This window comes from Pogoniulus pusillus, chromosome 39 (genome assembly GCF_015220805.1).
Source record: "Pogoniulus pusillus isolate bPogPus1 chromosome 39, bPogPus1.pri, whole genome shotgun sequence".
Taxonomy (NCBI): domain Eukaryota; kingdom Metazoa; phylum Chordata; class Aves; order Piciformes; family Lybiidae; genus Pogoniulus; species Pogoniulus pusillus.
The window spans coordinates 93,051-200,596 of NC_087302.1; the positions used below are offsets into that span (position 1 = coordinate 93,051).

Consider the following 107,546-nt stretch of genomic DNA (forward strand, 5'->3'; position numbering starts at 1 on the left):
CTGTGAGTCTGTGATTCTCCCCCACCAGCACCCTCAAGTCCTTCTCTGCAGGGCTTTTCATCACTCCCAGCCTGGACTGATACTGAGGACTGCCCAGATCTAGATGCAGGACCTTGCCCTTGCCCTTATTGCACTTCCTGAAGTTGTTCTCAGCCCATCTCTGCAGCCTGTCCAGGTCCCTCTGGATCCTTCCATCCTTCATTATCTCATCCTTCAGTCTTATCAGTCACACCACTCAGCTTGGTGTCACTTGCAGACCTGTTGAGGGTGCCTCAGTCTCCCTGTCTGTGTCATTGATGAAGACATTGAACAGCACTGGGTCCTAGCACAGACCCTTGAGGGACAGCTCTTGTCCCCTGCCTCCATGTGGACACGCAGATGTTGAGCACTACCCTGCTGGAATGCAGGAGGCCATCAAGGTTTCAATTCCATTCTAAAAGAAATGTTTTGGGAACCAAATTCTGAACCTCTGTGTGACAGAGTGACTTGTCCAGTCTGCCAGTTCTTGTCTTTGTGAACTTTGAAGTTCACAAAATCACAGAACGGAAGTGACCTTAAAGACTATCCAGTTCCAAACCCCTGCTGTGGGCAGAGACCTGGACCTGAGGGAGAGGGTCCAGAGGAGGCTACAAAGATGATCAGAGGCTGAAGAAGTTCTGCTACGGGGACAGGGTGGGAGAGTTAAGGCTGTTCAGTCTGAACAAAAAGAGGCTGCAGAGAGACTGTAGAGCTCCATTTCAATATCTGAAGGTGACCTTCAGTCAGGTTGGGAAGAGATTGCCCAGAAAGGCCTGCAGGGATAGGCCAAGCGGCAGTGGCTTGGAAGTGGAGCAGGGCAGATGTAGGTTGGACACCAGGAGGAAGTTGTGCACAGTGAGGGTGGGGAGACACTGGCACAGGCTGCCCAAGGCTGTGCTTGAGGCCATCACTGGAGACATTCAAGATCAGCCTGGATGTGTCCCTGTGCAACCTGCTCTGGTTGGAGGTGTCCCTGCTGCCTGCAGGATGGGTGGACAAGATGCCACTCACTGCCCTCCCGGCCAGGGAAGGGAGGTGGATGGCACTCAGAGGGAGCCAGCAGTGGCTGCAGCACTACACCTTCCCACAGCTGCCCGCAGGAGAGAGGAACTCAGTGCCGCAGCGGCTGCTCTGCCCTAGCACCACCTTGGGCACAGGCAATGTTGAGCAGGAGCCTGTTGGGAAGCCCTGGCACAAGCTCAGCCTTCTCCTAGAGCTCAGCCATGGTTGCACTCGATGATCAGAAAGGATTCCATGGTTCTGTGACTCCTGAGCAGGCTCTGGGCTGCCCTTTGTACACACCGCCTGTCGCTACCACCCACTGGGTGGTTTAGTGAGGAGCCTCGAGAAGAGCCTTGCTGAGAGGACACTCTCCCCCCCTCCCATCTAATTGGTCCACAAGGGAGAAAGAGGAGGGACCAAAGATGGACATGGCAGGAGGGGCAAGGGGGGCAATAATGACCCTGAGTTGGGGGGCCAGTTTGGGGCATTTGGGGTCCATTTTTGGCCATTTTAGGTGAATTTGGGACAATTTGGTTCCATTTTGGATGTATTTGGGAGATCTTATAACACTTTAGCTGAATTTGGACAATTTTGGTCAATTTTTGGCCATTTTGGGCCCATTTTTGATGGATTTGGGACATTTTGTGGCACTTTAGGCAAATTTGGGCATTTGGGGTGGATCTGGGACAATTTGGGTCCATTTTGAGTGGACTTTGGTCCGTTTTGTGTGTATTTGAGACATTTTAGGGCAGTTTGGGTGGATTCGAGGCCATTTTGGCTCCTTCCAGGCTCATTTTGGGGCCATTTTGAGGCAATGCAGAATAATTTTTTGGGGCATTTTCAGTTAATTTTGGCTTTATTTGGGTCCCTTGATGTCTTTTTGCCCAATCTGAGGATGTTTCAGACCAATTTTGGGGGTGATCCTCAGGCAAAGTACCCCCAGAGGAAGACAGCCACAGCCATCAGGATCAGGGCATTGATGTTCACCACTCGGCTCCAGAGAGGATCCTCTGGGGAGGGGGCTGAGGCCGCGGCCACGCCCCCCATCCCTGATGGCTCCACCCCTCCACCAAGCGGATTCAACCTTGGGCTGGCAGGCTCTGCCTCCACATCTGGGGAAAAGATAGGGGGTGGGGAAAGGTCCTAGATCAAATGGGCACCAGGAAGCTGCCTGAGATGTGGCTTCAAAGTGGCATCAGAGGGGTCCTGCAGCTCTGGGTCCACTCTGGGCACCCCAACACCCCTGAGATGTGGCTCCAAGGTGCCCCCAGGAAGTTCCTGCACCTCAGGGTCCCTATGAGGAGGTCCAAGGGTGGAGGAGGTCACTTGGGTCCTCCTCAAGCCTTGGTCCCTTCCTTACCCTGCAGCTGGACCTCCCCAGGTCCATTCTTGGTGGCCTCCTGGCCAAGGTCAATCCGAGGCTCTTGGCTGTGGCGGAGGCTGAAGACCAAGCGGTGGAGCTGTGGACAACCAAAGGTGGTCGTTGACCCCACCCTGGGCCACCGAGGTCCTCTCTGGGCACCTCAAAGCCTCCTAAGATGTGGCTCCAAGGTACCAGAAGGTTCTTGGGCCTCTCCGTTCATCATGGTTATCCCAACCCCTCTTGAGATGTGGCTCCAAGATGCCCCTAATCCTGCAGCTCTAAGGGTGGTATCAGTAGAACATTCCTTGGAAGATCTCCATGGCCACCAGGAAGTTGTTCCCATCCTGCCCCACCCCAGGGACTCACGTGGTGGCGGGGGATGGGTGGGTAGCAGAAGGAGACCCCCAGGACAATGATGCCAGTGGCCAGGAAGAGGACAACAGCAAAGTGGAGGTAGTGGAGGCCACAGAGGGCAGGAGGACAGCCCCCAGGAGCTCCGCAGGAACCTGTCCCCAAGGTCACCTCCGGCACCAATCGCACCAGGCCCAGCCCCAGGCCACCCAACAGGCCCCAGAAGGCTCCCTGCAGAGTGGAGAAGAGGTCCCAGACTCAGAAGCCCCCTTAAGATGTGTCTCCAAGGTAGCATCAGGAGGTTCCTGCAGCTCTAGGTCCACCCTGGGCACCACAACCCCCCCTGAGATGTGGCTCCAAGGTGGGACCTCAAGGGTCCTGCAGTTCTGGGTCCATCATGGCTACCCCAAAACCCCCCTGAGATGTGGTTCCAAGGAGGTTCCTGGAGCTCTGGTTCCTCTCTGGTCACCATGAAGCCCCTGAGATGTGGCTCCAAGGTGGCACCAGGAGAGTCCTGCAGCTCTGGGTCCATCATGGCCATCTGTAAGCTCCTGAGATGTAGTTCCAAGGAGGTTCTTGTAGCTCTGCTTTCCCTCTGACCACCCCAAACACTGGAAGTGGCTCCAAGGTGGCACCAGAAGCTTCCTGGACCTCTGGAGGCCACCAGGAGGAGGAGGAGGTGCCGGGGGCAGGGGGTGTGGGGATGGTCCCCAAGGTGACTCACAGGCTCGTTGACCCGGGGGACAAAGACAGCCAAGAAGAAAACTGCAGCCACTGGTGGGGCCAAGTAGCTAGAGATGGCCTGCATGTAGTCAAAGAGCTGTCCCCCTCGAGCTGCCTCCACCACCGGCAGCCAGGCCAGGCTCAGGCCCACCATGGCCAACACCCACAACCTGTAGGAGATCCCATGGAGGTCCACCAAGGGCCACTGGGAGCTTGGGCCACCAAGCTTTGGTCAAGCAGGGTCCCTCCACGGTCATCTAGGAGGTTCCTGTAGCTCTGGGTATATCCTGGACACCCCAAACCACCCTGAGATGTGGCTCCAAGGTGGCACCAGGAGGTTCCTCCAGCTCTTGGAGGTGGGGGGGTGGCATGGCACCTCCTGGTCCGTTGGGTCCCCTCTGGCCAACCAGGTCCTCCTTGGTCACCATGAAGCCCTTGAGATGCCCACCAGAAGCTTCCTGGACCTCAGTGTCCCCATGAGGAGCTCCAAAGGTGCCACCACTTTGTCCCTTGGGTTGTCCCCTCTATGTCCCCACCATCCCCCCCTCCTCCCCATCTGCCCCTCCCCCACCTTCCAGCCAGCAGCAGCTGTTTGGGTCCCGCTTGGGGCCTCAACTTCTGGTAGACATCGAGGGTGAAGAGGGCTCCAGCGCTGGCGAAGATGGAGGCCAAGGAGGACATCAGAGCCGCCAGGACCACAGCCAGCATCAGGCCCCGCAGGCCTGGGGGACACACACAGCACACGGGTGACCACAGGGGGACACTAATCGGCTGCTAATAGCCGTTAATAATGAGCTAATGGCAATTAGTAGTGAGTTAGCCGCTAATAATGAGTTAATAGTAATTAGTAGCTAACCCTAATCACTCCCTAATAGCCACTAATAACTGCTAATAACTCCTTCATAACCACAAATTACTCCCTAATAGCCACTAATAACTCCCTAAGAACTGCTAATAACTCCCTAATGACTTCTAATGACCGCTAATTACTCTCTAATAATGCATTAATAACCTCTAATAACCCACCAGGGGGCAGGAGGGTGACCACCAGCCGCGGATAGGCAACGTTGGAGCAGCCGGCAGGGGTCCCGCAGGCGCGGCGGCAGCGCTGGGCGTCCACGCACCCAACCACCTCTAGGGGGAACCAGAGAGAAGGTGGAAAAGGCTCAGGGCTTGCAGCGACCTCTGCTGTCCGCTCTGGACCGCAGCTAGAAGGCGCCAGAGAGGTGGGAAAGGGTCAGGGATTGCTGCACCCCCTGCTGGCCCTAAGGCGGCCGCCAGTAGGGAGCCCCCTGCAGGTGAAGGGTGGGAGGACAAACGTCTCCCAGTGAGTCCCAGTGGCTCTCAGTGCACTTCCAGTGCCCTCCCAGTGGTGCCCAGTTAATTCCAGTGTCCTCCCAGTGAGACCCAGTTAATCCCAGTACTCTCCTAGTGGCCTCCACTTAGTCCCAGTGACTCTCAGTTAATCCCAGTGGCCTCCCAGTGAGTCCCAGTTAATCTCGGTACCATTCCCATTAATCCCAGTGGCCTCCCAATGGCTCCCAGTGCTCTCCCAGTCCTATTCCAATGTCTTCCCAGTAGGTCCCAGTACCCTCACAGTCCTCTCACCATGACTCCCAGTCCCTCCCCGTTCCCTCCCAGTCCCCCATCAGGTCAAGATGACCATGGGGAGGATCACATTCTGGGGCTTTCTTGGTCAGGAGGCCTTGGAGGGGACCTGGAGAAGACCTGGAAAGAGGACTTGGAAAGGATCTGAAGGGGACCTTGGGTGGTTCTTGACCTTCTTACGGAGCTTCTGAACCAAGTTCTGGATCCTCCTTGGTCAAGGTGACCTCGACGTGATCTTGTGGTGGTTCTTGATCTACTTATGGACCTTCTGGACCTAATTATCGGTCTCCCAGACCTAATTACGGAGCTTCTGGACCTAGTTATGAAGCCTCCTTGGTCAAGATGACCTAAAAGTGGTTCTTGACCTAATTAGAGAGCTTCTGGACCTAGCTATGGACTTTCTGGATCTAATTATGGACCTTCTGAGCCCAGTTATGGACCTCTTGGACCTAGTTATGGAGCCTCCTTGGTCAAGGTGACCTTCAGGTGGTTCTTGACCTACTTATGGACCTACTCATGGACTTTCTGGACCTAATTATGGAGCTTCTGGACCTAGTTCTTTGAGCCTACTTGGCCAAGGTGGCCTTCGGGGTGACCTGGGTGACCCACCCGGGAAGAGGACTCTGGCGGCCATGCCGGGCAGGACCATCAGGAACATTGGCAGCACCTTCAGGTAGCCGCAGACGACGCAGCCGGCACGGACATGGCTGAGGGAGCGGCCAGCGAGGCAGCGCTGCACAATCACCTAGGGGCACCAGCAAGCACCAGGCAGTGCCAGTAAGGGCCAGTATGGGCCAGTGTGGAACAGTACGGACCACTAAGCCTGACCAGCATGACCAGTAAGTGGCACTGGTAAGGGCCAGGACCTCCCAGTATCTCCCACTCCTCCCAATCCCTCCCAACGCCTCCCAGTCCCTCCCAATTCCCTCCCAATTCCACCCCAATTGCCTCCCAGTCCCTTTCAATCCCCTCCCAGTCCCTCCCAGTCTCACCTGGTCTGTACACCAGTACCATGCGGAGATGATTCCCAGCCCCAGAAGGAGGCCAGGCCAGGGCAAGTCCCCAGTGCTGGGATGCCGCAAGAGGTGGAAGGCATCAGGTCGAGGCCTCCCGCAGGGCCCCGTCAGGTTCTGGGGGGCTGCCAGGGGGTAGCGCTCAACCAGCCCCTCATAGCCCCCCACAGCACCCAGGGCTGTGGGCAAAACCAGTATGGACCAGTATGGGGTGTGAGGGAGGCACTAAAAGCCTGCTGCTCCTAAAGCCTGCTCCCAGTACAGACCAGTATGGTGACACCCAATCCTCTCCCAATCATCTCCCATTCCCTCTCAGTCCCCTCCTATTCCCTCCCAGTCCCCTCCCAGTCCCTCCCATTCCCTCCCAGTCCCTTCCAATCCCCTCCCAGTCCCTCCCAGTTTCTTCCAATCCCTCCCATTCCCTCCCAGTTCCCTCGCAGTCCTCTCCCAGCAGCTCCAAGTCCCACCATATGCAGCCAGCACAGAGGCTCCAGCAACGATGATGAGAGTCTGGAGCAGGTCAGCGAACATCAGAGCAGCCAGGCCCCCTGCACCAGTTTGGAACAGTATGAACCAGTTTGGACCACTATGCACCAGTATCAGACCCATATGGACCAATAGGGACCAGAATGGACTACTATGAACCAGTATGGGCCAGTTTGGATCAGCATGAGACCAGTATGGACCAGGATGGGACTGAGACCCGTATGAGCCCAGTGCCTCCCAGTACGAAACCAGTATAGGCCCTGCACCTCCCAGTCTCCTCCCCGTCTCCTCCCAGTCCCTCCCAGTCTCACCAGTCACAGTGTAGATTGCTGTCACCCCCAGCAGTGCCCCGACCGAGGCGTAAAGGTCCCAGCCTAGGGCCTCCTGGATGAAGATGGCTCCCGAGTACATATCCACCTATGGAGCACCTATGGAGCACCTGTGGGGGCAGCGACCCCCACACGGCCCCCCAGCTGCTAGAGACCCCTTCCACACCCTATAGATCCCCTCCAGATCCCTGTAGATCCCTCCCAGACCCTATATTTCCCTATAGATTCCCTCCCAGCCTCTATAGACCCCTATAGATTCCCTCTCAATCCCTGTGGTCACTCCCAGACCCTATAGATCCTGTGGATCCCTCCAGATCCTTCCCAGATCCTATAAATCCCTCCAACCTCTGTAGATTCCTATAGATCCCTCACAAACTCTATAGATCCCTCCCATACCCTACAGATCCCTTAGAGATCCCTATAGCCCACTCCCCCTATATCATCCTATAGGTCCCCTATACCCCCCTATACCTCCCTCTACCCCACTAGTGCCCCCTAGAGGCCCCTTATGGCCCCCTTCTGCCCCTCTCTACCCCCCTTATATCCCCCCTATGCCCCCCTATAGGCCCCTATAGCTCCCTAGCGCCCCCATATTTCCCTTCTAGCCATTTCTTGCCCCCTATAGGCCCCCTATAGCACCCACTGTACCTCTCCATATCCCCCCCATAGACCTCCCAAGACTCCTCCAGACCACCCTAAAGCCCCCTACTGCCACCTACAGGTCCCCTATACCCTTCCTATATCTTGCTACCGCCCCCTTTAGGCCCCCTACAGCCCCCTCAACCCTTCCCTACACCCCCTTCTACTCCCCTACTGCCACCTATAGGTCTCCTGTAGGTCTTCTATAGGGTCCTTATAGACGGCCCCTATAGCCCCTTAGCACCCCCTATATGCCACTACTCCAGTCATAGAACCTCTATACCTCCCCATAGTCCCCCCTGTATCCCACTACCACCCCCTATAGGCTGCCTATACTCTCTATAGATCCCCTAGACCCCCTAAAGGACTCCCTAGACCCCTCTCTAGACCCCACCCTATACCCCCCATTACATCTCTAGCCTCCTATAGCACCCACCTCTACTCCACTAATGTCCTCCATAGCTTCCTAGACCCCCCCTACATGCCCTTATGCCCCCGTACCCACACCTCTAAGTCCCTTATAGGGCCCTTTTATAACACTTATTGCTCCCTATAGGCCTCCTATACCACCCTAGACCCCCTGAACCCCCCTAGATCCCCGTAGACCCCTTGTGCTACCACCTATATGGCCCCTGTAGACCCTCTACAGCCCCTTATAGGTCTCCTATAGCCTCCATCTACCCCTCTACTCCCATAGACCCCCTATAGGGCCCCTAGACCCCCCTTTAGCTGACAAGCGCCCCCTATTGGTCCCCTGTACCACCCTATACTGCCCTATAGCCCTTATAGGTCTCCCATAGGTCCTCTATAGCCCCTCTATGCCCCCTCATGCACCCCTATAGCTCCCACCATCCCACTAGCGCCCCCTCTACGCCTCCTGTAGCCCCCCTATAGCTCCTTATGTCCATTCTGTACCCTTATATAGACTCCCTAGGGCCCCCTATGGCCCCTTATAAACTTCTCTACCACCCTCTAGCCCACAAGCACCCTCTATAGGCCCCCTATAGGCCTTTATATCCACCTTGTACCCACATATGGACCCCCTAAGGCCCCCTATAGGCCCCTGTAGGCCCCCTATAGAACCCTTCTACCCCTGTACCCCACTAGCACCCCCTAGAGCCTCCGTACTGAGATCTTGGTGAACACGTAGAGCCCCAGGCTGAGCAGAGACAGGTAGAGGCGGATCCGGGACCCCCCAAAGCGCAGCCCCAGGTACTCCGGCATGGTGCTGACCTGGGGGGGGACTGGGATGGACTGGGAGGCACTAGGACGGGATTAGGAGGGGACTTGGAAGGGACTGGGAGTCACTGGGGGGGACTGGGATGCACTGGGAGGGGATTGGAAGGGACTGGGAGGGGAGTGGAAGGATACTGGGGGGGGCATTGGGAGGGACATTGGGAGGGGATTGGGAGAGACTGGGAGGGGAGTGGAAGGATACTGGGGGGGCACTAGGAGCAGACTGGGAGAGACTGGGAGGGAACTGAAGGACACTGGGGGGGCACTGGTCTGTGCTGGTCTCACCCCTGCTCTCATGTAGATGGGGACGAAGATCCATCCCAGGAGCAGCACAATGAACATGCCCTGGGGCGAGAGGAATCTATAGAGGATCTATAGGGATCTTTAGAGGAGCTATAAGAGATCGGTAAGGGAGCTACAGGAGAGCTATAGGGATCTACTGGGGTCTATAGTGATCTGGAAGGTAACTACAGGGATCTACAAGGGATCTATAAGGAATCCACAGGGGTCAACAATGGACTTATAGGGATCTATAGGGGAGCTACATGGATCTACTGGGCTCTAAAGGGATCTATAGGGGATCTATAGTGATCAGTAGGGGAGCTATTGGGATCTGAAAGGCAGTGATAGGGATCTATAAGGTTCCATAAGGGTGTATAGAATCTGCAAAGGATCTCTAGGGCCCTATAGAGAACCTATGGGGGATATATAGGGATAGTGGGGACCTACAAGTGGTCAGTAGGGCATCGCCAGTAGTCTCCAGGGATCTAGCACGTGGCCTACAGGGATCACTAAGATAACTATAGGGATCTGCAGGGCATCCATAGAGGATCCATAGAGTCTCTAGGGATCTCCCAGGTATCCATAGGGGTCTCTAGGGTATCCCTAGAGGTTCCATAGAGGTCTCTAAGAATCTCCAGAGGATCCATAGGGATCTCTAAGGGATCCACAGGGTCTCTAGGGATTTCCCAGGTATCCATAGGGTATCCATAGGGGTCTCTAGGGGATCTATAGAGGAATGATAGGGTTTTTAGGGATCTCCAGGAGATCCATAGGCTTTCTACAGGGGCTCCACAGGGTCTCACACTCCACTCGAAGCCCCCCACAGCGATGCCGCCGGCGGCCCCGGTCCCAGCCAGCCCCACGAAGTGCCCCGAGCCGATGTTGCTGGCGAAGAGCGAGGCCCCCACCTACAGAGCACCCACAGATCAGCCACGGGCACCCACAGGTACCCACTGAGCACCCATGGGCACCCACAGGCACCCACAGAGCACCCACAGACACCCACAGAGCACCCACGGGCACCCACAGATCAGCCACGGGCACCCACGGGTGCCCACGGGCACCCACAGAGCATCCACAGGCACCCACGGGTACCCATGGGCACCCACGGGCACCCACAGAGCACCCACGGGTACCCACAGGCACCCACAGAGCACCCACAGGCACCCACAGAGCACATACGGGCACCCACAGATCAGCCACGGGCACCCACAGAGCACCCACGAGCACCCACGGGCACCCACAGGCACCCACAGAGCACCCTCGGGCACCCACAGGTACCCACAGATCAGCCACGAGCACCCACGGGCACCCACAGATCAGCCACGGGCACCCACAGAGCACCCATGGGCACCCACAGATCAGCCACGGGCACCCATGGGCACCCACGGGCACCCACAGAGCACCCACGGGTACCCACAGGCACCCACAGAGCACCCACAGGCACCCATGGGCACCCACAGATCAGCCATGGGCACCCACAGGCACCCACAGAGCACCCACAGGCACCCACAGGCACCCACAGAGCACCCATGAGCACCCACGGGCACCCACAGGCACCCACAGAGCACCCTCGGGCACCCACAAGTACCCACAGATCAGCCACGAGCACCCACGGGCACCCACAGATCAGCCACGGGCACCCACAGGCACCCACAGAGCACCCACGGGCACCCACAGATCAGCCACGGGCACCTACAGGCAGCCGCAGAGCACCCACAGGCACCCACATACTACCTACAGATCATCCACAGGCACCCACAGGCACCCACAGAGCACCCACAGGCACCCACATACTACCCACAGATCACCCACGGGCACTCACAGGCATCCACAGAGCACCCACAGGCGCCCAGAGCAGCCCCCAAAAGAACCCACGGCCACCTCTAGAAGCACCTACAGGGACCCAAAGCCACCCATAGCAGCACCCATAGCAGCACAACCACCCACAGGAGCCCCTGCAGAGACACACAGGGACACAGCCACCTATAGGCACCTACAGGGACCCATATGGACACAAAGCCCAATGCTCCCAGTTCCCTCCCAGTGCTCCCAGTCTGGCTCCCAGTACACTCACCGGGCCCCAGGCCATGCTCCTCCCAGCCAGGAAGTAGCCACTGACAGTGCCTCGGCCACCACGACGGAGGGACTGGGGAAAATATGGACCAGTACAGACCAGTATGAGCCAGGACAGACCAGTATGGACCAGTATAAAGCATTGTAGAACAGTACAATGAGCATAAACCAGTATGGAACAGTATTTGGGCCAGTATGGGATCAGTATGGGAAGAGTAGGACCACTATAGGCCAGTTTAGACCAGTATGGAGTAAGTACAAACCAGTATGGACCAGTTAAAGGCAGTATGGACCAGTATGGGACCAGTACTGGGGCTCCCAGTGCTCCCAGTTCCTTCCCAGTGCTCCCAGTTTGGGGTCATTCTGTTCCCAGTCACTCATTAACCAGTTCCCAGTTCATTAATTGGGGGCCCAGGGCCCAGCCCAGAGGGGTTCTGGGTGAAACATTAACAGGGGAGGGGGGAGGAAGGCCAGGGGACACTTATGGGGCTGGGGGGGGACTTGTGGGTCTAAGAGAGAACTTTGGGGGCTGGGGGAGGACTTAAGGGGCTGAGAGGGGACTTAGGGGGCTGGGGAGGGACTTATGGGGCTAGGGGGAGCTTGTGGGACTGGGTGATACTTATGGGCTTGGGGGGACTTACAGGGGAGAAGGGGGACTTGTGGGGCTGGGACTGACTTCTGGGGTAGAGGGAGCAGATATGGGGCAACTATGGGGCAGAGTTGGGGGCAGCTATGGGGCAGAAGGGTCACTTGTGGAGCAGAAGGATCTGCTATGGGACAGCAGACACGCTTGGGGAGTGCAGACGGGGCCAGTTGTGAGGCAGAAGGGACAGCTATAGGGCAGCTATGGGGCCAGAGGGGCACTTAGGGGGCAGTTATGGGGCAGAATAGGCATCTATGGGGCAGCTGTGAGGCAGCAGAAGCTCTTAGGGGACAGTTATGGGGCAGAAGGGGCAGCTATGGGGCAGAGGGGGCAGCTCTGGGACAGGAGAGGCACTTAGGGAGTAGTTGTGGGGCAGAAGGGGCCACTTGTGGAGCAGTTATGGGGCAGGGGGATCACTTGTGGGGAAAAAGAGGCAACTATGGGGCATCAGAGGCACTTAGGAGTAGTTATGGGGCAGAAGGAGCCACTTGTGGGGCAGCTATGGGGAGGGAGGTGGCAGTTGGGGGTCACTCACCCACAGGCCTATGGCGAGGATTAGGCCGAAGTAGCCTCCGATGACCCCCAGATCCCAGGGGTTGACAGCAGCCCCTTCCTGCCCCATAGATTCCTGCCCCACAGAACCCATCCCAGCAGATCCCTGCCCCACAGGTCCCAGCCCCACATGCAAAGACCTCCTGGCTCTCAGAGGATCTATGGGGCAGCAATCTATGGGGCGGGACAACCTCCCCCTCCCCAACACGTCAAGGCCCTGCCCCCCAATTCGCTTTGCTTGGCTGCCCCTGCTGGACTCTGACCCACAATTTCCTACCCCACACTTTCCCCTCCCCAGAGATCCCAGCCCCATAGACTCCTACTCCTTAGATCCCAGCCCCATAGCTCCAAGCCCAGTAGATCCCTGCCCCATAGACTCCAGCCCCACAAATCCCAGCCCCATTGACCCCAGTCCCATAGACCCCTGCCCCAGAGAGCCAAACTCCATAAAATTGCCATTTTAAGCTCCCAGTGCTCCCCAGATCTGGGGGACAGGATGCATGGGTGTGGGATCTATGGGGCAGGATCCTCCAGAGGGGCCTAGAGTGGCTCTGTGACCACCAGAGCAGTTGAATGAGGCCTCTAGATGGGTGCTGGGGGTCTCTGATGGGTGCTGGGGGGGGGCTCCAGCCGCAGGTGGGCAGGGAAACTTGACCCCTCCTGGGGGAAGGACCCCCCTGGGTCAAAGTTTCTCCCACTCCTATCCTTGTTCTCAGCCGCAGTTAAGAGGCAGAAGAGTTTCTGTTTGCTCTCTCTGGCTCCTGCCTTCACCTCTGTTCTCAGAGTTGGCTCCATGTAATCTTGTATCACAGTTGTGTGATAATTGTGTAGTACTTTATAAGTGGTGATCAGTTGTTTTTCGAGTTACACCCTGACCACAAGGCGTCCAACAGAGCCCACGCCACATAAACAGCGACCCAGAGGAGTTCCATGTCATCACAACAGAGCATCCCACAGAACCCTGCACCTGGTATTTTCCTGATGCCCTACAGTGAGACTGTTCCTGATGTTTCCTTCCAGGGGAAAAAGACTTCTTCATGAGTTTCCCACAAGAACTGTTCCTGTTTCCCTGATTCCTCCTCCATGTTCCTGCGCTGCTCACACCTCACCTCACCACCCTGCACCAGAGAAGCACATCGCCTTGGGATGCAGCTGGGGACCAAGGAGGACTTAAGAACTCTTAGTACATGGACACATTTTCCTATCTTTGGAAAAGGAGACGGTTTGCAGGAAGGTGGAAATGGTCTAACCAAGGGGTGGAATGTACAGGGTTAACCCTCCAAGGGGAGTGACCTTGAACCTGACCCTAGGTGGGCCTGACCCCTCCCCAGGGGTGGGTCTGAACACCACCAGGTGATTCATGGTTAGCCCACTCCTCCTTCCTTTACAAAGGCCTATAAAAGCAGGGGGACTTGCTGTTCTCTCTTTCTGCACTCCCTGCTCCCCTGCTTACCAGCATCACCATCCTGTTGTGGTGGAGATCCCAAAGATCACCAAATGGGCTTGAGAATGTCCTGTCTTGTCCGGACATGTTTACCTGCCTGTCTGCATTGCAGCCAGAGGCAAGAAAACAGGACAAAAGAAACCCAGATCAACCCAGTCTGGTTTAGTCTGGTCGCATGAGAGGGGTTTCATAAGACCCACGGTCCTGTCCTGTGCAAGGTGCGTGTGCCCTCATTTTTGGAGGGGAACAGCTTATGGGTTCTTCCTTTTTTGGGTATATTTGGGTGATTGCCAGAAGGTGATTGGGTGATGTTGTGGCCAAAGAGACCATCAGCCTTGGCCATTGTTCTGTAAAAGGGAGAAAACAGGTGAATAAGGAGCTTGCCTGCTTGTTCGTCCATTCCTCCCTCACCTGCAGCTCGCCTGCCACCTCAGCCTGCTGTGCCAGCACAGAGAAGGTCGCTGACCCCTGCTGTACCAAACTGGGCTACCTTAGCCTCCAGCCTGGGTCCTACTCTGCCCAGCCGGCTGAACATCTGATGATCTTCTGAGAAGCCATGGAGGGACCTTGCCTGTGTCTGTAAAGTCCCCTCAGACACTGTGCCAGCAGCCGAGCCACATCGCAGCCACGTGGAATTCACCACAGAAATTCTACTGAATATTTTCCTGCGTACGTTTTGGAGCACAGACATTAAGACTGAGGACTGGTGAGTGTTCTGATTCCCTTTATTCAAGTTACTAAAAGAATTTGGTTAGCCTCACAAGCGGTGAGCTAAGCCACCAGACTCTATCAAAGACATTTCTAAAACCTTTCAAAATTCACATTTATCCTGGAGGGACAAAATCATCTCTGGCTGTTCAGTCTCTTAATAGGAGAGCAAGAAGGCATCAAACACCAGCTCCAAGCTGCAAGCTCGAAGTAAAATATTTCTGCACATATCTGCAAGAGCTCCTTGCCCTGTGTGCCACTGCTCTGAAGATAGAGTTTAAAGACACTTAACAAATGTGGAGATGAAAGCTTTGGAGGCCATTTGAAATGCAGTGATTGCAGCCAGCAGAGCCCTGAGCTGCACACTGCTGGCAGCAGGAAGCTCTGCCACTGGCTCCTTGCCTGTCCTCATTTTCCCTTCAGCATCTGCTGCTGTCCAATGTGAGAACAGGGCACTGGAGTCAGTGCCCTGAGCTAACTAAAGCTACACAGGCACATCCAAGCAGTGAAATGATCCAAGCTGCCTGCGAAACAAGAGAAAGCAGGACCTGGAGCTTTCATGTGGTTCTCTGTCAGCAGAAACTGATGCTGCTGGCAAATCCCAGTTTTGCTTTGAGAGGCTGGTTTAGAGAGTTCCTAAGGATCACTTTTCACATCTATGTCCATTTCAATTACTATCTTTTAGCAGAGCAAGGTGCCGACATTTCACACTGTGCTGTCTTTAACCTTAGAGCTTTGTGATCCAACGATCACCGTCTTGAACAGCACAGCTGCTGACTTGGATGCAGAAAAGGCTCAAAGTTGACTGAAATCAAGGGAAAGCCTCCCAACGACTTAGGCCTCTTACAAACCAAAAAGCAGTATTCAGGGAGACCTCTGTGATGTTTCAGGCATTTTTTACCCCTCTAGACACAAGCCAGTAAGAGCTGCTGGCATCAGCAACTGGAATGACAGGCAGGTCCCACAGGTCTCCTCCTAATGAGGAGCCTGAAGAAGAGGAGGCTCTGAGGTGACCTGATTGTGGTCCTTCAGTATCTGAAGGGGCCCTACAAAAAAGCTGGGGAGGGACTTCTTAGGCTCTCAGGGAGTGACAGGACTGGGGGGAATGGAGCGAAGCCGGAGGTAGGTAGGTTCAGACTGGATATGAGGAGGACGTTCTTCAGCATGAGAGTGGTGAGAGTCTGGAATGGGTTGCCCAGGGAGGCTGTTGAGACCCCATCCCTGGAGGTATTTAAAGCCAGGCTGGATGAGGCTTTGGCCAGCCTGATCTAGGGTGTCCCTGCCCATGGCAGGGGAGTTGGAACTAGATGATTCTCGTGGTCCCTTCCAACCCTGACTGATTCTATGATAATGAATGCTGCAGCACATCACAGCCTGGGCAGGTTACCAAACCTAAGGGGAATCTGCTGCCTGTGTGCAGTGGAAAAGGAGCCCCAGTGGTCTGTGCACTGGAAAGCCTCCAAACTTGAGAAGGAAAACAATTCTCTTACTGCCTTTGAGCAGCCAAGCCTGCATGTGAATGGGATTGACCCTACAGGCTGGCAAGGCACCGATGCAAGCCGATTCCCCAGCGAGGAGAGAGCAGCAGACAGCACAGAAGCCTTCCTGCCCCACAGCCATCACTGACTGATGCATGGGAGGTGTTCTGCAGCACACCTGCATTGACCTCTGCTTCACACTGCTTGCACCCAGCAAGCACAGCCACCTGTTAGGCATTGGGTGAAGTGAAAATTCTTCTTCCCAGCATCCTCATCACTTCCAAGACTCTGAAACTCTTGCATCAACTGCAGCTCTCACCCAGAAATCCTCTGAACTGCTGAACTGTTCTCAGACAGCTCCAACTGGCTTTCCTACTCCTCCAGGTGCTACACAAACCTCTTCTCCACCCTACAAGAGTGGCTGCTGGAAGTCAGCCTTTGTGCACACTGCCAGTTTGCTCTCCCAGAGGATTTTTGGTTTTAAAGAGTGTCTGTTATAAAAAAAAAAAAAAAAAAAAAAAACAGCAACAACAAAATAACAAAAATCCAAATCAACAGAGACAAGAGTGCGTTTTTAGATGACACTTACGTTGCCCACAGTTCAGAGCTGCACTTCTGCAAGCAGTTTTTGGTCATTGCTAGATTTAGAAACCTTGTCAAGGTCCAGAGAACAGAGATTAGCAACATCTCTGTCCAGAGAAGATCTGTTCTTATGGATTTCCGTGTTGTGAAATTAAGGTGCAAACGAGGTCACAGATCACCACAAAACTATTTATTAAAGGATAAGGTTGGACAAAACTGGGGGGGCAGGAGAGTGAGCAATAAAGAGAACGATGGAGGAGAAGAAGCAGGGAAGGAAAAGAGCTGGGATCATATTACCCTCAGTCGCAGATGGGGGGGAGAGAGAGACGGGTGAGTGGCCCAGGGATGATGATGATGATCTTCTGAGGAGTTCATCAGAGGTTCTTCTGGTGGTGGTGCAGCTCTGGTAGTCTGCTGGAAGTCCACTTGGTGGTCTGGTGGAGGTCCACCCTTGGTAGACCGATAGAAGTGCACTTGGTGGTCTGGTGGGAATGCCCCCCTTTGGCAGGCATCCTTCTGCCTTTTATACATGTTTTCTCTCCATGTCCAGCTGCAGCTCCCCAGGGAATCTTCCCGTGTATTATGCATTCACAGGAGTCTGGCGCCACGGGGGGGAGGGCCTCCGCCCCCTCCCTGGCTGTACCTGTCCACACCCCGAATACACAGAAGCCTTTTCTCTTCGGGGTAGCTAAGATGTAGGCATCCTGGGCATTCCAGACAGGCTGAGGTCCAGGAGTTTCCAAGGCATTTTCTGTTGATTTGCATCCCTGAGCTTTGGGCCAAGCACAGAGTCTGAGTCTGGGATGTTACCAAAGGCAATCTTTATCTTTGTTGATGAACAAGAGAGAGGGTTTAGACTCTCACACCATGAATACTACACCTTGAATCAGTTGTATAGAACAAGGAATGATACATGGCAAGAAAAGTAACAATGCCAAAACACATAACAAATAAAACAACATCTGTTTAACCCAAGGCCCCCCTGGAAGCCAGGAGAACCAGCCCATATCCCATCCTTCCCAGGTCTGAACAGGTACATCAGCTAATCTAATCCCAGAAGATATTTGTCTCACTCCTTTCCCATTGTCATTGATCTGTAGACAACAGTTGGAATAATTTAATTTTCCACAAACCCTTCCTCATCTCCTGACAGATAATCAAGAACCATTCACAGGGGTTCCAGGTAGCAGGACTGTAGTATTTAATAATCTGCTGGGGGGGTCCAGTCACCTTTTCCCCATTTTTGACCACTACCCTGTGCCACATGAGTGGAGGTGGACCTTCTTCTCCTCAAATTATCATATACTCTGATTCCCAGGCCCTTTTCTTGTCCACCTGGGAGTAAGAACCATAGTGAGTGAATCAGTGCAATATAGCACACCCCAGTCCAATTAGGTGGTAACTTTTTACAGGCCCGCTGCCCACATATCCAGTAATGCCCCTTTAAGGCAGCTGGTCCATTCTCAAACAGGCCTGTGGGGGTCATGGGCACCTGGAAATAGGTAGAATTTGTCATTGCCAATGGGTTAGGGAAAAGGACATTGCTCCATCTCCCGTCAGGATGTGCATGACCCCTCATACTGCAATACCAAGCACACAAATCCTTTCTCACTAATGCTGAATCACTTAACAAAGCAGAGCAGAATGCGTTAGTTCCGTAGCCCCCCACCCCTTGGGCCTTCAGTTGGGAGTCCATTGAAGCTCAGGTAAAGCTTCCCCGTGGACCTGATGAATCTGCCAGGGTACGAGGAAAGTGCAGTCCTTTGGCACAGTGATGCTGCCAGGAGACTTTTGTAGCCTGCAAAACTTGAGAGGTCTTTAATATGGTAACAACAGGAGTCCTCCTGACAGCACACCAAGGGATCTTCAGCCTTAGAGTTTACCCAATCAAGCATTTTAGAAGGAATTGGTACTTTTTCTTTTGGATAGTCAACTCCCTCAGATACTGATAAGGTATCAGTGCAGGACACCCCCCACCCAAAGAGAGGCTCCCTGAGCCTCCCCAGGTGAAGCTCTTAACAGAGTTGGCTTAATTACTTTGAATGGGCCTGCCTTTGATTGTTTCAGCTTGAAGTCAAGCTAAGCACAAACCAAATCCACCTCCCAAACCCTGTACAATTTTACCATCGTTTGGTGAGCTTCACCTCCCCCACTCACCACTGAGGGGTGAAGCCCTCAGTTCCTCGGAGGCACACCCATCCTCTTACCCGGGCTCTTCCCTCAGAGCAGCCTGCATTCTGGAGGCAAGTGGGGTGTCAGCTATTTCTTTTTCAAGCTGAATGCCTTTTACCTTGAGAGAGACAGGAAGTCCCCTGACAAGAGGAGTCAGTCACTTTGGGTCCACCAAGAGAGAAAGGGGCAATTCAAAATGATGTTTCAGTTCTCGATCATAGACCATTTGCAGACAAGCTGCCTCCTGCACATTTTCCATTATCTGGTTCATGCCTCCCTTCAGAACTAGAGGCTCTCCTCTCTCCTTCGGATCAAAACTCCCAGCCCAGAAGGCTGCCCACTGAGGAAGGCTCCAGGGACCATTCCTATTTCCTGTAGTTAGGAAAACATTAGTACCCCAATAACCTGTGGTTTCAGCCTCTGCTAACCTAATCTGATCCCCTCCGGTTTCAGAAACACGCCATACATATTCCACCTCAGACTCTCCAGCAGAGCCTGTAAACTCTTTATGGAGTTTGGCCAACTCAGGAGGAGAAAAGGGTGTCTCTTTCATTGTGATGGCAGAGGTACCTGTTGTGGAGGGCCCGTAGGCCTGAAAATAGTCTTCTTTATGCCTTGCCTGGCCTGGACATGTTTTTCTGCCCAAACCAGAGGTAAACACATTAAATGGATAAAGGGGACACAATAGACCTTGTGCCATAAAGTCTGGCCTGCCCAGGACCCCCTGCTTGTGTAATGCGGCTGTGTAAGCCCCCACATGCCCAGCTCGTGTTTACCGGGTGCTATGCCCATCCTATCCCCATATTTGGGAGGTCCAGGCTTGTGGATTTTCCCTATTATGGTATGGTTGGCTAAGTGCCAACCTGATCGGTCATTTTGGTGGCCAAGGGGCCATTAATCTCGGCCCACATTTTCATAGAGACACGCAGGTAAACAACGTGTGTGCTCCCTCGCTCTCATTATTACGCTTAAGCCTGCCTGTATCTGCGGAGCTCGGTCTCCCGAGCAGCCATGCACCTTACTGAACGCCCGCTGCTTATTATTGCCTGCTGTGCACCACTGCCGCCGAGTTACCAGGAAGAAGACCTTGGGTTGTCTGGACACAATGGGCCTGCATGGCCAGCGTTACATTGTACCTCTTCTGCACCTGAGGTCCTGCCTAGGAATCCCCGGACAGAGTGTCCGGAAGAAGCCAGGAGACAAGGGCAGAGATTGCATCCTTTGCCAAGAGAACAAGGTCAGAGACTGTCCTTTCCCCAGAAGCAAGGAAGATTGTCCTTTCCCCTAAAGCTGGAAGGATTCCAGCCTCAAAGTCCACAGGCAGACTCCCGGGAAGATTGGACACTTGTATAGGCTGTGATGTAGACCCAGAGGGCAATTGATAATTAGTAAGAACTTGTGAGTAAGTGCTTTAATGCCTCTGTAGCATCTATTGCCTCCTGCTATTGCGAAAAGAGCTTCAGCCCACCCTACTGGGCAAGCACCATATTGACTCCAAGCGGCATTAAGCTGCTTCATTAGCTTCATTCTGTTTCCCAGAGTTAATTAACAATCACTCAAAATTAATTTGCCGCATGATGGAGTGCCAAAATAAAAGATGTGGTGGTTTGGGTGTTACCCGCCCCCTCCCCCCAACTTTGGAAATCACCCAGACTAGACTCAGCCAGTTCTGGAAATTGAATGAAACTTTATATTTACAGCTTAGCAGGATATACAAGCAGATATTTACAGCATACACAGTTACAGACAGAAATACACAGGGTAAAAGGTAATACAGAAACACAGCAGCCCTCCCAGAAACCTGAGTCCCCAGGAGGGCTCCCAACCACCTTTCCACCTTCTCCCAGGCCTCTACCTTACCCCAGATGTTACCTCGTGCCCCAAAGAAGAATGGGGGTTCAGCCAGGGGGGTTAGGAAGCAAAGTGGATTAATCAGAGAGACAGAGGGTGAGATCAGAGAGAAAAATGCAGTCCACAGCCCAAAGAGCGACTTCCTTATCTATGTTTGGATTCCTGTTCTTATACATCTCAGCAAGCCTATGAGTGAAGTAGACATCAGTATTGTTTCTCTTTCACAGCCTGTGATCTAGTTCTTCTCATCAAGACATTCTAGCTAGCTTCAAACTAGCACACACAGGAATACATCCAGGCAGAGTTTTAATATCTCCAGAGAGGGAGACTCCACAGCCTGACTGGGCAGCCTGTTGCAGGGCTCTGTCATCCTCACAGGGGAAAAAAAACTCCTCATGCTTCCATGGAACTTCCTATGCCTCAGCTTCCACAATTGCCCCTTGTGCTGTCATTGGGCATCACCCAGCAGAGCCTGGCTCCAGCCTCCTGGCACTCAGCTTTACATCTTTATCAACATTGATGAGGTCACCTCTCGGTTTCCTCTTCTCCAAAGTCCCAGCCCCAGCTCCCTCAGGCTCTCGTCGTAACAGAGAAGTTTATCATCTTTGTGGCTCTCTGCTGGACTCTCTCAAGCAGTTCTGCTGTGTTCCTCTTGAACTGGGGGGCCCAGAACTTGACACAGTACTCCAGATGTGGCCTTGCCAGGGCAGAGTAGAGGAGCAAGAGAACCTCTCTTGACCTACTAACCGCAGCCCTTCTACTCCACCCCAGAATGGCATTGCCACTCCTGGCCACAGGCACAGCAAAGGGCTCCAAAGCTGCTGAGAGGCCTGGAGCAGCTCCGCAAGGAGCAAAGGCTGAGAGCCCTGGCGCTGTTCAGCCTGGAGAAGAGCAGCCTGCTCCAGGGCTCTGTCACCCTCACAGGGAAAAAAATTCTCTTCATGTTTCCATGGCACTTCCTATGCCTCAGCTTCCGCCATTGCTCCTTGTGTTGCCAGTGGGCACCACCCAGAAGAGCCTGTAGCCAGTCTTAGGTATGTGTTCAGGTGTAGCCCCAGCAGGGACTCTTCCTGTGTACTCTGATGTGCTTGCAGTGAGCTTTCACCCCTTCACCTCTCATTTCTCCCATATGCACTCCTGGGCGACCTGTTCTAGTGGGAGGTGTCCCTGCCTGTGGTGGGGGGGTTGGAACTGGGTGATCTTTCAGGTCACTTCCAACCTAAACCATTCCATGATTCTGTGATTCAGGCAAACCACCCAAGATGTGCCTGTACCACACCTCCTGAGCAGCGGTTCTCTTCAGGGGCAGGGAAGAGGGAAAGCAAAGGTGATTTTATCTTTGTTGATGTGACTACTTATTACAAGAGAGACAAGATTTAGTCTCTCACAGGTCATGATCTCAAAGGTCTTTTCCAAGCAAGCTAATTATCTGGTTCTATGATCCTGTTTTTATTTCTCTAGAGGATTTGCCATCCTCAGAGTGCAAACACAGCCCCCAGCAATGTTTGTTCTGCAGCTGTGCAGTGTTTTAGCAGTTTGCAGCAGTGTTAGCTCTGTTACAGCTTTTGGACCTCTGGTTAGCAGCACTTCTTTAGCTAAAGGCAAATGCCAGGACAAAGAAGGCTTCAGACTTGATGATTAATTGCCTGAATTTGGCCTTTCTGTTGTCTTGCAGTGGGAATCCAGGGCCGTGTTTGGATGCTGAAGTGGCCTTAGTGCCTGGGCAATTTCTTGGCCCCAGCAGTCAAGAGTGCAGCAGTGTAGCCTCTGTCTGCTCAGAGTCATGGGGGAAGTGCCACACGTACTGGAGATGAGCAGGAGGAAGACGAGGATTCCTCTGCCCCAGAATAAGGGCAGCAGGAAGCGGAACAGACAGAGCTCCTGTCTGGGTTTTCCAGACCTTTCTTGGTTTGCACTGTGTTCAGCAAAGCAAAATGGAGGCTTCGAAACAAACGAATGCACAACCGAAGTGGAAAATGTCTCCCAGAATGTGACAGGCAGACACAGAGCAGTCAGCTACAGCCAAGGGGAAGAGCAAAGCCTGGGCAAAGTGAGCAGGAAGCTTACATTTCCCATGTTGGGACAATGTCTCAGGTCTCTTTCTTCCCTCTCACCTTTAGCAGCTGGAGAAGGCAAGGCCACAAATGCCAGCGCCCGCATTGTCCTTTGCTGTGCTGGCTCAGGAGAGGGGGAGAGCTGCAGCAGATGCTGGAATGGCTCTTCAGAGCTACCCTGTGTGGGAATTGTTCTAGGGAAAGAGCTTCTCAGGGTATTTGCTTTTTTTCTGTTCAACTTGTTCTATAGCAAACAGAAATTGTCAGTAGTAAAATGAATCTTAAAGTAGTTGGGATCCGCTTTAGATAGGCTGAAGGTCAGGAGAGTCTCTCTCTTGCATGGTTGCTGTTAGCTGGTTCCAAGCGGTTACTGTTAGCCTGGATGAAAGCGGCAGGACAAACCCAGTGCTCCCTCACCAGCTGTGGTCAAGCAAGAACAGCTTTGAAAACGTCTTTCTAGGCAGTAGTGGGTCCATCTGACTTCAGAGTCTCTTTGCTGTTGTGTTGGGGGTGAGTTACTAAAAAGGCCTCTGTTAAGGCTCTCGAGGTGCAGCTTTGCAAGCAAGGATTTGCAGATTCAGGTGGGCAGATCCCATAGCCTTTAAACAAAGTTCTTAGGGGAAAATCCAATGTCAGCAGTGTGTCACTGTGTGCTTTGCTTGAATTCTGGTGGTCTGACTTCCTCAGAATGAGCTTGGGCTGCAGCTGCAGAGTGCCCTGGCTGTTATAGAGGAGCTGGCACCCGGCTGGCTCCACACAGGACAGGGCAGACAGGGAGCAGCACAGCAGCACAGGGACACATTTTGCCTTAAAGTACGGAAACCGGTCACAGGGAGTTGAGGTGCAGCCAGGGAGGCAGCGTTGCTCGGGTGTAGCTCTTGGCTTAGCTTACACAAACGAGTTGCAAATGCACAAATCAAAGGAATTCTTTTCTGCCTACCATGTCCATCCTCTGTGCTGTGCTCCTGTCTCACAGCAGACAGCGATTTACACTGCCTCACTTCAACCAGATCTGTAGCACTACCACTGCATGGAGAAGAGCTTCACACATCCAAAAGAATGCTCTTGCTGCTCCCAAGTTAAAGTGGCTCACTTTGGAAGCAGGAGGAGGAGAAGGTCTCAGATACCCCAGGCTTGTTACTATGCAGTTGCCAGTTTCATGGCTGCCGTTTCCTTTCAGCAGAGAACTGCTTCTGTCCTTAACCCATTGGTTTTGGAAAACCTGCCAGGCTGCTTTCATTGGAGAGGAGAGAGCAAAGCTGCAGGCAGGCTCCTAAGGAACTCTTTAAAGGGGGACATTTTCTCAAATTGTCATTCCCCTCCTCACTGTATTAGGGGTATCTCCACTTTACCTTTTCTTCACATTGCCCACTAAGATCTGTGTGAAAAGGAAAACCAACAAAGCACTGAGCGGTTCTTACAGAAGAACATTTGGAACTGTAAGTTCATGCCAGTGACAGCAGTTGTGCTCAGCTGCTTCAGCAGGCAGAGCTTCACTCCCTGAGCTCCAACAGGCAGAGCTTTGCTCCCTGAGCTCCAACAGGCAGAGCTTCATTCCTGAGCTCCAACAGGCAGAGCTTTGCTCCATGAGCTCCAACAGGCAGAGCTTCACTCCCTGAGCTCCAACAGGCAGAGCTTAGCTCTCTGAGCTCCAACAGGAACAAGCAGAGCTTTGCTCCATGAGCTCCAACAGGCAGAGCTTTGCTCCCTCAGCTTCATCAGGCAGAGCTTTGCTCCCTTAGCTCCCACAGGCAGAGCTTTGCTCCTCCTGAAAGCCAGCAGCAGACACCTTCCAGAATAAACTGGCCATTAGCCACACTTGGTTTTCCATGCTCTAGGCAGTCTGCAGCACCCTCTCCTGTCTCCTGCAGCACCCTGGACATCCATTGGTACAAGACAAGCAGTAACGGGTGCTGACTGCTGGCTCTTTACAAGACCAAGCTAACATCTCAGTTTTCGCCTGTGCCAAGTTCCTGTGTCTCGGAACCGTCACTGCTTAGTTCTGCCTTCAGAAGGCACCTGGCTGAATGCAAGGCAATGCTGAGTGCAGATGCCTTTGTGGCTTCATTTCTGAACTTTATGGTGCTTGAAAATGTTTGCCTTAGCAAAACTGACCTGAAAAAACTCAGCAGCAGCACAAACCAGGGGAAAGGAGCAGCCTGTGTGAGAGCAGCATTTTCCTGGTGTGGGAACTTATCAATGTTTGTGGACTTTGGGGGGTTAGAATTGTGTTGGGGTGTGCCAGGCTGCCCATTTTGGCACTAGAATGGATGGCAGCAATCTGCCCCATCTAAGGAAGCAAAAACTCCATCAAATGATGCCAGTTTCACTGAAGTAACTGTTTGACTGCTACTGGCTCCATCAAGCCTGGAGCAGGTCGTCTGCAGAGCCATTATGTAGCACACCAAGGACAAGCAGGTGAGCAGGACCAGGCAGCATGGGTTCATGAAGGACAGGTCCTGCTCCTTCTACAGCAAGGTGAGTGCTGAGTGGAGCAGGGCCAGGCTCTGGGTGGTGTTCATCTGGGTTTTAGCAAAGCCTTTGGCACTGTCTCCCACAGCAGCCTCCTGGAGAACCTGGCTGTTTGTGGCTCCGAGGGTTGGATGCTTTGCTGGGCAAAACACTGGCTGGTGGCCAGGCCCAAAGAGTGGTGGGGTGTTGCAGAATGGCTAAAGGAAAATGGACATGACTTAGAGGTGGGCAAGCAGGATGAGTATATGGAACTAAATTAAGGCTGTGCTAGGCCACACTGAAATAAAGGCCACATTGAAGAAACAAAGACATATTGAATAAACAAAGGCAGCATTTAATATAGCTAGCTAGGGAGGCGCTGTCCTTGATGAGTCGGCGGACAGCTCAAGCAGAGCAGGATACAGCTAACTCTGAATAAGATAAGAAGTAGTTTGCTGCTTGCAGCTGCACGTAGCAAGTAGGTGCACCATGCAAATGGGGTATTTAGAGATTCAGCCATTTAGCTTCTTACATGTATGCATATATTATCTGTAACACATATAAGCGCGCGGCTACTAAATAAAGTTGTCACTCGCTTTTGATCCACATTGGATTGTGCGGTGTCCTTGAATAGTGAGTTCAGCCCTTCTCCGCTGGGGGGATGGAGTTAACCCCAGCTGCTGCCTGCTCAGAAGTGGTGTCCCCCAGAGCTCAGGGGCCAGGTCTGTTAAACATCTTCATCAATGATGTGGGTGAGGGGGGCTGAGGCAGCCTCAGTCAGAGTGCAGCTGACGCTAAATTGGGTGGCAGAGCTGTGACTGCACTGGGTGAAGAAAGCCAGGGTGGGGTGGAGTAAGGAAGTGCCACCTGACACCTCAGGCAGCACAAGAACTCACACCAAGGCCTGCCCTGTTCTGGTCAGGAGTGAAGGAACTGCAGAAGACCATACTCTAGGGGTACAGCCTTGAGACCTCCCTTTCAGTGCCACCCACTGCAGGCCAGGCCAGTGGGCTCCAGGATGGAGTAGCTGTGATGGTTTGGGAGTCACCGGTCCCCCACTCTTATGAAATCACCCAGATCAGACTCAGCCAGCTGGAAATTAAGGAATGGAGCTTTGTAATCACAGCTCAGCACAACACACAAGCAGATATTTGGAGCTATAGACAGAAATATACAAGTTAAAAGTGATACAGAAACACAACTCCCCTCCCAGAAACCAGAGTCCCCAGGAGGGGCTCCCAGCCACCCTTCCACTTTCTTTCCTCCCTTCCACCTTATCCCAGAGTATACCTTACACACAAGGTGAGTTTGGAGGATCAGCCAGGGGGGTTAGGAAGCAGAAGGATGAGTTACACAGCAAAAGCCCAGGCACCCACTGTGACAGACACACACACACACACACTGCCTGTCTCCCACTGTCCTCTCTGTGTTTTTGTTCTTCTTTTTATCTGTCTCAGCAAGCCTATGAGTGCAGTAGCCATCACCACTGTTTCCTTTTCACAGCCTGGCATCTAATTCTTCTCATTAAAATATTCCAGTTAGCCTCAAACCAGCACAGTGGCCTTGGCTGGAGCCATCAGGGCTGGGGGGAGGAGCAGCTGCCCTGCCCCCAGAGTGCTGAGCTGGAGCCCTCTGAGTCTTCTGTGTGTGGGCAGAGAGCTCCCCAGAGCTGTGCTGCTGATTGAGAAGAGTCTCTGATGCAGAGCCCCAAAGTCTGTGGGGCACGAGGGGCTCCAGGGGGGAGGGATGGATGAAAACAGAGGAGTTGTGAAGGGGCAGGGACAGTTCCCAGTCAGTAACTCAGAGGGGTTTGTTGGTTTGCTGCTGCAGTTGTTAACATTTCCATGTCTCACACACACACAGGAGCAGGAACAGCTCTAGAACGGCTGAGCCCTGCAGTCAAGAGAGCTGGCTGGATTTTTCTGCAGCTCCATCCTGGGTCCCTTTCTGTCCTGCATCACCTCTTGTCGTGACACAGTTGGATGGGCTGGAGGTTGATGGACTGGATGACTGGTCTCTTGTCCCTCAAGTTCCACCAGGGGACGTTGAGATTGGGCATGAAGAACCACTTCTTCCCCAAGGCCTGAAACAGGCTGCCCAAGGCAGTGGTGGAGTCCCCATCCTGGAGAGGTTTAAAAGCTGTGTAGATGTGGTGCTGAGGGATGTGGTTTAGCAGTGACCTTGACAGTGCTGGGTTCATGCTCGCACTCAACCATCTTGGAAGCCTTTTCCAACCTAAACTATTCTGTGATTCTCTGAGGCCTCCAGTTTGTACCTGGGTCTGTCCTGGCTGGAGAATGGGAGGCAGAGTGCTTGGAGGAGACAGAGGAGAGGGCACAGACACAGGTGGGAGCCTCCTCTTTGGAGAAAACTGGGGAAAGACCTGGAAGAGGGAAAAGGCCAGGCCAGCCCCCCTGAGTGTGCCTCAGCCCAGGTAACAGAATCATAGCAACATGGAATGTTGGAGGCTGGAAGGGAGCAGCAGGGGTGTCACAATGGCCAGCCTGCAAACTTTGCTCCTGGGGCTGCTTCTGCCCCACTTTCTCCTGGCACTGACAGGAGAAGGTGTTGGAGAACACGTTCGGTGGAGCGCTATGGGAAGATGACTCTTTGTTCACCAATATGGTTAGATGGTCAAATCCACTTTATTTCCGTAATACAGTGACTTATATGCATTCTAGCAAGAGGCGTGCTCAGCTTAAGATTGGTTACAGGTGATAATTGAAAGGTTACATGTAATGTGCACATAGGTTAACTTATCACAACATTCTAAGGGTCAGTCTCCCAGACCACCCACTCCAGCCCCTTGGTTATCTAGTCTCTGCCCACTGCAGCTGTGTGTGGGGTGCTCAGTTGTTTACATCTCGATTTCCTAGCCTCGCTGGGAACCAAGGACGTTCTCAGCGCCAGTTACCCATGTTTATGACTTTATGTCCTCGACTGGTGAGAAATTCTTCCACAAGAAGGAGGTCGTGGAGAGAGGTCGTGTGTGTGCACATGTGTGTGTGTGCAGGAGATCTTGCTGCCATGAGGAGGATGCTCAGAGGTGAGTAGCTGCTGGGGTGCCTGGGGGCAGTGTCCTCATCCCAGCTGGGTGCTGGGAGCTGCGGCCCCTTCACCTCTCATCCTGCTGCCAGGCAGCTCCAAAAGGGCTCTGGCTCTATCCTCTCCTTGCCCTCCATGGGGCAGCTGAGCACTGCTCAGAGACAAGCTGCCCTGGCCTCCCCTCCCACAGCCCATGGCCATCCCCCAGGCTCACTCTGCCCCCTTGCTACCTTTCTGGAGCCCAGAATGATCCCAGTCCCCCAGGGTGGTCTTCCCAGTGCTGCAGTGGAGGGCAGACTCCCTCCCCTTGCCCCTCTGACTGTCTTCTGGCCAGTACAAACCAGCATAGCTGGTGGTGCGGGGACAGGCTGGGCCCCATGGAGGGGAGGTGAAGCCCTGTGGCTGTCTTCTCTTGCAGCTCTCTGCTCATGTCTGGGCTCCCAGTCCAGACCTGCACCTCCTGAGGATGAAGGCCAGGCCATGGGGACTGTCCCTGTGGCCAGCACCACCTTTGTGGCCATTGGGACTTCTCTGCTAAAGCAACTGCAAGACCATGAGGTGAGGTGGGGTGAGGGCTTCCCTCCCTGCCCCTGTCTTCCCTGGGTGCCGCAGTGAGGGACACTGTCACCGCTGCTGTGCCCAAGCACTGGTCCTCGCTGCTCACACTGCGCCAATGGCATTGCTCCCTCCTTTGCCCAGGAGCTGGCAGCACTGCCCTGAGCAAGGCAGAGCCTCTGGCATGAACCCCAGCACAAAGCTGATGGGGAGCAGCTGAGAGAAATGGGGTTGTTAAGGCTGGAGAAAAGGAGGCCAAGGGGAGACCTTTTGGCTCTCTTTGACTACCTCAAAGGAGGCTGGAGACGGGTTGGGGTTGGTCTCTTTTCCCAAGTAACAAGTGACAGAACAAGAGGAAATGACCTCAGGTTACACCAGGAGATGTTCAGGTTGGAGATCAGAAGCAATTTCTTTCCCTAAAGTGTTGTCAAGTGCTGGAACAGGCTGCCCAGGGCAGCAGTGGAGTCCCCACCCCTTAAATAGTTCAAGGCAGGTTTGGCTTTCAGTGACTTGGATTATGTGGCCTTGGTCGTGCCAGATTAGTGCTTGGGCTCGAGGTTCTCCGAGGTCTTTTGCAATCCAGCAGCTCTGTGGCTCTCTGATTCTCCATCCTATCACTGCCCTCTGTGCTCTGTCCCCAGGGTGACCGAGCGCAGACCTACTGGGAGCTGGAGAGCGTCTTGCAGGGCCAGGACTGCCGCCTGCAGAGTGGTCTGGTGAGCCGTCTGATGGCAGAGCTGTCCAGGGACATGCGAGCAGCCCAGGTCGGCCTGGCCTCTTCCCTGCCCACCAAAGCAGCCTGCCTCCTCCCCTGGGGGCAGTACAGAGCAGTGCAGAGATGTTCCTCAGTCAGAGGAGGTGCCAAGGCAGAAGCTGTAGGCACTCCTCAGGACAGAGAATCTGAAGAGGGGATGCAGAGAGCTGTGCACAGAGGTGCACTCAGACTTGTTCCTGCCCAAGCAGCAGCTGGCTACAAGCTCAAGGTTGTATCTCCTGCCTTGAGGCAGAGCCATGGACCCCACGAGCTCCACCATACAGGTGACCCAGGGGGGTCTTGAGTCTGCAGCAGTTTGTTGCTGGAACCTGTCCTGGAGTCCTGTACCCCTAAATTCCTCTCCTGCCCGGACTTCGGGGGGAAAGGGGAAAAGCCGCCTGGTTTCCCCCCCACCTCGCCTGCCCTGCAGCCGTGAAGGGGGGGAGGACTGCCCCGTGAAAGGGGGGGGCGACTGCCCCGTGAGTTCCCGCGCTGGAGCCAGGCTGGGATTGGCCGTGCGCTTTCGCGCCTAAGGTGTGGTAACTCTGCCCTTTGTCTAGCAAGGTTATAACTATTGGGGGTCTTCCCGCCTTTGGGGTTCCCGCTTTGGATTTTGCCCGTGCCTGGACGTATGTGTCTGCCGAGCCCACACACTCCCCTCGGCTGGACTGCAGAGACCTTCAGGAGTTCGTTTTCCTGTTGACACCTTTGTGTGCCTAACGACCCTTAACGACCCTTAACGATTCCTGCAGCCACTGGAAAGAAAGAGAAGGACAGACCGCACGAGTCAGCCTGAGTGAGTGATTTGGCTTAGCTTAATTTAGTAAGAAACCGCTATTAATTAATAGCTGAGTCCTTTTCCAACTTCTGACTTTATTCTAATATAGTCAGATTATTGATGGTATCCTTGTAGATTAATTCTCATGTAACTGAACCAGTTTATTAAACTAAATTAATCTTTGTATATATAGTTGTGGGGGCGGGTTTTTGGAAAAATAAAAAATATCTATTTTTGATAAATTCTCGACTCGGCCATGAATCAATTCCTGCCCTCCACAACAGAACCTTGGCAGAGAGGGCGAGGAGGCAGCAGCACAGGGCTGCGCCAGGCAAAACCTCCCTGGCCTCAGCAGGGAGCTGCTGACCCAGCCCAGAGCACGAGAGGAGGCAGAGACACAGCCTCAGCACAGCCTAGCCAGGAGCTGGGCTCACAGCCCTGAAAAGGCTGTGGGATGGACAGGAGGGATTTAGACCCTCTAAGTTGAGGATGTTCACTATAAACCTGAGGGTTGAGGCTCTAAAATACCTCTTTGGGCCTTCAATTCAAGACTTTGGGCCACAAAATGGTGTTTTGAGCCCCTAGCTTGAGTCTTTGATCCTTAAAACTCTCTGCCACTGCTGCTCAGTCAGAGGAGGTGCTAAGGGAGGAGCTGTGGGGTCTGGCCTGTGCCAGGGCCTCCTCCTTGTCCCGGGAGTGTTTCACCTGTGGCTTTTCCAGGGCGGGACAGATGATGTGCAGGTGGCTGCTGGCGACATCCTGCTGGCCCTGGCCCACTCCCACTTCCACTTGGTGATGGCTGAGCTCCAGAGCCAGCTGAAGGCCATGGGGAAGGTGCCCAAGGAGCCTGTGTTCCTGAGCCTGGGCAGCATGGCCCGCAGCTACGGTACTGCACTCTCAGCCTCCTGGGGGGCACAGGAGTCGGTGGCAACGGGGACAAGGGACCCTGCCCCTCCCTAAATGCTCCCTGCTGTGGAACTGGGGGGCCATGGCATTGTCCTGGCTCCTCGCTCCATGCCAGGGCCAGCTGGCAGCTGTGCCCTCCCAGCCGAGCCCCACTTCCCAGAGAGCCAAACCCGCAGGGCCTCTGCCTGCTGCTGGCCTCGCCATGGCCCCTGCCATGTGTCTCAGTGCCCCTCTGAACCTCTCTGTCCCTGCCTTCCCTGCAGCCCTGCAGTGCCTGCCCTTCATGGGGGTGACTCTGCCCGCCCTGTGTGCCACCATGAGCCGGGTGGGCAGTGGCCAAGTGCTGCGCGCCGCCTGCTCTGGTGAGTGTCACAGGCAGGGGCTGGGGTGGCTTTGGATGCCTCCCTGCGTGGGATGGACCTCATGGGTGGGCATCAGGCCGCAGGGAGGGCAGCCCTTGGCCATCCCAACGTGAGTGAGGGCACAGAAGGAGTGAGCTGGGGCAGCCTGGCAGGGTTCTGGGGGCTGCGCTGCCCAGAGCAAGTCCTGGGGCCCTTTCCACGGCTTCTCCTCCCCTCCTGGCATGCAGGTCCAGCTCCGGGCTGAGCCCTGAAGTGCCTGGCACTGGCCTTAAAGCAGGCTTGGGCCAGGGTGCAAGGAAAGGGCCTCGAGTTGCAGCAGGGGAGGTTTAGACTGGGCATGAAGAGCATTTTCTGCTCTAGAGCCTTGTCAATGCCTAGAACAGGCTGCCCAGGGCAGTGCTGGAGCCCTGTGCCTGGAGGCATTTCAGAGCCCTGCAGAGCAGCTCAGGGCATGGGGCAGGGGTGGCCTTGGCCAGCGCTTGGTGCTTGGACTTGATGACCTTCAAGGTCTTGTCCAGACGAGAGGGTCCTTGTGGCTCTGTGACCCTATGCTGCAGACTCTCACCTGCTCCCTGTCCCTTTCTCCTGGGGCAGCTCTGGAGCAGTGGTCCAGAGGGGTCCAGAGGTACTTGTGTGGCCCAGAGCAAGGCTCCTTCCCCAGGCCCCAGGCAGCGCAGCTGTGTGAGTACTTCTACCCTGCCTTCTGCTACACGGTGGGCAACTGGCTGGGCTGTGAGGAGGAGGAGGTGAGAAGTGCTGCTCTCCAGGCCTGGGGCCGCAGTGGGGATGTGCCCTTGGTGGGCCCAGCTGTGGGCAGTAGGGTAGCAGCAGAGTGGGCAGGGCAGGCTCTGGGTGAGGAAGCAGCCCAGGCTGGGAGCCTGCCAGCATTGTGCCTGGGGCTGGGGCAGCCTGCAGGGAAGCAGCTGAGTCCTGGGCCCTTGCTTCAGGGAGGGCTGGGGCACAGGCTGGGCAGACGCTCTCTCCTGAGAAGTGAGCTCTGCAGGGCACAGGGAGAGGACAGGCTGGTGCCCAGAGGCTGCTGAGCACCAGGCAGACCTGCAGGCTCCAGGCAGGGCCTCTCCCTCTTTTCTCCAGGACAAGCAGGCTGTTGTCGGGGCCATGCCTGCCATGGTGGGGCTCCTTCTGCAGGGCAAGCAGCACTCAGAGCAAGCCTGGCAGCAGCTCCCCTGACTCCTGCAGCAGTATCAGGAGGTCCAAGACACCTCCCGGGTCACTGAGGTGAGTTGTAGCACAGGACCTGGCGTGGCTGTTGGGCTGGGTCTGCGCCAGTGCCAGGAGGCACTGGGGAGCTGTGGGGTGCCAGAAGGAGCTCTTGGGGAAGCCCTTGGACAAGGAACAGGGAGAGCAGAGGATGCCTGAGGCCTCCTGGGCTCTTTGGCTGCCAGCAGAGCTATGGGCATGGGACGCGCAGGAGGGAGACGAGTCCCTGGGCTTCATTTCCTCAGAGGCTTTGCCACCTCCCTGGGGCTGGGAAAGGCAACAAATCTGGGGAGGGGTCTAGAGGCAAAGTCCTGTGCAGAGGGACTGAGGAAAGTGGAGCTGCTCAGCCTAGAGGCCAGGAGGCTGAGGGGAGACCTCACTCCACAACTGCCCGAAAGGAAGGTGGAGCCAGGTGGGGATCCAGGTCTTCTCCCAGGAAGCAAGAGACGGGACAAGAGCCTCAGGTTGTGACCAGGGCTGACTGTCTCAAGCCCTGTGCAGAGGCCTTGGACTTTGCCCTGGCAGCTTCTGTTGGGCTCTGTCCTGCTCCCAGCTGTGCAGGCTTCCTACCTTGCCAAGTGCCTTTTGGTGGATGTAGCCTCCTCTTTCTCCCCCACTCTTTTGCAGAGCCTCAGCTATGTCCTGGACGTCCTGGAAGGACTCCAGAGTCCAGTACCAGAGGGCACAGCTCTTGCCATCAGCACCGCTGTGCACCACCAGGTAAGGGCAGCCCTCGCCCCACTGCCAGCCTGGACCCGCAGCCTCAGCTGCCATGAGGGGCCAGGGCTGCCCTGTCTGGAACGGGGACCTTGTGCCCACAGCTCTCAGACGCGTACAAGGAGCCTGGCCTGGCCCATCGGGCACTGCTGTCCCACTGCTTCCTGCTGCAGGGTAAGGAGAGCCCCCGGGAGAGGCCCCACCGTGCCAGGGCTGCTCTGTGCCAGCCCTGGGCAGGCAGAGGCAGTTGCCTGCTGCTGCAGAATTGCATTTGCTCCCTGCAGCCCCAGGATGCCCCGAGGAGACGCTCATCTTCCTGCAGTGCCAGCTGAGCACTGGCAGCCAGGCCGCTCCGGCGGCAGTCGTGGGCCTGCTGGCAGCACTGGTCCATGCTGACAGTGAGTGGCATGGGACGGGACACAGGGCAGGGCTCAGGGCTGCCGGGCTGGGAGCGGGGAAGGGCTGAAGGTGGTGCCCCTGCAGCCCGAGGAGCTGCAAAGAGCAGGTTCCCCAGCCCAGCTGATGCCCGCCATAGGGCTGCAGCTTTGCTGGGCAGCTGGCAGTGGCCTCGTAGCAGAGATGATGCTCCCAGCTGAGAACACAGCAGGCTGGTGGCTGCAGGAGCTGCTTTGCTTCTCGTGTCTCCAGGTGGCCTTGCCAAAAGAGTGGCTCTGTCTTCCCCCTGCCTCCTGTGAAGTCAGAGCCAGGCCTCACTTTTCCATCCCATTGGATGCTTGGCAGCTCCAAGGGATCACTTCTGCCACGGGGCTCTGTCTCAGTGCACAGGTCTCTGGATCTCTTCCAGCACCTGCGGTCAGAGAGAAGCTGCTCCAGATGGTGCAGGCTGTGCAGTCGCTGAGCCATGACCCCAGCATCCAGGTGAGCTGCTTTGGGAAGGGATGGGTGCTGCAGGGCAGGCAGAGAAACCCCTTCCCTCAGGGCAGGGCCTGGCAAGGCCCTAGCAGGAAGCAGCAGTTTGGGGTCTGACCCAGAAGACCTTTCCCTTCCCCTGATTCCTCATGCTCCCCAAAGAGCTGCTGCTGCTGCTGTCGAGGGTAGGGCTGGGGGCCTGGGGCAGCGCTGGCTGCTGGAGCTGGCAGAGTGCAGCGGGGAGGTGGCTGTGATCTGCAGAGCAAATGCACCTGCAGGCTGCTGCCCAAGGCCGCCTGTGAAGCCAGCAGCAAAATCTTCTGCTGGCTTTGTCACCTCCCTGCAAGCCACAGAGGCTGTCCCCCGGCAAAGGCAGCTCCCCTCTGGGGGTGGAGCAGGAGGTAGTAACCACTCTGTGCCCAGCAGGTGCAGAGGGCAGTGCTGGAGTTCATCAGAGAGCTGCTCAGCTGCAGCTCCCAGAGCTGCTGGCCATGGGACGTGGTGGGACACATCTTCAGTGAGTTCCAGCAGGCGTCGGGCAGGCTGGTGAGGGCAGAGCTGGGCAGCCAGGGCTGGCAGCAGTGCTTGGCTGCACCAGGAGCTGCTGTGGGTGTGCTGCTGTGCCCGAGCCTTGCTGGTTGGCAGCTGAGGAGCAGGGCCTTTGCCAACTCTGTCTGACAGGTGCCAGGATGCATTTTGCCCGGGGAAGATGCAGAGGCTGGAGCTCTCCAAGCCCTGTGTGTGGACATCCTGGGCTCGCTGGATGTCTCTCTGAGAGGGATGCCCAAAGTAAGTTGCCCTCTGCCCTGCTCCTCTGGCCACCTGTTGGCTTCAGGGCATTTTTCCTTGCCCTTTCTCATGCCCTGAGCCTCTCCCCTCACGAGGCTGAAGGGCAGCAGAACCTCCTTTGTGTCTTGGAGCCGAGTGGCGACGCCCATGTGGGGAGCTGCCTGCTTCTTCTCTGCAGCTCCTGTGGCCCAGGCTGCTGCACTACGTGCTGCAGGCCCAGTACAGTGACTTGCTGGTGTCACTGTCCCGCTGCCTGCGCGCCCTGCTTGAGAGACTGGAGAGAGAAAGCGAGGAAGAGGAGGAGCCTGACACCATGGCCTCCCAGGCGGAAGGCAGGAGTCCCAGTGAGTGCTGGTGGGTGTGGGCAGGGCGTCCCTTTGGTCTGGATGAGAGAAGGCTCAAGGCAGACCTTCCAGCACTTCCAGGGGAGCTACAGGAAAGGTGGGGGGAGTGTGGGACAGGACAAGGGGTAAGGGTCTGAAACTGGAGGACAGGAGATGGGGACTAGATGTAAGGAAGCAGTTTTTCAGCATGAGGCTGGTGAGACACTGGCACTGGCTGCACTTAGAAGTTCTGGAGACCTTCTCCCTGGCAGTGTTGACGGCCTGGCTGGATGGGGCTTGGAGCAACCTGGGTCTAGTGGGAGGTGACCCTGCCTGTGGCAGGAGAATCGGAGCTTGATGCCCCTGAAGGTCCCTCCCAACGCAAGAGCTTCTGCACTTGCATGCTTCCATGACCCTTTCGCCCTCCTCACAGCCCAGCTGCCGGCTCCCCAGACGCTGCTGGCTCGACTGCTGGTGAGTAGCTGGGTTCCCGGGAAGGGGCTTTGCTGTCCAGGGGTGCCGGGAGAGCCCAGGGCTGTGACGCTGCTGCCACCAGTGCCGGCAGCCCCCAGGAAGAGACAGCAGGCCCGTGCCTGCCACGGCCTGGCAAGGATCCTCACTCGGGGCCGCCAGCAGCCCGGGGAAGCCACCAACCGCCCGCTGCCGGCTGAGCCGAGCCTGGCCCCCGAGCCGCCTGCCGGCGCAGCCTGTGCCTGAGGACCCTTTTCTCCTGCCCTCGCCCAGGTGCTGGTGGCGGCACATCCTCACCAGAGCAGGGAACGCACAGTGGCTGCCTTGCAGCTGCTGCAGGCTCTGCAGGGCAGGATCCACAGAGCCTTGGGGGCAGTGTGGGTGACCCAAATCCCCCTCCTGCTGCAGCACCTGGCAGGTAAAGTGTGGGTGGGGAGGGAGAGGCTGGAGGGGAAGGAGGGGCAGCAGGCAAAAGCAGCTTCCCAGCCTGAGGGAGGGGGATTGTGCCTTGCAGGGAGCCAGTGCTGAGGCTTGGGGCAGCTGTTCCCTGGCACGGGTTCAGCCCAGGGCATTGATGATGTCCCCGAGGAGGGTAGGCCTGGGTGCCACCAAGGACAAGGGACAGTACTGGTGCTCCTAGAGGGAGTGCAGCTCCTGGCTTTGGAGGATCAAGGCCCCAGGCCAGGTTTGCAGCAGCCATTCTTGGCAGTAGCCTGAGAGAGGGGCTGCAAATGGGCAAGCTGGTCAGGGAGGAGAAACTGTGTGCTGCTGGGGTGTGCTGGCACACGGTGGCTGGAGCTGCTCTGGGAGCTGCGGGCAAGCAGTGGGGACCAGCCACGGCCTGTGCATCCCCCCGCAGCCTGGATCAGTGCCTCCAACAGAGTCTCTGGGATCCTTCTGTGTCTTTGGCCTCACAAGGGCTCAGGCCTAGGTGCTTGTAGGGCCTTTCCAGCCAGATGGCCTGAGACCTTTGGTATGTCTGACCACAGCGGCCGCTGGGCTCATCTTTGTTGGCAGCTTCCAGAGCAGCAAAGAGCCTTTGCTCTGTCTTGCTTTGCAGGCAGCCCCGAGACATCCCTGGGCTCTGTGGCACAGTGGGAGCAGCATGTGCTGGAGGTACAGCAATAGCAGCCCTGGGGGAGAAGAGAGAGCAGGCAAAGGGGTAGGGTCAGCCCGGGGCTGCCTGTGTAGGCACCAGGAGCCTGTCGATGCTGGCAGCTCAGCCCCAGCAGTGTCCCGGCACACATGGGTGCAGAAAGGCCAAGGCCAGGGGAACCACAACTGCCTCTGCTGTTCACCCCAGTTCCTGCGAGTGTCACTGGAGCACGTCAAGGACAAGGCCTGGACCATGAACCTGAGCCAGGAACTGAGCCAGCAGCTGGGCAGCGCTGCCCCAGGATCCTGGCAGAAGGTGTGTCTCCTGCCCCTTGCCAGGGCTGATGCTGGCACTGGTGCGGCAAGGGGAGGTTGGGTCCATGTGGGGCTGGCTCGCTCCCAAGACTGCATCTCGGACTCAGGCCCTTCTCTTCCAGCTTTTCCTCTACAAGGCTCTTGGGACAACACTGGCAGCTTGTTGGGACCTCAGACATGTCCGAGGGCAGGTGCTAAGGCTCCTGCAAGAGACAGACCCTGCGGAACTGCCTGAGATCCAGGTCAGGAGATGCTCATATCCCGAGCAGAACTCCGTTTGCTGCAGGGCAGAGGGAGGCTCCTCCATACCTCCTTCCTTTCCCTGTTGCTGCCATTCCTCTCATGCTTCCCTGACTTGGCACTGAATGCCAGGGCTGGGGCTGGCACTGGTACGTCAGGGGGAGGTTGGGTGAGACACTGGCACTGGCTGGTGCCCAGGGGCTGCTGAGTGCCTGGGCTGGAGGCCACTGCATGTTTCTCTGTGGTTGCAGGGAGTAGTTTCTGTTGTGTCCCACGCTGCTGAGAGCCACTTCCACCTGGTCCTGGACACAGTGAGAGTTTTCTCTGCTGTTTTCATCGGGCTGTGGCTCCTTCGGATCGCCACAGACAGGACAGTAAAGGACCAGGGTTTGGCTTTCCTTGCTTGGCCTCCTTTCCACTTCTCCGTCTGCAGCTCTGCAGCAGCCAAACTGGCAGGTGCCTTCAGATGAGCCCTGCTGGATTTGCTCCTTGAGAGCTGTGTTTCAAGGGGCACTGCTGGCATTGGCAGCCCTCAGTCACAGAATGCTTGAGTTGTTAAAGCATGTGGAGCTGGGCCCCAGGGACATGGTTTGGTGGTGACCCTGCAGTGCTGGGTCAAGGGTTGGACTGGGGGAGCTTGGAGGTGTCTTCTGAGCAGATGGATTCTGGGGTTCCATGAGAAGTTCTTGCAGAGCACCAAGTCCAACTGTCAGCCCAACACCACCTTGCCCACTAAGCCCTGTCCCAGAGTGCCACGTCTGCATCTCTGTTAAACACCTCCAGGGCTGGCAAGTCCAGCACTTCCCTGAGCATCCTGAGGTGTCTTTGGGAAGGAGGAGGTTTGACTCCTCATGGACCTGAGCTGCCTGGCTGGGGCAGCTGCAGGGGTTGATTGCTGGCAGCCATGCTGTGTCTCTGAGCAGGACCACAAGAGGCTGTGTCAGAGATACCTCTGCACAGGACAGTTCCAGGCAACTCCCCAAGCCCTCCAGGCAGTGCTCAAAGCACCAGCAGTGTGCTGGCTGCTGCCTCCTCCCCATCGCCTGTGTGAACCCATGTGCGGGGTGGGAACAGCTCCCAGCTGCAGGAGAGGCTTGGGTAGCTGCTGGCAGGTGTTCAGCTGAAGCAGCAGCTGGTGAGGAGCCTGAGGAGCTCCCAGGGCTGAGGCCTGGCCACATCTCTCTTTGACCTGGCACAGGTCCGGCAGCAGCTGGCAAAAGCCCAGGCCACCTGCACATCTGCTCTGATGCACATCTGTGGCGGTGGCGCCCTGCGAGCCCCCAGGGAGCAGCTGCTCACTCACCTGGACAGAGACATCGTGGGCAGCATCCTGCAGCCCTTCAGAGCTCCTCAACAGAGAGTAGGAGCGCAGGGTGTGCAGGGGCAGGAGTGCCCAGACACCCCAGCTCCAGCCCACTAGGGCCTCTTTCTAAAGGCACCCCAGGGAAGGTTGGTCCTCAGTGTCCACACCCAACCCTGGCATGAGTGCCCCCTGCCCATGCTCTTATTAGACCACTCGGCCCAGTGAAGACTTTAATGGGTGCTTTCCTCTCTTTGGCCTCAGAACCTGCTGCTCAAGCTTGCCCTGGTGGAGAGCATCAAGAGCGTCACGCAGGCTGTGGGCAACTGCAGCAGCTTTGAGCTTTCCTCAAGGCAGGAGGTGCTGAGCACCTTGCTGGTGAGTGTCACAGTCAGGGCAGTCAGCCGGAGGAGTTTGAGCAGTGCTGCGAGGCTTCCTGCAGCAGCTCCTGCAGCTGCCTTCCGGAGGCAGGATGGTCTCAGCCTCATGCAGCAGCTCCTGGAGCTGTGTTTCAGAGCCGGCTGAGGGGCTCTCGTCTGCTGGTGCTGGGTGGCTGCAGAGCAGGGTCCCTCCTGCAGTGCTTTTGGGGATCTGTGGAGGTGAGGTGGTAGTGCCTGGCACTGGTACGGCAAGGGGAGATTGGGTGAGACACTGGCACTGGCTGGTGCCCAGGGGCTGCTGAGCACCAGGCAGATCTGCAGGCTCCAGGCAGGGCCTCTCCCTCCTTTCTCTAGGACTAGCAGGCTGTTGTGAGTGCAGTGGTTGCCATGATGAGGCTCCTTCTGAAGAGGAATCAGCACTGAGAGCATTTAGACTTTGGGCCTCAAAATGATGCTTTGGGCTCTTAAGGATGAGACTTTGTACCTTAAACCTCTCTGCCACAGCAGGGCTGGATGCCCTCCTAATCCAGCCAGCATGGTCATGGATTGCAAAGCCTGCTGGGCTGGGCACTAGAAGAGGACAATATTCACCCATAGGCAGAATGCCCTGCTTCAGCTTTATCTCCACAGAGGCGAAATCCAGATACTTGTCCCTGGCTGTCTTCCCTTAGACTAAGCTCAGCTTCTCCATATGAACCTTGAAAGCGGATTTGAGAGCCTGGAGATCAAAAAGCAGCTTACCAGGCATCCATGCTCTGAGCTACTCTCCCTGGAAGTGAGCTGCTGTCCCCGGAAATGAACTGCACTCAGCACTGGGTCACATCATGCAGCTTGTCCTGAGTTGAAGCTCCAGACAGTGAGACGTGACCCAAGCTCAGCAGCCTGGCAGGAAGAACCTCATTACGCAGCCTGGGACTCAGAACCATGCTTGGGCACGTCATCCTCGGTGACCTGGGTGCTTCCAGTGTTCAAGGAGCCACAGCAGAGCTTCTAAGGGAAGCAGCCCTGCTTCTGCCAGCAGCCCAGATGGGCTGGAGAACAGCAACCGCAGCAGCTTGTAATATATGGAGATTTGGCTTTTGCACAATAAAGTGGTCATAGGACTTCATCAGTAAAATAGCAAGGGAGCCAGTGGCGTTGGGAGGTGCCTGCCGTGTCCTTGGCTGAAGATAAGGCTGCTGCAGTGATGCCAAGAGGAGCCAGGAGGATCCAGGAGGCCTCTCTGGGTGGAGTTAAGGGGCTTAGGGGTGGTGCTTAGAAAAGGCACAAGAATATTCTTGAATATGTATAAAGCTAATACAATGCTCTCCAGTCCTTCTCCTAGATAAGCAGGATTAGTTTCTGCCAGGGCGTGCCTCTAGCAAGTGTGTCTTTGCTCTGCACCCAGCGCTCTTTGCCTTGATTTTGTAATAAACCTGTCAGACTTAAATTTTAGAGCGAGTTTGTTTCTTGCAAGCTGGTGAGCAGAGAGACACGGGACAACATCCAGCTGGGTGCCAGTGGAGCTGAGCTGCGGAGAGACAGAGGCCAGGAGAGGGCTGAGAAGCCACAGACACAGCTGTGCATTCACACCCATGCTCACACCCCCATCCTGTGCTCACCACTCGGTGTGTGGCTGCAGTTCCCTTGGCAGTTTTGTTTCACAGCCCCCAGCCCCTCCCTGGTTTCCCTGCTGTGCCTTCATGTTGATGCTGTATTGATGCCCAGCAGAGATCCAGCTTATGAGTGACAGGGGCCAGCCCCTACCCTCCCACGGCAGTACCCGTGATGGATGCTGTTCCTGTGTCACTCCTCTCACTGCCCCAAGCTGCTTGGGGCCCTCACCTTGACTTTACCCTTCACTGGGTGCTCTCTTCACGATAGCGAAGCTTCCAAACTGACCCTGTCCAGCTCCTGCTCCAGCAGGGCGAGTGCCAGCACTGAATTCTCTTGCTGCTCCTCACTTTCCCTTGGCAACCAACCCACAGGGCAAACAATTTGGGGCTCTCAGGCATTAAGGCCCTGTCTTTCAAAACCTGCTTTTCTTGCACTCAGTTAAAGCCCAGATTCAATACTGCTCCTGCTTCCCAGGGCAAGGGCCAGCACTGACTGCTGCTGCTTCTCACCTTCCACGGGAATTCGTTCCACAGCCTTAACCAATTTGGGGCTCCCATCTTTAGCTTCACCTTGTAGAGCCTCCCTTTGCGCTCAGGGAAAGCTCAGCTTCCAAACTGAAAATGACCATTCCCTGCTGCCCCCGGGAAGCTGCCAGCCCTGACCGCTGCTGCTGGTGCTTACAACCCCTTGGCTACAGCTTCCCAGCCCAAATACATTTGGGACTTTCACCTTCACTTTGGCTCCTCAACTGCTACCTGTCCCAATGTCCTTTGTTGCAGTCCCTAAGAACTGACCGTCACAACTGAAAACACCCAGGGGAAGGGACTGCACCGAATGCCTCTTCTGGTCCTTTCAATCCCTTGCCAACTTAATCCATAACCCCAAAACATTTACGATTTGGGGCTTCCCCCTTCGCTTTAGCAGCTAAGAAACTGTTGCTGGTCGCAGCCAGGTAAAGCTAAGCGTCAACGCGGAAGGTGTCCAGAGAAACTGCTCACTTCCTGCTCTTGCTGCCTCTCACACTCCCTCCAGAGTCATTCCCGATCTGGGGCTATGGACTCTCGCTGCTTAGCAGCTGTTCCACAAAGTGCTCTGCTTGGGCTTGGTAAAAGCTGAGCTTCAAAGCCGAAAATGTTCAGCTCCACTGCCCCAGGGAAGGTGCCTCTTGGTGGGCTCTGTTCTGCTGCTGCGTGAGCTGTGACTGTTTTCGCTTTTCTGCACTGAAGAGGTGTGTTAGCTCTCACATGGGTGTGGTGATTACCCAGGAAAGGCTTCTTTAGAAGGCTGAACCTAAGATAAAAACAAAGACGTCACAAACAGCCTTGCCAGAAGAGCTTCTTCCCAGCTACAGGGCAGCCAGAGGCCCTTCTGCATCCCACGACCCATCTTTCCTTCAGCAGCTCAGGGCAGAGCTATTTTCCCTGACAGCATCCTTAAAGGTTTTGAGAGGAAAAAAACAAACTTGTGATATGGGGAAATGGGAGAGAGCACAGAACAGAACACTACCTAGAATCACATGGAGAAGAATGATTAACAGGAGACTCACAAGTAACAATGCAAGACATTCCAGTGTTAATTACCTAAGAGGAGAGGCCATAAAGAGGAAGAACCAAGTAACATCCGCCATTAACTATTAACTTGTCAGTAAGCCTCCTTGATGAAGCAACGACCACCAAGGGTACCAATTAGCACAGACCGATAAGGACACTGCAAATCTGCAAGGCAAAAGGTTAAAAGTGCGTTATGAGGAAGACCCACAGCCTTCCTCCCGGAGACCACCGCCCACATCTAGAAGACCTCTGCCCACGATTCCTGGAGGACACTATGCAGGCGCAGCTAATCAACACCCGAAGCGGGAGTGGGTGGGCTAAAAGTAGTGAAATATGTGTAGGTACCCTGTGACTAGGGATGAGAGCGTTGTATAACTGTGGGACGCTTGCTGCTCCGGGTGTGCGTGCTGGTGCTGGAGAGATCCCCGCACACCTGCGCGCAACAAGCACACCTACTTTGTAGCTAGAGAGTTAGAGTCTTTTCCGTACGTCACTTGAGTCGAAGCCTTACCTGTCAGCATGTCCAGTGCAGGCACTTCCCAGCTCTTTCAAAATGTGAATGAATCTTCCAGCTGGAGCCCTGCCTTGTGGCTTCGGCCCTGCTAGAAGCAGCTTTGTCTGCCTGCCAATTAAAGCCATCTCCAAAGGCCCTGCTCAAGAAGAGAAAATCAGAGGTTGTGGAATAAACTCTGCAAACAAGACAGGACTCATCCTTGCTGAATCCTGCTGGCAGATGGTCCTAATGGGGCAGAACAAGGCCAGGCACATTTCATCACCAGCCCCCCTTCCCCCCACCCTCTTTTCCCCAGAGTCCGAGGGAGAGGAGGAAGGCAGACAAAAGACTGCGGCGACACAGACACACATCTGGGCTGGCCCGGGATGGCTGCGGCGCTGATGCCCTGCTTGCATTGGCTACGGTTCACATTTCATTTCTGCCCGTGCTCTGTTTTGTCTCAACAGGTGATTTAAATAGGTCTGCTCTAGGAAAACTCTTTCTTGCTTTCAGACTCCACCTTTCTACCCGCACCCTGACTCTGTGCTGCTATCCGCCCAGCAACACAGGCTCCCAGTTCTGCTTTCGGTTCGGCAGCATCCTCGGCTCCTGCCACTCACTTGGCATTGTGGTTGCACTGAGAACACAATCTGGGAATATAATTCCCTCGATTATTATCCCGACTCTGCATCTCGGACTGGCCAGATACTGCTTTGTGAGTAGCCTTAGCTACTGACCCATTGGCATCTCCCAGTTCCATGCCAGGGGCTCAGGTCAAGAGCAGAAGAATCCATCTTGTGGCTGGCACAGCGATTGCTGCTCCTCACTCTCCAGTTTTGAATTGTGTGTTGAAAAAAACCACCAGATGCTAGTTTTGAGGGTGTCTGTGACAAACCATAACATACCAAACTTTGTAAAATGTTTGCTTACAGTAACCACCTGATAATCTGCAAGCCTAAAAAGGGCTACTGTAGATGTGGCTGCAGCTACTCGTTGGAGATCTGTGATATGCAATCTCGTAAAGACCCAGGCCTGCAGTGACTAAGGAAAGCAGGAAGGAGATAAAGGAGAAGCAGAGATATCCTGACATCAGCAACAAAGAAGGGTCTGCTGACCAGAGATGAGACAGACCCTGTGAGGAAGACTGTGTGGGGTGTTCATCGCAGATAACCATTCCAGACCACCGGGGTTGGAATTGGGGTGAGAATGGAAAGATACCTCTGTTAATGAACTCCAAGAAATAACTGTAATAACCCTACCTCTCATTATGAATATGCCTGCTCTTGTAACATAAACTGTAGCTTGTGCCAGCATGGGGTGTGCAGGATTGATGGAGCCATCCTGCTGCACCCAGCGCTGTAATAAAATATGCTTACTGCAGAACTCTGCATGAGCTTTGGGGTTTGTTTCCCGGGCCTGTTTTCTGGCACCTCCAGCTGGGACGGTCTCTGTCCTGCTGCGTGACCTGCTGAGACTGGGACCCCTCAAGGCACCACCCAAAGATTTTTTTGGAGAGGACTCACCAATTCATACAGCTCACCACAGGGACAGACAAGGACCGTCATTGCAATACAGGTATGTTTTTTGGGGAAAAAAAGTGGATTCTGTAAGTCATGGAGGACGCTCCGTGCAAGAAGAGCGAACAGTTGCTCTCCCCTGGGTAAAAAGGCCTTAGGCGGTGAAATAATGGCTCCCTGAAACGAGGTAAGGTCCCTTCCGTAAGTGAAGGGAAGGCTATTCCACGGCAAAGAAACTGAAATACCAGCCAGAGCTCTGAAGGCGCCAACTGTGTGAGTGCGAATGAGACGCAGAATCGCCTAGGAAGCGAGTGCGGAGTCTTGCCCTGCGGCTCCGCCGTCCGGCAAGAGGCAAGGCCAAGGCAAAGGTGAAGCGAAGGCAGCAAGGGAGACTGCGCTCGGATTTTGTTTTGTTCTCTCTCGCGCGCGCGCTTGTGCGGGAAGCGGGGGGGGGGGGGGGGGGGGGGGGGGGGAGGGGAAGGGGTTGGGAAGGAGGGAGGGATTTTCGCGGACCGTAAAGGGGGGGAGCTCTCAATAAGAGTTTAAAGGTTTATTCTCTTCCCCTCCTTTCAGGCGGAAAGGGGAGGAGGGGTTGCGTCCTTGTCTCTTATCAGCTGCTGCCGATGTGACTTGCTAAATGTTTTGAAATGCTAATTGACCTGTTGTATCTGTGATCTTGGTGCTAAATTAGGACCAGCATGTGAATGTGTTTGGGTAAAAGAGACAACTTGAAAGTTTAATCTTTTTTCTCCTGCCTAAATTGTGGTGAAAACCACTATCTTGAAAGGGATTAAGAAATTGGTATTCTTCTGGATATTCACTGAATGCGTAAGACCTGTGCTGTTAACACTGACCTGATCTATAAGAAACCCTGTAGCTTGTTTTTGTTACAAGATGGGGGGAAGCCAGAGTGGGGGTGTGGTGAGGCAAAGCCCTCTAGGGTGTATTTTGGCTCACTGGAAAGAAATTGGTGGCCCACCGTCAAGCAGCACCAGTCAGAAGACTCTGATCAAATACTGCAATCAGTGGTGGCTTTGTATAAAAACGAGCAATGACCGTTGAATGGAACCATGTGAAAAATGGTACCTGTGTCAATAAAAGAATGGCAAAGCAGAATACAAGAATATAAGAAAATGAAAATATGTCACTATGGCAATGGCAGAGCAGGGTGTGTCGGAGCTAACTAAGCTGGAGACGCTGGAACCTACGAGCGATAACAGAAAGCGCTGTGAAGAGATACCCCCCTGTGAATAGGGGACATGAACAAAACAGGGGTGTGCCAGAGCTAACTGAAGCAAAGCCAGGGACGAACAATAACAGAGAAACACTATGAACATGGTAGATAAGAAACTAAAAAGCGCGCAAACGTGAAGACACAAAGAGCTGAGTCACAAAGACACCTGAGGAAGACTCATTACTTCAGCCTCACGACCACCAGAGAGACCCCCAGGAGGATTAGCAGGCATGCGCAACAGCTCCAGGAAAAACCACAAACTCCTCGGGAAGTGTTTGCCTATGATTAAACTGCTTTGTGAATGTGTATGTGAGCGGGAAATAAAAACCCTGCAGCTGCATGTGTACAGTGCGCAGCTGCAGAGATAAACTGCCTGTGCCCAGCGCTGCTCCTTGCTTGCCAAAATAAAACTCCTTAAACTTAGCTCTAAGGTTTTGGTGGCTCAATTTTAACAATTTGGGGGCTCGTCCGGGAGCACCAAAACTCCGCAGACTAAGAACCTAGGACGGAAAGGTGCACCTCTGCCTTTTTTGCAGACCCTCCTACCGCACTTAGGCTGCGAACTGGCAGTGATATTTTAGACCTGGAAAGGCAAGCAAGGAAAAAAAAAACCTGAGAAATTTGTGAGTTCGCCGGCAAGAGACGCGTTGAGACCTGTAATGCTGCACGTAGATCTGAACGAAGCAGCCTTGCAGTGTGAGTATAAAGTGTCACCGTTCGGTTGGGTTGGATTTGGCTGTCTGAAGTGCATGAGTGAGGCGGAACGCAGCTCTGAAGCGAGTGCGGAGGTTTTTCAGTGCCGCGGTTCCAATCCCTCACGAGAGGCTTGGCCGGGGAAACACCGAAACGAGTGCAAAGGCGACTGGACAGCCATAGGACAAACCGCTGCCAAGGGGTGGGAGGATAGGAAGGGACCCAAAAGTTCCGAGAAGAGATTAGCAGACATTACCCCGAGAGCCCGTTAGGGACAAGGACTACAAACTGGAATAACCGTGGGTCCCGAGAAGATAAAACGAAAGAGAAGTTAGTCTGTTATTGTGTGGTGATATGGCCAAAGGAACTGGTATGTTTGGGTCCTTTGGGAACTGAGCTTGTCAAGCCCTGGCAGTATTTGAGCAACAAGGAACCATTCAGCCCGAAGGAGGCTGGATACGCTGATCTCTGGAAGCAGTCAGCGGAAAGAAAAGTTAGGAAGGGGACAGAGGGGAGAAAGAGGAGGAGTGGGAGCCCTTAGACAACCTACCACCCCTGTATGTAGTTCACCCTCTTTGCCGCGGCACCCGTCTCGGCCCCCCGCCCGGCTCTGGCAGCGTCCGCTTCAGCCCCCCCTTCCCCCGTGCCACGGTCGTTTAAGGCCCCCCCCCCCCCCGCTCTGGCCGCGGCACACACCTTGGCCCCCCCTCTGGCGGCATCCGCTTTAACCTTGCCCCTTGCCACAGCCGCTTCAGCACACGCCCCCCCCCCCCCCCCCCCGGCTCTGGTCGCGGCGCCGGCAGTAATGGAAGTGGTCCCCAGAGGACAGAAAATAAACAAAGCCTCTGGGGATCAATAAGGCAAAAAGAATCCCCCACAGGTTGGGTAGAAAGATTAAGAAAAAGTTTACAGCTGTACTCCGGCACAGATCCAACTCCACCTGCTGGAGCCGCCCTCTTGAGAACACAGTTTGTGGCCAACACTGGGAGGGGGACATTAGAAGGAAATTGGAGGAACCAGAAGCCTGGCGAGGCAGGGGCTGGAGGATCCTTTGAGAGGATCTTTTAAGAGAAGCCCAGAAGGGATGTGCCCGAAGGGACGCAGAAGAACAGAAAGCAAAGGCTAAGAACTCGGTAGCAGCAGTAGGGAAGTACAAGCTACAATTAAAGAGTTAAAAGGGACAGGGCACAAGGAGCCTCTGGAGAATCAGGGTTGGAAAGAAAGAGAACCTCCTGTGTGTTACCGTTAAATATTGCCACAAAAAGACACAGGATGAAAAATGATTCAAGGAAGAGTAGGGGTGCCAGGGGCTCTGCCTCCTGGGGACCCTGGGACATCGAGAGCCCTTGATAAAATTGTTAGTAGGTCCCCAGAGGGAAGAAGTAGAATTTTTAATTGACAAAGGAGCAGAAAGAACAACTGTTAAGAGCATTCCTAAGGGAATTGAGAAGGGAAAGAAAACCTTAACCATAACAGGGGCAGAAAGGGGAACCCTTTAAGGTCCCCATATTAGAAAATGTAGAAATTGAACCTGTTAAAAGAACAGAATTGAATGACCTGTTTTAACTTCTTGGGAAGGGATTGGAGCCAGTGACAGACCGGCTCCTGAAACAGGGCTTACTGAACCCTGTATGGCTCCCCATAGTACCCCTATTTCACCTGTGAAGAAGCCAGATGGAACGTACAGGCTTGTACAAGGCCTGAGAGCAGTGAACCAGAGAACACAGATGAAGTTCCCTGTAGTCCCTAATCCATATACCCTGGTGAGCTGCTTGTCTCCGGAATACCAATGGTGTAATGCTATAGATTTGGGCCTGCCCATTAGACAAAGCATCCCGAGATTATTTTGCTTTTTAATGGGAGGATCCAGAAACCAGGAGGAAGCAGCAGCTGAGGTGGACTGTGCTGACCCAAGGGTTCACAGAGTCACCTAACTTATTTGGATAAGCTCTGGAAAAGATATTGGAAAAGATAGATTTAAATCCAGAGATAAAATGATTGCAATATGAGGACGATCTATTGCTTGCTGGGAAATATGAATCAATAGTTAATGAAACTACAATTAAATTGTTGAACTGTTTGGCCCAGAATGGACTCAAAGTATCTAAAGGAAAACTCCAGTATGCGAAGTAGGAAGTAAAATACTTCAGACACTGGCTGATGAGAGGAGAAAAAAGTTTAGAAACCTTTCCTCCTATTTGTAAATGTGAGTGAACAAAAGGGCATGTGGAGTGTGGGTCCAGGGCTGGGCTGGGCTGAAGAAACCAGTAGCACACTGTTCCAAATGATTAGACCCTGTCAGTAGAGGGTGACCTGCCTGTGTACAATCTATAGTGGCCACAGCTTTGTTAGTAGAAGAGGTTAGAAAGATAACTTTTAATTACCCTCTCCAGGTATTTACCCTGCATAATGTAAGGGGAAATATACAAAAGTGGTAAACAAATAGCAGGATGCTTAAATAGGAGGCAATACTCATAGATTCCCCTCAATTAGAATTGGGCGTTAATGGGGTCCAAACCCAGCTCAGTTTTATTTGGGGAACTAAGCTCAAAGTTAGAGCATGATTGTCTTAAAGTGACAAAACTGGAGGTGAAGGTGAGGCCTGATTTAAAGGATTGTGAGCTCACAGAAGGGGAAAAAATTATTTATAGGTGAATCTTCAAGAGTGATAGAAGGACAACAAAAATTAGGATATGAGATTGTGGGAATGGACTTAGAGGTTAAGGAATCAGGACCCCTGAGCCCTGGGTGGTCGGCTCAGGCTTGTGAATTGTATGTTTTATATAGAGCATTTTAACTTCTAGAAGGAAAAGTGGGAAATGAGATGATGTTTGGAATGCCATATACTCAGGGGATGCCTATGGATGAAAAGCTAGTTGGAGACTGCAACATCTCTAAATATGTTAAAGCATTGGCAGAAAGAATAAAGGAGCTCAGAGATATTGGTGCTTTAATTCAAACACCACCCCTGAGTTTCCCAGTGCACAACATTAAACCGGGAGAAAAGGAGCTGATAAAAACTTGAAAAGCTGAACCATGAGTCCCTCAATGGGAAGGACCCTTTGAAGTCTTACTAACCACTGATACAGCAGATGGCCTGCAGAAAAGGGATGGACACATATCTGCTGGGTTAAAAGGAGTAAATCTATTTATGGATGGCAGGTAACTTCGACACCAGGGGGGGACAACCATTAAATTAAAGAGGAAGACTGAATGAGTTATGACAGACTGTCAAGGAAACTTCAACCCCTCCTGAGGAAACTATTAAGAATTCATGGGTGTGGAGGATCTTGATGATCTTTATAGAAATCCACGGAGATAGTTAAGGAGGGGAGGAAATAAAAACAAAATTTAACTTGAATTGGAACAAAAGTCATGTAAGCATTGTGCAGACGAGCTTGAATGGTGCTGTGTACAGTGTGGATTGTGTGCAAGACACTGACGGGAACCTAAGGATTGGCTCCTGAGGGAAGGAGTCTGTATGGCTTGCAAGTGGCATTTAGAGAAACTTAGGAGTAAAGGAGAAACTTTGTTATTTTCTTGGCATTACACTTCAGCAAGGTACTTCATTGTCCCCAGATCAAATGTTCAAAGATATCGAAGGACTAATGGAAGCAATCAGATGTTGCACTCTATAAAGGCTATAATGTAAAATAAAGTAGTACCAGTAAAAAGTGTTGTTATAACCCAAGCACGCAAGTTCCCTGATATGGGGAAAAGAGAGAGAAAAGCCTGTACAGAAATGAGTAAAGCTGGAATATAGTTATACATCAGACTATGACCGGAAATAACTTGATTAATAAGGAATTGAAAAGAAACTTTTTTAACTCTATGTTGGGGAGGGTATTTCTTGTTTCACCGATCACAAAAATCGCCATCCAGACGGCTGAGAAAAGGTGGACACACACCTCCCGAGGAGAAGACACCCCCAACTCGCTGATCCCATGTATACAAAAGGGGTGTGATTGGTTTTTTTTGTATATGCCAAGCATGTAAGATCATTATATATATGTGAGTTGTAATGAAAATTGGTGGCACCATTGTAGGTATAACTGCCCCCATCAAGGGTACAGGGGTTTAAGTAAAATTGAAAGAGGATTAACTAATCTTACACTGGACAATTTGAAAATATAGGAATAATATCAACTGGATACTCAGGTAGAAGAGCAGAAGTGTGGAGGTACTGTGCAACCCAAGAGTGAAGAGGACACCTGGAGAGGAGAGCCTCTAAGTCCCCTGAAGAATACCCTTGCTGTCGAGATGATATATGCCGTTGCTCGAAGCAACCAAGTAGACAGAGGAGACAGAGGGGTAAAAGTGTGGGGAATGGTTGGAATAATGCTTGGCCTCCTCAAGTCTGGGACTACAGGTCCCCGCCTAAAATGCCACCAAATGGTGAAGCATGGAAGACAAACTCTTGTCGCCTTTACCTCCCACACCCATATTAATGCAGTTTGTTATAATGTGCAACAATTAGAAATTTGTTCCTTAGGGGGATGCAGTTTTTGGGTAGGCCACAACCTAGCGATAGGGTACCCAAATGACGGAACAATGGCCATGGAAAGGAGAGTTGTTAACCCCAGCCCAGTGAGTGGAACCGGACTGAGGTTACGGAATCACATGTCCTGAAGGATGGATGTTAAACAATGAGGTATTTGGGCATTGCTGTATTAAGCAAAAAGGAGATGTATTCCAAAAAGGGTAGGAGAATTAGGTTGTAGGAACCTGTTAACAACTAATGGCAATTCTGCCTCACATTGGTGGCCCCATAGCCCTGAGGGATATTGGAATAAGAATTGTGCTAATGAAACTGTGTGTTATCATTCACAAAATAACAGTAACCCTTTTATGGAGATAATTGGACTAAAGAATTTTTGGGAAAACCCTCAAAGGAGTGATTCTGCAAGGCAAGCACCAGATGGGTTATTCTGGGTTTGTGGAAAGAGGGCCTATGCAGAATTGCCAGGAAAGTGGAAGAGGTTCTGTACTATTGGAATAATACAACCAGCCTTCTTTCTGTTATCAAAAGCTTGGTGGAAAAGAGTGGGGTTTATTCTTTTATGTGTTTTTGGAGGATTGATATGCATAATTCCTTGCGTTATTTGCTTGAACCAGACACCAGTACAAGAAATGCAGGGAGACTGGGGAGGGTCAGGTGTAAAGATGTATGTCCTCAAGAAAAAGGAAGAAGAAGGAAGTCGAAGTCGAGTGGAAGGAGTACTTAGAAGGACGGAAGCATTGACACGGGTAAATATGATCAAAAAGAAAATGGGGGATTGTGAAAAATGGTTCCTGTGTCAATAAAAGAATGGCAAAGCAGAATACAGAATATAAGAAAATGAAAATATGTCACTATGGGAACGGCAGAGCAGGGTGTGTCGGAGCTAACTAAGCTGGAGACGTTGGAACCTACGAGCGATAACAGAAAGCGCTGTGAAGAGATACCCCCCTGTGAATAGGGGACATGAACAAAACAGGGGTGTGCCAGAGCTAACTGAAGCAAAGCCAGGGACGAACAATAACAGAGAAACACTATGAACATGGTAGATAAGAAACTAAAAAGCGTGCAAACATGAAGACACAAAGAGCTGAGTCACAAAGACACCTGAGGAAGACTCATTACTTCAGCCTCACGACCACCAGAGAGACCCCCAGGAGGATTAGCAGGCATGCGCAACAGCTCCAGGAAAAACCACAAACTCCTCGGGAAGTGTTTGCCTATGATTAAACTGCTTTGTGAATGTGTATGTGAGCGGGAAATAAAAACCCTGCAGCTGCATGTGTACAGTGCGCAGCTGCAAACTGCCTGTGCCCAGCGCTGCTCCTTGCTTGCCAAAATAAAACTCCTTAAACTTAGCTCTAAGGTTTTGGTGGCTCAATTTTAACAACCATAAACAATAACTCTTCTAGAGTTAATGTTATGCCTTAGGAGAGAGGGAAAATGGGATGAGGTTGTGTATGCAGGTGTGGTTTTCTATCTGAGAGATCATCCTGAATAGCAGGGAGACTGTAGGCTCAGAGCTCCATGACCCACTGGTTCTGGCCTTGGGAAAAGCTAACCGAGACAGACATGCAAGAGCTGGACTACGGAGGTGTTGTTCAGTATTTAGTATTGGACAGAGGTGTCTAAACCCAGAGAGTTCTAGGGAGGATCTCAGGGGTCTGTCTTGTTCAAAACAGTTCTCGCACACTTCGAGATTGGATACGAGAAAATCAACTTGATTTAGGTAGAATAAGCAAAAGCAGCGCTGGACGGCCGGGGAGCCTCCTGCCCACCCACGGCTGGCAACACGTCTGAGCTTTCCAGCCCCTTTATAGACGCAACTGCCACGGGGCAGAAACTTTCCATCGCCTTACACGCATGTCTGAAGGCAGTCAAGGGGTGTTGCCAGGCAGACATTGTAACAGGTCTATGCACCAACCACAAGCCAAGAAAACCTTTAACCAGAATAACAGGAACAAAGAACTTTTCAGTTAGAACAGCATGGCCTGCTCCTCCCTGGTAATCCCTTCCCCCAGCCATCTCAAACCGGCATCCACTGCAGAGGTGGCCTCGAGAGGAGTGTCTGCTTTTGCCATAGGATCTAATTCTCGCTTCTGGTACAGTAATTTATTAAATGATCCCAATTTACTTGTCACATGTCTGAATTCTACCAGCCTCCAGCCCAAGCAGAAGATATGGCAAGGGGGGCTGAGGAGGCAGAACAAATTGACGGTGCAGATGAAGGGGACAGCTCAAAGGAAGGAAGCCCCGTGGCAGCACACACTAGGGCACTAAGACCAATTATCCAGGCACCTTTAAGGCAGGCAGTTGGTCCAGATGGTGAACCAGTTTGGCTAAAAATATCCTTTACCACCCAAGATTTGGATAGCTGGAGGGTGAAAGCTCAGCAATATCGAAATGGTCTGATAGGAACAGCAGTGTATTTTTGGTTTTTGGTCCGGCGACATAACCCAGACTGGGAGGATGTGCAGTTGCTACTGGGACAAATGACTGAGACTGAGAAGCAGCTGGTTCTTAACAGTGGATTAGAAATTGCCACTGAAAAGGCTGAGGGTACTCACCAGAACCCAAGGGATTTATTTCCCTTACAAGATCCTAGGTGGTATATGAATCAAGCTGCAGGTCATGAATGGTTAAGACAATATCAGGATTTTGTTACTAAAGCAATCGAGAAATCAATCCCCAAAGCAATTAATTGGTCAGTGATGGATTCAGCATGATAGGGACCAACAGAAACACCCTCTGAGTGTTTGGACAAATTAAGGGAGGTTATGAGGGAACACACATCTCTGGACCCAGGTCTGACATAGGGATCCAGCAGCTGGCATCACTATTTATAGGACAGGCTGCCAGTGACATCAAGAAAACTTCAAAAGCTGCCTGTAAGGGAGGGAAAGGACCTGGAGGTATTACTGGATGTAGCCTGGAGAGTATTTTCAAATAGGGAGGATGAAACTAGAAGGAGGAAAAGATGTTGGCAGCAGCACTACAAGAAGGAGGAGTGAATAAGCAAAAGGTCACAAGAATAAGGTTAGAAAAGGATCAATGTGCCCTGTGCAAATAGAGGGGCACTGGAAAAATGAATGCCCAGAGAGGAGGAAGTCTAAATGGCATTTGCAGGCACAGACCGGGACAGCCTACCCTAGCAGAGCCACTGGTTATAGTGAGGCTAGGGAAAAGGGAAAAGCAGCTGGAATTCTTAGTAGATACAGGAGCAGCTTTTTCAGTGTTGGGTCAAGCCTTGGCACCTCTTGATGAGAGCAGGGTTGCTGTGGCAGGGGCTGCAGACCAAACTGAGAAAGCTTACTTTCTAAAGCCTCTTAAGTATAAATTGGGGAAATCTTGGGGCATACATAAATTTTTGTATATGCCCAAAGCACCAAAGTCACTACTGGGGAGGGATCTTTTGGAAGCCTTGGGAGCAGAAATCAAATTTGATAAAGGGAATATTGAATTTAAAGTGGGGAAGGATCAATTAATTGAGGTTTTGAGTTTGGCCCTTCTAGAACCATCTATTCCAGAAATGAGTAAGAGGCAGGAAATAGAAGATCTGGTATAGCCCAAGGTATGGGACACAGACCAACCAGGTCAAGCTAAGAATGCCTAAAGGATGCCTTCTTTTGCCTAACCCTGAGTCCAGACAGCCAACGGCTATTTGCCTTCAAGTGGGAAAACCCAGAGACTGGACAGAAGACTCAGATGACTTGGACTGTTCTACCACAAGGATTTAGAAAGAGTCCTGCTATCTTTGGCAATCAGTTGGCCAAAGACCTGGAGCTGTGGCAGAAATCAGAAGGAGAAGGAAAGGTGTTACAGTATGTGGATGATATTCTATCGCTACCAGAACAGAACAAGGATGTGAGTTTCTCCACAGAAAGTACAAATGGGCCAGAAACAGGTCACCTACCCAGGACATGAGCTTTCTGCTGGACAATGAGTCTTGAGTCCAGGAAGGAAGGAGGCAATCTGTTCCATTCCGCTGCCAACCACGGTAAGGGAACTGAGGACCTTCCTCGGGATGACAGGCTGGTGTAGACTATGGATTTATAGCTATGGGTTATTTGCTAAGCCCTCCTATGACTCGAATCAGTTGTAAAGAGGTTATTGTTCTTGGGTTGGGTTTTGTTTGTTTGCTGCAGAATTCTGTGCTGATACAGTAGGATATTTTCTACTGCCCCATATTGATTTCGAATATTCACAACACAGCTCAGTGACCCCCGAGCCAGCGGGACTGAGCCCGAGCGTGGGTGCACACAGCCGGGACGCCTGCACACACAGCTACAGCGCTGGGCACACAGCCTGGGGCACACCCAGCACTCACAGACCCACGGACAGCACCAGTGGCCTCTTCCTGCTCCTCTGCCGGCTGATCAGAAGCAAAGGTGCCTCAGCCTTGAGTGGGACTCTACACACACACAGAGATAAAACACGGGCATCAGCAGGCAGTGCGGCTGCCCGGGCCCTACCGGGTGTCCCCAGTGGCTGGCACCTCAACAGCGCAGCTCTGCTGCGGGCTGGCTGGCAGAGACCCTCCTCACACAGCTCTGCCTGTGCTCGGGCCTCGGCTACCCGCGACCTGCCGCTCCCCCACCCTCCCCCCCTCCCCCGCTCCTGCAGCCGTGGTGCGGGAGCGCCGCTGGCCCCCACCTCGCAGCGGGCTCGGAGCCGCTCCGGGGGTGGGTCCGCCCAGGGCCGCAGCAGCGCTCAGCGGGGCCGCCGCGCCCGAAGCGGAGCGGGAACCCGGCCGGGACCGGGGCTGGGAGCTGGGCGAGAAGCGGAGCCGAACTCGAGATGGCCGCTCCTTGCCGCTGCCGCCTGGCTCAGCTCCGGCTCGGCTCGGCTCTGCTTTGGCTCGACTCCACTGGAGCTCAGCTTTGCTCCGGCTCGGGTCGGTTCGGTCCGTCTTGGCTCGGCTGAAGCTTGGCTCGGCTCGGGCTCGGCTCGCTTCAGGCTCGGCTCGCTTCAGGCTCGGCCTCTCGGGGCCGCCGAGGAAAGAGCCCAAGCCAGGGAGGCCTCCAGGCTGCCTCGCTCTGTCCCGCGTCCGGATGAAGGTTCCCCTGGGCAGTCGCAGCCTTTGGCTGGCGCGTTCGGGGCAGAGACACTGCGGAGGGCCTGGAGCCCTCCAGCTCGGGCGGCCTCGAGAGGTCCTGCCGGAGTCAGGCTGCTAAGCAGGGAGGTGCCTGGGCTAGGAGGCACCCGGGAGCTGCATGAACACGCACATACGGGTGCCAGCAGGTGTGAGGGGTTCCTTGGTGTGGGCACTGCTGGACAATGGACAGTGCGGGAGGCATTTCCAGCCCTGCTGTTCACAGCAGCAGAAGCCCACCTGATGTGGCAGGACTGCATCATAGGCTCACTGTGTTTGGACCCCACCCGAGACCCTGTCTTGGTGCAGCAATGAAGCAGAAGATTAACATGGAGGTCCAGGAAGGAGATGCAGGGACACAGTGGATGTAGGCTACCTTGGCCTTAGCAAGGCTTTTGACTCTGTCTCCCATAACATCTGTGGGATGGAAGAACAGAGAGTGAGATGGATTGGGAAGTGGTTAGACAACAGAGTCCCGAGAGTGGTGGTCAGTGGTGCCAAGTGCCTCAGGGAGCAGTGCTGGCTCTGGTCCCATTCAGCATCTTCATCAATGCCATTGCTGAGGGCACAGACAGAGTCTGCTCAGCAGGTTTGATGGCGATACCAAGCTGGGAGGCTTGGCTGAGACAGCTGGAGGCTGTGTGGCCATGCTGGGAGGCTGGGACAGGCTGAGAGCTGGGCACAGAGGAACCCAATGAGGTTCAGCAAGGATCAGTGCAGAGTCCTGCACCTGGGCTGGAGAGCAGCCTGTGGAGGGGGACCTGGCAGTGCTGGTGGGCAGCAAGTTCTGCATGTCACAGCAATGTGCCCTGGTGGCCAAGAAGGCCAATGGGGTCCTGGGGAGCATTAGGAAGAGTGTGGCTAGTAGGGCTAGGGGGATTCTCCTCCCCCTCTACCCTGCCCTGGTCAGACCCCACCTGAAATATTGCATCCAGTTCTGGGCTCCCAGTTCAAGAGGGACAGGGGTCTGCTGGAGACAGCGCAAGGGAGAGCTGCAAGGTTGCTGAAGGGACTGCAGCACTGCCTGAGGAGGAGAGGCTGAGAGCCCTGGGGCTGGTCAGTCTGCAGAGGAGAATGCTGAGAGGGGATCTAAGCAATGTCCATGAATATCTGGGGGCTGGGAGTCAGGAAGGTGTCTTGGAGTACTGTATACCCCTAAATTCCTCTCCCTCCGTGGCTTGAATGGGAGAGGAAAAGCCACCTGTTTCCCCCTCCCCCCCCTCCTTGCCCTGCAGGCGTGAAGGGGGCAGCAAGGGGCCCTTAGGCATGAGGGGTGCCCGTGCAGTGCCCGTGCTGGGATCAGGCTGGGATCAGCTGTGCCCTTCGCGCCCAGGCAGTGCTAACTCTGCTCTGTGTCTAGAGAGGGTGTAAATATTGGGGGACATCCTGCCTTTGGGGTTCCACCTTGGATTCGTTCCCGCCTTAGAGTTCGCGCCTGCCTGAGCATTGGTGCCTGCCTAAGAGTTCTCCCCCCCCCACCTCGCCTGTCCTGGATACAGTAAGAGCCCAGCACTCCAAAGGACTGCTTCACAAATCTTAACGACCCTTAATGACTCTTCAGAATGCATCAGAGAGCCCAGGCCGCGGGACCAAGCCAGACTGACTGTGAGTGATTCTGGCTCATCTTTATTATTAAGTGGGAAATGCTTTTCATTAATAGCTAAAGCCTTTTCCAACTTCTGACTTCCAAAATAGTCAAATTATCGATGGCATCCTGTAGATCTTCTCAAAGGAACTGACTCTGGTAACTAAAACTCAATTTTCTGTCTTTAGTTTTGGGGGAGGGTTTTCGGGAAAATAAAATAACTCTATTTTTGTATAAAATTCCTGACTCGGACACATTAAATTCCTGCTTCTGCAACAGAAGGGTAGGGCAGGGACAGCCTCTGCTCACTTGTGCCCTGGCACAGGACAAGAGGCAATGGATGGAAACTGCAGCACAGGAAGTTCCACCTTAACATGAGGAAGAACTTCTTGACTGAAAGGGTCCCAGAGCCCTGGAGCAGGCTGCCCAGAGAGGTCTTCTCTGGAGCCCTTCCAGCCCTGTCTGGATGCATTCCTGTGTGACCTGTGCTGGATTCTCTCTGGTCCTGCTCTAGCAGGGGGCTTGGACTGGCAGATCTCCAGAGGTCTCTTCCAACCCCCAGCATCCTGTGGTCCTGTGTGAACCTGTGTTGTGGAGGGCTGGAAGGCCCGAAAATAGGCTTATTAAATGGATAAATGGGGCACAACGGGCCTGGTGCCATGAAGTCTGGCCTGCCCAGGACCCCTGTTTGTGTAAACATGTTTGTGTAAGCCCATGTGCCCAGCTCATGCTTGCCGGGTGCTGGCCTGTGTGCTTACCATGTTTGGAAAGACCAGGCCTGTGGCTTTTGCCTATTATGGTATTGTTTGGCTGACTGCCAAAACCTGATTGGTCATTGTGATGCCCAAAGGGCCATTAATCTCAGCCCACATAGGGGCACACAGGTAAACAACGTGCCCAGACTCCCCTGCGTTGCTCACGTTCACTTGCTCATTGTTAGGCTTAGACTCGCCAGCACAGCTTCTTGCTTATGCCTGCCTGCCTAATTGCTTTGCTGTTATTACAGAGACAGGATCTCCCACAGTCTCCCAGCCAGCCCTGCACACCTGCACACCACTGCGGTGAGTTACCAGGACCAGATCCTGTATTGCCTGCCTTTACCTACGGAGCTCAACTCCCGAGCAGCCGTGCACCCTATTGCATGCCTGCTGCCTTATCATTGCCTGGTAAGCGCCACTGCTGCTGATTAACCAGGAGCAGACACCACATGTCTGCACGCGATCGGCCTGCTAGCCAGTGTGAGACCCTGCTCAGACTGCACGGCATCGTACTCCTGCACCTGAGGTCCTGACAGCAGTCCCCGGACAGAGCGTCCAGAAGAAGCCAGAAGACAAGGGCAGAGATTGCATCCTTCGCCTGGAGAACAAGGTCAGAGACTGTCATTTCCCCAGAAACCAGGCAGATTCTCCTTTCCCTGAAGCTGGGAGGATTCCAGCCTCAAAGTCCATGGGCAGACTCCTGTGAGGGTTGGACGCCGGCACAGGCTGTGAGGGCAGACTCCTGTGAGGGTTGGACGCTGGCACAGGCTGTGACATAGCCCCAGAGAGTGATTGATAATTAATCAAAACTTGTGAGTAAATGCTTTAATGCCTTTGTAATATCTATTGGCTCCTGCCATAGAGCAGAAAGAGCTCTCAGCCCATCTGCTGGGCAAGCAGCATATAGACCCCAAGTGGCATTAAGCCACAGGGAAACTCCTCTCTCTGTTTATAGCTTGAACTGTTCGCTGGTTATTAATAGTTAATGTTTGGATATCAATCCCAGAATGTCTTTCATGACTATATAAGATCCTTTTAATATTAAAATACAGTGGTTGGGGGTGGAGAGTTCAGAATATTGAAGTTAATAAATATGTATTTTTACCGACTATTATCTCGCACCAATTAACTTCTCCCCTCTGCCACAGTCGGCGTAGGCGGCAGAATACCCCTCTGTGACGGCCTGTAAGAAGATAAGGATGGAACTGAAGAGGTCTCTTGAGGATGGAGTCTCTCTGCCAGGCAGGGAGAAACACAGAGCACTGCAGTGTGTCAGGTTGGTGCCTTCCAGCAAGGTGGTGAGTGGTGGCCAGCAGGTGGACAGAGAGAGGCTTTGAGCATCCTCTCCGCAGGGGCTGCACAGCCCCAGCTCACTCACCCTGGGACTTTCCCAGGCTGGCCAAGCGCGGATGTTTCTCCTTAGATTTCACACTAGATGGACCCCAGGTCCTGGATTTTTCTGCCACAGGTTCTGCTGTACAGGCAGCAGCAGCTGGCTCCTGGCTTCCACCAGTGTTTGGGGGAAGAATGAGGACTGAGTGAGAAAAGGGAACATACTTGAACCTGCCTCACATGGAAACAGGGCTGGGCTGGACTCCGATTTGCACAAAATACAGCAGAGTGCAGTACGAAGGGGCAGGTTACTAAATTGACCCCTTCCCCATCGAGGGTCGCCTCCAAAGTGTATCAGTGGAGCAGCTGCAGATGCTACTCTCACTGCAGCTGCCACGGGCAGGGAGGGATGGGGTCCTTAGCACTGTGCCCTCCTGACCTTCCACACTGCCTGCTGCACAGCTGCAAAGCCCTCGCCCTCTAGATTGGCCTGAGTCTGCAAAGCACAGGAGAGGAAGCTTGGGACAAGGCAGTGTGGTGTAGTGTGTAGGGCAGCTCCCTGGCATGCCTGGCACGCAGCTGCCAGCTGCCATTAGACTGTGACATCCAACATCCCTGCAGGACAGGGACACCATTTGCTGTGGATCCCAACTGTAGCCAATCAGACTGCTGCAATTATTTTGCTGACTCAGCCCAGGAAGTCCCAGAACAAACCCAAGGGAAGCCCCTTCTGGTGCCTCAGTTTCCCCTGTCTTGGGGAGGTGCCGATGATCTGGCCCCTGCCTGCTTTTCCAGCTCGGGAGTTACTGTAACTGCTCATCCCTTCATCCAGATGGGCTTTCCCAGGACACAGTCCAAGCCTAGGCTTGTTGGGCTCCTGCATCTCCAGACATTTTCCATACCATGCAAGCAGGACTAGGGAGGTGAAACTGAGCAAGATGTTGCCTGATGCCAGCCAAGGGTTTCCCTTGCCCTCCCAGAAGAGCACTGCAGAACACTTTTTGGACTTGACATGTTTCCTAGAAGCTCTGAGGCTGGTGTTGAAGTCCCTGTCTGTGAGATGGACCTGGCCCCAGAGTCCTGCAGCCCCAAGACCACAGCATCGAGGGCTTGGCTGAGCAGTTGACACCAGCTGCAGACTGAATCCTGCAGAGAGTTTGTAGGGTAAACTGCTTTGGGAACAGTCAGAGATGGGTTCTTGCCCTGGATGTTGGGCTTCAGGCAGGTGAGGCTGCATGCATGGTCTCAGACAGCCTGACTTCCCAGTCTGAGCCAAGGAGGCCAGAGGAGCTGGGGCAAGAGCTGCCCTGGGAGCAAGGCACTCTTCTCTCTGGGCGGCATGCCCACTGCTGGACAGCCCCTTCCACCCCCAGCCCTGGCCACTGGCATGTGAGGCACTCGGGTGATGAAGCGACAGCTGCAGGGGCCCTTGTGCTGCCTCAGGAGCTCTGGCAGCACCCGGGAGCCAGGCTGGGATCTAAATTTAACATCATGCTTTGTGTGTTTGTACAGGCCAGGGCAGGCTCCAGCCCCCACTCCCCACTGGCTTCTGCTGGTGCGTGGAGCAGACAAGCTCCATGTGGAGGGACATCTAGAGGATCTCCAGCTGACCCAGGGGGCTGTGGAGGAGGAAACGACTAGGAGAGAAACATCATGGAGCCTGCTTCACCCCAGGATGATATGAGGAAGAGGCAGCAGAAGGAGAAGTCCAAGAAGCCAGTTCCTCCAGCAGCCCCCCGGCCAGCCAGGGCTCTCTTCTGCTTGACCCTTCAGAACCCCCTGCGCAAGGCTTGCATCAGCATCGTGGAGTGGAAGTATCCTGCTGGCTGCACGGCCTTGGGAGCACACCTGTGAGTGCCTGTGGGCAGGGTGCTGAGGAGCAGGACCCCATGGGGCAGGAAGGAGAGCTGCCAGCACACCCCAAGCCTGTGCCCAAGGAGCCCTGGCAGGTTGTGTGGCAAAGGCAGTGGCTGTGAAACCACAAGAGGGACAGGCCTGTGAGGAGCGTGGGTAGGGAGGTGTGGGGACAGGCAGGGGAGAGGCTGCATGGCAAGGGGCTTGGGGAGAAACAGGGCAGCCTGCTGGTGAGAAAGGGTCTGGGATGAGCTGGGAACCAGGCAGAGGAGGAAGGGCAGGCTGGGGGAGTGGGAGTTGAGAATGGAGCTGGGGACAAGAGGCTGCTCAAGGAGAGAGGTTTGGGAGTGGGTAGAAAGAGCATGGTGAGTTGCTTGGCATGGCTCTGTGTGTGTGGCACTGCTTGTGTGATCCCTCATCTACCCCCTGCCCTAGTAGTGGGGGCTGGTCAGTATCCCCTGAATCCTTGCTGCCACGCTTGTCCTCTCAGCCTCCCTTTCCCATCCCTCCCCAGGACTGCTGACACAAGTGAAGACTTCTGTGAGTGCTCTGTTCCAAGGGACAGGTCCTCTTGCCTCTGCCTCCATTTAGGGATGAGTGTTGGGAGCTTGCTCTTTGATTTGCCTTCTTTTCACTGGGGCCTTAAAGCTGGGAAATAACAAGGTCCTGTGTCTGCCACCAGCCAGGAGGTGTTCTAGGCTCTGTTTGCCTGTGCTTTAAGGAAGAGAAAGGAACACGAGAAGAAAGGTTTCACCTGGGCTTCAGCCAAACACTTGGGCTCAAACTAAAGTGATGGGATTCAGAGATTTCTCCATCTGCTCCAACTTTTCCTCTTTTCAGTCGCTGAACCTATCTGCACTTTTGTGGTCTTGGCAGGACCACCCCAGCCCTGGCTTTGCTTCTCTTGGCTGCCTGAGGCTGGCTGTGCTGCTGTGCCTTAGTGGCACAGGGACAGGACAGCCATGGCCTTGCACTGCTGGAGATGCCATCTTACCATATGTGGGCATTTAGGGCATGCTCACAGCTCTGGTGGTGCTGTGCTGGCCATGGATTTTGAACCCTTCTGTCCCTGTAAATGGACTCTGTCCTTTGAGGAGGGGGGGCAAAGCAGAAATTGGGGGATTCTCTGGCATGAGGACTGGGTTCTCTGCAAGCATATGGGAGGGAGCTGTGACTGTGTCTGAAATAGGCACTGGGTATGGAAGAAACTTGTGCACACAGCCTGGGGGGCAGGAGAGGAGCTAGAAATAGGATCTGTGGCTTCCAACACACTAAAACACATACCTGCTCCTGCCCAGGGCATGCACAGCACAGGGTGGGCTTTCCCACACTGCTGCCCAGGAAAGGGGGTGTGAAGGGGAGAGGTGGATGTCCCAGTAGGAAGGCTGCAGGTGCAGGTGGCTCTGCCCTGTGCAGGACAAACGATCCATGGCATCAGGTTTCTGCAGCAGCTCTTCTGTGCCTGCCTTTATTTATACCCAGGCAGGGGCACCTGACAGTCCCCGTTCTGAGATCAGGCTCTGCAGGGTCTGGCAGGGTCATGCCAGTTCCTGAGCCTGTTCTGGTGTTTGGGGCAAGCCCAGCTGCCAGGGGGGATTAGCTGTGACATTTTCTGTGAGGATATCTGGCATCTGACTCAGCATGGCACTGCTCATTCCTTCCTTTGGGCACATCTCTGCTGCTTTGCTTCTGCTGTCAGAGCACAAAGCTGGGCCACAGGAGTGGGGCAGGGTCTTTCCCAGGTGGTTGGATAGTGGAGGGAGGGAATCACTGCCCTCAGTCTAGGGTGAGCGAAAGTCAGGCTGGCTCAAGTCAGGGGCCTATTGCTGCTGAGGTGTGCCCACATCTCCAAAAGCACATTTGCCAGTGCAAGGCCATCTGGGTGCCCTGAACGTGTCTGGGTGCTGTGTGCTGAGCAGCTGGCCCAGACAGCTGATGGTTGTTGGGACTTTGCAGTTCTGAGTCAGCTTTGCAGCCAGGAGGACTTCAAGGCAGATGGGTGAGGAGTCTGGGGAGCCTGAAGGAGCTGCAAGACACGAAGGGCCTGATTCCTGCTGAAGGGTACAGGTTGGGGCTGTTGGATGCTGTGTGGCAGGAGGCTGAAGGAGAGAAAGAAGTGAGACTGCAGTACAAGGAGATGAGGCTGTTGAGGCTCTGGTGCAGTGGCAAGAGGCAGGGACACTGCTGGGTGACACCAAGTACCTCTTCTTTTGGCTCACGCTGTCCTGCTGCATTTCTGCCTCACAACAGTGACAGACTCCCAAGCCTGCAAGCAGGAAGCTGATCCCAGCTCCTGGTACAAGATGGGTCACCCTTCAACAAGGCGCTGCTCATCTCACCTTGAAGCAGGCAGAGAAGCCTCTAACCCCTGGGCTCTGCCCCACTGCCTGGAACAGCCCTGGAACAGGCAGCAGAGGGGTTGCTGGAGGCTGCCAGCCTGTGGCGCTCCTGGGAACAGTCACAGGAGCTCTGCTTGCACTGAGGCTGTAGAGCACCTGGGGAGGTCAGCAGCTGAATGGTCTGTTAGAAGAGACCTTAGCTGAGCTGTCTTGTCCCTGGATGTCCTCTTGCCAGGGAGACACAAGACACAGTGAGTAGAGTGTCAGGGAGACACTCGGGGGTGCTGGGGACATTGTGCCAGAGGCTGCTGACCCCTGAGGATGATTTACTGTGCGATCATGAGGAGGAAACTTGCAGCTCTCCCATCCCCTTGTTATGCCTCCACTGCAGCTTTTCAAATGCAGTCCACTCCCCGTGTGTCCTCTGCCAAAGCTGCCCCTTCCCAGCAGCCATGTGCTGAGTCTCCAGGCCCTGTGTCTCATCCTGACCATTCCCTCCCTCTGCTGGGAACCAAGAAAGGGACAGCAGCTGAGGGTGTGCAGGGGATGAATTCTGACTGCTCTCTCTGGTAGTTTCCCCAGTGCCAGAGGGGCTCTCACTCACAAACCCAGACAGAACAAGCCAAGGCTGTAGCTGCTGTTTCATTTCTGTTTTTGCTCCTTAACACTTCCTCTCAGACCCTTTGAGATCATCATCCTCCTGACCATCTTTGCCAACTGTGTTGCACTGGCTGTCTACCAGCCAATGCCAGAGGATGATACCAACGTTGCCAACTCCAGCCTGGTAAGACCCAGCCCTGCCTGCTATGTGCTGGCAGCCAGCTACTCGCCTCCAGGGCTCTGGAGCTGCATGCTCAGTGTGGCACGGGTGCAAGATGGTGATGCTTGTAGTGGGGGCATCTGCTGCTGCCCAGTCCTAGAATCACAGAATGGCTCAGGTTGGAAGGGACCTCAGAGAGCATCTACTGCAACCCCCTGCCATGCCCAGAGACATCTCTCAGCCAGATTCAGCTGCTCAAGGCCTGATCCAGCCTGGCCCTGAACACTGTCAGGCAGGAGGCAGCCACAGCCTCCCTGGGCAGCCTGTGCCAGACTCTCACCACCCTCACACTGAAGAACTTCTTCCTCAACTCCATTCCCCCTCGGCAGTCTCCAGACACCCTCAGGACAAATCCCTCTGCAGCCTTCCTGCAGGATCCCTGCAGCTATTGGAAGGCAGCTCTGAGGTCCCCCTGGAGCCTTCTCCTCTCCAGGCTGACCAGCTCCAGCTCCCTCAGCCTGCCCTCAGGGCAGAGCTGCTCCAGATGCAAGAGTGAATCCCAATCAGGAGCATTTCAGACTGCCTCTGCCTGCAGTTGTGTCACTGCTGAGCAGTGATGAGCGCTCAGCAGGTACAAGTGGGTGCCAGTGCCCCCCGGGCAGGCTTGCTGCAGCTCGCTGAAGGACACAGTTGATGCTGTTTTACAGATGTTTGAGCAGTAGCATTGTGCCGTGACTGGAGTGCAGGAACCAGCTGTGGAGATGTCAGCCAGGTGGGAGATGCTGCAAAGCGGTGCAGAAACCGCTGCGAGAAGAGTCCACAGGAGGCCGGGAGCCGCCTTTAGGTGGTGAACAAAGGCAGCAGATTGGCAGCTGAAGTGTAGGGGAAGAGAGACCAAAACACAGACTAAGGCCTCTCGGGTTTTTTATCAAGAAAGGGACACATCCTGCTCCAGCAAGGGGCAGATGTTTTAGTTCATTGGGTTTGGAGTAACATTTTCTGACCTTTAATTTCAAACCTGGATTTTCTTGTTGGTACTTTTTAGTTAAAAGGGGGGAAAACCCAACAAGGAATCATCCTGGTTAAGCAGAGAGCCTTCTCCAGCCTAGCCAGTTCTTTCTTTTGGTTTTTCCCAGTCGTCTTGCCTGCAACAAGAGGTTTTGATGTTATCCAAGCCAGGAATTTGCATTATTTTTAGTTTGTCCTTGCCTTGTCCTCTTCACACTCCCAGTGTGGTTCCCTCTGCCGTAATTCCCACTGAGCCTGACTTTGATGACTGAATCAAATCCTCTAAAGATGCTCTTCATGAAATGTTCTGCTCTGCTGATTCAGGACTCCTCAGTGTTGGAGTGGGGGCTGTTGTGTGCAGACATTGCTGGCAGCTTGTGACTTACAAAAGTACTTCTCTTGGTTTTGCCTCCTATTCCATAGAGCCTCTGCAGGGGAAAATATGAAAGCAGTCAAAGAATCAGATCTAAACCACAAAGTAAGGTTTTCCTTGTGCCGCTTTTAGTTCCTTGAGTCACTTTTGTCTCTTTTCCTCTCAAACAGGCCTTTGGTGCTAGTGGAGGTTGTGTTTGCTTCTCATTTCCTTGGAGAAAGAAGAAAATGAGTCCCTGATGGCAGTGTGTTGTGACATGTTTTAAAAATGAGCTCCAGATAAGTCCATAGAGGGCAGGAAATTAACTCCCCCAGAGAAGTCAGTTCCTGGGGTACTCATTCAGCCTCCCAGGGCAGTCAGACCAGCTGCTTGAGCCCCTCTGAGCTCAGCTCAAGGCACTGCCTTTGGTGTCCTCCCTGGCTGAAAGGGCACAGAAGGGTGTGAGGAGTGCAAGGGCCTCAGCTGAGTGGCAAAGCAAAGCTGGGGCAGGGGGAGCAGGAGGAGGGGACAGAGGGAATGGAGGGTTCCTGCTGGGGGCAGTATGGGGACTGGGCTGAGACCAGGGCACCTGTGAGGGCAGAGCTGGAGAAATCCCAGCAGCGGGTGGCAGAGTGACATGAGGTAGGGACAACTTGGCAGCAGCCCAGCTCACAGTGCCCCTGGGCAGGGGCTGATGCAGCCCAAAAAGGGTCAGCAGCCTTGGCCGTCAGTGGGAGGCAGGCAGGGAAGCTCTGAGCAGTGCAATGTCCTCTGCCCTGTTTGGTGTGTGTCAGATCACTTCTGCTGTGTCCTGCTGAGGGCGTTTCCAGCCTGTTGCCTTGCAGCCCTCTGTCTGGAGCCTGGTGTTATTCTTTCATCCATGCTGGGCCCGTCTCTGCCATCATGACCTAATGGGGGTTTCATGGGGCCTACAGTGAGGAGCAGCCAAGGCTGCGTGGGAGCATTTCTTCCTGCAGCAGAGATGCTGCAATGTGTTTAATCTCTCCCTGTCACCTTCTCAACTGTCTTCCTTGCCCAGCTCCTTCTGCAAAGGATTGAGGTTATATAAAGACCTTGGACTCACTGAGGAGACAGAAGGTGTGGGGGTGACCCCAGTGACAGCAGTGGGGACATTGCCCCACAGGCTTCATGGAAGCAGGATCAAAGCCTGCTCCCATTGGAGCTCAAATTCCCTCTGAGAAGCCTCCTGCATCCCGGACAGCTCTCATTCAGCAGGGAAGGTCACTCTGCTCTAGAGCTGGGGTCTCCAGCATGGGGGTCTTGCAAAGGGACAATCCCCTGTGTGAGCTCTGCTTCCACTTGGACCCCACAAGCCACACTTGGGGCTCTGCCTTGCCAGGCCCATGCAGGGCAGACCTGCACACAGTGTTTGCACCAGATCTGGAGCTGGCCTCCTGAAAGCTCTTAACCAGAACTCATTTTAGGGGATGAAAAAATATCCCATAAACCTTCTATGAATCTGTTCCACTTCCTCTCGGGGAAGTGCAGGTCAGCACAGCTCACATGGTCCTGTTTTGGTTAGGTATCTTTTGAACCAGAATGTTCTCCTGAGTTTGACTATTTTGTCTACTTCTAATGAAATCAAAATTGTTTCTGTGACTCCCAAGAAATGCTTTTGACTTTTCACCTCGTTCAGAAACTGGCAGCATTTGTCTTCACTTTGCCTTGGCTTTCCAACCCTGGCAGGGAGCTGACACTGTTTGGGCTTCCTCCAGGAGCAAGGAGATGCAGAATCACAGAATGGGCTGGGCTGGAAGGCACCCCCAAAGTTCATCCATTCTAAGCCCCTTTGCAGTCAGCAGGAACATCCTCCACTAGATCAGGTTGCCCAGAGCCCTGTGATAATGTGTTTAGCAATGCAGGTTACCCAGGGGGATTCACTTAATGCAGTGGAGAGGTCTGCAGCAGAGCTGAGCCTGAGCTCTGGTAACGAGCAGCAGAGAAATAAAGCAAATGTAGGGCAGGATTTGTCTCCTGAGGCAGCTGTCTCCTGCTGTACTTTGGTGTTTGCATGCTGCAAGCACGCAGGTACCTGTTTTTTCCCCACCAGGAGGCCACCCTGAAAGCATCCTGAGGCCACCCTCTCAGAGCATCTCAGAGCAGCTGGGCTGAGTCTCGTGCACTTTGGAGGGCCTGGGGAGGGAGGAGCCACAGAGCTGGAGCTCAGGCTGTACAGAAGACACCGCATAGCACAGGGCATGGGCTGTGTGTAGGCACTCTGCTGGTGCCCCAGATAACCTCTTTATGTGTGGAGGTGTTTAATATCAAGGAATATTCTATCCAAAATCCTACCATTTGGGGCTGCATTGGGTTGTGTCTCACTACAGGGGTCAGGGGACCAACCTATGGAGGTGCCAAGCTCTGGAGATACCAACATCTGGAGGTACCAAGCTCTGGAGATCCCAGAGTCATCTTCCAGACACCAGTAACTGGAGATGTTTACATCTGGAGTCATCATCTTCTGGGCCTGTCACCATCAGGGGCATTTCGCTCTGGAGATCGCCAATTGGAGACAACATCCATGGAGATGCCATGGACCAGAGCCACCTCTTTATGTTGGGATCAAGCCAGCAGCAAGGTGGTCAGTGCTTGGAGGTCTTCAGTGGTCAGTGCCTGGAGGTCTTCATGGAGATGGTCGAGGCTTGGTTGGTTCCAGGGTTTTAAAGCCTGAGCACAGCCCCAGACACAATTCAGTGACAGGAGTTGTCCAGATGAGTCATGGGCCCACCGAGCTAAGAACAGCTCACCTCGGTGTTTCCAATCAAGGTCAATGTCAAGATCAGAGTTGGTATCAACTTGAGCAATCTTAGCAGCTTGATCTGCCTTCTGGTTATGTTGATGTTCCTCAGTGGCTCTGCTCTTAGGCATGTGTGCATCTACGTGTGGATGAATTTCTGAGCTGCTCCCCTTTGAGCACTGGCCTGGGTGACCTCCAGAGACACCTGACAGCCAAAACTCCTCGGAGCTGTGAAAACTGCCACAGCCATGGCAAAGGGGCATCCCTCAGCCTAGCAGCGAAGAGTGGTGTGGGACATGGAGGTGCTGAAGCTGCAGGGGAGGAGTTTTGCATTCCTCTTCCCTGGAAGTGTTTAAACCCAGGCTGGATGAGGCCTTGAGCAACCTGGGCCGGTGGGAGGTATCCCTTAGTGTTCTTTGAGGTCACTTCCAACCCAACTGTTCTGTGACAAACAGCTGTGTGCTCACAGGGCCCTGGCAGTCTCTCCCCCAGGTCTGTAGCTTAGATCTGAACAGCATCGGCTCTGCTGCCAAAGCTCATCACTGCCTTTGCTCCGGAGCAGGCACTGCAGCTGTCCTGGAGGTGCAGGCCAGAGGTGGCTGCTGCAGGAGCAAGCAAAGGGAGCAGAGCCTGACTGGGACTGAGGCTCAAGGGGAGGTGCAGTGGCTGGTGGTGCAGAAGAGGGAAAGGAGAGCACAGAGTGGGGCAGGAGGCTGGGAGTAGCTGGGAGGAATCCAGGGAGGAGGATGAGTGCTGTGAGGCCTGCCACATGCAGATTCCTTCTGCTGGGAGTCCAGAGTGATTCTGGCTGTGTTCTGGTCACCCTGTCCCCTCCCCAGCTATGCCTCACTTGGATCAGCTGGGAGGCTTTTGCTAAGCTCTTGTTCCCCCTGTTGCCTGGGAAGAGACACCAGGAACAGGGAGTGGGGCTCATTCTGGAGAGCTGTAGGGCCTGGGAGCTGCTGAGCAGGCTGGAGCTGGGTCACTACATGGGTGTGGCAGCCCAGGGGGTTACAGGGACCTGCAGCTTTTCGTAGTGGCCTTTGGGAGGCTGAGCTCTTCATACATCCACTCCCAGCTCTGCCAGGCAGCCCTGGGCAGCTTTCCACCATGAGCAGCAAGCTGTGAATTTTGGGGCTGATTGTGACAGTTTGGGTGTTCCCTGCCCCCCCACCCTGAAGAACATCACCCAGACCAGACTCAGCCCAGCTGGAATTAGAATGGAGCTTTATATTCGCAGCTCAGCACAACACACAAGCAGGTATTTACACTATCTGCAGCTACAGACAGAAAAACATAAGCTAAAGGTAATACAGAAACACAACTCCCCTTCCAGAAAACAGAGTCCCCAGGAAGGGCTCCCAACCACCCTTCCACCTCTCTACCTTATCCCAGACTTTGCCTTACATTCAAGGTGAGTTTGGAGGATCAGCCAAGGGGGGTTAGGAAGCAGAAGGCTGAGTTACACAGGCAGCAGGTTAGGGAGAGAAGCACAGGCAGGCAGAGGCAGAGCACAGCTCTGTTATCCGTGTTTTTGTTCTTGTTTTTATCCATCTCAGCAAGCCTCTGAGTGCAGCAGCCATCTCCAGTGTTTCCTTTTCACAGCCTGGCATCTAATTCTTCTCACCAAAATATTCCAGCTAGCTTCAAACTAGCACACTGATGAAGAGTGGAAGCACAGAGGGGATCCTCAGGTGCTAGAGAGTGGCCAGAGCTCCAGTAAGGTCAGTGGAGCTGGACCTGTGCCTGTGGCCAGTGTGTGCCTTGCTTGTAGGGTCTGCCCAGCACCCTCATGGCACAGGCACAGGTGGCTGCTGGCATTCTGAGTGCAGCACCTCCATGCATGGGCAGCACCAGAGCTGAGAAAGTGCCTGGCTGATGTCTGCTTGCCTCACCCTGGGTACATGAAGCGGGCTGTGTCCTGTGTGCAGGGCACCAGGTGCTTGCCCTGCTGTGAAGCCTGCCAGGACAGGATGCCCTTGGGCCTCCTGCTGGCATCTGCACATGGCTTAGAGGTTTGCCCTGGCTCAGGCCCTTGCTTTGTGGCTCCATGAGTTTCATGCCAGTCTGTGTTGTGCAGTTGCACCACTTGGAGAGGCCAGAGAGGCTTTGCTATGACTTGCTCCACCAGAAGGCTGACTGGCAAAGATCCTTGGCAGGAGTCTTCACAGTCAAAGCCTGGTGAACCTCAGAACTTGTCCACCCAGATGGGATGTGTAACTGCATCCAGAGCTGCAGGACAGGTGATGTGGCATCCTTCTGGTCAGCATCACTGCATAGAACTTTCGTGCTGGCTGTGACAAGATTTTGTTTAATCCTAGAGGTGTTAGCAGGGCAGATCAGGCTGATGTAGCTTCATGTCTGTGGCTGAATGCACAGCACAGCACAGCACAGCACAGCACAGCACAGCAGAGCAGTCAGCTGGGACTGGAAGGAAATTCACAATTCCTCCTCTCTTAGGATGCAGGGAATGGAGCCAGGTCGCAGGGGCCTGCCTGCTGGCTCTCCCTTGGCCTAGGTTTGATCCTTGCTGCTCCCTGGCTCTACTCGGTGAGCACTGGAGCTGGCCAAAGCAGCCTTCATCTCATGTGGACTTCTCAAAGGGATCTCCAGGCACAGCAAGGTAGTTCTTACTTCTGGGCAAGGGAGTTTGAGAGGGAGGTTCCCACAAGTCAGAGACCTTGGAGCCTGATTCTGTGCTGCTGGATGAAGTAGAGAAAGGAATTAACTTCTGTGATGCTGGAGCTGCAGACTGGATCCTGGCACAACAGCCTGGGCCCGGCAGCTGCAGCTTGCTGGGGCTTGCAGTGGGCTCCAGCATGCTCCTGCCTGTGCAGCACAGGAGATGCCCCAGCACACCTCTGCTTTCTGCTATGGCTCTCCAGTCCCTCTGCACCAGAACTGAGCTCCCAGCAGCTGGGTTTACTTGTCTGGAGTAGCAGGGACAGGCTTGGGAGAGCAAGCAGGAGGGATCTGTCACTGCTAAAGAGAGGAGGCAAACAGCATCAAGTTGCCTCAGCTAAAGCTGTGCATACAGAGCCCTGCTAACACCAATAACTGCAGTGCTTAGCCTCTCTTCTTACCTGCCCTCAGAGCCAACAGAGAACTGGCACTCCTGTGGGTGACATGCAGAGGCAATTGGCACTGCTTTGGGTAATTGAGCAAGCAGAGCTGTCTGAGCTCTGGCTCTGGTTTCTTAAACAGGCAGCTTTGTCCTTTTGGCAAGCCACAGGGGCCCTGGGAGGAAGCTGTACTTACAGCTTCCCAGTGCAGACTCACTCCCAGGCCCAGCTCAGAGCCATTTCTGCCTTTCTGAGTGCAGTTCCCTGCAGAGCCCCTGCAGAGGTGCTCCTTGTCCTTGATGGAAAACCAGAAGTATAAATAGCCTCATCCATCTGTCTGCTGCAGGGAGACTACTCCCTGTCTGGAAGGGACCATCAGCAGTAAAGACATTGATTGCAGTGACAGGCAGAGCCAGGTGGGCACAAGCAGCTCTTGGCTGTGCCCTGGGCAAAGATGAGCTGATCTGGGCCATGTTCCAACAGGGCTGTGCTGAGCCTTGCAGTGGGGTTCCAGGTCCTGCCTAGGAGTGGGTGCAGTGCCTCTGTCTAGCAGAGCCCCCAGGCCAGTTTCTAGCAGCTCACTCTGCCAGACAGACATCTGGCATTAGGCAGAAGGACCTGACCCCAAAACTCCTCTTCCCTGGGGTCCCAGGGCAGAAAGGATGCCATGACATACCACAGTGCAGTTAACTTGTCCTGTGGTGACTGTGTGGTATCCCCAGGACAAATGCAGCAAGTCTTCAGGTGCAGGGGATGAGGAAACATTGTCAGTGCTGCCTGTGGGAGGAAGGTTATGGGAGGATGGAATGGAGTAGCAGCAGGGAGGAGAATCAGAGATGAGCAGTGCCAGGCACCTCTGGGTGCTGGGTTGGGAAGTGGCTTTGCTGGCATTGCTGATAACAGCAGGTACCCATAGCCTCGGGTCCTGCCAGTGTGCCACTGAAGGGATGCAGGAGATCAAACTGCAGATCAGAGAGTGCCATGTGGTGCCCAGGGTGGGCACAGTGCTGCATGGTATGCGTGGCAGGTCACGGATGGAGCAGCAGCACGGGCTGATCCACAGAGAGTGTCCATACATGGTGGTAATACCAGGGGAACTGGCAGCCTGCTCTAATGGAATGTCCTTCCCTGCTTGCCTCTCCAACCCCAGGAGAAGATGGAATATGCCTTCCTCATCTTCTTTGCCATCGAGGCCCTGCTGAAGATCATTGCCTATGGGTTCCTGTTCCACGCGGACGCCTACCTGCGCAACGGCTGGAACGTGCTCGACTTCTCCATCGTGTCCCTGGGGTACTGCGGGGGTGGGGAAAGCTGCTGCTGCCCGGCCTGGGCCAGGCCTGGGCCACATCTGCATCAGCTTTTCTAGAGCTCTCATAGACTCAGTTCATGGCCTTCTTCTGTGGGCCCCCTTTTTCATGCCCTAGCATTCCCTGGGATCTTCTCTGACTCCTGTTTCTTCCTGTCTGATTCCTTAACACCTCTTTGGTCTCCTTGCCCTGGAGAATGGGAATGATGCAGGATCCTCTGGGGTCTGGTAGACAGGGAAAGATTCCACTGGGCTCCAGGGGATGGGAGGCCCCTCGGCTACTCAGCAGTGCAGGTGGGCTCCAGCAGAGAGGTGCCCAGCAGAGTCCTGTCACTTGCTTTCCAGCCTGCAGGGCTCTAAACTCTTAGCACAGGTTTTCCGGTTTCCATCCTCATGCCTTTTTCTTTCTCTTTCTCCCCCTCCCTTGCTCTGTGCCCCAACTCTCTCAGGCTCGTCACCATGACCCTGGAGCAGGTCAATGCCAAGCAGAGTGGGACGCCAGGGGGCAAGGGCGGCTTTGACGTGAAGGCTCTGCGGGCGTTCCGCGTGCTCAGACCCCTGCGCCTGGTGTCCGGAGTGCCGAGTGCGTGAGGGGCTGTCGGGGCACAGCCCTGGGCCTGACCAGGGTGGGGGGCCGTGGGGCAGGGGTCTTGCTGCTGGGTCAAGCCCAGCCACAGGGTGCGTGTGGAGGAGCCACAGATTCTTGCTCCTCCTTGCAGCTGCCAGTGCTGGAGCTATGCAGGTCCCACACGCAGCTCCCTCCACAGCTCCATGTCACAGCACCCTTGGGTGGCCACTGTGAAAGAGGCCAGGGCCTACCTCTAGTTTCTCAGGCCATGTGAACACAGACAGGAAGAGAGCACCAAAACATGAAGCAGCCTTCAGCGTGGCCTGATGCCTGGCTCTGCTGAGGTCTTCCATGTATTGGCATGGCACAAAGCGGAAGGATTTGCTTCAATGATTTCAGTTCCAGCCTCCCTGTGCCTCTCTGCCCTTGGCATGGGCATTTCAGAGGCTGCTTCTCAGACAGGCTGACAGAAATGCAAGGTGCACCCAAAGCTGTTACAAAGTGGTTGACCTCCTCTCCCTTCTCTTTGGTGCAGGCCTTCAGGTCGTCTTGAACTCCATCATCAAGGCCATGGTGCCTCTGCTCCACATTGCTCTGTTGGTCCTCTTCATGATCATCATCTATGCCATCGTTGGGCAGGAGCTCTTCAAGGGCAAGATGCACAAGACCTGCTACTACGTCGGGACAGGTGGGGCTGTGGCAAGGGGACGATAAGAGATGTCTCCAAGTGGCTGCTGTGGGGACTGCAGAGGTTCTGTGGGTAGCAGAAAGTCTTGCCACTGCTGGGCCTGGGAGTATGGCAGGACCAGAGGATGTTTGGTACAGTCTCCGGCCTGGTGATGATGCGTGGGATGAGGAAGTGGTGAAAGGAGGCCCTTTTTAAAGCTTCTGCAGGAGACTGGGAGGTGCTGGGACCTTCTCTGCTTGGGCTCACACCCTGTCTTTCCCCCTCAGATGTGATTGCCACGGTGGCATCAGAGAAGCCAGCCCCATGCACCAGCTCTGGCCACGGGCGACACTGCACCATCAATGGCACCGAGTGCCGCAGCGGCTGGGCAGGGCCCAACAATGGCATCACTCACTTTGACAACTTTGGCTTTGCCATGCTGACTGTCTACCAGTGCATCACCATGGAGGGCTGGACAGAAGTCCTCTACTGGGTAGGCTCCAGCAGCTTGGGCTTGGTTGCCAGCTCTGCAGAGGTGATGGCTGGACCTGCCTCAGCGGGGGGTCCCTCCAGGACACAGGACCCATGGCAGGGTCGGGTCTCTGCCCCAGTGAGCAGCATCCTGACCTCACCCATCTTCATAGTGTGATGCACACCCTAGGGTGCATCGAGCAAAGTCCTCCACATCTCTGCAGACACTGCCCGAGCTGTGCTTGCTCTCCAGATAGACAGAAGGATGCTCCCACCCCCAGCTTTGTGCCAGAGTCCAGGCCAGGCACAGTAGTGGCTGGCTGGTGGATGCCTCTCCAGCAAACCCCATGCTCTGCAGTCATCGGGAGGCTCTCTTGCTGAGCCATAGGCATCTGGCACTAACATTAGATAGAGAGTCAAAATGGGCCAGAGCTCAGGGTCAGGTTGATCTGCTACCATCCCTAGCATTCACTTTAGAGGGCACAAAGCTCCCACAGGTTGTTGAGGGGGACTCTAAGCGGGAGCAGACAGCAAACTGTTCAGAGTGCTTCACCTGCCTCTCTTCTTGCCAGGTAAATGATGCCATTGGGAACGAGTGGCCTTGGATCTACTTTGTCAGCCTTATCTTGCTTGGCTCCTTCTTTGTTCTTAACCTGGTGCTAGGAGTACTCAGTGGGTAGGTGCCAGCATGGCCTTTCTCTTTGTCAGCAGGTCAGTGAGTGTGAGCAGTGTGGACACCGACTGGCTTTAACTGTGCAAGAAGACAGCCTGTGAAAGTTTCTGTTCCTGTTCCTGTTCCATTCCTGTCCCTCCCACTTTTTTGGAGGGTGCTTAGAAACCTGAAGCCCTGAGTTACTTTTGCTGTCAGTGTCCATGACTGCCAGAAGTTCTAGCTCAGCACCTAACGCAGCAATGCTTGCCCTGGAACACAGGCAGCTGGCAGCAGACACAGCCATGGAGCTCCTTATAGGTGGTTGTGATGTTGTCTGCCAGCACTGCCAGCAATAGGAACTGAGCAGGCAGCTCAAGGCAGCAGTTCCTGCCTTGTGGCCGTGAGTCAAGACACTGTCACTGGTTACAGTGCTGCCTCCTCTTGTGAGCACGCAGCCTCCTAATGGGCAGCCCAAGGGGAGCACCTTTGCTGTGGAGGAGGAGTTACTCTTTGCCTTAGCAATGTTTCAATGCTCTAAGCAAAAACCACCAACCAGCTACTCTCAGACTGCTTACAGGGTCACAGAATGCTCTGGGGCAGGAGGGACCTCCAAGGCTTACTCAGCCCAAGTCCCTGCACTCAGCAGGGTCATCTTCCATTAGAGCAGGTTGCCCAGAGCCCTCTCCAGCCTAGCTTTGAATATCTCCAGGGATGGGGCCAAAACTACCTCTCTGGGCAACCTGTTACAGTGTTCCAGCACCCTCACGGTGCAGAACTCACAGTGATGGTGACACCAGGGGCTCAAATAGTGCTAAGTGCCAAGGTGCAATTCAAGCTGCTGTGCACAAAGTATCTCTGGTGCAGCTCTCAACCTCTCAGGCATTGCTATGGAGAGGTGGCAGCCGCCCAGCTTTGCTGCTGGAAAGTGTGTATAGGAGTGTGTTGTGGGGGAGGGGCCTTTCTTCTCTGCTCTTTGTAGGCTTGGGGTCTTTTTGATGTGTTTCGATCCAGTGTGTGCGAGTGGACCACCCTCAGCATCTCTGGTAGTTCACAGGCTTAGTTGTGCTTGGATTTGTTAGTCCTCTTCTATGGCAAGAGCCACACAACTGCACAAGGTTCTAACGAGAATCAGAGAATCTCAGGGGTTAGAAGGGACCTCTGGAGATCATCCAAATCCAATCCCCCTGCAGGGTCACCCGGGGCAGGTCACACAGGAACACATCCAGGTGGGTTTTGAATGCCTCCAGAGAAGACTCCACAGCCTCTCTGGGCAGCCTGCTCCAGGCTCTGTCACCCTCACGGTGACAAAATTTTGCATTATGTTCACATGAAACCTCCTCTGCTGCAGCTTGCACTCACTTAAAGAAGCTCAGAACCCCAAGACAGCTCACAGGCACCTGAGCCTTGACAGAAGCTGTCGAGAGTCATCCTTGAGGAAGCTGCAGGCACTGCAAAAATTTCTGAAGTGCTTTCACAAATAGACCTAAAATGTGCTTGAGAGCAGAAAAGCACAGCCAGGGTCTGGCAAGTCCTGAGGCTCACTGTGCCTAATTGCTGTTAGCAACACTGAGACCTGTTACAAACACAAGCAACACCAGGCTGTGCTGGGCAGCAGATCTGCAGTCCTGCTAGGTACCAGGAAAGCAAAAACATGTCTAGAAAAAGCAGAGGAGGGAGGCTTCTTGCATGGCTTTTCCACGTGGCCTGTTACTTGCCATGTGACGAGCTCACCTTCCCACATGGAGAGCTTGGGGCAGCTTTCTGCCACTCAGATGGCTGAGGCCCCCACTTGCTCTAATCCTTAGCAGGGCTGGAGAACTCCTACAGCCTCCAGATAGCATTAATTGTCCTGTCCAGCCACAACGTCCTGCAGCAAGGAGCTCCCAAAAAGCAGCCAAAGGTGAGGCAGAAGCCCTGCCTGCCATCAGGCACCAGGAGGTGATGCCTCATGGTCTTGAGTCATGGAACAAGGTCAAGAGGAAAGGCAACAGAGCATGCTAGTAGTAGCAGCTGGTGAGAGGGTACTCCAGACTTTGACACAGGATTGTGGTACCTCCATGCTGTGCCCCTCCTAAGTCTGCCTCTGCTGCTTGCCTTGTCCCAGGGAGTTCACCAAAGAGCGTGAGAAGGCCAAGTCCCGAGGCACGTTTCAGAAGCTGAGGGAGAAGCAGCAGCTGGAGGAGGATCTGAAGGGCTACATGGACTGGATCACTCATGCTGAAGTCATGGACAGTGACCGGGCCAGGGGTGAAGGTACCAACGCTGCTTGGCCAAAGACCTTTGGCACAGGGGCTGGGTTCCTGACACTGACAGTGTTAAGGCATTGGAAGTGAGTCAGGGCAGGAGATAAATACAAAGGCAGCTGGCCAGAGGCTCAGCAAAGCCTGGGGAGCTCTGCCACTGAACTGCTGCATCTTCTGTGCCACTCTGCCTAGTGAGTAGCTTCAGTGGCCTCAGGCTGGGTGACAGGGGAGTGCAAAACACCCTGGGAAACAGTGGGAGACAAGATGCCATGCTTGTGGACTGTGGTCTCCCAACATCTGCTTGGATCAGAACTGATTCCAGCTGTCTCAGTGCTGAGGGAGCTGTGCACACCCTGCTGTCTGCAGGCTGCCTCTCTGCAGTGCCCTTGCTGCAGGGCAGGGCTTCCTGGTGCCTCCTACTTAGCTTGCACCTGACACTGAAGACCTCCTGCCTAACCTCTCACTGCTCTCTCTCTGGGATGACATTTCCTGATTTCAGTTCTGACGGGGAAGCTCTTCCTGTTGTGTTCCTGGGAGAGTTTCCCTCCCACATGTTCTTCCCAAGGGCTCCAAGGAAAGCCAGGGATGTAATTGCCTCCTTAGGTATGATGCCATTGGATGAAGGAGGGTCAGAGACAGAGAGCTTGTACGAAATTGAGGGCATGAACAAGTGGATTTTCTACTTGTAAGTATGCACTGGTGCCACCTTCCATCCTTTCTGTCCTGCCTAGGCCAAGCTTTCATACTGGCCACCAGTTTCTGGGGGAGAGCCACAGGCTGTGTGCTTAGGAGGTGCAAACACTGTAGGCAGCAAGCAGAGAATTCTGCTCTGGGACTGGGAAAAAGCTGCATCAGGGTGAAAGCTTCCTCAGCGTGGGACCAGGCTGCAGGCAGGCTCTAACAGCCCATGCAGCATAGCTTGGGAGCTGTGCCTGTAGCAGCCAACTAGGGCTGCCTGTAGACTGAAAAGGAGCCAGGAGATGTTGGTGTGGATGACCTACGGTGTCTGAGTAAAGGCAACAACTGCCAGAGGCATTTTCCTCAGCCCTTTCCAGGGAAGGCCCCTGGAGAAGGGAGCGGGGATGGCTTCGCTGGGGCTGGGGGCTCCAGGCGCTGGCGCTGCTGACCCTGTGGCCGCCTCTGCAGCCGGCAGTGGAGGCGCTGGAACCGAATGTTCCGTAGGAAGTGCAGGAGTGTAGTGAAGTCCAAGTTCTTCTACTGGCTCGTTATCCTGATGGTGGCGCTGAACACCCTCTCCATCGCCTCCGAGCACCACTTCCAGCCCGAATGGCTGACGGTGGTTCAAGGTGAGCAAAGAGCCTGCGGAACGGGGGAGCCCGGGACACCTTGCTGCCCTGGACACACGTGGACGCTTGCTGTGCCTGTGCGGCCCCGCTGGCATGGCACAGTGTCTGCCAGGGACGTGTGGACTTGCTGGTGCACACGGACACAGCCTGCACACAAGTGTGTGGACACCACCCTCCTGCACAGGAGACCTGCACGGTGCAGGCAGCTGGAGGTGCAGTGTGTGTGCCCCTGGGGGTGCAGGTTTGCATGGTGGCACACCTGGAACGTTTGCACTTCCTCCTGCGCATGCGAGGCAAAACACACATTGCCAGTGCCCACACAGAGCTGAGCAGCAGGCACACAGGCAGGCACAGGCACACACAGCGCAGCCCTGCGCAGAGCTCCCGGCACAGCTCCCCTGCTCTCTCACACAAGCACAAAGCTGCACATGGCTCTGCTCCTCTTCTGCACACTCCTTGGAAAGCAGCAGTTGCTGTAGCTGCAGCTCAGGGCTTGGTGGGCAGCAGAGAGGTGGGCAGTGCTGCCCTTCTGCTGTGCCCTGCTGATATCAGGAGGTTCTTGCCGTGATGGGCTGGGTGCCCCTGTCCCAGATAATGCCAACCGGGTGCTGCTGGCGCTCTTCGTGGCTGAGATGCTGCTGAAGATGTATGCCCTGGGCCTGCGCCAGTACTTCATGTCCCTCTTCAACCGCTTCGACTGCTTCGTGGTGTGCTCGGGCATCCTGGAGACCATCCTGGTGGAGCTGGGCACCTTGTGCCCCCTGGGCATCTCCGTGCTGCGCTGCATCCGCCTGCTCCGCATCTTCAAGATCACCAGGTGAGGGATGGAGGCCTGTGGGTGCTGCTGGCTCGTGGGCTGGCCCTGGCCTTGGGGAGGGCTGCAGCATGAGCAGAGCTGGCAGCTCCTGCATGCAGGCAAAAGACAAGGTTAGGGATTTCTATCCCCAGGACATTGTCTAGGAGTGGTGGGGAGGACAAAGCAGGTCTTACTGCAAGTCTCCTGGGGTACCTCTCTTGTTCCGGGTTCTGGGGTGTCGTCAGTGCTGTGGGCCACGACTCCTGGCTTCTCTTTCTGGCACCAGCCCAGCGTGTATCCATCCCTCATCCCCACCTTGCCCACTGGTGCCCCACGCAGGATGTCTTGCCTCTCACACCATGCCTGGAGCTTCACTTCCACCTGAGGCCTGGCTGGAGCAGTTCCAGTGCCCAGTCTGTGAGCGGTACTGGGTCAGAGCCTCCCTTGCTGAGCTGCTGCCACCTCCCCCAGGCCACATAGCCTCTTCCCTGCTCCCACCTGCTCCTGCCCACAACCTGCCCCTCGCACATGCTCCTGTGTCTCCTCTGCTCAGGTACTGGACATCACTGAGCAATCTGGTGGCCTCCCTGCTCAACTCTGTCCGCTCCATTGCCTCTCTGCTCCTCCTCCTCTTCCTCTTCATCATTGTCTTTGCCCTTCTGGGCATGCAGCTCTTTGGGGGCAAATTTGACTTTGAGGACATGGAGGTGAGGCGCAGCACCTTTGACAACTTCCCCCAGGCCCTCATCAGTGTCTTCCAGGTATGAGGCTGTGGGAAGAGGGGCAGAGGGCTGGAGGGTAAGGTGCTAAAAGTCTGGCCTGGGCTGAGTGTCCTGGCAAGAGCTGGGGCTCAGAGAGGTGTGAGTCTGCAGGACATGATATGACTTTGAGGCAGGAGCAGAGAAATGCAGTTGGGATTATGGGCAGGAGCACAAGGTCATGGCTAAGATTTGGCTGTGGGACTGAAGGGGCTGTGAGGGTTTGGGGCTGGAGCTGGGAGGGCAGGATTAAACCATGGGGTTCTGCTGTGCTCTGCTGTGAGGGCTCCTGAGTCTCTGCTTCTGCTCTGCTCCCAGATTCTGACTGGAGAAGACTGGAATTCCATCATGTATGATGGGATCATGGCCTATGGGGGCCCGTCCTTCCCAGGCATGCTGGTCTGCATCTACTTCATCATCCTCTTCGTTTGTGGGAACTGTATCCTCTACCTGGGAAGCCAAGCCCAGCCCCTCTGTACCCAGCCCCACAGGACTGTGCAGTGTAGGGGAAGGCCTTTCTGAAGTGTTTCATTTCTGAGCAGCAGGCAACAAAGCACAGGGTGCAAGTTTTGCCACACCAGGGGCTGGGGGCTGGAGCAGAGCACAGCACAGGGCAGGTCTGAGTGACTGACAGAGTTCAGCCATGGGTCAGTGCAGTGCCAAAGTGGACAGACCCAGCTAAGGCAGAGAGAGAGCAGCCAGCCCAGAGCTCAGTACTCACAAGGATGGGTACAGGGTTAGAGATCCCCACACAGACTTCTCTCAAGAGCTCAGTTCCAGGAAGGTTTCTCAGGGCACCTTGGAGGCCATGGACAGCTCTTGGCACATCCTCCACGCAGGAAGTCATTCGGGTCCTTAGTGCTGTCCCCCAGACATCCTCCTCAACGTCTTCCTGGCCATCGCGGTCGACAACCTGGCGGAGGCTGAGAGCCTGACCCTGGCCCAGAAAGCCAAAGCAGAGGAGCGCAAGCGCCGGAAGATGTCCCGGTGGGTGCTGCACTGCCTGGCACTGCTGCCCAGGCCAGCAGCTCTGGCATGAGGGCACAGGATGGCATCGCCCGTGTTCCTGCCCAGCCTTCATCTCCTGCTCTCCCCTCTCTGCTCAGAGCTTACCCGGAGAAGTCTGAGGATGAGAAGCAGATGCTGGCAAAGAAGCTTGAGCAGAAAGTGAAGGGAGAAGGGATTCCCACAACAGCCAAGGTCAGTGCTGGTAGGGCTGGGCCTGGGGGAGCTCATGGTGAGCCAGCAGGGCCACTCATGGCCAAGAAGACCAATAATGTTCTGGGGTGCATTAAGAGGAGTGTGGCCAGCAGGTCAGGAGAGGTTTTTCTGCTCTGCTCTGTCCTAACAAGACCACAGCTGGACTATTGTGTCCAGTTCTGGGCTCACCAGCTCAAGAGAGACAGGAGCAAGTCTAACCAAGGGTCACAGGGATGATGAAGGAACTTGAGAATTTCTCTCATGAGAAGAGTCTGAGAGACCTGGGGCTGTTTAGTCTGGAGAACACAGGAGGTGGTACTTAAGTGTGAGGAGAAACCTGTTTGCTGTGAGGGTGGTGGAGCCCTGGAGCAAGCTGCCCAGATAGGCTGTGGAGTCTCCTTCTCTGGAGGCTTTCAAAACCCACCTGGACCCATTCTGGCGTAACCTGATCTGATGAACTACATCAGCAAGTCTGCTGGACCAGAGGATCTCCAGAGATCCCTTCCAACCCCTGCCATTCTGTGAGCAGCCTTTTCCTTCCACCAGCCAGGAGTGCCAAAGGTTTGAAGCCAGCCTGGGTCTGAACTCATCTGGGCCAGAGCTGCACGTCACCTTATCCTCTGGTACTGGTGCCTCTGTGGGCCCAGGCAGGACATAGACCCTTTGCTGGGGATCCACTGCCTCTGCTTTGTTGCCTTGGCTGCAGCCAGCTGTTGGTGGTTGAAATGAGCTGGACAGCAGTGTGGAGGGAAGCAGAGCAGATCACAGCATCTTGGCCCCCTCTGCATGTCCACCTACTCTGTGTGCAGAGCCTCCTGCTCAGCTCTGCTGACTGCCCCTTGAGCTGCCTCTTGGAAGCACCTGGACCAGCAGCTACTTCTCTGCCCACTTTGCAGAGGTGCCCTGTGGGAGCTCACCAAGGGTCACCCCATGTCTTACTGTACCCACAGTATAAGGGCATGGCCCCAGGCTCTTGCCCAGCACACATTTCCCTTCTCATCCTCTTGGTGTTGCTATTTGCCCAGACTGCAGCATTCCCAAGGTGTTTCTCATCACCCTGCTCCACCCTGGGCCAGGGCTCCACCTTCCTCGTGCTTTTCAGAAATACTTTGTGTCCCACATGGCTTGCAAGGTGGTGGTCTGGCCAGCATGCCACGTTTGGCAGCAGTGCTGGCACAGGCATCTGCATGCCCACCTCTCTCTCTTTTGTTTCAGTTAAAAGTGGATGAATTTGAATCCAATGTCAATGAGATCAAAGACCCCTACCCTTCTGCCGACTTCCCAGGTAAAACTTGGCCCTGGCAGGGCAGCAGGAGAGCTGGAGAAGCACTGCTGAGGGATGGTGCCAGAGCCCTGGCTGTGTGAGGAGTACCAGCCTCAGGGTACCGAGGACCTTCTCGCACAGATGCCAGATCTGAACGACAGGATCAGATTGTTCATCAGGTCCTGTCTCCTCTCCCTCTCTGGGTGATTCTTTTTCCTTTTCCCTTCATGTTGCCACTGTGCAGGAGATGATGAAGAAGATGAGCCTGAAATCCCCCTGAGTCCTCGGCCACGTCCCCTGGCAGAGCTGCAGCTGAAGGAGAAGGCTGTGCCCATGCCTGAAGCCAGCTCTTTCTTCATCTTCAGCCCAACCAACAAGTAGGCACCGACCCCTTCACCTGCCCTTTGGGAGCCCAAGTACCTTTGGCACCAGCCCCTCCCAGTGAGGTCCTGCTTGTGCAGCTCTGAGGGCAGGCCGATCAGTGCCTCTGGGAGGGGCTGACACAGGTATCCCTGCATGCCTAGGCTCTTTGTGTCCTCAAGCTTTAGCCAGGCTGCCGTGGCCCTGGCTGGTGTCCCTCCAGCCCCTGACAGCACCTTACACCATCTCTGTCCTTGGCAGGTTCCGGATGCTGTGCCACAGAATCATCAATGCCACCTGGTTCACCAACTTCATCCTGCTCTTCATCCTGCTCAGCAGCATCTCCCTGGCAGCTGAGGATCCCATCCGGGCCGAGTCCTTCCGCAACCAGGTCCTGTGCAGCTGTGAAGAGCTGGGGTGGGTGGTGGAGGCCTCATGGAGATCCCTGCAGGCAGAGCTCCTTGCCAGGTGTCCTGTCTAGGCAGGCAGCTGTGATTGCATCCCTGCCGCGGGGAGGACAATAAATGCTGGGAGCAGAGGCACTGCTAGGACAGGTTTTTATTGCTCCATGCCTCAGGGTGTGTGAGAGGCCTTGGTGGCTCAGCAGGCATAGGGACAACCATGCAGAGTCTGACAGGCACTGGGGACAGCTCCCAGGGCACGAAGTGCTTTTGGAGGTCAGGTGCCTTCAGGTGAATCAAGTCAAGCCTCCCTCACTTGGAAACTGAGAGCTTGGTGCCAGGCTGCAGGCTTGGTCATGAACTAGGGAAGGTTCAGCAGGGCTGAAGGAAATTGAAGAGTCCTCCTGGCACTGGGTCTGCAGGCTCTGCTGAGCTGAGGGCTTCCCAGATCAGAGGGAGGGCAAGCCCACAGTGCCAGAGCACACAGGTCACCTGAATCTCACACAGTTCTGCTGCTTCTGTTTGCAGGTTCTCAGATACTTTGACATTGGTTTCACCTCTGTCTTCACAGTTGAGATCGTTCTGAAGGTGAGTCCTGTTCACAGCCCTGCCCATGCCCACGCACAGCACACAGGGCTGGACTGCTCTGCCCACAAGCATTTGTGCTCATGGCCCTGCAAGCAGAAGCTGCTGGCTCCTCACGTCCCCAGAGCCTGCAGTCTGGGTGATGTGTGACCTGTCCCAGGGGCCATGTGTCCCCTCCACTGAGGTCAGGCACTCAAGTCAGCAGTGCTGTGGCACAGGCACAGATGGGACATGACACCAACGTTTGTGCTCTCTTGTTGCCTTGAGAAGAGCTCTGAGAGCAGTGAAGAACTGTGGAACAAAACAGGACCTCGAGCAGCTGCTGCATGTGGCTGCCTCTCTGAGTCTCTGCTCTTCTCCTCTTTTGTGGAATGCCTGGGAAGTGTTTTGTCTCCAGACAGTGCAGTGCAGAGGGCTTGCAGCTGGGGTCAGCTTGCTGCCTGTCTGCAGAGGCAGGGATAGGGTCCCCAAACCATGGAGCTGTGAGAAGCCCTTTGTGCCTTACCCAGCCCAGGGCTGTGGAGGGACCCAAGTCCTGCCTGGGCTCTCTGCTGACTGCTTGTGCTCCCCAGATGACAGCCTATGGAGCTTTCCTGCACAAAGGCTCCTTCTGCAGGAACTCTTTCAACATCCTGGACTTGCTAGTGGTCGCTGTCTCGCTCACTTCCATGGGCACTGAGTAAGCAGCTGCATGCTGTGGGGCAAGCACAGGGCTGTTGTGCCTGTCAGGGCACCTGCTCTGCTGCAGCTCTCTGCTGGGTGGAGGAGCAGCCAGCCCAAGGGCTGGGCCTTAGTCTGTGTGTTAGTGTCCATAAAGTCATGCTTAGTGGGGCAGGGCACGGACAGCTAGGAAGAAGGGAGGCACTCTCTGAGTGTCAAAGGTGAAGGTCTGGGTAGGAATTGACTTTGGAGCTGCTGCCTCCAGCTACCAGTGTCCCTCAGCCTGAGGCGGGGTAATGGCTTAGTGACATCTGCATGTCTCTACCATCCATTGCTTCTCACTTCCTGGCCCCAGTTTGGCCTACATCCCTGCCTGGTGTGGATGTGCCAGGTGGTCTGGTCAGAACTGGCTCCTCTCAGCTCTGCCTCCCTCCTCAGGTCCAGCACCATCTCAGTGGTGAAGATCCTCCGGGTACTGAGGGTGCTGAGGCCTCTGCGAGCCATTAACAGGGCAAAGGGACTGAAGGTAAAAAGGAGGGTGGGGGTCCTTGGCCCATGGACCTCACAGGAGGTTATGTGGCAGGCATCTACCCTGTGAGGTTCGGGACGCCAAGAACCCAGTTCCTGCTCCCTGTCTGCAGAAGGGGTCTGCCCCATCCCTCTGCTGTCAGCAGGCATCTCCTGGGGCCCATCCCCTTAGGGAGAGGTCGTGGGACAGGCAGCAGGAACTGCCCCAGGCTGCTGACTGTGCCCTGTCCCTGGCCTTGCAGCACGTGGTGCAGTGTGTGTTCGTGGCCATCAAGACCATTGGCAACATTGTGGTCGTCACAACCTTGCTGCAGTTCATGTTTGCCTGCATTGGGGTCCAGCTCTTCAAGGTGAGAAGGCTCTGGGCTGGGCAAGGGAGATGCTCTGCTCAGGTACATCCTGACCAGGTTCTTCCAATCACAGACCTTGGGGATGGTCTCCCCAGGTGCTGAAATCAGCATGGGTCATGTTCTGTGTGTGCATCAGCCAGAGGAGAGGAGGGCAGGAGAAATCCAGGTCACTGCTTTGTGTAAAGGGACCAGCTGCCTTTGTCTTGCACCTCCACTAGTGCCTCAATTTCCCCTTTGCAAGGCCCAGCTGCTTCTGACTCCCTCTGTGCATTGAATGCAATGTTCCCTTTTTCACACCACCACCTCCCTGGGCCTTGGCTGCTCCAAGGCAGAGCTGCTCTGGCTGAGCTCAGCTTTGCTCAAGTTCCCAGCCAGCAGAGCTCAGCACACCTGCACTTGTAGTTCATTCTGTGGTTACTGCTCTCTTCTCTGTGTTCCAAATACTTGGCTCCAGATAGGCTGAGCTCCAGGTAGGTCTCAGCTCAGGGCCCTGGAAGACTTGTTCCCACCACGAGGTGATGTTTGCTTGTCCCCAGCAGGGTCTACCATGGCTTCAGCAGCCCCTGTGAGCTGAGATGTGTTTGCATGCAGAGTGGGTGGGCAGCAGTTGCATGAGGCAGGGCCAGAGTCAGCAGGGAGGCAGAATGGGGCCTGGCTGGATTGTGAAAAACTCCTAAAGGCTTCTAAAGTCACAGCAAAACCTCTTCTGATCTCTGTCAAACACAGGGCAAGTTCTACAGGTGCACAGACCCCTCCAAGATGACAGAGAAGGAGTGCAGGTAAGAGCTCTGCCCCTTGGCTCCAGCAGGGCAGTGCCCAGGGCTGTGTGTTCCTGCGTAGAGCTGCTGCATCCAAAGTGGAGCTGAGGCTCTCCCTCACCCTGGCCTAAATCAGAAACAACACAGAGACACCAAAGCAGCACAGCAGGAGGGCTCGAAGGGTCCTCTGCCTGCTGAGCTTTGCCTTCCTCCTGCTGCAGAGGTCACTTCATCAACTACGTGGACGCAGACCCCACACAGCTTGAGCTGCAGGAGCGGCTCTGGTACCACAGCAACTTCCACTTCGACAACGTCTTCTCAGCCATGATGTCACTTTTCACTGTCTCCACCTTCGAGGGCTGGCCAGAGTGAGTCTGCCTGTGTGTGGGGCCTGGCAAGAGCCAGGTCGGTGCTGGCAGCAGGTCACTGCACAGCTCTGTACCGTGGCACAGAAAGAAGAGTTGCCCAGGCTGAGGAGCAGGGCAGACACTGTGACAGTGGCTGGGTCATCCTGGCAGCTCCGTTGGATCTGGGAAGTCCCCATAACTGCTGTCTCCCACCTCATTGGGATCTCTCTCCTGCAGACTGCTCTACATGGCCATTGACACCAATGCTGAAGATTCAGGCCCCATCTACAACTTCCGTGTGGAGATTGCAGTGTTCTTCATCATCTACATCATCCTCATCGCCTTCTTCATGATGAATATCTTTGTGGGCTTTGTCATCGTCACCTTCCAGGAGCAGGGGGAGAGCGAGTACAAGAACTGTGAGCTGGACAAGAACCAGGTAATGGGACTGCTGGGGCAGGGCAAGGTGGACCAGCCCTAGATCTGGCACTGCTGGGGCTGCCTGCTTGGGATCAGTCCTTAGTGATGGCGCTGCTGGTGCAGATGAGTTGAAGCTGCCCCAGGTCTGTTCACTGTTGAGGCAGGGTTAGCTGGAGCCGTGCCTGGCACAACACAAGCTTGCAAAGGAAGGGCAGAGTGGACCAGAAACAGAGAGAGGTCTTCTGGTGCAAGTAGAGTTCCCAGATGGGCTGTATCAGAGACTTGTGCCCACTTCTGGGCTCCTAGTACAAAATCAACACGGACTCAGTGATGCCAGCCCAGCACGGGGCTGCTGAGCTGGCTGAGAGCTGGAGCAGCTGTCCTGTAAGGAGAGACTGAGTCATCAGCGTGGCACTAAGGGCTCACGGGGATCTTACTTGTGTGTGTGAACACCTGAGGTGGAGCCAGGCTCTCCTCAGTCATGCCCAGTGACAGGACAGAAGGCAGTGGGCACAAACTGAAGAGAAAAATTCCCCTCTGCTATGCTGTGGGAGGGCAGGCAGGGAGCAGGCTGCTCAGAGGATGCAAAGGCTCTGTCTGTGGGAGTTACTCAAAAGCCAGGAGGACAGCACACAGCTTTGGGCAGGCAGCTCTGACTCCACCAGCTCCAGAGGCTCCTTCTGCTGCCAACCCTGCTGGGATGTTGCCAGGCTGCCATTCTGCTTGGGGACACCAAGGCTGAGAGCAGTGGAAGTGACACTCAGATTGAGAGAGGACACCTGGACAGGGATGTCTGCTGGCCCAGAGCAGCTGCTGGTGCTCCTGTGCTGGGCAAGCCTGCAGGGGCAGCTGGAGCTGAGAGTGGTGAAGCACAGGAACCCAAGAGTCCTGCTGGGGAGGGAAGGGCCTGCTCAGCACCCTGCTCAGCACCCTGCAGGGACAAAGAGAAGCCAGCATCCCTGTCACCCTTGGTTTGTGTGATGTCTTTGGGCTGCTCTTGGCCAGTCCTGAGAAAACCTGGGGAAGTGCCGTGGCAGTCAGGCAGGCTCAGGACCAAAGCGCTTGGCTGGAGGGCAGCATGCCAACCTCTGGAGGACAGTGGTGTTTTGGAGGCTTGCTCCCATGGTGGCAGCTCTGGGGTGTATCTGAAGGGAACTCAGCAGAGCCATCACTGTCTCTGGGTTGAGAGAGAAGGGCGGATCCAACCTGTGTCCGTGGGGACACAGAGTGTTGCCAGGAGCACTGGCTGTGCCCAAGCCCCTGGCAGTGCCCTGTGCCCTGCTGTGGGTCTGAGCTGCCCTCCCCCCCGCAGCGGCAGTGTGTGCAGTACGCGCTGAAGGCTCGGCCCCTGCGCCGCTACATCCCCAAGAACCCCTACCAGTACCACATCTGGTATGTGGTTACCTCCTCCTACTTTGAGTACCTCATGTTCTTCCTGATCCTGCTCAACACCATCTGCTTGGGCATGCAGGTAAGGGGCGCAGTGCCCACTGTGGGTGGCCAAGGGGTGCCTACAGCAGTGGAGGGGCTGGCTCAGCCCTGCCATCTCCAAGATCTTCTGGGGAGGAGGACTTTGCTACACAGCCAAGTTTGTGATATGTGGTAGCACCCTGGGGTAGGGACAAAATGGGATTGGCTGAATGTGGGGAGCCCAGAGAAGATGCTGCAGGGCATAAGTTTCCTTTATTGGTGACCACTGCTGAGCTGTGAGTCTGTGGGAGGGAGATCTGCACCCAGCACTCACCTCTGAGCTCCCATCAGAAGCTGGACCTGCTCCAGGTTAATGCAGCTCCTTCTGACCTCTCTCCAGCATTACAACCAGTCTGCAGAGATGAACCACATCTCAGACATCCTCAACGTGGCCTTCACTGTTCTCTTCACCCTGGAGATGATCCTCAAGCTCATGGCCTTTAAAGTGAAGGTGAGAGGAGAGCATGGTTCAGAGAGCAGCAGAGGGCCTCAGGCCAGGCCAAGGGGATCTGTTTACTCTGCATTTGGTGTCTCTTGAGTAGAAGCATTCCCAGGCCTGCAACTCCAGAGAACTTCTTGTGAAACCCTTGGGCACTGCCATGTGCAGGAGCTGTGCTTTGCTGGAAGGGCTGCTCTTTGTTGCCCTTGTGAGCCAAATCCACCCTAACGCAGCTGGACATTGCTCCCATCCTCAGGGTCATCTGTTACTGACAGGGTCACAGCTCTAAGCCACCCTTCTCATCTCTCACCATTGTGAGGCAGGACCAAACCACTGTCTGCAGGATACAAAGTCTGACTACCATCCTTCTGGCCCTCCTTGGCCTAAGATCACTGATGAACCTTCTGGCACTTCTTCCTCTGTGCTCCTGCATCTGTTTCCTCCATGACCTAACCCTTGGATGCTCACTCCTCTCCTCTGGCTTTTCTCTGACAGGGCTACTTCGGGGATCCCTGGAATGTCTTTGACTTCCTCATAGTGATTGGCAGCATCATTGACGTCATCCTCAGCGAGATCGATGTGAGTGTGGGGTGCTGGATCCTGAGGCTGTCCCCACAGAGCAGCACTGCTGCCACCCACCTCAGGCTGTGCTGCCACCCACATCAGGCTGTGCTGCCACACCTGGCCTGGGGTGAGACAGGGATGTCCAGATCTGCAGAGTGCTGCTGTCCTCTGCCCTCTACCCACTCCAGCCCTTGGCATGAGTGTGTGGAGATCACAGCAGTGGCTCTGTGGCCCCTTAGGCACTGTTTAAACACAGAGGGTCAGGCCCAGCTGGCCAACATGTCACCCTGCTCCCTCCTCCTCATCCCCTGAATCCCTGGGATCCCTGGAGAGCAGCCCAGGAGTGCACCATGAGCAGCAGCTTGCATGCCAGCCCTGGCCCTATCTGCCAGTCTCAGGTCAGTGCAAGTGGGGAGAAGAACTGCCACAGCTCCCTCTACCCCTACCCAAGGACGCTGCTGTGCCCTGCCAGGGCAGGATTAGACACATCTGGTTTCAAGGCATTTGCTTTGCATGTGTCCCCTTGGGCATAGACACAGGAGTGGAGCTGTGCAGCTGCACACCCTGCACCTCGCTGCAGGAGCGGGGTGGGGGCTGCAGGCAGTGTCTATGTGCCCACCACTCTGGGGGAGCATTTTCAGAGCAGTGCCACTGCCCTTCATGGCACTGGGACATCCACACCCATGTCCAGCACTGAAAATGCCTGCACACAGCAGGGCTGTGCTGCGTGTGGCAGATGTGGTGATGACTCTATTTGCAGCTGCAGAATCAGGTAGTGTAGAGATTAACCTTTCAATGCCCCTGCATGCTGTCTTCTCTCAGGAGCAAGGCTTGCCAGCTCTAGTGCACTGCAGGACTGTGTCTGGCAGATATGCTGCCTCTGCCACCCCTGCACAGAGTGACTTCAGCCATTCTCCATGCCAGAGAGGAGAAGGTGTTCAGAGGCCTTTGATGGTGGTCACTTTCTTCTCTGGAATCTGGTCCAGGCCTCATAGAGTTAGGATAAGCAAACCCAGGCACCTTCCTCCCCTCTGACAGCACCCACCCAGCCCTGCTCATCAACACTGCCACCCTCTAGCCTTGACAAGCTGCCAGGTTTCATGCCAGTTCTATGCAGCTTTCATCTGTCACCAACTCCTCCCGGACCCCATCCTTAGCTCCCCAGCTCTCTTCACCTGTGACCTGGTTTCCCATTGCCTGTAGGGTATCATTTCCCATCTGCTGCTTCCTTGCCCATTTTATTGTTGGTCAAAAAGGACATTCAGATGGTGCTGGAGGTCCTGCGCTGGGCAAAGATTTTCAGTCCCCGTGGAGTAAGCGACCAGATCAGTTGACAGAGGTGCCAAAGTACCACTGTGCTTGGCTATGGGTCTGTGGGGATGCCCAGGGCCACAGGTTGCAGGCACCTGGAGGACTCCAGTGCCCTGAGTGTAGCTGGCAGGCACCACCCGTGATGTGCTCTGTGTGCTGCAGCCACTGGCAAAGCCAAGGCTGTGCAGGAGGCCAGTCAGGATTTCAAGAATGGTCCTATATGGCCTGAGATCTCCTGGCCCTCTCCCCCAAGATCTGTGTGCTGAGCTGCCCTTCCGGTGCCCCAAGCTCTTCAGGGACTTCCATTCCAGGCAGCCCTGCTCTGGTGCATCTCATGCCCCAGTGACCATCCACATCCCTTCCTGAGAACATGCCCCTCATGGCTTGTCCCACCCTTCCTCCATGTGCTTTCTTCTCCATCCATCTCCCTCAGCATTGCCAAACTTTTCCCAGCCATCTGGTGATGTGCAAAGGGATTAGCATTAGAGGGCAGGGGAACAATCTCATCTCCCCTTCCAGTAAGTCTCCTTCCTGCTGAGAGGTCAGTGTGAGGTGGATCTGTTACCTCTGGTCCCCAGCGCCGTTTGCAGCCACTGCACCCACCACAGACCACCCTGCCAGCTCAGGCAGACCCTGCAGGCTGCAGAGTTTTCTGGAGGGTGGCCTCCACAAAACAAGGCAGCACCATGGTGCACCTCACAGCAGCTGAGCTGTTCCTGATGGTTTGCAAATGTCTGTCCTTCCCTCCTCTCTCTTTCCACTCTCTTCTCCCTCGTGTGTCTGTGTGTAGCTCTCAGGCTGAGGTGATGGGGAGAACTGTGCTGTCAGGAGTCCTTTGCAGCCACTACAGTCCTGGCTGTCCAGTCTTTAAGTTCTCCTGCATCCCAGGGAATGCTGTGGGAAGTGGGGGTGAGGTCCCCTCAGGCAGTGCTGCCCCAGACTCTGAAGTGCAGGGAGCTGGCAGTGTCCACACTTCTGTGTCGCTCCTGCACTGCCTGCCCTGGAATCTCAGCCCCTTCACAAGGGCTTGAGCCTGTCCACAGCCTCCTGCCACTGCTGGCTGAGCCTCCTGCCACTGCTGGCTGGACCCCCAGCAACGAGCCTGGGTCTGTGCAGGCACTGCTGGGGCTGGGCTACCCCTCTGAGGGTCAAGGGTTGTTGTCTGCACTGGGAAGACATCCTTCTGCCCCAGAGAATCCCAGGCTCTCTGTAGAGGAGAGTGTCTCCAGATGGCAGGGTTTGTGTGTGTGTGAGCGGGCTCTCCACAGGTGTCATGTGTGTACCCTGTGTGTGCCAGAAGAACAGCTCTTGCTGCCCCTCAGTTAGTGTGTGAATGGTGCTGGGCAGTGGTTTGTGCCCTACTGGCACAGGGCTCTACCAGTCTCAGTGTTCACTCTCAGTTTTGTCTTGGTGCCCAAGCAGCTGAGCCAGGAGCAGCCCAGCTTGCTGTGGAAGAGCCATGGCCTGAGCTGCTCAGTTTGTCTCAAGGTCCCTGCCACAGCCCTGCTCCTGTCCTACTCTTCTCCATGGGAGGCAGCAGAATTAAAGTCCAGAGGTTTGGCCCAGATTTCCTGGCTCATGCAGCCCTGTCCCAGACATGTTTGTCACAACTAGTGCCAGGTAGTGGGGCACAGAAGTGGCTAAGTCCCTCGGGATCAGCGTATTTCCCTGCCCATCCTTCTGCTGCCTCTGCCCCTCAGAAGCCACTGTACCTTCTCTGTGAGCCCAGGTGACAATGGATCTCCCTCTGTGCTTCCTCTCTGCTCCTCCTCTTGTCCTCCGTTTCCATCTTACTCTTTCTTCTGTGTCTGTGTGGCCTTCTGCCACCATTCATCCCTCTCTCCCTCTCCTCCTCCCCTCTGCACCCTGCCTGCTGCTCTGACTCTCCTGTTCTCTCGACAGACAGTTCTTGCAGCCCGCGGTGGACTGTACTGCCTCGGCGGGGGCTGTGACAGCCTTGTAAATATCAGCTGCATGTGCTTGCCGTGTGCCCCTGTGCCCCCCCTGCCTGTGCCAGCACCTGCACGTGCCCTGCATGTAATTTAGACACACCAGAGCCAGAAGCTCTCTCTGGGGTGTAGCTGAGTGGGTCTTGATGAGGAACACCTCCTCTCATGGACACCCCTTCCCCACCCCGAGATGCGCTGGGCCTGGCCCTCCCCCATCTCAATCCTCCCAAAGCTGACCTTAAAGCCTCTACCAGATGTCCCTGGCTGTGAAGGGCAGGACATGGCTTTGGTTCTCTGTTTAAGGCCTGAGGGGGTTTGCATCCCTGAGAGCAACTCTGACACTCTCAGCGACTCTGCCTTCCCCCAGGCATCTGGCTGTGTCCCATGGCTGTTGAGGGGCTGAGCAGGACAAGCCCTGTGCTAGTGCCAGTGATACATGAAGGTGCAGTAGGGTGGGAGTGCCCTGTGTTGGCCCATGGGAGCCCTGGAAATGGGCAGGAGCGAGCTGGCCTTTGCTGGGCATTGCCCAGGACCCCATGGTGGGAACATGGTGCCCTGGAGATGGTGAGATGTTCCTGAGCACTCTGCTTGCTGGGCAGGTCCTAGGCACAAAAGGAGTTAAAGGCAAAAGAAAGAAGTGGGGAGCAGAGGTGATGGTTGCCAGCACAGCCCTGGGGGCTCAGGGATGCCAGACTGGGGGAGCTGCAGCTGCTGGGAGGGGTGTGCAGAGCTGGATTTTGGTGCCCTGAGATTGCTGGGAGCAGGTCAGCTGTGTGATGGGGTGAGGGGGGTCCAGTGGCAGCAGCAAAGCTCTGGGAGGTCAAGGGCACAGTGGGAAAGGTGTCCCAAGCAGTAATGGGATTGGGACGAACAGTGCCTGTCAGAGAGTCTGGTCATGGTTCCTGGTGGCACAGGCTGGGGCTAAGGCTGTGTCACACGGGAGCAAGTAACTGAGTCTCCAGATGCCAATGTCCCAGACAAAACCTTGAGCCCATGAGCTGTGCCTGCTGGCTCCCCTCCTGCCTGCTCATTCTGCCCAGGAGCCAGCAGTCCCCAGGCTGGAGCTATGGCTACTCAGCCTTCCAAGGGGGGGCCTGCAGCTGCCCCAGGGGTCCAGACATCACTGTGAGTAGGGGTGACACTGGGCCCCATTGCCCCGAGATCCTCCTGCCTTCTGTCCCTTCTTTGGTTGTGAAAGCCCTGCCAGGAAGTTCTCAAAGCAGCCTTTCTGTGCTTAAACAGCCTCAGTAACCTTTCCTGCACCTGGCACCTGGCCTACATCTCACCTCACAAATGGGCCCTGAGGTGGGAGCATCCCATATGGTGCCTGCTGCCATGAGCCTGGGCAGACCTGAGCCTGTCCTCGAGTGGCCCATCCTGTCTGTGCTGAGGAGTACAGCTGCCCAGCCTGCATCCCCGCATGCCTTGCCCCTGCAATGCCCCAGCCCCAGAGCAAAGGGATTCCTATCACACCCTGAGCAGCCTAGGGGCAGATGTGTGAGCTGCTGAGGCTGGGGAGAACTCCTTGGGAAGTGCCAGTGCGTCCGCGTGGCAGGCTGGTCCTCTCTGCAGACAAGGGCTGTGGGGAGTGGTACCTGGAGGGGAGAATGCCATCACCCTTATGCCCATCCCTGCCACCTCCCCGAATCTGAACACCCCTTGCCAGGCTGGAGGCACCAGCACCTGCTGCCACCAAGTGTGCTGTGCCCGCAGGACTCGGATGACAACTCCCGGGTCTCCATCACCTTCTTCCGCCTCTTCCGGGTCATGCGGCTGGTGAAGCTGCTGAGCCGGGGGGAGGGGGTTAGGACCCTCCTGTGGACCTTCATCAAGTCCTTCCAGGTAGGTGAGGAGCACTGCACCCTCCCAGACAAACACATGGTATGGCCTGGCAGAGAGTTCTGATGCTGAGGCTGGCTGGGTGAGGAGGCTGTGCCCACCAAGCAGGGCAGGAAGGCTCCAGTGCTGGCAGACTGCTGGCCTCAGCCTGACCATGGGGCTGTACTGTGCAGGAGGGCACTGCCTCTGTGGGTGGGAAGATGAAGGAGTCTCCCTGGCTGGCACCATGTGTCAGAGCTGAGCTGAACAGACAGAGCCTGCCCAAGTCATCAGTCCTGCTGCCAGCACCAAGTGGGTAGCTCAAAGGCATGCTGCAGCATCTCAGCACAAAGCCCCTGGGCCTGGGCAGCTCCCTCCCCCCTCAGCATCCCTGGGTTGTGCCCAGCCTTCATCCCAGTTGCAGAGACCCTCCTGTGGGTGAGAACTGGGCAGTGGGAGGGTGGCAGTGGGAGGAACAGGCAGTAAGCTGTCCACTCCCCATGTGGAGGCCTGAACGTTGGCCTCGTGCAGGAGATCCAGACCCAACCTCGCATCCCTGACTTGCCTGGATGCCAGGAAGGTGTCTCCCATGAGCCATGGTCCTTCTTTAACAGGCATTGCCCTACGTAGCCCTGCTGATCGTGATGCTCTTTTTCATCTACGCTGTGATTGGGATGCAGGTGAGAGGCACAGGGGGGGAATCTGATCTTGAGCTGTTGCCCTGAGCCTGAAAGCATCTGAGATAGGACAGACTGGGAATGGGATCCACTGCCAGGTACTCCCTGGGGCTTTGCACATGATGGGACTGTTTTAGCTGAGTGCTTACAGCTCCAGCAGCCTCCTCCCATCCCCAGGCTGCAGCTAGGGCAGCCAAAGGCATTGCAGTGAAAAGCACCTGAAGAGGCAGGGGTACAATCTAGACACAGCCACCAGTGCTGCCTCCTTGCCCAGTGAAGTGCAGCAGAGGTAGGAATGTCCAAGGAGTTCATGAGCCCCAGAACAGCCACATCCCAGTCTCAGTCTCTTTTGAGGGCACCTAAAGCCAAGTCACCAAGAGGAAGAGTAGCTCAGCACAGGGTTGCTCTGGGGGCAGTTGGTGCCCGCGGAAGAGTGCTGGGGACCTGCCTGTGGTTTGCAGATGTTTGGGAAGATTGCCATGGTGGATGGGACCCAGATCAACCGCAACAACAACTTCCAAACCTTCCCACAGGCTGTGCTGCTGCTCTTCAGGTCAGTTTTGCCTTGGCAAGCAGCTCCAGAAAGGAGCTGTGCACAGTTAGGGAACTGGAGTGGGGCCGGCAGAAAAGTCTCCTGCAGCAGGGAATGCTGCTCGGGAGCAGCACCAGTGTGCCTGCTGGGGCTGAGCTGCAAGAGGGGAGGGCACTGTGGGGATTCTCTTCTGAATGCTTCCTTCTCAGACTAGATTTAATTTGTGAATCATGAGGAAACTCAAGGGGCAGCAGGAGCTCAGCCCAGGGCTTCTCTTGACTCCAAACATTTCACTTTGGAGCTGTCAATGGCAGGCTCCCCACGACAGCACAGCAAGTCCTTGTCCACTCCTTTCTCTGTTCCCTCTGCATTGGGCTAGCAACAGCCCTCCTGCGTGCCCAGCTCGTGCCCAGCTCATGCCCAGGACAGGCAGGAACCAGCAGCATCCTCTGTTCCCAGGTGTGCAACCGGTGAGGCCTGGCAGGAGATCCTGCTGGGCTGCAGCTATGGCAAACTCTGCGACCCTGAGTCCGACTTCGCCGAGGGGGAGGAGTACACCTGCGGCACAGGCTTTGCCTACTTCTACTTCATCAGCTTCTACATGCTCTGTGCCTTCCTGGTAAGGCTGCCCTTGGCGCCCTACTTCTGGGGCTGAGTTACCTTTGCATCTTACAGGGCTAAGCCCACAGACCCTGTGCCCACAGCCCATCTACCCAGCCATAAAGGCCTGGAGTACTCCATTAGCTTCCCACAGCTCCCCTGTGCTGCTGCCAGATGCCTCTGTGTTGGCTCTGGCACAGGTGGAAAGGGAAGAGCCCTGTGGATGCTGCAGCCTCTCACATGGTCTCTGATGGGAGGTCACTCCCTGCGTGGGGTGACCCACAGCATCTCCTGGCTACCGGGGACCCTGAGCCTCTTCTCCCCAGCCTGCTGCCTGCCTTTTCCCATGGCCACGGGCAGCTCTGGCCTGCTCTGTGCTGCCAGCTGCAAGGGCTGTTCTGTCCCTCTTCCTGGGGGGCTGCTGAGGGCTTGGCCCTGTCCTGGCTTGCATCCTTCAGACCCACTCCTCTGCCCTCAGATCATTAATCTCTTTGTGGCTGTCATCATGGACAACTTTGACTACCTGACACGTGACTGGTCCATCCTTGGGCCCCATCATCTGGATGAGTTCAAACGGATCTGGGCTGAGTATGACCCAGAGGCTAAGTAAGTGACAGGGTGGGACAGAGGGAACACACAGCAGGATGAGCTGTGGGACTGTCTAAAAGTTAGGTACTGGCCTATTCCAGGGCTGATCCAAGCCATCAGGATGTGTGGGGACATGAGAAGTCCTTTCCCCCTTCATCCAGCCCTGGTGATGCTGCCAGCTCTTAGCCCATGCCACTGCTCAGTCCTTCCTGCTGTGCACAGGGGAGCAGCTTCTGTTCCCAAGAGCCAGAGAGGGCAGTGTAGGGGCTTGTCCACTACAGCAGCACAGGGCAGGTCACAGGGATGAGCCCACCCTGCCCCAATGATTGTCCCTCACGTCTGTTACCACCTTGCTGATGCAGTTTATTGGTTCTTCAGGGGCAGAATCAAGCACTTGGATGTGGTGACCCTGCTGAGACGCATTCAGCCTCCCCTGGGCTTTGGGAAGTTCTGCCCACACCGTGTAGCTTGTAAGGTAAGAGCTAAAGAGGTGGCAGGCTGTGGGCACAGGGCACCCTCCTCAAGCTGACTCTGAATCCTCCCCAGGTTCACCAGTGGTGACAATCTAGCCAGCTTCCAAGTATCAAGGGTTACAAACCTCTGGTGTCTAACAGAGAGGAGCATTCTGGGGACAAGGAGAGGGGAGTTCAGCTGCATAGAGCTGATGTGCCTCAGTCTCCTGAAGATAAGGGCTTGCCTGTGCTCACCCCCACACCGAGGGGGGATGGCACCAATGGGCTGATCTCTGACCAACTCAGAGCCCTCAGCAGAGAGGGACTCCCGAGCCACACTGGGATGCCCTGCAGGTGCTGCAGGCGGTGCGGGGCTGGAGTAGGTGGCCGTGCCCTGTGGGCTGCGGCAGTCTGTTGCCAAGGGCTGACGGGTGCAGACAGTGCCCCCAGGGCAGCAGCACAGCCTCCTGGTGCAGTTGTATGCACAAGGCCAGGCCCCTGCAAGGCTCACAGGCAGACCACGTGGTCAGGGACTCTGGCACTGGTCTGAACCCTCCTGGGTCCTGGGCAAACTCAGGAGGTTTGGTCCCCAGATCAGTCGCAGCACATCACCCCTGGGGCACTTTCTGGGGATGCAACACAATGCAGAGTGACTCCCATCTGCCCAGGAGCAGTGCTGTGTCTCTTGCTGCCTGGCTGGGGAGTCTGGAGAAGAGGAGGCTGAGGAGAGACCTTCTGGCTCTCTGCAACTCCCTGAAAGGAGGGTGGAGCAAAGTGGGACTCAGCCTCTTTTCCCAAGTAACAAGTGGCATTAACAAGGATGAGAGGAAACATTCTCAAGTAGTGCTGGGGAAGGCTTAGGTTGGACATTAGGAAACATATCTTCCATGAAAGGGTTGTTGGAACAGGCTGCCCAGCACAGTGCTGGATGAGGTATTTAATAGAGGTGTGGTGCTGAGGGGCATGGTGGAGTGGTGGAGTTGGCAAGTTTATGGTTGGACTTGACGATCTTCAAGGTCTTTTCCAGCCTACCCCATTCTACCATGCTGTGATTCTCTCCCATGGCAGCAGTGCCCCAGCTGTCAGGTTGTTTCCACACATCTGATCTGACTGCCTCCACAGCTCTTTAGGATAAGCGATGCCACTGCTCCTGTGTCATGTGCTGCCAAGCAGTGGTAGAGAGCCCCATGGAGCTATGTGGAGTGGGTAGGGCTGAGAGGGCTCCTTGGGCAGCAGCTCAGTGCTCCAAGCAGAGGCTGTCCCCGGCCGGGACAGGCTGTGTTTGAGCAGAGCTGCCAGGCTGCTGTGCCTGCTGGAGTGACGAGCTCTGGTCTGCTGGCAGCGCCTGGTGTGCATGAACATGCCCCTGAACAGCGACGGCACCGTCACCTTCAACGCCACCCTCTTCGCGCTGGTGCGGACAGCCCTCAAGATCAAGACAGAAGGTGAGTGCCACAGGCCTGGGAGAGCCTCTGCTGGGGCTGCAGCCTGCTGCTTCGCAGCCTTCCCTGCTCTCTCTGGCGACCTCGGCACCCTTGCCTGTGGGGCTGAACCCTCCGGTGCAGCCCTTGGCCCCATGCTGTTAATTACCTCGTCGGAGCAGTGCCCTAGGGCCTGGGCGAGACAAGAGGACGTTGTGAGTGACACAGCGAAGTGCCGCAGCCCCGGACAGCGACCCAACACCGCTCCAGCTGTGTCACTTCCCCCAACAGGTCCCATCCCTGCCGCAATGCACAGCCTCCAGCCTCCCTTCCAATGCTGTTGTGTGCAGTCTGAGCTACCCCCCCCCCCCGGCACTGCCTGCTCTGGTCTGTGGATTTATGCTCTCAGACTGGAATGGAGCAGGATGAATCCTCTGAATTTAGCTGTGCTGGGGAGGAGCTGCCTTAACCCACTTCCTTGCCAAGCACTGCTTTGGGAAGATGCCACACCAGCATGTTCTCATGCCTGTGGACTAGACAGCACCACACAAGTAGCTCTGTGGCTGAACTGGGGCAGGCAGGTCTAGCAAGAGGCTGGGCACTGGTGGACCTCTGGTGCTGGCATCTTCCAGCAGCATGGCACAGGTACCTTCTCTCTATCTGGAGTGAGGAATGTGACCTCAGTGCAGGCGGAGCACAGGAGATCTCAGAGGAGACTGCAGGTGTGCAGGAATGGGAGAGCTTTGTGAGAGCACCAAAGGGGAGGCTCAGATCTGGTGCTCATCACCAGTAGAGATGGTGGCACAAACGTTCCACTCACTCTGTGGTTGGTCTTTCTAAAATCAAAGCCTCACTTTTATTGTGGGGGGAGGCTGGAGAGGAGCTGCCACTCCCTGAAGGAGCCTGGCCAGGTCCTCACATCTTCACTCGTGGTCACAGTGAACTGCTCTGTCCTCCTCTTGCTCATAGGTAACTTCGAGCAGGCCAACGAGGAGCTCAGAGCTGTTATCAAAAAGATCTGGAAGAGAACGAGTATGAAGCTCTTGGACCAGGTCATCCCTCCCATCGGAGGTCTGTCTGATGCTGCTGCTGCTGCCCAGAGGGCAGAGAGATGCCTGCTGGGGGCCTCAGTCTCTGTGGCACCTCAGGCCCTTGTGAGGGGTGGAGTGGTCATGTTGGTTTCCTCCCCTCCAGATGATGAGGTGACAGTGGGGAAATTCTATGCAACTTTCCTCATCCAAGAGCACTTCCGGAAGTTCATGAAGCGCCAGGAGGAGTATTATGGGTACAGGCCCAAGAAGAACCCTGTGGAGATCCAGGTTGGTAGCACGTGGGTGGTGTTGGAAGGGTCACCCTTGCAAGGGGCAGGCAGCATGTGGTAAGGAGCTCTGCAGGTCAGGAAAGAGGCTGTCCCCAGCTCAGCAAGTGTCAGAGCCTGAGCTGCAGGGACAGGGAAGGAGCTCTTGGAATGCATCCACCCCAAATGAACCAGGGCTGAGCTGACTTCTGCTGCTGAAGGTGTGCCCCAGCGTGCACATGGATGAAGACAAAGGATGTTTTTGGCTCTCTGCCTCACTGACTTTGCATGCAGAGAGGGCTCAGCAGGGTCTGATGCCTCACCAAGCAGTTTTATGACCTAGAAACCCACAGCACAGCTCAGTGTCTGGGCCAAATGCTGCTCACCCAGGCCCTTACCTGCCGACCCTCACCTGAACGATGTTGTGGGCAGTTCTGTGTGCCTGCTGCTCTGTGCTTCACCTCTCACTGCCTGGGGCAGCAGCAAGTGAAGAGGGGTTGATGTGGCTGATCTTGAGCAGGACCACTGCAGCAGGAGGAGCCTGCATAGCAGCCATGAAGGATGCTATCAGGGTGGGATGGCAGAGAATTTATGTACCTTGCCAGAGCAGTTGCCTCATCCTGTCCAAGCCTTACAGGGAGGAAATCACTTGTAGACATGAAAGACCTGGAACCAAAGGTGCAAGACAAGGGAAAGAGCCAGGCCCCAGACTGGATATGCCCAGATCTGAGGCAAGGCACCACCACCCTCTGGGTATCACCAGTCTGACCCTTCCTCAGGCTGCCTGTAGCATCTCCTTGGTGGAGCAGCAGCCAGAACCTCTCAGCAAGCACAGAGGCAGACAACCGCTGGTGACCCATGGCCTGCTCCCTGGCAGGAGCCCTGCAAAGCAGCATGGCCTAGCAGCCTGGCAGGCTTCAGCACTTTCCCTCCTCAGAGCCAGAGCTGATGGGGCCAGGCTCCATCAGCCATGCCTGCTTGTCTCCACCAGGCTGGGCTGAGGAGCATTGAAGAAGAAGCTGCTCCTGAGATCCGTCGAGCAATTTCCGGAGACCTGACTGCTGAGGAGGAGCTGGAAAGAGCAATGGTGGAGGCAGCCATGGAGGAAGGGATATACAGGGTGAGTGCAGCCCTCAGGGCACCCTGGGTGGTGGTGGCCCCCACACTGTGATGTGGTGGGTCAGCATGGCCCAGCAGCTGGAGCGCAGTTCGCAGAGGTGAGCTTATCGTGGAGACTGATGTGAACCGAAAGGGTGGATCAGCACTTCTGCCCTCTGCTGAGTGCCTCCCAGCTGAGCCATCCTGGGCAACCTGCCCTCAGTAAGGGAGCCTGGCAGGGGTGTGCTTGGGGAGAGCTCCATTCACCCCTTCTGCAGGGCTAAGGCAAGCCATCATCACCAGAGCAGGAGCAGGTGCAAATCTCCATAGGAGTCTTTGAGCCAGCCTGGGCAGCTGTGGTGCTGTAGGGCTGCACCTTCTGTGTCCACAGGTGCCACTGGCCCAGGCAGACCCACAGAGGTCACAGCGCTGACTGCCATCCCAGTGCTGCTGCATGACCATCACCCCTCAGTGCCTCAGTTTCCCCATCTGGAGAGTGAGGCTTTTGAAGCCATGCAGTCTGCCAGGCCTGAAGAGGGAGAGCCTTCTTCCCATGGGCACTGCCATGTCTCTCCCATGGGAAACGGTCCCAGGGCAGCCCAGAGGCCCAGCCCTGCCCTGATGCCTTCCCTCTTGGTTGCAGAGGACAGGAGGCTTGTTTGGCCAGGTGGACAGCTTCCTGGAGCCCAGCAGCCCCTTGCAGCCCCAAGTGGCCAGCCAGAGGCCCCTGCAGTTCACAGAGGTGGGCAGTGAGGACTTTGACTCCCCTGTCTTCCTCGATGACTTCCCGCAGGAAGGCAATGCCAATGTCAACAACGCCAACAGCAGAGGCTGGTAAGGGCTGGGCATGCTCATGTGGGCTGGCAAGGCAAGGCAGTGCTGGGCTGTGTTTAGCAGCTCCCAGTGCGTCTGTGCTGGGGGCTGGCTGCACCTCAGTCTTGCCTGGGGACTCTTCATGGATGGGTAAGGTCTGCAGGAGAGGCTGAGCTGCAGCAGGGAGGTCACTGCAGAGCCAGGGAGGGGTTCAGAGCTGCCTGTGGAAATGGCTCCATGCACACAGGAGTTTTCTGCAGAAATTCAGTCCCTGGGGTGTGACCTGGGCCCAGGCCAGGGGGCAGGGAGGACAGACACCCCTCACTGAAAGCCAGGCACAGAGATGTCCCCAGAGCATGCAGGGAAGCTCCAAGGCTGCTGTGTGGACTCCCCTCACACCCTTATCCTTCCCATCACTCCTTCAGCTTGGTGCTGTAGGGATCAAGGTGGACAGCAGGGCTCCAAGGATTGCAGGAATGACCCTCCCCTGTTTAACCTCTGAGTTTCAAGGCCCAGGTAGGGGCCACCAGCACCTATCCAGTACCAGGGACAAAGGAGAAGGGTTATGAGTGTCAGAGGATCTACTTGAGGTCTCCACCCTGTTCATCCATCCCAAGTGCCCTTCCTGGTCAGCATCCCCCTTCAGCTGCAGTCCCCAGGGTAGAGAAGGTGAGGAGGGCTGCACTCCTGAGTGGAGCTGGTCTTGGAGTGTGGTTCCTGCTTGAGCTGACTGAGCTTGCCTGCCCTTGCCAGGATGGAGTGTGAAGATGAGGTGCTGAGGAAGACAGTGCCAGCAGCACATAGGCACCCAGCACAGGGTGAGTCTCAGCATCACTCCTCTTCTGAGGGATCTGGAGCAGCCTAAAGACTAAGGAAGGGTCAAGGGGATGATATTGGGGCAGGCAGGAGGAGGAGACACAGACTCAAATAACTTGGAAGTTAGCTGAGAGCCCTGAACACAACAGGACCTGTTTGGGGAGCTCCAGGAGACCCTCTTCCCACTTTCCCAGCCTCCAGGGTCATAAAGCATGGAGCTGGTGCCTTGGGCTGGGGGAGGATTGGCCAGCCCTGGGCAGCAGGGCCACCAGACCCTGCTCATTTCCACGAACAGTGAGAAGCCAGCATGGGGCAGTGGGCAGGTGCTGGGACTTTGTTTAGTCCTGAAGAACTCTTTGCTTCCCTTAGACTAATTAACCCATTTCCAGCTCTAGGTGGAAGTGATGTCTTTGCTCTTGTGCCCATCTGATATTCCCACCTTTCCCTCTCCCAGAGCACAACCACCCTTTAGCCATGGACAGGCTGCAGCAGAGGCTATGCAGGAGGCGAGGGGCCAGGGGTCACCCTGCATCAGGGCTGCAGCTGCTCCCACAGCAGGTAAAGGGGACAATGTGTGTCTGCAGGCAGCAGTGCAGGGGCCATGGGTGAACGTCCCTGCCCTCCTGGGAAGGGTTGTCACAGCCGTGCTGAGGAGGAGCAGGCTCCAAGCTCCCCAGCATGCAGCTTTGCTGGAGCTCTGCTGTCTGACCAGCTAAGAAAGCAGCCCTGGCTCTGCTGCTACAGCAAGCATGGGACAGCTTGAAGCAGCACCTCTGACTCCCTGCTGTCTCCAGGGACAGGGCAGAAAGAAGGGCTCCCCTGGCTGCCCTTGGCTTGCCACAATGCCTTATCGCCTGGCAAAGATCAGGGCAGGAGATAAGGGCTGGTTCCCAGCTCTCTGCCCATGTGGTCCTGCTTGTCCCATTGTGAGTGGTGCCCTGTACCCAGAAGAGAATCTGCAGCCCTCACACTGACATGGGACAGGTCTTCCATGAGCATTGTCCAAGCCTTTGCTCCTTTTGCCCAGCTGTCTGGAGAAGATGACGCTGTGGTGGGAACAGCATCCAGCTCAGGGCACCAGCAAGGTGAAAGCGGTGACCCAAGCACATCTTCCACCCCGGCCATCACCTGCCTCATTCAGGAGGTAAGGCAGGGGCACAGCCCAGCAAAGGGAAAGGCAGGGCTGCCAAGGAGAGAAAGGGGCTGGCAGGGATGCCAAGTGTATGCCAAGCTGTGAGGCTGGAGGACAAAGTTTAGCTATGAGAGTGAGCAGCAGGTGTGTGCTGAGCAGGGGGGAGGGAGGGCTGCCCGCAGCCAGGGACAGCTCTGCAGGCTGGGCAGGGCCTGGGCTATGACCTCCTCCTCTCTGCTGCAGGCTCTGATCTCCGGGGGCCTCCTGGGCCTGGCTCATGACCCAGCCTTCCTCACGGTGACCAGGGAGGAGATAGCAGCCAGCAGCCAGCTGGAAATGGATGAGATGGAGAAAGCAGCCCTGGAGCTGCTGAAGGGAAGAAAAACACTGCAGGGTACAAAAACTGGCACTGCCCTCTAGGGCACCTCAGCTGCATTGCCAGGCAGCTCCCCACGGCTCAGTGCAGCTCCCTGCCAGATGACCACCACTGCCACTTACCTGTGAGCCTCCTGCTGATGCAGCCCAGTGGGTACCGTCCCCTCGGCAGCTTGCAGGGGTTGCTGGAGCAATGCCACACTGGTCCCACTCTCTGCTAAGATCCTGGTGGGCTCTGTCCAGCAACAGGAGGATTTTTGGGCTGGTCTTTAGGTGCAGGACAGGACAATGCTGTGCCAGCAGAGTCTTGCAAGAGCTGGACAGGCAATTAAAGCTGTGTGACCCCACAGATCCCCCTGTGCCCTCCTTCCTCAGCCACCTTGCCTGCACAGTGTGTGCCCATGGCTGCTTGCTGTGGAGCTCAGCCTGGGGAGGGGGTTGTGAAAGTGAGACCACATTTAACCAGAGCTGACAGTGGCAGTTTCCAGACCCCACAAGGGAGCTCTGTCCCTGCTTCTGAGTGCTCATGCCTTGACCCAGCATTCTGAGGTGCCAAGCTCTGGAAATCTCCTGGTGTCCCAGCAGCTGCTACAGCCTGTTCCTCACACTTGCAACCAAGACTGTCACATGGGGAGGAGGACCAGTGGCTTTGGCCTGGGGCAGCAGGCAGGCACAGGCTGACTCTGCCAATGGAGACCTGGGCACTGCAATGTGATTTCTGTAACCTCAGATACCTCCATTCTCAGCCTGCAGGAGGGTCTAATCCAGCCCACAGACATCTCTGCTCTGCAGGAAACAAGCCAGAGATGTCACAGCCAGGAAAGCCAGAGAGCACAGCACATGCTGCATGCCTGTGCCAGTGCTGCCTAGTGCTGCCTGGCATCAAGTGGCTGCTAAGGTTTTTCCTCTCCTGGAAGAGACCAACCAAGGAGTTGCACTTGACAGAGTTGAGTGCCCCAGGCAGGGTCTGGGTGCCAAAGGAGAGCTGGGGCAGCCCTTTCTGCCCAGGCCATCTCTCTGCTTGGATCCTCCAATCCAGACAGCTGGGTGCTGCAGGGCTCCTCCTCACCTAACCTAGATTAAAAGGCAGCAAAGTGATGGGTCCCAGGGGAGGAGCTGAATCAATGGAGCTGCTCTGCTCTCCAGCTCGGCTTTGAGTTGTTCATGCAGGCAGTGGCCGCTGCCGAGCTCCAGCTGCAACCTCAGCGCGGGCAGCCTCTCCTGAGCAGCAGACAGCTTCAGCCCGAGGTGATGCAGGCAATGAGGGGTGGCAGTCTGGGCACCTGTGCATCCCTTGCACTTGCTTCACTGAGACAGGACACAGACACACACAGACACACACAGACACACACAGGCACACACAGGCACACATAGGCACACACAGACACACACAGACACACACAGGCACACACAGGCACACAGACACACACACAGATGCACACACAGATGCACACAGACGCACACACAGGCACACAGACACACACAGACACACACAGATGCACACACAGATGCACACAGACGCACACAGACGCACACACAGGCACACAGACACACACAGACACACACAGATGCACACACAGATGCACACAGACGCACACAGACGCACACACAGGCACACAGACACACACAGACACACACAGACACACACAGACACACACAGACACACACAGGCACACACAGGCACACACAGGCACACACAGGCACACATAGGCACACACAGACACACACAGACACACACAGGCACACACAGGCACACAGACACACACACAGATGCACACACAGATGCACACAGACGCACACACAGGCACACAGACACACACAGACACACACAGATGCACACACAGATGCACACAGACGCACACAGACGCACACACAGGCACACAGACACACACAGACACACACAGATGCACACACAGATGCACACAGACGCACACAGACGCACACACAGGCACACAGACACACACAGACACACACAGACACACACAGACACACACAGACACACACAGATGCACACACAGATGCACACACAGACACACACAGACGCACACACAGATGCACACACACGCACACACAGGCACACACAGACACACACAGACACACACAGACGCACACACAGACGCACACACAGACACACACACAGACACACACAGGCACACACAGACACACACAGGCACACACAGGCACACACAGGCACACACAGACGCACACACAGATGCACACACAGGCACACACAGACACACACAGACACACACAGACGCACACACAGACACACACAGACGCACACACAGGCACACAGACACACACAGACACACACAGGCACACACAGGCATACACAGACGCACACAGACACACACAGACACACACAGACGCACACACAGACGCACACACAGGCACACAGACACACACAGACACACACAGACACACACAGACGCACACACAGATGCACACAGGCACACACAGACGCACACACAGATGCACACAGGCACACACAGGCACACACAGACACACACAGACGCACACACAGATGCACACAGGCACACACAGACGCACACACAGATGCACACAGGCACACACAGACACACACAGACACACACAGACGCACACACAGATGCACACAGGCACACACAGACGCACACACAGATGCACACAGGCACACACAGACGCACACACAGGCACACACAGGCACACACAGGCACACACAGACGCACACACAGACACACACAGACGCACACACAGACACACACACAGACACACACAGGCACACACAGGCACACACAGACGCACACACAGGCACACAGACACACACAGACACACACAGACACACACAGACGCACACACAGATGCACACAGGCACACACAGACGCACACACAGATGCACACAGGCACACAC

General features: G+C 55.1%; 2 protein-coding genes and 3 long non-coding RNA genes across 6 annotated transcripts; 4 read left to right on the forward strand and 1 right to left on the reverse strand.

The window, feature by feature from the left end:
• Positions 1-1,877: 1,877 nt before the first annotated feature.
• On the reverse strand, positions 1,878-12,391 carry LOC135191288 (sodium/glucose cotransporter 2-like). Its single transcript, XM_064173460.1, has 15 exons — positions 12,305-12,391; positions 11,128-11,199; positions 9,854-9,958; positions 9,054-9,113; positions 8,661-8,765; positions 6,876-6,981; positions 6,546-6,626; positions 6,058-6,257; positions 5,675-5,810; positions 4,484-4,591; positions 4,029-4,179; positions 3,459-3,627; positions 2,750-2,965; positions 2,381-2,480; positions 1,878-2,132 (listed from the first exon to the last, which is right to left on the reverse strand). The coding sequence occupies exons 1-15, from the start codon at positions 12,389-12,391 to the stop codon at positions 1,945-1,947; spliced, it is 1,884 nt and encodes a 627-aa protein (XP_064029530.1). The 3' UTR covers positions 1,878-1,944.
• A 15,588-nt stretch (positions 12,392-27,979) lies between these two features.
• LOC135191501 (uncharacterized) lies at positions 27,980-29,809 on the forward strand. Its single transcript, XR_010308835.1, has 3 exons — positions 27,980-28,107; positions 28,525-28,664; positions 29,303-29,809. It is a non-coding gene; the product is annotated as an uncharacterized LOC135191501 (long non-coding RNA).
• Positions 29,810-38,821: 9,012 nt separating this feature from the next.
• LOC135191416 (uncharacterized) lies at positions 38,822-40,597 on the forward strand. The gene is made up of 3 exons (XR_010308815.1): positions 38,822-38,951; positions 39,067-39,180; positions 39,537-40,597. It is a non-coding gene; the product is annotated as an uncharacterized LOC135191416 (long non-coding RNA).
• Positions 40,598-46,112: 5,515 nt separating this feature from the next.
• On the forward strand, positions 46,113-52,121 carry LOC135191381 (uncharacterized). Its single transcript, XR_010308797.1, has 2 exons — positions 46,113-46,268; positions 50,400-52,121. It is a non-coding gene; the product is annotated as an uncharacterized LOC135191381 (long non-coding RNA).
• A 9,033-nt stretch (positions 52,122-61,154) lies between these two features.
• CACNA1S (calcium voltage-gated channel subunit alpha1 S) lies at positions 61,155-104,996 on the forward strand. Of its 2 annotated transcripts, XM_064173849.1 has the most exons (44): positions 61,155-61,344; positions 64,402-64,507; positions 72,814-72,953; positions 73,419-73,552; positions 74,073-74,225; positions 74,492-74,697; positions 75,248-75,351; positions 77,432-77,580; positions 78,174-78,255; positions 78,717-78,877; positions 79,469-79,694; positions 80,227-80,434; positions 80,750-80,870; positions 81,304-81,418; positions 81,538-81,631; positions 82,847-82,916; positions 83,140-83,272; positions 83,517-83,646; positions 84,185-84,244; positions 84,814-84,920; positions 85,340-85,427; positions 85,672-85,779; positions 86,506-86,558; positions 86,759-86,905; positions 87,122-87,323; positions 88,617-88,775; positions 89,115-89,225; positions 89,709-89,792; positions 92,991-93,047; positions 94,751-94,879; positions 95,470-95,535; positions 95,994-96,085; positions 96,524-96,683; positions 97,143-97,270; positions 97,631-97,727; positions 99,047-99,149; positions 100,095-100,196; positions 100,320-100,444; positions 101,414-101,542; positions 102,164-102,354; positions 103,087-103,151; positions 103,604-103,707; positions 104,177-104,293; positions 104,525-104,996. In XM_064173849.1, exons 1-44 carry the CDS (start codon positions 61,184-61,186, stop codon positions 104,699-104,701), a joined length of 5,454 nt encoding a protein of 1,817 aa, XP_064029919.1. In that variant the 5' UTR covers positions 61,155-61,183; the 3' UTR covers positions 104,702-104,996. The 2 variants fall into 2 exon arrangements, with proteins under 2 accessions (XP_064029919.1, XP_064029920.1); XM_064173850.1 differs by lacking the exon at positions 92,991-93,047.
• Positions 104,997-107,546: the final 2,550 nt, after the last annotated feature.

What these genes read in the sequence shown, in the direction of transcription:
- LOC135191288 (XM_064173460.1), bottom strand. Translation starts at nt 12,391, where the DNA reads ATGGGGCAGGAAGGGGCTGCTGTCAACCCCTGGGATCTGGGGGTCATC. An exon ending in TGGGGGGCTTCGAGTGGAGT is followed by an intron (nt 9,114 to 9,853) that starts GTGAGACCCTGT and finishes CTCTCGCCCCAG; the next exon opens with GGCATGTTCATTGTGCTGCT. An exon ending in AGCAATCTACACTGTGACTG is followed by an intron (nt 6,627 to 6,875) that starts GTGAGACTGGGA and finishes AAACTGGTGCAG; the next exon opens with GGGGCCTGGCTGCTCTGATG.
- CACNA1S (XM_064173849.1), top strand. Translation starts at nt 61,184, where the DNA reads ATGGAGCCTGCTTCACCCCAGGATGATATGAGGAAGAGGCAGCAGAAG. An exon ending in ACGCTGTGATTGGGATGCAG is followed by an intron (nt 95,536 to 95,993) that starts GTGAGAGGCACA and finishes TGTGGTTTGCAG; the next exon opens with ATGTTTGGGAAGATTGCCAT. An exon ending in GAGTATGACCCAGAGGCTAA is followed by an intron (nt 97,271 to 97,630) that starts GTAAGTGACAGG and finishes TTGGTTCTTCAG; the next exon opens with GGGCAGAATCAAGCACTTGG.